Source organism: Dryobates pubescens, chromosome Z, assembly GCF_014839835.1.
Source record: "Dryobates pubescens isolate bDryPub1 chromosome Z, bDryPub1.pri, whole genome shotgun sequence".
In the NCBI taxonomy this organism is placed as follows: Eukaryota; Metazoa; Chordata; class Aves; order Piciformes; family Picidae; genus Dryobates; species Dryobates pubescens.
In genome coordinates, this window is record NC_071657.1 from 137,341,295 (window position 1) to 137,462,887 (window position 121,593).

The following is a 121,593-nucleotide window of genomic DNA, read 5'->3' on the forward strand; positions in this document are numbered from 1 at the left end:
TTAATCTCCTGTTACTACACTGAAACTGAACGTTGGTTTTAGCAGATACTGGAAATGTAATTCAGGTCTCCCTGTCATTTATTTCTTGTCTCGTCCCCCTTCACTTAAGCATTTATTTCTTGTCCCTTTATATTCTGTTCACACTTTTCCTGTGAAGTGTTTTCTTTTCTGTAATACTTTTATTTTAGGGAATAAATTGGGCTAGCTAAATATTAGCCAGCTCTTAGAACGGTTATGATGCTGTTTTAAGTGGCAATACTAAACCAGCCTGCACTGGGAACCATTAGTGGCTCCACAGGCGTTTCCTTTGCACTTGTGGCAGTCTCCTGCAATGTTTTCTCATCTCCTGCACTGGCACAGCTGCTTGTGGAACACTGCAGTGAATGGAAGCAGGACAGTGCTCTGGTCAGAAAAAAAAAAAGGAGGGAAAGGACTTAAGTTCATTTCGGTGTTAACTTTTCCCTCCTCTACCTTGGAAGTAGTCAGAGACTGGCTGCAGATACAACTATGTGGGGACAGTGGGTGGGAAGCTGCTGGGGAGGTAGGAGTGGTTGAAATAAGGTGGAAAGGACAGAGCGTGCTTCCCAGCTGAGAAAAGGTCAGAGATAAAAAGCAGCCAGCTGGCAAATGCAAAACTGCAGCCCTAGAAAGTGTCACAGGAAGAGAGGAGGAAAAAGGAGGAGCTATGTTTTGCTTCGGGGCTGCACTCTGGACCTGACAGGCACAGGAATCCTTTTGCCTTCCTCCCTCCACTTCAGGAGCCACTGTTAGGACCAAAGGAGTGAAGCTGAATTCCCTAGGACAGAGACCTGCACTTGGAACTACCAAATTAATCCTGTAGCTCCCATTCAGGAGCTGTGTGTACTGGGGTCTGAACCAAGATCTGTGGTGCATGAGAAGTTTAGTATGGTTTGGTTCATGTGATTTTAAGTTTAACTTTGCCAAGTTAAAAACTTGAATGCAGGCTTTAATGTAGCTGAGTGTTTGTGTATGGGATTAATAGAGAAGGAGGAAGCCAACCTGCTTAATTAGTGTTTTGTTTGGTCAGTAATTGGTGTTTTTCTTTACACAGGTTAAGCCAAAGCCCCTGCTGCTGAAGGTGTTAAAGCTAGCTGGTGCCGAGAAGGACACTTTTACTATGAAGGAGGTGAGAACTTCTGATTGCTAAAGGTAGATTGCAGTGAATAGAGGTAGATTGTTCTTTCATTTGGAGTGAATGGGGGCAGTGTAGTTCACAGCTTACACAGAAGATGCTGAGACAAAGTATTGCTGACTTGTTAGGTGGTGATTAGCAAGTTTCTCAGAATCTGAACAAAATTACCTAGTGGTCAGTACAGTAGCAGATCCCTTGGTGGATCACAGGATGTTAGGGGTTGGAGATCAGTCCCACCCCCCTGCCAGAGCATCGAATCCAGCACAGGTCACACAGGAACACATCCAGACAGGGCTGGAAAGTCTCCAGAGAAGGAGACTCCACAACCTCTCTGGACAGCCTGCTCCAGTGCTCTGTCACCCTTACAGTGAAGAAATTCTTTCTCATGCTGAGGTGGAACCTCCTGTGCTGGAGTTTCCATCCATTGCCCCTTGTCCTGTCCCAGGGCACAAGTGAGCAGAGGCTGTCCCTTCCTTCCTGACACCCAGCCCTTATATATTTATAGACATTGATTAGATTCCTCTCTCAGTCTTCTCCTTTTCAGACTAAACAGCCCTGGAGCTTAAGGTAATGAAAGGGAGAAGAGCAAATGCCAAGCAATTTAATGTATTTTCTCTTCAGCTGGAAACAACAGACTCTAATGTGTATGTATGTTATTTATTTTGCAGGTAATATTCTATCTTGGACAATATATTATGTCTAAGCAATTGTATGATGAAAAACAGCAACATATTGTACACTGTGCAAATGATCTCCTGGGGGATTTATTTGGAGTAACCAGTTTTTCAGTAAAAGAACACAGGTAAAATGGGATTGTTTTCTTTTCTGAGAGTCTGTTTGTGACATAATGAAGAATAATGAGTATGGTGTGTTAAAAACTCTTTACACCTTCAACAATGGTAAGCTGTCTTTTCTCATGTCATGTACCTAACTTGCAACATCTCTCTCTTTATCCCCATCTAAGGAGACTATATTCAATGATATCCAGAAATCTGATAGCAGTCAATCAACAAGGTAAGCTGGTGTGGGAAGAGCTTCTGTTTCAGGGTATAGCAGTAGGGAAAATACAACTTACATTAATGCATCTTGTATGTAGTGATCAGATAATGTCAGTCTCTCCAGAGCTGGCTGGTTGGCTTTACACACTACTGTCCAGAGCAATCAGTGAATCAAAGCAAACACTGCTTCTTGTGTGTGTGTGTGGGAAAACAAATCTGAATAGCTTCTGGTTGATTTTTATCAGACTGGAACCAAAACAAGCACTGTCAGAGCTCGGCACAAGAGGAGTGAATTGCAAAATGAGTCATTTGTTTGTGTTCCTCACAGATAAAGCCCTCAACAGCAACAGAATTTCTAAGAAGAAAAATGGGTTCCTTAAACTTGTGTCAGTGATGAAGTCAGAGCAAATGCTTCTTTCTGTTCTTCCTCTTAGTGTTCTGGGTTTAAATCTCCAGGTGGAGTGCACTTGGAACCGGTCACCCTCAGCTGTACTGAGTCCTGGTTTAAAATGGCTGCATGCTCACAAAGTTAGCTTTCTTGTAACTATGTGGACAGCCACTCCACAAGTGAATTGTAGCAGGCTGTCATCTTCCCTGCAGTATACAAATGCTCAGTGGAGCTGTCATTGTTGACTAATAACAAGAACCAGAAGTCCAAACAATGGAAGCCATCTTCTTCTGAAGCCACATTAAGATTCCTTTTGTTTCTGGTTCTTCCCAAAAGGCAAATGTTCAGCTGCTGAAGATGGGAAACATGTTCTCTTTGTTATCCCTCATTGTTATGCTTGCAAATATGCCTCTCGAGTTCTTTTCTTGAAAGATAATGCTCTGGCAGGGGGGTTGGACTGGATGATCTTTTGAGGTCCCTTCCAACCCCTAACATGCTGTGTTTCTATGGTAATGTATTCAGGGTCTGGCAGGTAGTAAGCATATATAACTTACAGTTACTTTTCAATTCATCTTCCCCAGAAGGTGACAGCTGATCAGATATCATTTGGAGAGGAAGAAGTATAAAATACTTCCTGCCTGTATGCTTTCACACCTGCAGAATTCCAGCTACTGCACAGCCTTCATTTGAAAGCACTTACTTAGTAATAAGATTTGGAGCATCTTGGTAGCTGAGGTTTCTTCTCCAGTTTCCCACTGCAGTAATGTTGCAGGGAAGGTGCTGCACACAGCTGCCCAGGGCCATTTTTCCACTGTTGCAAAATGTCTCTGTTTTACATTCTGCTTAGGACTTTGTAAATGCTGCCTGCAGTTAAATTCTCTCTCCTGTTCTAATGTTTTTGAGCCTCAAATGACTTTCTCTTCAGCTTTGTCATTTTGGGTTTGGTTTCAGGCTCTGCACTTCCTGACAGACCTGAGGATGATAGCAGACTGCATCTCCAGGAAGATAATGTTCTTAAGGTGATTTTTGTTTGGGTTTTGTTCCTTGTAATAAATTGTTCTGTGATGTAAGTCCTCTTCAGTTTTGTGTGATAATGGTTTAGATGCCTTTAGTGGAGTCTGGCCTTAACCTCATCATATTCATGCTCAAGCTTAGTATTTCTGTTACCCAGGAATCTATGCAAGAGTTGGAAGAGAAGCAGACTTCATCAAACGTGGCCTCACGACCAGCTACATCTTCTAGGAGGAGAAATCACAGTGAATCTGGTATGTGCAGATGTATGATGCAGAGCTTCCAGTAGCATGGCCACTTAAGGGGGGAGAAAAAAGTGCATTCTGCTGCCTTACTGACTGTGCAAGATGCTGACAAATACCATTCATGTTTCTCTGCTTACCTGACACACAGTGTTCAGGCTGACAAAAATGGCAGCTGCCTTGCATTGCTCCAGTGTCATATTACAGTTTGGGTCTCTAGAACTGGTAGTAAGGTGATGGAATAACTTGTTCCACAGACTTGTTGAACTTGTTCACATCAGCAGGACTTAGCAGTTGTTTTGTCTTGAGGACAAGAACGTTTTTTGACCGATGTAGTCAAACTCCTTTCAGTTCTAGGCAGCCACAAGACTTTACATTCTTTTGGCTCCCTAAAACCAGATTTCATTGGCTTTCAATTTGTGACAGACATCAAAGTCCTGGTAGCAACATGGGATGATCTGGGGTATGTTTAGCTACCTGACCAAGCACTTCTTAAGCACTTTTGCTAATAAAGCACTTCTGAAAACATCTGGTGGCTTAAGCCCCTTTGTCATGGTTATTCAGTAATCACTGACAAACACACTTTGAAAACACACAGAAGGTTTCTTCTGACAGCAAAATTCCAAGCTGGTCAGCACAGAGCTGAACAAGTTTCTCAATAGAAGTGTTCTCTGCAGTTCTACCTAAACACTGTACTGTGGAAATCTTAACATTAGTTTGTTCCATCACTTCAGGCACTCCCCAGGGAGGTGGTTGGGGCCCAATCCCTGCAGGTATTCAACGTGAGGCTCGACAGGGCTCTGGGCAACCTGATCTAGTTGAGGATGTCCCTGCTGACTGCAGAAGGGCTTGCACTGGATAATCTTCAGGGGTCCCTTCCAACCCAGCCCATTCTATGATGCTGTTCCCTCATGACTTGGTGGTAATTACCTGGGCAGTGCTAACCTCCTGTCCCTGCAGAGAGCTTCCTGTTCCTCGGGGACCATTTTTCAGTTCCTCAGGGTTTTTGGGTTTGTTTTTCTTTTTGTTCATCATAAGCCACTGTCATGTGAGTCAGTCCAGGAATTGTGCTGCATTGATGAGCTCTTTGCACTAAATTAAAAGAACATTTTAATGTTGTAACAAAAACTGGTGAAGGGATGGAAAGCCTTGGTTAACTGTCACCACCTGTGATACTTGGGCACGACCCAGGGCACCTCGGAGGTCCTGTGCCGTGCTTACTTATTGGAGGTCTGATGATTAACTCTTGCCTTTGCATCCACTCATTAGTTTGTTGCAACCTTAAAAGTTCTTTTAATATAGTGTTTTTATATACACTTCTTTTCTAATTTATAGGAAACCTTCCTTTTAAACCACTATTCTTGTTAAATTGGGATGGTAGCGGCTCCTGTGGAGCCGTTTAGAGAGTGTATAGAAACCTTGTGGTGGTGGTACAGTATCAGTACAGCATGGAGCCATGACAACTCTAAATGAGGACAACGATGGACAGGAGCAACCCTTGGGCCTGGGGGCACCAAATTTGGTGGGGCTCTCGGGGCGGAAAAAGAGAGGGGCTGAGCCCAGAAGCACCAAGGGAAAGTGAGAGAAGTCTCAAAGTATGTACAAGTGTTTCGTTCTCTTTTCTTTTACCTTGAAAGATGCAAGGCTTGGAGACTCGTGGATTGTCAGGGTGTGTCTTGCAAGGCAAGGGAGAAGCTGGGCACGAGAGGGGGGGGTGCAGAAGGCACCTGTAGGGGGGCAGCAGGCTCTTGCCAAGGTCTGTTGAGCCACGTTGTCAGGCCTGGTGGGAAGTCTTCACTCCACTGCACTTAGAATACTGACTTTGCAACACCTTTTATGATAATGTTGTTTCTTGCCAAACACTCCCAAAAGTCAGTGGAGCTGAATTTTGACTTGCCTACCCATACAGTGCTGTCCCTCTACTCCTTGTGCTGCTGTAGGTGGTTGTTTTGAAACAGGATGCATCTAAAAAGCTTCATCTTTTTGCCTTCAAACCGAGCATACCTCATAAGCACAGCTTAAAGCAATTCTTCCCAAGTTCAATTTGTACACAGTAGGCCCTGAAGATTCTCTTGCTACTGTGTGGTGAAAGTCCTAATGGTTTGTTACAGAAATGCAATTGCATGTAGTGAAACTGTTGGCTAAGAAATCTGTTGAGGGGTTCAAAACTTGAACCGTGAGGTCCTCTCAGTGTGTGTGACCTGGGAGCTGGTTGCTCTGTCTCCCTGCAGGTTGTGGGCTGGATTCAGAAGCCCTCTCAAAGTGTCTTTGTGTCTACTGACTGCAGAGGGAGCTAGGGAAAAAAAAAAATCACATTCTAGCTGTATTTCTTCAAATTAGGGAGGGTTTAATGTGTCCTGTGTAAATGCAGTAAAAATGGTGCCAAATCTGCAATTTATTTCACTCCCTGCCACTTACAAACTGTTCTGCTGGGACAGGTGGGGACAGCCAGCTCCTGCAGTACTGTTTTCAGGAACATGTCACACTTGCATGTCTCTCAGCATTCATGTCCCTTTCTTAAAGAAATAAGATTTTGGTGCCTTTAATTTTTCCCTATGAAACAACACTGAATGTCTTTACTTTGCTTAAAGTCCTCTGTAAGTCAATTAAGTTGTAAGCTTCTGTTAAGGCTATTCAAAAGTCAGCCTTGCATAGATGTTTTGGGGGTTTTTTTGAGTAACAAATATTCTTGGATGTGTGTGTCCAGAAGAAAATTCTTCAGATGATCTGCACAGCGACAGAAGGAAACGCCACAAGTCAGACAGCATTTCCTTGACCTTTGATGAAAGTCTCTCATGGTGTGTAGTCAGTGGTCTGTGCCGGGAGAGAAGCAATAGCAGTGATTCTACAGATTCTCTTTCCATTCCTGTAAGTGAAAAATGCATCCTTTTTTTATGGTTTTGGGGTTCTTTTTTGCATATATGCCACATCCAGCTGGCAGCCAGGCACTAGGGATCCCCAGGGATCGGTGCTGGGCACCATCCGGTTCAGTATCTTTATTGATGATCTGGATGAGGGCATTGAGTCCATCCTCGGTGAGTTTGCAGATGACACCAAGCTGGGGGCAGGGGTTGGTCTGTTAAGAGGGTGGGAGAGCTCTGCAGAGGGACCTTGCCAGGCTGGACAGATGGGCAGAGTCCAAGGGCATGCGATTGAACACATCCTAGTGCTGGGTTCTGCACATTGGCCACAACAACCCCATGCAGTGCTACAGGCTGGGTCAGAGTGGCTGGCAGAAAGGGACCTGGGGGTGCTGGTTGACAGTAGCTGAACATGAACCAGCAGTGGCCAAGAAGGCAAATGGCATCCTGGCTTGCATGAGAAATAGTGTGGCCAGCAGGAGCAAGGAGGTCATTCAGCACTGGTTAGGCCACACCTTGAGTCCTGTGTCCAGTTCTGGGCCCCTCAATTTACAAAGGCTATTGAGATACTTAGAACATGTCCAGAGAAGGGGAACGAGGCTGGGGAGGGGTCTGGAGCACAGCCCTGTGAGGAGAGGCTGAGGGAGCTGGGGTTGCTTAGCCTGCAGAAGAGGAGGCTTAGGGGAGACCTTCTTGCTGTCTGCAACTCCCTAAAGGGAGGTTGTAGCCAGGTGGGGGTTGGTCTCTTCTGCCAGGCAACCAGCACCAGAACAAGAGGACACAGTCTCAAGCTGTGCCAGGGGAAGTTTAGGCTGGAGGTGAGGAGAAAGTTCTTCATAGAGAGAGAGATTGGCCATTGGGATGTGCTGCCCAGGGAGGTGGTGGAGTCACCATCACTAGAGGTGTTCAAAAAGGGATTAGACATGGCACTTGGAGCCATGGTTTAGTTGTCAGGAGGTGTTGGGTGATAGGTTGGACTTGATGATCCCTGAGGTCTTTTCCAACCTTATTGATTCTATGATTCTTAAACCATCCTGTCCTTAATTAAAAGCTGCACTGCAGTGTCTGAGGAAAGAAGTTGAAAGGGGAGTTGGTGTGTGGGTGGAGTGAGGTCTTTCATACACCTGCTGATAAAAGCTGAAGGAATTTCTTTTCAAGGATCAATTTTGATTTATTCTTTTAAAACCAAGGATTTCTTCCTGCTTGGCACAGTATTGAGGGGGGTTAAAAAAAGTCAGATGTAATTTGTGTTTTAGTGGAAGTATCCCTTGGAATGCTGAGAGAAGAAAAGCAGTCACAGACAGTCCACAGCTCAGAATAATTGGTAGCTCCAAGAGAGCTTTAGCAGCTGCCCTGAGGAGAAGCTGTATTCATTTTCCAAGCCTTTACTGGGTTTTAATTTTCAGCAAGGCCTGGGGCAAATTATTTGTGGTTAGATCTAAGTCACAAAGAGCTAATTTAGCAGTTTCTGGTCATAGACTGTGCTCTGAATTGACAGGACTTGGGCTGCATCTGCACTTCTGCTGTTTCCTCATTCAATGTAAGGTTAGCAAAGTTGGGACTAGAGAATGCAATGACACACAGGCAAAAGCTGTCTACTTGCATCTGTTCTTCCACTTTTAGGAGAGCCTCTGTGAAGTAGTAGAATCATAGAATCAACCAGGTTGGGGAACATCAAGTCCAACCTATCACCCAACACCTCCTGACAACTAAACCATGGCTCCAAGTGCCATGTCTAATCCCTTTTTGAACACCTCTAGTGATGGTGACTCCACCACCTCCCTGGGCAGCACATCCCAATGGCCAGTCTCTCTCTCTCTGGAGAACTTTCTCCTCACCTCCAGCCTAAACTTCTCCTGGTGCAACTTGAGACTGTGTCCTCTTGTTCTGGTGCTGGTTGCCTGGGAGAAGAGACCAACCCCCACCTGTCTATAACCTCCTTTCAGGAAGCTGTAGAGAGCAATAAGATCTCCCCTGAGCCTCCTCTTCTTCAGGCTAAACAAACCCAGCCACTGCAGTCTTCAACATGGCTGTTGGTTGACTGCAGCCTCCTACTACAGAGCCAACCAAAGGATTTCAGATCTGGCTTTGGCTTTGGCTACCTCTAATTTCATTTGTCTCAGATGTGCTGTCTGACAGCAGCTGTGGTGTTCCTGCTTCCATAGCCAGTTAAACTGTGTAGATGAGTTTTGTCATGCAGGTTATCAGTAGTGGTTATGGAAGTGGACTGGTGAGGTTAAACGTGTCTCTTCTTCTTGTTTTTCAGGATCTTGATGCCAGTTCCTTAAGTGAAAATTCTGACTGGTTTGACCACAGCTCTGTTTCAGACCAGTTCAGTGTGGAGTTTGAAGTTGAGTCTATTTATTCAGAAGACTACAGCCATAATGACGAAGGACAGGAGCTCACAGATGAAGATGATGAGGTACACTTTGGGTTTGTTTGGGTTTTTTTCTTTGACTGAAGAGGTGGTGAGAGTGGGAAGGAAATGTCATGGAATTACAGAGTGGTTTGGGTTGGAAGGGACCTTAAAGATCATCTAGTTCTAACCCCACTGCCATGGGTAGGAACACCTCTTACTAGACCACGTTGCCCAAGGCCCCATCATCCAACCTGCCTTTGAATGCTTCTAGGGTTGGAGCCTCCACAGGTTCTCTGGGCAGCTTGTTGCAGTGCCTCAGCACCCTCATGGGGAAGAATTTCCTCCTCATGTCTAAATGTAGCTTCTTCCAGTTTGAAGCCATTGTCCCCTGTCCTGTCACTACATGTCTTGATACAAAAAATCCCTCTCCAGCTATCCTGTAGGTTCCCTTCAAATACTGGAGGCTGCTCTAAGGTCTCCCTGGAGCTTTCTCTTCTCCAGCCTGAACAGCCCCAACTCTCTCGGCCTGTCTTCCTAGGAGAGGTGCTCCAGCCTTCTGCTCATCTTTGTGGCCCTCCAATTTACAGGAATGCTTCACATTGAGATTCCAACAGAAGCAGTAACTCTGCAGGTTTATTTCAGGACATCCTGTGCTGTCTCACAAACTGCACCCAGTCATTCTTCAAACCAAACTGGGTGCCTGTGCACCATTACACACCCACCTGGCAGTAGCTGGGATGGTGCTAAGCCTTTCTGCAGGCTCCTGACAGCCTGCAAAACTGTGAGTAGCTTCACTCACTAGCTGCTGGAGTTAATGGCAGTGTGTATGCTTGAGTCTGCTGCTGCATTTTCACTTGCAGATGTATGTGTTGAGCTTTGACAACACTTCTCATGCACTTGCTTAGTAACTCCTTGCAGGGGGGTACTGCTCAATCATTTGTCTCCATGAATCTAAATGTTTCATAGAGATGCTGAAACACAGGTTTAGAAGTTTTCATTAGTAGGCAAGAAGACAATAAAATTGTGATCCTGATCTGGGTCAGGGCAATCCCAAGCACTGATACAGGCTGAGCAGGGACTGGCTTGAGAACAGCCCTGGGGAAGGAGAAGCTCAACAGGAGCCAGCAGTGAGCACTTGCAGCCCAGAGAGCCAAGCAGAGCCTGGGCTGCAGCAAGAGAAGCAGAGCCAGCAGGGCCAGGGAGGGGATTCCTCCCCTCTGCTCCACTCTGGTGAGACCCCACCTGGAGCACTGTGTCCAGTTCTGGAGCATCTGTTACAAGAAGGTATCCAGAGTGGTGGAATGTGTCCAGAAGAAGGGCCACGAGGATAAGCAGAGGGCTGGAGCTGCTCTTGTATGGAGACAGACTGAGAGAGTTGGGGTTGTTTGGTCTGGAGAAGGTTCTGAGGAGACCTTGTGGCCTTCCACTATCTGAAAGGGGCTACAAGAAAGCTGTGGAGGGACTTTTGAGGGTGTCAGGGAGTGATAGGACTGGGGGGAATGGAGCAAAATGAGAAATGGGTAGGTTCAGATTGGATGTTAGGAAGAAGTTGTTCCCCATGAGGGTGGTGAGAGCCTGGCACAGGTTGCCCAGGGAGGTGGTGGAAGCCAGGAGGTGTTGAAGGCCAGGCTGGAAGTGGCTGTGGGCAATCTGACATAGCATGAGGTGCAGGGGGGGTGGAATTAGATGATCCTTGAGATCCCTTCCAACCCTAACAATTCTATGATTCAATGTCCAGATGGCTTTTGAATGCTCAGATAGAACCTCCTGTGTTCCAATTTGTGCCAGCTGCCTCTTGCCCTCTCACTGGACACCACTTAGAAGACCCTGGCTGTGCCTTGTTCAACACCCTCCTTTTGGGTATTTATGCACATCAACAATGCACACAAGCACACTGCCCTTGAGCTGTCTCTTCTCCAGGTTGAATGGTCTGAGCTCTCAGCCTTTCTCCATGTGACAGCTCCTCCAATCCCTTAAATATCCTGGTGGCCTGTTGCTGAACTTCCACTCTCCAGTGGCTCCATCTCCCTCCACGTACTGAGAGCCCAGAGCTGGGGAGTGCTGCAGCTGTGGCACAGGGGATGGATCCCCTCTGTTCTTGAGAGCAGTACCTTCTGGCTACCTACTCTACATTTTTCCTCAGGCTGTTACAGATGTGAACTGAGTTCTTTTCCCTCAAACCAGTCATCAGATTCTGTGGAGTGAGAAAAAGGAACACACATGTGCCTCTTGTGACATCTGAATAAAAGCCTTCTCAGGAATTAACCAGATAGCAGATTTTGAGTTGAATGCCCCAAACCAATTACATTAATCACAGAACTGTCAGGGTTGGAAGGGACCTCAAGGATCAGCCAGTTCCAAGCCCCCTGCCATGGGCAGGGACACCTCACACTAACTAGATCAGGTTGCTCACAGCCCCACCCACATTAATACTTTATTTCCTTTATTGAAACCAGGTCTATCAGCTGACTATCTACCAGGATGAAGACAGTGATGCTGATTCATTTGATGAGGACCCAGAGATCTCTCTAGCTGTGAGTAAAAATCTTGACTGGGAAAGATTGTTAGCTGGGTGAACTGACAGTGGAACAAGGAGCATAGAGTCCAGTCACTGGCAGCAGTAGAATTCATCTATTTTGAACTTTTTTTTTCAGAACTAAATTGACATTTTCTTGTTTGCTTGATGACTTCATTAGTAAGGAACCTTCACAGGCTCACAGGAAGTTAGAGGTTGGAAGGGACCTCTGGAGATCTTTTGAATCCAACCCCCCTGCCAGAGCAGGACTATAGAATCCAGCACAGGTCACACAGGAACACATCCAAACAGGGCTGGAAAGGCTCCAGAGAAGGAGACTCCACAACCTCTCTGGGCAGCCTGCTCCAGGGCTCTGGGACCCTCACAGTAAAGAAGTTCCTCCTCATGTTGAGGTGGAACCTCCTGTGCTGGAGTTTATATCCACTGCCCCCTGTCCTATCCCAGGGTGCAACTGAGCAGAGCCTGTCCCCTCCCCTCTTGACCCTCAGCTGTTGATAGACATTGATAAGTTCCCTCTCAGTCTTCTCTCCAGACGAAACACCCCCAGGGCTCTCAGCCTCTCCTCCCCAGGCAGTGCTGCAGTCCCTTCAGCATCCTTGTAGCCCTCCCTTGAACTCTCTCCAGCAGATCCCTGTCCCTCTTGAACTGGGGAGCCCAGAACTGGATGCAATATGGTGGGGCTTTACTAGGGCAGAGCAGAGAGGGAGGAGAGCCACCCTGGATCTGCTTAATCTTCTAACCCCAGGATCCTGTTTGCCTTCTTGGCCACCTGGGACTCGAGCAACACGTGCCTTGAATCTTCTAAGTACATTTTAGTTTGGTTTGGGATTTTCTGTGTCTGTTCCCCGTACAGCACGCATTATTGGTCGTTAAAAATGCAGTGTCTGGTAAATTGAGGTAGTGGCTTCTCACTGATGCAGTTTGACGGCTGGCGTTTTGCATTCCCTACGACTGCTGTGTCAGGCTGCCCCCTCGCGGCCGTTCTGCGCACCGGCAGTTCAGAGTCCCCCAGGTTAACTCTCCCTTCAGCCCCTGCCCAGTTCCCATTTGGGAAGTCTTTTGTTGAAAATAGTGGGCGTGGTGACCATTTTGTGAGCAGCTTTCCATGAGGTTATCTGAAAACTCTTGGTTTAGTTTAGAATCATAGACTCACAGAATTGTCAGGGTTGGAATGGACCTCAGGGATCATCCAGTTCCAACCCCCCTGCCATGGGCCAGGATACCTCACACTAGATCAGTTTGCCCAGAGCCACATCCAGCCTGGCTTTAAAACCTTCCAGGGATGAGGCTTCCACCACCTCCCTGGGCAACCTGTGCCAGTCTCTCACCACCCTCATGGGGAAGAACTTCTTCCTAACATCCAGTCTGAATCTACCCTGCTTTAGCTTGGATCTATTCCCCCCCAGTCCTATCATTACCTGACACCCTAACAAGTCCCTTCCCGGCTTTCTTGTAGCCCCCTTCAGATACTGGAAGGCCACCATTAAGTTTCCTTGGAGCCTTCTATTCTCCAGACTGAACAGCCCCAATTCTCTCAGTCTGCCCCCATAACAGAGGTGCTCCAGCCCTCTGCTCATCCTCATGGCCCTTCTTCAGGTTTGCCTAAGAAGCAGTAAATGATGTTTGTTCTGTTTCTTATTTACATCACATATCTGCTGCAAAGAGAAAAGAAAACCAGAGAGTGTTTTTAAAGTCAAGGCTATTTTCACAGATTCACAGATTGTTAGGGGCTGGAAGGGACCTTGAAAGCTCATCCAGTCCAACCCCCCTGCCAGAGCAGGAGCACCTAGAGCAGATCCCACAGGAACACATCCAGGTGGGTTTTGACTATCTCCTGAGAGGGAGACTCCACAACCCCCCTGGGCAGCCTCTTCCAGCTGAACAGAACTGTGAAGTGGGATGAAACACTGAAGGGAATTTTTAAAGTACCAAGTTAACTCTCTTGGTTTGGGCAGTAATAAATGGTTTATGATCTCTGAATCCTTGAGTTGTAAGCATTCCAAGTAGCTTAAGTTGTTCCAACCTTTAATTCACTAAAGGATTATTGGAAGTGTCCCAAATGCAGCGAAATGAACCCTCCGCTTCCACGGCACTGCCACAGATGCTGGGCCCTTCGTGAGGACTGGCTTCCAGAAGAAAAGAGGGACAAAGTGGAAAAGAGCAAGTCAGAAAGTTCCTCCCCTCTAGAGTCTGAAGGGTTTGATGTGCCTGACGGCAAGAAAGCGCAAACACCCGAAGAGAAGGAACCAGCTGCGGAGGAGGACAAGGACAAAGCAGCACAAATCTCTGAGTCCCAGGAAAGCCAAGATTATTCCCAGCCCTCGACATCCAGCAGCATGTTCTGTAGCAGCCAGGAGGACTATAAGGAACCTGAGAAGAGGGAAGTGCTAGACAAAGAGGAAAGCGCAGAATCCAGTCTGCCTGTGAGCAGCATAGAGCCCTGTGTCATCTGTCAGAGCAGACCCAAGAACGGCTGCATAGTCCACGGCAAAACAGGACACCTCATGTCCTGCTTCACCTGTGCCAGGAAGCTGAAGAAGAGGAACAAGCCCTGCCCGGTGTGCAGGCAGCCCATCCAAATGATTGTACTAACTTATTTTAGTTAGGTGGAAAGCAGCAAAAGCCTTTTCACAGACTGCTGAAGAGAAAAGATGATATTTTTGTATGCTGATTGGAAAAATTACTATTTTGGGTCTCTCTTAATGTTTGGTGTGGGAAGTAATGGCTGGCAGAAATGCACTGGGGTGAAGAGGTCAGCTTGGTATTCAGAAGTCAAGTTGAAGGTTTTAAGTCCTTCTCAATAGAAATAAGTCATTTCCTGTAAGCTGCCTGCCTCTCCAGTAGGTTGATGTTGCATACCAGTCAGTGAGATTTGTTTTCCTGGATTAAACAAACACCTTGAAACCCCAAATTCAATTGTTAGGAGAGGAGAGAGACACGTGGAAGAGTTCATTCATGTGAGTTCCTCCTCTTAAGACAAAGAAAATTCTTCATATTCCAGTGGGATTTGCTTGGCAAAGATACCAGGCTCTGAATAAGTCAATAAAATAAGCAAACAGAATCTTGTCTCACTCATTCCCAAAACTTCCAATTCCTGCAAGTAACCAAAGGCTGAGGGACATCTTGCCACCAAGTGGGGAAAGATGTGATAGACAATCCTTTAGGGTTTGGGAAATAGGGAAGGGTGCTGTGTGTCTTTCTTTTTAGAGTGTACATGGTCACTGTGTGTGTCCTGAGAAGTCATTGATCCAAGTTCAGTCTTAACAGTTGTCTCTCAAATGTCCTGATACAAACTGGCTCTTAAACGCTGTGTAGGTTTGGAAGTCTGTACTATCTGCATGATGATTTTGGCAGCACGAGGAGAGGCTTGAACAGAGAAGAGAAAGGAGAAGCAGTGTGATGTTAAGTCAGGCAATAATAGGGGACAGCCTTTCGCTCTGCACTTGTTTCTGATGTCAGCAGTGTAGCATGCAGCTTCCTCACTACATTCAGTGAAATCAACATGGTAAGAAAACAAAAGTCCAGCTCCATCTGCAGGAACCAGTGAGCTGTGCAGTTCCAGTTCACACAGACACTCTTAACTTCAGCAGTGTTCCCAGCTTCTGCTGTTTCTATCACACAAATTCTTACTGCAAGGTGTTAGGCTAACTCCAGATTGTTCTGGCTGGACCCGTCTTGTCCTGTCAGCTCTTGTCTCCTTTCTCTCTTTTGTCCAGAACTTTGAAATTTAGCAGTTGCTTTTATGAAGGAGTCTGCTAACTGGCTCAGTTCTGTGCTGTGTTCAGCACGGGTGGCATGAGTGTATTTAAGTTCAGCTATCTTCAGGATACAGTTAGAGGGCTCATCTGAGCTGCTCTTTAGATCTGTACCAGTGAGTTGTATTTATTCCTTCATACAACTAGATGCAAGAAGAAGTGTCTTGTTTTCAGCACCTTTTAATTTTGTAGGTAGTGGCTGATCAGCTGCCCAATAATGTCAAATAAGTTGGCAAGGGAGTGCCAAGAACGGAGATGAAGCCTAAATGCAGGTATTGTGCTGTTACCTCCTGCAGGCCAAGGTTAAATAGCCTCTTTAACTCCACCAGTACAGAACCATAGATGAAGCCAGATGACCTTTAAAGGTCCTTTCCAACCTGAAATGTTGATGCCTGTGTGCTAATGCAAAGACCTTGGCTGCTGTAATCACCTTCTTGTTGGAGCTGAAATAGTTGCTCTGGTATAAAGTGTCTGTGAATCAGGCCTCCAAACACCTGGAAGATAAGGCAATACCTAGACAAGGACCTACAGCTGTAGAGGAGAGACTGTGTAAAGCCTTGGCCTGCAAAGAATTGCCTTCATAGGTGGAGAGTGAATTATCAGAACCAGTCCTGTTTTGTTTGTACACCTGAGCTAATTCTGAGAAATACTGAAAGATCAGAGTTGGACCAGAGCTCATTTCAGCTAAACAAAATGCAAGTGCCACTTCTGGGTGTTCCTTCACATTCTTACTTGCAGATTGCTTGCCCTTTGCAATTTGTAAAGGGATGGCAGGTAGCTGGAAGCTCTTGGAAGTTCTTTTGTCAGTAGAAATTTTTTTTGTGGGACTTGAGCCCCAGGTAGAGATGTAAACATCTGGGCAGATGTTTACACTGTTCAGGTAGGGATGCTTCTAGGTGGCTGCCTGCCTTCATTCACACTGCTGCTGATTTGACTGTGCTGATTTTTGGTTTGGTTTGGTTTGTTTGATAAACTTTTCATGGTGCAGTGAAGCTTGCAGAGAGGCTCTTCCATTGTACCACAGAGCAGAACCAAACAAGTGTTTGGTGTCAGTCTGGAATCTGTAGCTGAGAGAGTTGTAGCCATGTTCAGGAGCAACACTGATGTAACACGGGGACTGTACTTGGGAAGCTTTGCCTGGTACATTGTCTCCTGTTTCTTAACGCTCTCACAGTTTGATATCTTTTCTACAGTCCCTGGTGGCTGTGTAACTGCAGTTCTGGGAGAGCAGCTGTTCTTACCTAGTTCCTACTGGGACAAGTTCTACCATCCCACTCTTGGCATTCCCTTCCAATCAGCCCCCTGAAGTGGCCTATTTAAAAAGCAAGACTACAGCTTATAAAAGGCAACATGTGGCCAGAGCCACGATCCCTGCTGTTCCCAGTTGCTCAGCTTTGGGATTTGTCTTCAAAACCAATTTAATCTCCTAAGTAACACCTCCTGCTTTGGCAAAAGCTAGACTGAGAGCATACAGCAGAGTGAATGTTTGCTGTTGGGATCTAAAATTGTACCAGCCTGGCATGTTCTGTTGTGCAGAATAGCCCTGGAGTTACCCTCTGCTCCACGTGGTGCTGAGGAAATGCCTAATGCTGAGTGCTGCCTCTGTGGCCAAACTGCTGTGTCAGAGTGAATCCTCCTTTTGAATTCTGTTTTCTGGCTCAATACAATTTCAGTAACTCCCAGGAAAGCTTTAGGGTTTGCTCTCTTTTTGCTCCACTCAGTGTGTCTTTAAGGGAGTGATGAGTGTTGGTGTCCGCTCCAGTCCCTGCAGGAGATGCTGGCAGGCAAGAGCACTCCAGAGGGTTTGGGGGATGCGCTGCAGCCCCAGCCCCAGGCCAGGATGGGCCCTTGATCTGAAAGGCTGAAGTCTCTGGGTCTGCCTCTGTGCTGCTGTCTGTGCTCAGCATGTGTAGGGTAGGTGGTGACCACCCTGGCGTTCATCACCCTGCGCTTTCCAGCCTGTAAAACGCGTGTCTGGCCTCGGGCAGCAGCACAGGAATTCAGCAAAAACCTTGGTACAGAAGCTGAGAATTGTTCTTACTTGGTGAGGTCTTGTGAGATTCTTAATTTAATATGGCACAGATTTTAATTTATTGCAGTTTGTAAATATTTTTGTGCTTGCAGTTAGTGGTTTTGAGCTTTAATTTATTGAAGTAGTCTCTTGGGTGGTACGTGTGTAGCTAACAGAAATGTGCAGACTTGGTGAATCACAGTCACAAGAATAAGTATTTAAGGAGCTAGCATTTAAAGATTCAGATTCTATTCAGAGAGGCACTGATGTCTTTTGAGGCTTGTTTGTTTGTTTGTGTTTTTCCCCTCTCTAACAGCATTTAATAACTAGAGATGGAGGCTGGTGCAGCAGCAGCAGAGTGAAAACGTTTCGATGGTGTTGGAATGCTTTTGCATCTTTTGAGTACAGCCAAGGAGCTAAACTGTCTGCTTTGTGGTGCTGGTTACACTGGAGGTGATGAGAAGTTTCAGTGTTAGTTTGCAAGGGGTGGTAATGATTTCTGTGACCAGGACAGTTGAAGGGCTGGCTGGATGCTGACAGACTGTGACGACAGAGTTTTCAAGAATGGTCTTTGTCGATGCCTTCGTGCAGGTCAGGTAGGTGTTAGGTGCAGATGCTCCAACAACTCCATTTATTCTTTTTCATAAAGGACAATAAACCTATTCTTGGATTTAAATCTTATTCTTTCCCCACTGTGTAGCTATGTATTGGTATTGAAATTCAGCTCCTGCCCCAAGGAAGCAAAGTGAAACACTCCAGGCAGAAGGCAAAATTGTTTCTTTTCCGAGGGCTCCAGGTGTGGAGTAGTAAAATATTTGAGAACCTACAGTGCTGGAGTCTTCAATTTGGATGGATTGGTTGTGAAGTCTGCTGCTTTCCTCCTTTAATAGCCTTGCCCAGCTGAAACAGAAGTGTCTGCATTGCTGACCATGTCAAACATCCACCTTACCAAGATGCTGCTTGTTGCCGAGCACAGCAACCCTTGTCTGCTTCAGGGTTGCTGATGAGCACGCTGGAAGACACTTGTAGCCCCTGTGCAGGGGGGGGCTGTGGCTACCACTTCCATTGGCAGGTGGAGTTAGGCTTAAAAGTGCTTCAAAATGTTAGCCACTGAAAAGCTTACTTTAGTCTAACAGCATGGTACAGCTTTTGTCACCAAGTTCTGCTTGCTGCGAGTTTAAATGTCACTGTCTCCAAGGTGCTTGGGTTTGGGTACGAAGCCAGGGGAAAGACTTCAGGCAGATTTCTCCCCTGACAGGCTAGCATGAGGCAAAAAAAAGGTCCTCATTATTTACTGTCAGCAAAAAAACCAACTGTGTCAGAAACTGTGCTCTTAAAAAAGAGAGCTCAGACAATTATGAGAAGCATAATGCACCTGGACAAACTGAAATTAATAATGGGTTAACAGGTGAAGAAACTTTCTTCCCCCTCTTAACCTAAAGCTGCTGCTGTCTTAGGGCAGAACTTGAGAAGTTTCTCATTCTGAAGCAGTTAATTAACTCAGTGTGTTAACTAACTTGCCACAAGACTTGCAGCAAGATAGAAACTTCCATAGAGGATGCATCTTTTTATTGTGCAGCACTTGGCCTAAGAGGGGATATTGGCTGTGGTGCTTCCCTGTGGGAAGGAGCTTTGGGGGGCACCTGTAGGTGACTGGCAGCAGGGCAGTGCTCATACCTGTGCCACAGTGCCAGCAGGTGGAAGCAGGCTGTGTCTGTAGGGTCCCCTCTGTACTTCCTAAAGCACATTATGCAGTGTGTTTGTAGCCTTCATGTCTGCCACCCTGCACAAGGATGCATCCAGCTCCCAAGGCCAGTGCTCTGCAACCCCAGCTGGCTGGTGGGTGTCTGCTGTGGGGAATCTCCTCCCTGACTGCTGGAATTCTCCAGCTTGTTTGTACCCAAGTCAAGGTCTTCTCTTGAGTTACTTGTCCTTTAAAGGTTGCACAAACAATGGAAAGGGGAAAAACCAAAACAAATAACTGAAACCTTGTCTTAAGCTGTCTTTCAACAACACATTGCACTTGGCCCACAACTGAAATAATGCTTTAGCTAATTGCTGCTTTTTACTTAGCACAGATGCACTGAAAGCTTCCAGTGAAGGCCTCTCTGTAGTGTATATCTCTCTATTGTACCTGTAACATTAGTGGGTGGTACTTCAAAAGGTATTGTCTCCCCTTCTGAGCAGGTGTTGCTTTCACTTAACAGCCTGATTCTGAAGGGACAGTGCCTGAACCTAACAAACAGCTTTCCCCAGAGCAGAGCCTTTACTTTCCTGTCTGACTGCACCTAGCTGTGACAACTCTTAGTGGGAGGGGGGGTTAGGGGGAAGTGAAATCCCTATGCAATGTTGCCACTGTTCCAAGGTGAAGATGCTTTCAAGGACTTGTGGTGCCTACTGCACATAGTGCCACAGCCAGTAACCATCAGAATACAAACAGCCACTCAAATTGCACAGAGCTTAGATCCTTTTAGGAGCAGAAGAATTATTATGTGTAATGGCCTTTGTCTTTCTGTTCTCAGTTTTTCCTTTTCTGAGGAAGCTGAATACTATGTTGCATTGGAGAGAAAAAAAAGCTTTAATAAAGATTTGTTTCTATACTCCTCGGTGCTCTTTTTTGTTGTCATCTCTTGGCTTGGTAAAGCTCCTGCTGCTTGCTGTTCAGACAGATCTTGATTCTGTGAGCCAGCATTTGCTTGAGTTTGGTTTGGTTTGGTTTTGTGTATGGGACTGCTTCAGAGGGCCCTGAAAGTGCCTTGCACCTGGCCAGACAAAAAGAATCTGCTGATGTTGAGCCCAACCAGGAGATCCTGGGGAATTTAGCTGTCACAGGAACCAGTTTCTGGGCTGCAGCTTGCTGCTAGCACCAGCCAGTTTCTGGCACATGGTTTGGCTGTGGTCCAGCCAGCCTGGTCAGTGGGCTGTGAAACAAACACTGTAAAGCCACTGCTAGAACTATTCAGGTTAAAAAAACCCACCCAGAATGGTGTGCTTCTGTTCCATACTGAATTCAGTAACAAGCAGCCAGCAACAGCATGAAGCTGCCAGGGAGTGTTTCCACAGCTTTGGCTTAAAGGAGTGCTGGTTTCAGAACCCCAAGTTAACTCTTTCTGGCCTGCTGGCACACAGATTGTCATTGTGCTGCAGGGCAACCTTGGTGGAAGCCTCTACTTGCACATCATGTCACAGAATCTCAGAATGTTAGGGGTTGGAAGGGACCTCAAAAAAGCTCACCCAGTCCAACCCCCCTGCCAGAGCAGGAGCAGCTAGAGCAGATCACACAGGAACACATCAGGTGAGTTTTGAGTATCTCCAGAGAAGAGACTCCACAATCTCCCTGGGCAGCCTGCTCCAGTGCTCTGTCACTCTCAGTGAAACATTTTTCCCTTAATGTTCACCTGGACCCTCCTCTGCTCCAGCTTGCACCCATTGCCCCTTGTGCTGGCACTGGGCATCACTGAGCAGAGCCTGGCTCCATCCTCCTGCCACTCGCCCCTCACATGTTTATAAACCTTAATGAGGTCACCCCTCAGCCTCCTCCAAGCTACAGAGCCCCAGCTCCCTCAGCCTTTTCTCATAAGGAAGATGTTCCACTCCTTCAATCATCTTTGTGGCTCTGAGCTGGACTCTTCCAAGCAGTTCCCTGTCCTTGCACTGAGGAGTCCAGAACTGGACACAATATTCCAGCTGCAGCCTCACCAGGGCAGAGCAGAGGGGCAGGAGAATCTCAGCCTACTAACCCCCCTCCTTCTAATACACCCCAGGATGCCATTGGCCTTTTTGGCTGATTTCCATCTTGCACCATATGTGTGCTCCTGGCTTTTAGCTTATTTCAGCCCTGAGCAGTCTCACATCTGTGCAGGTAAGCAAGAATGTAGGTAGAAATGCCATTCCCCTTTGACAGCAGTGACTTTATTATGAGAAAATCAGCAGTGAGCTCATGGCTTACAGGTGTATGGCACATGAGCTGTTGGGTCAGTAAGGAACCTGAGCTTGCATGAAACATTTGCAGTCAAAATCCTTTTTGGATGCAAAGACTCCCTTTTTTTCCCCCTTGGAACTCAGGGAAATTCTTCAGAGTCCCTCCTACAGTTACCTGTACAGAATTTCTTCAGAGTCCCATAACTTGTGTAGAAAAATAGGAGAGTCTGCCATTGTTACAGTCAAACATTTGATTGTTGAGTCAGTGGTCTATAAACCACCAGCAACCCCACAGCAAACCCAAGAATTGGCTGTATAAAAACTTACATTCTTTGGCATATAGAACTCCTGGTCTGAAGAACCACATTTCTGCAGGAAGCTTTTTGCCTTGCCTGTGCCATTCTTGACTTCAGTGGAGCATTCCAAGCAGAGTGGTCATGAAGACCAAGAGATGCAGAGTGGGTTTGGCTGCAGCTGATAAAACCCGTTCCAGCTCTTGGTAGAGGGGAATTTTGGGACATGAAGCAGCTCTTGGTCTGACTGAGACTTCTGAGAAAGAGAAGTCCTGTCTCACAGCACTGAAGTTCCCAGTGTTGTCAGGTATTTCCACTGTCTTCAGCATGGATCTAAAGCCTGGCACAGTAGCCTAGGAGCAGACACAAAAGCTTTTTCACTCGGTTGGAAACGGTGAGGTTCACTCTCAAACAGCCATTGTCTAATGGGCTCATTTATACTCCCAGTTCATAGGGAAAGGGTTCTAAACATGTCTGAGAGCACACCATGAGAAGAGAGTAAAGTCTTCACAACACAGTGGTAAGACCAACCTTCCAAACATGGAGATAGAAAGGGTAATAGGATATTCATGGATAATACTAAGCACCAGGCCTTGGCTGGCAGCAGGCAGAGCCTACGCTGCACAGATGCTCTCTAGTGCCAGCTACTGACACTCTCCACAGAGAAGCTGTTTTGACCCAAAGACATAGCTGAGGCTCTGTTGTCAGCCTGTTGCTGCCTGGGGCTAGGTGGATCCCATCCTCCACGTTCCCACCCTACAAGAACTCTGCAGTTTGCTTCAAACCCCTCAAGCTAGCATCACCATGGTGCAGACACTCATCCCAGCTGGCTCCCCAGTGCCTATCTCTAGACCTTCTGGAGACTTCATGATTTTACTGTGCCAAAACATTCCACAGAAGCACAGAAACACTCAGGTTGGAAAAGAGCCTCAGGATCACCAAGGCCAACCCAGAACCCTACTCTGCAAGGCTCACCCCTAAACCACAGCCCCAAGCACCACAGCCAAACCACCTGCAAACACAGCCAGGCTTGGGGACTCCACCACCTCCCTGGGCAGCACATTCCAATGCCTGACCACTCTTGCCTGAAAATAATGGTTCCTACAGTCCAGTCTAAACCTCCCCAGGGGCAGCTTGAGGCCATTCCCTCTTCTTCTGTCACTAATGACCTGGGAGCAGAGCCCAGCACCAACCTCTCCACAACCTCCTTGCAGGGAGCTGTAGAGAGCCAGGAGGTCTCCCCTCAGCCTCCTCTCTTTCCCACTAACCATCCCCAGCTCCTTCAGTTGCTCTGCATCAGATTTCTTCTCCAGGCCCTTCCCAGCTTCCTTGCCCTGCTCTGTCCTGGCTCCAGCACCTCCACATCTCTCTTGTCTTGAGGTGCCCCAGACTGGACACAGCACTCGAGGTGTGGCCTCCCCAGAGCTGAGTCCTTTCTACTGCCTCAAGACATTTTCTTCTAAACCTGCTAAAGAGTCTCACAGATCAGCTCACTGGTCTGTAAGGATACAATCTCACTGTGCTCAGGAACTCAATGCAGTTAGAGGCAATAATCCAGTAAGGCTGTGCAGAATCACAGAGTTGTCAGGGTTGGAAGGGATCAGCCAGTTCTGAGCCCCCTGCCATGGGCAGGGACACTTCCACGAGATCAGGCTGCCCAGAGCCACATCCAGCCTGGCCTTAAAAACCTCCAGGGATGTGGCACACTTACATTGATCACATATGTCCCAGGCAGAAGGAGAAGGTAGTACTCCCCCTGTTCATTTGTTTTGTAGGGGCAGATGTGAGGCCTTCCTTTGGCTTCCACAATGGCATTGGGAATGGGATTCCCATTCTTGTCAGTAACTTGGCCCTTGACACCTATGAAAAAGGAAGAGGAAAGAAGGATCACAACCTGGAACCACGGTGAGCATCCTCCTCTGAGAAAGGCTATTTGCTGCTGGATGCACTCAGAGGCTGTGTCACTGATTCTATCACTTCTGCCTGACAGAAGGGAGTTAAAATACAAACTCCTTTGTGGTTGCCATTAACAGCTTACCCTCACATCAAGTTACAAAGCAGCATTGTCATCTCTGCTTCTTAATCTCACTGGCTCAGAGCATCAGGTATAACTTACTGTATAGGCTGCAACCTTCCCTACTGGTTTGGAGATTTTTTGCCCTCCCCACCCCTCTCCCTCCCCCTTCAGCCTCTTCTCCAGTGCTTCCCAATGGCAGAATACCAACAGCATCTGCTGATGAAGTTGTTTCCCTAAAGCCTCACACACTATCTGCAAGGCAGCACTGGCATTAAGCAAAGATAAAACAGCAGCCAGACACCCTGGGCAGCACAACACAAGATAAGCAAAACAATGTGGAATGGAATGGAATGGAATGGAATGGAATGGAATGGAATGGAATGGAATGGAATGGAATGGAATGGAATGGAATGGAATGGAATGGAATGGAATGGAATGGAATGGAAAAGAAAAGAATTAACCATGTTGGAAAAGTCCTTTTAGATTGTCCAGTCCAACCTCTCACCCAACACCATCTCATCCACTAAACCATGGCACCAAGTGCCTCAGCCAGGCTCTTTTGAAACACCTCCAGTGATGGTGACTCCACCACCTCCCTGGGCAGCACATCCCAATGGCCAATCTCTCTTTCTATGAAGAACTTCTTCCTCACATCCAGTCTGAACCTCCCCTGGCACAGCTCGAGACTGTGTCCTCTTGTTCTGGTGCTGGGTGCCTGGGAGAAGAGACCAACCCCCACCTGGCTCCAAGCTCCTTTCAGGTAGTTGTAGAGAGCAGTAAGGTCTCCCCTGAGCCTCCTCTTCTGCAGGCTAAGCAACCCCAGCTCCCTCAGCCTCTCCTCACAGGGCTGTGCTCCAGACCCCTCCCCAGCTTTGTTGCCCTTCTCTGGACACCTTCCAGCATCTCAACATCTTTCTTGAATTGAGGAGCCCAGAACTGGACACAGGACTCAAGGTGTGGCCTAACCAGTGCTGAGCACAGGGCAGAATGACCTCCCTGCTCCTGCTGGCCACACTATTCCTGATGCAGGCCAGGATGCCATTGGCCTTCTTGGCCACCTGGGCACACTGCTGGCTCATGTTCAGCTGCTGTCAACCAGCACCCCCCAGGTCCCTCTCCACCTGGCTGCTCTCCAGCTACTCTGACCCCAGCCTGTAGCTCTGCATGGGGTTGCTGTGGCCAATGTGCAGAACCTGGCACTTGGATGTGTTCAGTCTCCTGCCCTTGGACTCTGCCCATCTGCCCAGCCTGTCCAGGTCCCTCTGCAGAGCCTCTCTACCCTCCAGCAGATCAACTCCTGCCCCCAGCTTGGTGTCATCAGCAAATTTACTGATGATGGACTCAATGCCCTCATCCAGATCATCAATGAAGATGTTAAAGAGCACAGGGCCCAGCACTGCTCCCTGGGGCACACCACTGGTGCCTGGCTGCCAGCTGGCTGTGGCACCATTCACCACCACTCTCTGGGCTCAGCCTCCAGCCAGTTCCTAACCCAGCTCAGAGAGCTGCTGTCCAAGCCAGGGGCTGACAGCTTGGCCAGGAGTTTGCTGTGGGGGACGGTGTCAAAGGCCTTGCTGAAGCCCAGGCAGACCACATCCACAGCCTGCCCCACATCCACCAGGCAGTCACCTGATCATAGAAGGAGATCAGGTTGGTCAGGCAGGACCTGCCCTTCCTAAACCCATGCTGGCTGGGCCTGATCCCTTGGCCATCCTGCAAGTGCTGTGTGATTGCACACAGAATTCAGCAGGTTGGCAAACACCTTTGAGATCATCCAGTCCAATCCATTCCCCACCTGCACACCCACCTAGATGCACTTGTTTTATGTATTCAATCAGTGCAGCTTTGTTGTCTCTCCAGAACTTTTCCAGCTGGTCTTCTGGAGGATATTTACAGCATGACAGCTCCAATGTGATTTCAAAACATTGTCCCCAGACGTAGTTGTAATCCTGCATTCCACCTTAAAAGTCAAATAAAACAAAACACTGCTCAGCTGCAAAGAAGCACTGAGGTCAGGCTAGAAGGAAAATAGGGGAGTTGAAATATTGGCACTTAGGTCATACCTATGAGAAAAGTGAATCACAGAATTGTCAGGGATGGAAGGGACCTCAGGGATCAGCCAGTTCCAACCCCCCTGCCATGGGCAGGTACACCTCACACTACAGCAGGTTGCTCACAGCCACATCCAGCCTGGCCTTCAAAACCTCCAGGCAGGAGGCTTCCACCACCTCCCTGGGCAGCCTCTGCCAGTCTCTCACCACCCTCATGGGGAAGAACTTCTTCCTTACATACAACCTGAATCTATCCACTTCTGGTTTTGCTTCATTCCCCCTAATCCTGTCCCTACCTGACACCCTAGAAAGTCCCTCCCCAGCTTTCTTGGAGGCTCCTTCAGATACTGGAAGGCTCCAATGAGGTCTCCCTGGAGACTTCTCTTCAAATCAGATAAATGATTCATTAATGCCACACTTGGATTTACTGCCTCCTGTGGGAAACTAATTCAATTACTCCAGTCACATGTAGGGTGCTGTTTTCTAAGGCATGGTGGCACTTTGGGAGTGATGAGTACTGGGCCTTGGATTTAAACTCATCCAGGCACTCCCAACTATAAATATGAGCAGATAAAAATCCACAGGCTGGCACCATTCACCACTGCCAAAGGCATCCCAAGAGCCTTTTAAGGCTTTGACTTCAGACTGTGAAAGCAACAGGCAGTGGCACAGTACCCAGGGCTCATATTCAGTTTGGCTACACATAGAATCACAGGATCACAGGATCACAGAATGGTCTGGGTTGGAAGGCACCTCCAAAGGTCATGCATCCAACCCCCTTTGCAGTCAGCAGGGACATCCTCAGCTAGATCAGGCTGCCCAGAGCCCTGTCAAGCCCCACTTTGAATACCTCCAGGGATGGGGCCCCAACCACCTTCCTGGGCAACCTGCTCCAGTTCCACCACCCTCATGGTAAGGAACCTGTTCCTAACACAAACAAGAACATTTATTTTGATGATCAAGCACTGGGAAAAAAGGATGAGACCATTTCATCTCCCTGAAAGGACAAGACCTTTGAGCCACACCAGTGCCTGCACCCCCTGTAATCTATACAGCTCTGCAGGCCTTAGGAAAGGGCTCAGAAGCAGCCAGACAGCAGAGGCTTGTGTAACTCCTGAGTGTGAGAGTCTGCAAACACTCAGGTCCTGCTCAGAGAATCTGCTTCAATGCATTTTCTTACTCCCCTCATGAACCCCTTCCTCTGGTCAAAATCACAGCCCTTTGATCATCAAAGATGACAGGAGAAAGGCAGAAGGTCATATCTGGAGCAACTGATCACTGAGATTCTTACCTTCCAGCTGGTACCAAGAGTACCCATTGGTGATGCCTTCTGGGAAGCTATGCCTGTTGTCACAGCCAGTCCCATTGTACATGCTGGCATGGTTGAAAGAGTAGGTTTTTGCCAGGTGAATAAAGACATCATCATCTGGAGTCCTGCTATAGCCTTTGGAAGAGCCAGTAACTGCAGAACAAAGAGAGCCAGCATGGACCTCCCCTTCCTGGTGAAAGCTACACTCCTGGCTTACACAGAGCCACAGAATTGCCAGGGCTGGAAGAGACCTCAAGGATGATCTAGTTTCACCCCCCCCTGCCATGGGTAGGGACACCTCACACTACAGCAGGCTGCCCAGAGCCACATCCAGCCTGGCCATAAAGCCTCCAGGGATGAGGCTTCCACTACCCCCCTGGTCAACCTGTGCCAGTCTTTCACCACCCTCATGAGGAAGAACAACTTCTTAACATCCAATCTCATTCTACCCATTGGATGTAAGGAAGAAGTTCTTCACCATGAGGGTGGTGAGACACAAACATCTCCCAAACAGCTGTACCAGGCAGGGAATTTGATGGGGTTTATCAAAGTCTGCCTATCTCAACTCAAAACCTGCAAAAATCTTGCAGAAAGCCTTTTAAATGTTGCTGTTCACAGGCTCACAGGATGTTAGGGCTTGGAAGGGACCTCTGGAGATCTTCCAGTCCAACCTCCCTTGCAGAGCATAACCATAGAGTCCAGCACAGGTCACACAGGAACACATCCAGACAGGGCTGGAAAGGCTCTGGAGAAGGAGACTCCACAGCCTCTCTGGGCAGCCTGTTCCAGGGCTCTGCCACCCTCACAGTGAACAAGTTCTTCCTCATTTTGAGGTGGAACCTCCTGTGCTGGAGTTGACATCCATTGCCCCTTGTCCTATCCCAGGGCACAGTGAGCAGAGGCTGTCCCTGTCCCTTCCTTCCTGACCCCCAGCCCTCAGCTATTGATAGACATTGATCAGATCCCTCTCAGTCTTCTCCTCTCCAGACTAAACAGCCCCAGGGCTCTCAGCCTCTCCTCCCCAGGCAGTGCTGCAGTCCCTTCAGCATCCTTGTAGCCCTCCCCTGGACTCTCTCCAGCAGATCCCTGTCCTACTGTTCCTGAAGCAAACCAGCTGTGGAGAAGAGAGTTTATGTCTTGCTTACCTGAGTTACCATTATCAAAGGTGTAACTGGCAACCAGGGCACCCCCATGCAAGTTTGCTGAAAGAACAAAGGTCTCATTTTTGATCCAGTTCATGACTGCCTGAGTCTCTGGCTGGATGTCAGCACTGTTGTTTTCAAAGGCATCAGGAAAATTTCGGTTCAGATCTTCTCCATTCTTGTTGTACCTTGGCAAGAGAGAAGGCATTTCAGAATGCAGAATTATCCAGGGTGGAAAAGACCTCAGAGATCCTCAAGTCCAACCTATCACCCAGCACCATCTCATCAACTAAACCATGGCACCAAGTGCCTCATCCAGGCTCTTTTGAAACACCTCCAGTGATGGTGACTCCACCACCTCCCTGGGCAGCACATCCCAATGGCCAATCTCTCTTTCTGGGAAGAACTTCTTCCTAACCTCCAGCCTAAACCTCCCCTGGCACAGCTTGAGACTGTGTCCTCTTGTTCTGGTGCTGCTTGCCTGGGAGAAGAGACCAACCCCCACCTGGCTACAACCTCCCTTCAGGGAGTTGGAGAGAGCAAGAAGGTCTCCCCTGAGCCTCCTCTTCTGCAACCCCAGCTCCCTCAGCCTCTCCTCACAGGGCTGTGCCCCAGACCCCTCCCCAGCTCTGTTGCCCCTCTCTGAACACGTTTGAGCAACTCAACATCTTTATTAAATTGAGGAGCCCAGAACTGGACACAGTATCACACAGTATCACAGGAACTAAGGTTGGAAGAGACCCCAAGGATCATCAAGTCCAACCTGTTCCAACAGACCTCCTCACAACTAGACCATGGCACCAAGTGCCATGTCCAATCTCACCTTGAACGCAGGACTCAAGGTTTGGCCTAGCAGTGACTGCTCTGCCTGTAAGCACTTCCACATCAGCAGCCTCCCAGCACTTAAGGTCTGTGGCAGGCTAGTGGAGACAGGCAAGGTGACCACTGCAACTCGACTTAAGCACTGAGAAGATGAAACTTTTGTTCACTTTCTAGCAGCACTGCAGTCTTCATGGGATACAACCAAACACTTCTAGGGTATTCCAAGTAGAATCAGCAAATGGTATTTAACAGGCACAGAGCATGCAGCCACCTACAAGAGCTAGAAGAGCCTGAGCCACACAACAAGGATGTTGCCTGTCTTGTCTTTCTGTGTTTTTCTCACTTGCATAGAAGATCAAGGTAACTACTGGGTGGCTCTGTCCCTTGTACTGCTGTCTCTGTGGACACTGAGCAGAAAGTGTGACTCAAACATATGAGGGATTCTCTCCTCTCTGTACATGAAGGTCCAGCCTGTGCAGATGTTCTCTTCCTTTTCCTCTCAGGTCAGTAGAGGGAGTATTTGGCCTCAGCTCCACTAGTTTTTAAACCCAGTTAAGCTAACTGTGTATTTGACAGTGAGGGGATGAGAAATCACAGGATGACAAGATGTTAGGAGTCAGAAGAGACCTCTGGAGATCTTCAAGTCTGATCCCCTGCCAAAGCAGGACCACATAACCATACAATCTAGTGCAGGCCACACAGGAATGCATCTCCAGAGAGGGAGACTCCACAACCTCTCTGGGGAGCCTGTTCCAGTGCTCTGTTACCCTTACAGTAAAGTGTCCAATTATGTTATGGTGGAACTTCCTATGCTGCAGTTTCCATCCATTGCCCCTAGTCCTACCCCAGGGCACAAGTGAGCAAAGCCTGTCCCTTCCTTCCTGACCCCCAGCCCTCAGACATTAATTAGAACCCCTCTCAGTCTTCTCCTCTCCAGACCAAACAGCCCCAGGGCTCTCAGCCTCTCCTCCCCAGGCAGTGCTGCAGTCCCTTCAGCATCCTTGTAGCCCTCTGTTGGACTCTCTTCAGCAGATCCCTGTCCCTCCTGAACTGGGGAGCCCAGAACTGGATGCAGTATTCTAGGTGGGGCTTTACTAGGGCAGAGCAGAGAGGGAGGAGAACCTCCCTTGATCTACTGGACACACTCTTCTTAATGCCCTGCAGGATCCCATTGGTACCTCCATAAAAGCCTCATCTATTTGCTGAGGAATCAATTTCTCTGCTAATAAAAAGGAAGACCTGCACTGGTCACCTCAAGAACTAAATTACCTTTTCACTCCCTTCTGAGGTTGCCATGGAAGGCATCCAAGGAAACTTCCAGCTCATGAGTTTGCTTTTTCTGCATATTCCAACTTTGTTCCTCTGGCATTTCTTCCCATTCTCTCACTCTCCCTTCTTCTTCCCTCTTCTAGCTTGTTAAACTTTTCCTCCCCCCTTTTGGGTCCCTTGCAAGAGTTAAGGAACTCAGGAATGCCAAAGTAGCACAGGATGCAATGCTAGGTTACATTTCCTTCTGCTATTAGCACAGCATCTATTACTGCCAGCTCTGCTTCTGTAACTCCTCCCTCTTACTAAATCTGCATTCAGCATGATCTGTAAACACATTTCTAGAAGTCCATTCAAGAAGCCCAGGCACACCTTTTTCTCACTAAGAAGAGTCACAGGGTTCTCCAGTTGAAATAGATCATTGTGGGTGGTTTTCCTTCTTTTTCCTAGTAGAATCATAGAATGGTCTGGGTTGGAAGGGACATCCAAAGGGCATCCAGTCCAACCCCCTCTGCAATCAGCAGGGACATCCCCAACTACATCAGGCTGCCCAGAGCCCTGTCCAGCCCCACTCTGAATACCTCCAGGGATGGGGGCCCCAACCACCTCCCTGGGCAACTTGTTCCACTGTTCCATCTAAAGGTCTAAATAGGTAATTGTGTTTCTATTTGCAATCTAGGTCTCCTGCCTCAAAGCTTAGGTCATTACACCATTGTGACCAATTTTCTTTAGCTGCACCCCATATAAACACCAGCCTGACTCAGCCTTCCAGAAACTCCATGCTGCAACAGCCAAAATTAGCCTTAACACATCCTCTAGGCTGTCCTCTCCACCAAGTGTGAGTCAGCCTCTTGCTTATCTCCCATTATTAATCCCCACCCATTTCCTTTACCTGCAGCCACCCTTACCTTCCTCGTGTATAATGACAATCAGGCACTTTGGTAGCTTCAAATCCATCAGGGTTCATAGTTGGCATGATGTGAATGCGGGTGCTGCTGAGCAGCCGGGTAATGACTGGGTCACGGCTGTAGCTGGTCACCAGGAAGTCTATCAAATGCAGCAGGATTTCTCTCCCAACTGTCTGGAGTACAAAGAAGGACAGATTTGATTTGAAGTCTGCTGTGGAAGAGCATCAACACCAAAAAAAGAGCCTCTGGGCTGGGGCAATCCCAGGCACTGATACAGGCTGGGCAGGGACTGGCTGAGAGCAGTCCTAAAGAAAAGGACCTGGGGGTGCTGGGGGAGGAGAAGCTCAACATGAGCCAGCAGTGAGCACTTGCAGCCCAGAAAGCCAAGCAGAGCCTGGGCTGCAGCAAGAGAAGCAGAGCCAGCAGGGCCAGGGAGGAGATTCTCCCCCTCTACTCTGCTCTGGTGAGACCCCACCTGGAGCACTGTGTCCAGTTCTGGAGCCTCTATTACAGGAAGGATCTGGAGGTGCTGGAAGGTGTCCAGAGAAGGGCCACAAGGATGAGCAGAGGGCTGGAGCTGCTCTGCTATGAGGACAGACTGATGGAGTTGGGGCTGTGCAGGCTGGAGAAGGGAAGGCTCCAAGGAGACCGAATTGTGGCCTTGCAGTATCTGAAGAGGGCTACAGGAAAGCTGGGGAGGGACTTTTGAGGGTGCCAGGGAGGAATAGGACTGGGGGGATGGAGCAAAACTAGAAATGGGTAGATTCAGATTGGGTGTTAGGAAGAAGTTCTTCCCCCTGAGGGTGGTGAGAGCCTGGCACAGGTTGCCCAGGGAGGTGGTGGAAGCCTCATCCCTGGAGGTGTTTGCAGCCAGGCTGGATGTGGCTGTGAGCAAACTGATGTAGAGTGAGGTGTCCCTGCCCATGGCAGGGGGGTTGGAACTGGCTGATCCTTGAGGTCCCTTCCAACCCTGACAATTCCATGAATCTAAAAAAAGGAAAAGAAGGACCTGCTCTCTTGCACTCACAGCTATTTCTTACTGGATTACTCAGACACCCAAGAGCATTCTGGTCAATGCCATTTTATGCTCTCCCATAAAGCCCTTTAATAGACAGCAGCAGTCACTGGAGGGTTTTCACAAGGGTTTTAAACCTAGATCAGCCAGAGCTTTGTCTGTAGCAGGAAACTGAGTGTGCCAGCTGCACTGCTTAAATCCTGCAGGGATAAGGCAACTCCTTATCAAAACCCAAAACTGCATCAGCTGCCTTTAAGGACCACGTGGGCCTAGACCTGCAGCACGGCCTTCTCTCGCTTGCTCTGCAGGCAGCTCTGTGCTCATGCCCCAAGCACCCTGGGCCCTGAACGTGTCAGTGCTGTGCATCACCACCATGGTACTATGGAGCAGGACTTTTGGTCTTGCTGATCCCCTTTTATGAGAAGTCAATTTTAACACAGGCCCAAGAGAGGCCCCACGGACACTTCTGTTACACTCTGCTGCTTTGCTTTGTTTTAATGCCAGGAACACAGGCACTGAGGAATTCAAGAAGGTGAATCTAAGTCCTCAGCAAAACAGATGGAAGGACATTTCCATGCAGACTTTGGATCAAGGAAAGGCAGTGGCAGAGAACAAGCTGAACACATTTTTGTTCCTGTAAGTTTTTATAGGCTGAGAAAGCTGGCAGGACATCTCCCTTTCATCTGCTCTATCAGACTTCAGGCAAAAGAGTGGCAAGTTCCAGCAAGTGAAGAACAATCCTCTCCTGCCTTGGAAACCAAGTAGTACAGTGTTCCCTCACTGGACCACACTTTCCAGGAGCACTTTCTATAGCACTGTGAGCCATGCCTCAAGGGTGCAGTAGGGTTCCTAAGCCCTGGCTGGGATGGGAATGAATCAAGGCTTGCAACTGGATGTACTCTGGAGATAATTTATCTCCACTTTATCTCCAAGAACCAAGCCTGCTAAATCACTGCAAGCTCTACTTCAGAGCTACAGCATCTCAGTATCTTTGAGAATGAGTCTTGCACCACTGAAATGGAAATACTTCAAGGAATTATTGTTGTGATAATCAAAATAAGGAACGTGAAGTGGCACTGCTGGACGAGCCTGGCATCACAGACAAACAGCTTCTTGCTTTCAGACTTGTTCAGACTGAGGTCTGAGGAATGAAGCTGGAGGTGGGGAGATTCAGGCTGGACATGAGGAGGAAGTTCTTCACCATGAGAGTGGTGAAGCCCTGGAATGGGTTGTCCAGGGAGGTGGTTGAGGCCCCATCCCTGGAGGTGTTTAAGCCCAGGCTGGATGAGGCTCTGGCCAGGCTGATCTAGTGTGGGGTGTCCCTGCCCATGGCAGGGGGGTTGGAACTAGATGATCCTTGTGGTCCCTTCCAACCCTGACTGATACTATGAAGTGAGAGGTAGGTGAAATCAGGCAGGGCAAAAGGAATGCACAAATATCTTGCTGAATTTTCAGATTGGTGCATTTTCAGTGGCAAATCCTGGTTTGGGTGTGAAGGTACACAGGAACACAGACATCATCCAGCAGGAGCTCTGCCTTCAGAAGCTGGGTTGGTACCCAACAGGGCAAGGAGGGATGAGTGTCCAATGACAAGGCAAGGGGCAATGGGTGGAAGCTGAGGCATAGGAAGTTCCAGGAAAAAAACAGGAAAAATTTTGTCACTGTGAGGGTGACAGAACACTGGAGCAGGCTGCCCAGGGGGACTGTGGAGTCTCCCTCTCTGGAGATACTCAAAACCTGTCTGGATGTGTTCCTGTGTGATCTGCACTAGGTGATCCTGCTCTGGCAGGGGGATTTGGACTGGATGAGCTTTTGAGGTCCCTTCCAACCCCTAACATTTGGTGATTCTGTGAGGGTAACTGCTGTTCAAGATGGGAACAAACCAGGGCTTGCCAATTAGCTGACATTTGCTGTTTATTGCAGGAGAAACAAACAACAACTGTAGCTCCAAACAACTCTGTTAAGATGCAGATCACAGCATTTTAAATGCCATAGAATCACAGAATTGTTAGGGTTGGAAGGGACCTCAAGGAGCATCTAGTTCCAACCCCCTGCCATGGGCAGGGACACCTCACACTACAGCAGGTTGCTCACAGCCACATCCAGCCTGGCTGCAAACACCTCCAGGGATGAGGCTTCCACCACCTCCCTGGGCAACCTGTGCCAGTCTCTCACCACCCTCGTGGGGAAGAACTTCTTGCTAACATCCAGTCTGAATCTACCCATTTCTAGTTTTGCTCCATTCTCCCTAGTCCTATCATTACCTGACACCCTCAAAAGTCCCTCCCCAGCCATACTTGAAGGCAACCATGGCCTCTGAGCTGGTACTCAATCAGTTGTGCCATGCCATTTGTACTGGGAAAAAGAAGGCTCTTCTCACACCCTGCCCTCCAGCAGACTTGTTCCTAAGCTTCTGAGCCCCTGCCTGTCAACTCCCACTGATCTCCTGCAAGCCACCATCCAGTGACCTGGGGAAGCTGCATTACATCAGTGCACATAGTGTGGCAGTAAAGACGTGGTTCTTTTACCAGGCATTACAGCAAATGGGGTTTGACAAGGTGGAGGGGGAAATGTATCTCAGGAGATATTCAAAACCTGCCTGGATGCATTCCTGTGTGATCTACTCTAGGTGATCCTGCTCTGGCAGTGGGGTTGGACTGGATGAGCTTTTGAGGTCCCTTCTGGCCCCTAGCATTCTGTGAAAATACCTAATCTCTTGTGTTGCCAGAAGGTTTCAGAACAGCACCTGAGTACCTGAAAGCAGACTGCTCTGGGCCCCTCAGCTTAAGAAAGATATTGAGTTGCTGGAACATGTTCAGAGAAGAGCAACAAAGCTGGGGAGGGGATTGGAGCACAGCCCTGTGAGGAGAGGCTGAGGGAGCTGGGGTTGCTTAGCCTGCAGAAGAGGAGGCTCAGGGGAGACCTTCTTGCTCTCCACAACTCCCTGAAGGGAGGTTGTAGCCAGGTGGGGGTTGGTCTCTTCTCCCAGGCAACCACACCAGAACAAGAGGACACAGTCTCAAGCTGTGCCAGGGGAGGTTTGGGCTGGATGTTAGGAAGAAATTCTTCCCAGAGAGATTGGCCATTGGAATGTGCTGCCCAGGGAGGTGGTGGAGTCACCATCCCTGGAAGTGTTTCAAAAGAGCCTGGATGAGGCACTTGGTGCCATGGTTCAGTTGATGAGATGGTGTTGGGTGATAGGTTGGACTGGATGATCTCAAAGGTCTTTTCCAACCTGGTCAATTCTGTGTTCTATTCTTAAATTTACTCCATGAAATTTAAGAAGGGATGCAATAGGATCTGTCTTGTATGGGCAGCTCAGCTCCAGCTCTGGGTGACAGACATCTTGGGAAGCAGGAAGAAAAAGGAGAGAAGTCAGCCAAGTCATGGCCCTGGGCATGAGAGATAAAGCAAGAAGAGTCAGCAGCAGCAAGAATGGCCCTGCCACAGAGCTAGCTAAACACAGACAAGACTGGACTGCTCTCCAGAGGAACTGGGAAAGAGCCTCTGCTCCTACTGCACTTTTTTTTTTTCAGTGCCTGAGAAAAAGATATCTAGAAATGAAAGAGTTGGGAAGGAGGACCAGGAAGGGTGAAAAAGATAAAGAGAAGCAACAGGAGAAGGTGATGGAAAAGAACAATGTTTACCAAGAAAGGAAGGTGAGCAGTGTTTCACAGCTGACACTCTTGCACTTCAAAGAGCCCCCCAGATATACTTACATTAAAAAACTAACTCTGTTTTATAGGGTTTCTTGTAGAACTGTTAGAATCAGAGCATCACAGAGTTGTCAGGGTTGGAAGGGACCTCAAGGATCAGCCAGTTCCAACCCCCCTGCCATGGGCAGGGACACCTCACACTACAGCAGGTTGCTCACAGCCACATCCAGCCTGGCTGCAAAAACCTCCAGGGATGAGGCTTCCACCACCTCCCTGTTGTTGTATCCAAGTGCATTAATCAGTTCAGCTAACCTCTAGCACAGAGAATCAGAGGTTTGATCACTCTTTGTGGGGGCAGAGTGTATTTGTTACCACTCTCTTTCGGTGGGATGACAGAGGGGTGATTTTGTTTCGGTCCAGAGTACCCTGCATGTCTTGAGGAAGCACATCTGGAGGTGTCTGAGGGAAAGGAAAGGGAAAAAAATTGTTTCTAGGGAAGTATAGCTCAAGTTTTGATCAATCCCTTGGAAGACATCCACTGTCCAGCCAAGCTTTACCCTGTTACTAGAGAGGTCAACAGCACCTGGGAAGAGAAGTGATGAAGAAGTAATTTTTACTTTACAGCTTCAAATAGAATGATAGAATGGTCTGAGTTGGAAGAGACCTCCAAAGGTCATCTAGTCCAAAGTGCAGGTAGGCTACTGACAGGGAAGTCAAGGACAGACACCTTAACCTGCCTCTAGTCTAATGTGAAGATGCAGAGAGCTTTTTGTGCTCTGAGGCTTGGAGAAGGCATGATGAATATTTGGTTTTAATGGCAGGATCCCAAGGGCAATGCCCAGGTGCATTGTTGTGCTGCAGCTCAGCTGAGGAAAACTCTTTCTCCCACCTCTGGGGATACAGTTAGGCATTAAATTTCTCTGTGCATCTTCAGCTGTCAGTTTCCTCCTTCAGCTGCTTCTTTGTGTGCCCCAAAGGGAAAGAGTCAGAAGCAAAGGCTTTCAGTGATCCTCTGGAAAAGCCCTGGGTGAAGAGGGATGTGTGTGTGTCAGGGCACGGAACAGCACTGCAGAGGAGGGTGTGACTGCCACTTCTGTATACATACACCTTGAATTCTCTGACTGCTGCTTCAGGTATGGCTGGGTCAGCACCCTGCTCACCTCCTGAAGGGCTTACTCAAGAAGTCCTAGTGGCAGCCACTTAAAAGATTGAGGTTAGCTCCAATTGCACCTGCATTGTAACACTTCACTGCAGCACCTCTGTTTTTACAACTCTTTCTCTTACCACATGACAGAGACCTATTGCCAGGGGACTATGGGTGGATAGACTCTGCCCATTTTATGATTGAACTTAGCTCCTTAAGCACGGCCTGCTGCTTTGGGGGTTTTTGTTGTTTTGTTCTGTGGTTTGGTTTTCTTCAGGTTGAACTATGTTGAAAGAAAGATCCAAACCATCAGGTAGGACCTGTTTCAGAGTGACAGGCTTGCCAGCCTCCTTGCTCCTGCCCTGACTGCTCCGCAGACCCGGTGTAGCGGAGCAGGCACAACCCCCTGCCTAAGGAAGTGGGTTTACAGCAGGGAGATCCAGACTCCATCCTGCCTTACCACTTAAATGCCACATTCAGAGGATGTTCTTTGGTAAAACTTCCACAGCATGATGATGATGATGATGATGCACTGCTGCTACACACCCCACTGTGTTTGTCCTGCATTTAAGCTGGAAGAGGACAGATTTAGACTATGGATACTAGGAAGGAAGTCTTTACAGGGAGGGTGGTGAGACACTGGAACAGGTTGCCCAGGGAGGTAGTGGATGCCTCAACCCTGGAGGCGTTCAAGGCCAGGTTGGACAGGGCCTTGAGCAACCAGGGCTGGGGGAAGGTGTCCCTGCCCATGGTGGGAGGGGTTGAAACTAAATGATCTTTAAGGTCCCTTCTAGCCCAAACCACTCTATGATTCATTACTAAAACACACCAGTGGTAAAGCAGCTGTTTGTGCAAATATGGTTTGGCACTTAGCCATTTCTTTCTGTAGCAGCATTCACTATGGAAGTATGGGAACTACCAGCTATGACAGAAGCCACTGAAGGAAAAGGCAACAGAAAGCCTGCTTCTGAGCTGGTGACTGGCATAAGATGTCACCACCTGGGCAAATTCCACAGACTTCAGGGTTCTCAACACCTGGCTGAGAAAGGGATCACTTTTTCCACTCTGAGTGTGAGGAAAGGGAAGGAAAAAGCTAACTGGGGTGAGGCAGTAGCCCTGCTTGCACTGAAAGGGATCTCAGCAGCATCTAGGCCTGGATCAGGAACAGTGTGGCCAGCAGGAGCAGGGAAGTCATCTTGCCCTGTACTCAGCACTGGTTAGGCCACACATGGAGTACTGTGGCCAGTTCTGGGCTCCTCAGTTCAAGAAAGATGTTGAGAGGCTGGAAGGTGTCCAGAGTAGGGCAACAAGGCTGGAGAGGGGGTTGGAGCACAGCCCTGTGAGGAGAGGCTGAGGGAACTGGGAGTGTTTAGCCTGGAGAAGAGGAGGCTCAGGGGCTACAACACAGCAGGCAACTTCTCATCTTGGTGAGGCACTGGCACAGGTTGCCCAGGGAGGTGGCAGAAGCCCAATCCCCAGAGGAGTTTGAGGCTAGGCTGGATGTGGCTCTGGGCAACATGATCTAGTGTGAGGTGTCCCTGCCCATGGTGATCCTTGAGGTGCCTTCCAACCCAGACAATTCTATGATCTTCCTCAGTGCAGACTCTACAAACATTTCACAGGCTTATACATTTGTGCAATCTACTTTGATGAAAGTCTCACATAGCTGCAAGTGACTCAACTGCCTCTTATCATCAGTTTTAACCTGACAGGGGTTAAACTCTTCATCGAGGCCCACAAAGCATGGGAGAAGTCTTTTGTTGCACCTCTGTGAATCACAGAATGCTAGGGGTTGGAAGGGACCTCAAAAGCTCATCCAGTCCAACCCCCCTGCCAGCGCAGGAGCACCTAGAGCAGGTCACACAGCAACACATCCAGGCAGGTTTTGAGTATCTCCAGAGAGGAAGACTCTACTCCCTGGGCAGCCTGTTCCAGTGTTCTGTCACCCTCACAGGGAAAAAACATGGAGCTTCCTGTGCCTCAACTTCCACTCATTGCCCCTTGTGCTGCCACTGGGCATCACCCAGCAGAGCCTGGCTCCATCCTCTCGGCAAAGTTCACTCTGTTTGGAAACGGTCATCACAAAATAAAAGCATTTAAAATGTGCTTGGTGATGTCTTCTGGCATTAAAATTAACCTTCTTTTAAAAAAGAAATCTTTCCAGTTCTGAAAAAAACCCAAAACCCCCAAACCAACCAAACCTCTCTCCCTAGTATTGTGCACTCACATTACTTTATTAGACCTTCCTTATTGGGCAGCATTCCAAGCAACCTACATTTTCTCCTAGCAGCATGTGTAGGCAGTCTGCACACATGCAATTCAAGCTCCCTCTCACCTTTTAAGGTTTTAGGAGCAGCTGGCCAGCTGAGTCAAAAAGTCATCTGTGTGATCATGGCAGGTTAGAAGGGCAGCATCACCCCACTACACACCTGAGAACAGAACCTTCCTCACGGTGCATGATTTATGGGAAGCATCACTGAAGTACAGAAGACTTAAGCAGATGAATGAAGTCATAATCTTGTTAAGTTATGAAAGACTATGGAACACAAGTTGAAGCCTGTTGTACAGTGAGTGCAAAACTTATCTGCTTAATATCTTATAGGGATAATGGAATCTTTCCCCAGTGACTGGAGACCGGCGGAAACTTAGATTATGGGAAAATATATCCAAGTTCTCCAATGCTTCTTTAGATGAGGAACTCATTTCCTGCCATCTGAAATACATTTATGGTCAGATAGGAAAAAAAAAACCCAAACAGTAAAACCCCAACTATGTCTCACATCAACAAAAAACCTCCAAACCAAAACAACAACAGAACAAACAAAACAAACACACACCAGAAAAACCACCAACCCGACCCAACCGACACCCTCCTCCCCCAAACCCAACTAACCACCAACCAAAGCATAAAGCAAAGAGCATCACAAAGCTCTGAAAAGGAGGAACACTTCCATTTGCAGAGTCTTCTCTAGGTGCATGCTTGGTCTAATGAAGAAGCTAGAATGTAGCATGGCACTTAGTGCTGTATGGGACTTGGGCAGCTCAAGAATCATAGAATTGTTAGGGTTGGAAGGGACCTCAAGGAGCATCTACTTCCAACCCCCCCTGCCAAGGGCAGGGACACCTCACACTGCAGCAGGTTGCTCACAGCCACATCCAGCCTGGCTGCAAAAACCTCCAGGGATGAAGCTTCCACCACCTCCCTGGGCAACCTGTGCCAGGCTCTCACCACCCTCATGGGGAACAACTTCCTAACATCCAATCTGAATCTACCCATTTCTGGTTTTGCTTCATTCCCCCCAGTCCTGTCACTCCCTGACACCCTCAAAAGTCCCTCCCCAGCTTTCCTGTAGCCCCCTTCAGATACTGGAAGGCCACAAGAAGGTCTCCTTGGAGCCTTCTCTTCTCCAAACTATATAGCCCCAACTCTCTCAATCTGTCTTCACAGGAGAGGTGGTTCAGCCCTCTGCTCATCCTCATGGTACCAACCCTGCTCAGCCAAACTCAGACACAGTACCAGATACTTAAAAAAAACCCCAACCAAACAAAAAAACATTATTGCCTCATTTCCTCATAATCAATACAAAAATTTATATCCCAGGCAGTGATTCACATTGCTTCATCTCCAGCAATTCCTGATTCTGTGCATATGCAAACTGTGCACTGTCTCCATGGTCAGAGTTCCTTGGGCATAGCTAGCTGGGCAGTGACAATGGCAGGAGTGTTTCCTTGTGGAGGTTTCAACAGGAGGAACTGCCTTATGCAGTCCAGCAACATTGGCTTTGAGAGCAGGGTCATCCTGAATGAGATCATATCCTGCCCTCCATCCCTTTCCCACCAAAGCTGGGTTAGCTGTAGCCATAGGTTTGGGATTTCCTTCAGCAGTCTGCAGGGACTGTCATATGGAGCCTCAGTTCCTAGGTACCCTTGGCTGACACACACCAGGTTTTTGGAGTAGCACAGAATCATGGAATTATTAGGGCTGGAAGGGACTTCAAGGATCATCTACTTCCAACCCCCCTGCCATGGGCAGGGACCCCTCACACTAGATCAGGTTGCTCAGAGCCACATCCAGCCTGTAGCAACTGTCTAGCAAACCCTATCTGGGGCTCCCAAGAACATGAGTACTCATTTGAAATGATGAATCAGCTTCCCTCCCACACAGACTTAAATTCCACAGCAGTCAGGCTCCCAGCAGAGTATTCAAGCATAGCCACTGTCAAACAAGGCAAAACGAGTCTGGCTTGAGGAAAATTCTTGGCACCTAATGTCACAAGTGCCTGTAGGCGTGCAAGGGCTCACAGACACATGGGTAACAGCAACAGCAAGAGCTTGTGATGAGTTATGCCTCACAAAGGATACACTTCCTGCTCTGACTTTCTTAGTGTTGGGAATTCTGCCTAGTGCACATGTTCATTTTTATAGTTACATATAAATTCTGCCATCTCTGTTGAATTCTTTGCCTTTCACGTTAAAGGCTGCATGGGAATATACTGTGCAGCTTAAAACTGATCCTCAACAGCTGCCCAGGGAAGTGGTTGAATAGTCATCCCTTGGAGGTATTTAAAAGACATTGTAGATGTGGTGCTTAGGGACAAGATTTAGCAGTGAAGGTGGTAGTTTTAGGTTAATGGTTGGACTCAATGATCAAAGAATTGTCAGGGCTGGAAGGGACCTCAAGCGTCATCCAGTTCCAACTCTTCACACTAGATCAGGTTGCCCAGAGCCACATCCAGCCTGGCCTTAGAAACCTCCAGGGATGAGGCTTCCACCACCTCCCTGCACAACCTGTGCCAGTGTCTTAGCACCCACATGCTGAAGAACTTCTTCCTTACTTCCAGTCTGAATCTACCCACTTCCAGTTTTGCTTCATTTCCCCTACTCCTATCACTACCCAACATCCTGAAAAGTTCCTCCCCAGCTTTCTTGTGGGCCCTCTTAAGATACTGGAAGGCCACAGTAAGATCCCCTCAGAGCCTTCTCTTCTCCAATCTGAATAACCCCAACTCTCTCAGCCTGTCCTCACAGGAAAGGAGCTCCAGCCCTGTGATCATCCTTGTGGCCCTTCTCTGGACACCTTCCAGATGCTCTTAAAGGTCTTTTCCAGACTAAATGATTCTATGATTGTGACTAATATAAGCAGATAGAGCTAAAGAATAAGGGAAACAGAAATCAAGAAAAGATTATAGAGTGAATCCTTGAGCCTTTCTGCTCCAGATTCATGTGCTACACCAGGAAGATTCATAATCACCATTTCTCCTTTATCATTATAAATGGGCATTCTTTCCAGAGCAAGTCAATCCTGAAATTGCTTTTTGTTTGGTACTCACTGTGTTATCTAAGGTAAATCTAGATATTCCTTGCTTAAGGTTTCCAAGAGATATTTTCTTCCTAAAATAAATACATTTGCTGCTTCACAGCAATCATTACAGAAACAAGCAGGTTGGAAAAGACCTCAGAGATCATCAAGGCCAACCTATCACCTAATACCTAACACCTCCTGACAACTAAACCATGGCTCCAAGTGCCACATCCAAGCCTTTTTTGAACACCTCCAGGGCTGGGGACTCCACCACGTCCCTGGGCAGCACATTCCAATGGCCAATCTCTCTTCCTGAGAAGAACTTTCTCCCCACCTCCAGCCTAAACCTCCCCTGGCACAGCTTGAGACTGTGTCCTCTTGTTCTGGTGCTGGCTGCCTGGGAGAAGAGACCAACCCCCAGCTGGCTACAACCTCCCTTCTGGGAGTTGTAGACAGCAATAAGGTCTCCCTTGAGCTTCCTCTTCTCCAGGCTAAGCAACCCCAGCTCCCTCAGCCTCTCCTCCCAGGGCTGTGCTCCAGACCTCTCCCCTGCTTTGTTGCCTTTCTCTGGTCATGTTCCAGCATCTCAATGTCTTCAATCTTAGAATGTATGTTAAAAGTTTTATCAGTCAATACTTCATGCCTAGGCAATAATCATAATTATGTACAAGCAAACTATTGTGTTTGGTTCATTGCCAGGAAAAAGTAGTGTCTGGCTTTATGCATGTGGGGAAGCTCTCTACTTCAGGAAGATTTTAGGTGTAGGAAGAGAAGATGCAAAATCTCCTAGAGCCCCTTCTCCAGCACAGGGGAACTTTATTCTTTAAATGCCTTAAAAAGATACATACACATTAGGTCCCCTCTGAGGTAAGCCACACCTCAATAATAAGCAGCACATGCTTGAAAGAAGTTCACTCTAAACCTCTGGTCAGTGTATTTGGTATACATGCAAAAGTTGAAACCTACCTCATCCCCATGCATATTTGCAACATACTTGAACTCTGGAATGCCAATCTTATGATGGGTTGGAAACCTTCCCAGAACCAGAACCCACAGGTCTCTACCTTTAGGAGGGCAAGGGGAAAAAGACATCTTGTTAAACAAGTGTAAAAATTCATACAAGCCTTAGAGAAGAGCAAATAAATAGTAGCTAAGTAAACAGCAGATAAATGAATAGCAGATAGATAGTGGATAAACAGCAGATAAATAGAGAGTGCATAAACAGCAGATAAATGAATAGCAGATAGATAGATAGTAGATAAAGAGCAGATAAATGAATAGCAGATAGATAGATAGTAGATAAACAGCAGATAAATGAATAGCAGATAGATAGATAGTAGATAAACAGCAGATAAATGAATAGCAGATAGATAGTAGATAAACAGCAGATAGATAGATAGTAGATAAACAGCAGATAAATAGATAGTAGATAAACAGCAGATAAATAGATAGTAGATAAACAGCAGATAAATAGATAGTAGATAAACAGCAGATAAATGAATAGCAGATAGATAGTAGATAAACAGCAGATAGATAGTAGATAAACAGCAGATAAATGAATAGCAGATAGATAGTAGATAAACAGCAGATAAATAGTAGACAAATAAATAGTAGACAAATAGTAGACAAATAAATAGTAGACAAATAAATAGTAGACAAGTGAATAGTAGACAAATAAATAGTAGACAAATAAATAGTAGACAAATAAATAGTAGACAAATAAATAGTAGACAAGTGAATAGTAGACAAATAAATAGTAGACAAATAAATAGTAGACATTCTCGTGTTTCATTGCTTCCCAGTCACTCCTATATAGAGCACACCAAAGCAAGCTGTGGGATTTGTCTTCTATGAGTACTTGCTGTATTAGTTAGGGGAGTAAACATGTTTTGCCTTCTGACCCAGAGTGTGTAGTGAACCTTGCATTTGGAAAAGCATTTAAGCAGGGCTAGTAAATAGGGTTTTTGTTCTTATTGGTTTGGGCTTGTTTTGGTAATAAACATTTTCCAGCACAAGTTTAGCAAGCAATATCTTCTTAAGCAAAGCCATCAAGCAATGGAAAACTATTTAAAAGGCACCCTCCTCCCCAGCCCAAATACGAAATCACAGGAGATTTCTGAAATACATAGAATCACAGAACTGTCAGGGTTGGAAGGGACCTCAAGGATCAGCCAGTTGCAACCCCCCTGCCATGGGCAGGGACACCTCACACTACAGCAGGTTGCTCAGAGACACAAAGAGAAGTTTTCATTATCACAAAGAAAGAGCATCTTTTATATATACATATATTAAAGACAATGCAGAAAAGCTGAACACATTCATGAGTTACTGCTCAGAGGAATTTCAGGCAGAGATGTATCAGAGACATATTCCAAACCAAAAGAGCAGGGGTAGAATTAATGAGCCACAGAAAGAGCATTAGTTGGGACCACTAAAGCTGAACTTCAGGTAACAAGAACTGGGATGTGTGGTGAGGGGAGGCAATTTATTAGTGTTTCCAGTGATATTGTGGCATTTCAGATCTCATTTGCAAAACTCTGCTGCTCACTAATCTACTCAGTGAGGGGGAAGTCAGTGCCACAGAAGGGATCTGATCAATGTCTATCAATAGCTGAGGGCTGAGTGTCAAGTGGAGGGAGCCAAGCTCTTTAGGGTGGTGCACAGGAATAAGCCAAGGAACAATGGAGACAAAGTTGAACAGAGAAGGTTTCACCTCAGCATGAGGAAAAACTTCTTTACAGTGAGGGTGACAGAGCCCTGGAACAGAGAGGATGTGCAGTCTCCTCCTCTGGACACTTTCCAACCCCACCTGGATGGATCCCCGTGTGAACTACCCTGGGTGATGCTGCTCTGGCAGAGGGGTTGGACTGGATGATTTCTGAAGGTCCCTTCCAACCTTAACATGCTGTGATACTCTGAAAGCTCTGGTTTCAGTAGATGGCAGCAATGAAACTGGACAAGTTCCCTGGTAATAGCAGTCACAGCCTATGGATCGCTAAAGCCCAAACCTTGCATGCATGCTCCCCGTCCCCAGCTTGTTGGGACCCACAAGCTGTCTCAGGAGTCCAGCCACCACTGTCACAAGAAAGGAGAGTGTAGGTGCTGCTATATGTAGTGCTACTTAAACCCCAGGATTTCCTAAATCTTTATGGCTCATTAAATCTGCAGTAAAAAATCTGGAGCACAACAAGTTTCCAGAAGTGGAAGTCCTGACCCTCCTGGTGAAGTGGCAGCAAGGCACTCATATAGATAGATAGGAAGACAAAAATGATGTGGCAACTGCAGCACCCTCAGGAACGGGAGAACAAGTTGAGAAGGACAGAAGGAACACGGAGATGCACCAGAAAGAACTTCCTACACAAGCACAAATCAGTCACCTGGAAGGTAAGATGGTTCAATGCCCTGATCCTTCATTGAGCTAACCAATACATTTACTACATTTCTGTTACCTATCTGTATGTAGTTGGTACCTAACATATAAAATAACCAAGCACAGCAGAGTCACAGAATTGTCAGGGTTGGAAGGGACCTCAAGGATCAGCCAGTTCCAACCCCCCTGCCATGGGCAGGGACACCTCACACCGCAGCAGGTTGCTCACAGCCACATCCAGCCTGGCTGCAAAAACCTCCAGGGATGAGGCTGCCACCACCTCCCTGGGCAACCTGTGCCAGGCTCTTACCACCCTCATGGGGAAGAACTTCTTCCTGACATCCAATCTCAATCTCCCCATTTCTAGTTTTGCTCCATTCCCCCCAGTCCTATCCCTCCCTGACAGCCTCAAAAGTCCCTCCCCAGCTTTCTTGTAGCCCCCTGCAGATACTGGAAGGCCACAATGAGGTCTCCTTGGAGCCTTCTCTTCTCCAGACTGAACAACCTCAGCTCCCTCAGCCTGTCCTCATAGGAAAGCAGCTCCAGCCCTCTGCTCATCCTTGTGGCCCTTCTCTGGACACATCCCTAGAACATGAAGCATCTTATGCCACCAATAAGTAGGCATGAAGCCTGGCCCTTGGCTTTATTTGAAAGGAAGCATGTCACAGGGGCTATTTCAAATCCAACTACTAGGAATGCTGACATCTACATCCATTCCATACAGACTTTTTGGAGCATCTTGTGAGCCAGTGTAGGGCAGTGCTGTATTCTTCAGCCACTTCCTCATAGCAGCACCAGCACCAATTCAACACCATACATACTCAAGCAACAGGAGTCCAAGTGCAGCTAAAATGCTGTCCTTATTTCTGTCATTTAAGGTGTTCTACAAATATTCTGACTGAAAGTTCAGGAGAGATCTCCAGTGCCTTGCCATCAGCAGTGCTCTCTCCTGCTGCTATCACTGTGAGACTACACTCATGGGAAACACAAGGAAGAGCTAAGTATAGCCTAGCATTAAGTACTGATTTAAATTGGTCTTTCTGGCTTCAGCATTAAACTGTTTATAGTTTGTGTGAGGGCCATCCAAATGATAAACACTCCCAGGAACAGGAACACCACTTCCAAGCTGGCATTTCCAGCTTGTGAGAAGGATTAAACCTACTATTACCAATTAAAATCAATTCCTGGGTCTGCTCAGCCTGCAGTACTGGATAGTGTACCTGGGAGGGATGATGTAAGATTTCTTTCCAAACAGCAGTAATTTAGTGCATGTGAAAAAAGATTCAGCATATAGATAAAGCTTCCTTTAATCAGTACAGCCTAGATAACTCTGGGGTTGGATCTGAAGTGAACAGCTAAGCTACCTCACATGCTTTGGATCAACTGGATGTGTATCACAAAGCCATTTTCCTCACTGCCAAATCACAACTGACTTCAACTAATTAGTGCACTGCATTTCAAGCAATCAAGACAAATGTGTGTTTCTAACTGTGTGTCCCAGGACAAGTTACAAGGCTTGGATTGGAACAGAGCCAGACCACTCAGCTTGAAGTTTGCTAGCACTGCCACGGGTCATGGCAGAGTATCAATATTCTAAACAGAGCTTTGTAAAGTGGGAATTAAGAACTTAATCCAATCTCCAGATCTAGTGGGAAAAGAAACCAAATCATTTGGAGATCATAGTATCAGTCAGGGTTGGAAGGGACCACAAGGATCATCTAGTTCCAACCCCCCTGCCATGGGCAGGGACACCTCACACTACAGCAGGTTGCTCACAGCCACATCCAGCCTGGCCTTCAAAACCTCCAGGGATGAGGCTTCCCCCACCTCCCTGGGCAACCTGTGCCAGTCTCTCACCACCCTTATGGTGAAGAACTTCTTCCTAACATCTAATCTAAATCTCCCCTCCTCTAGCTTGGATCCATCCCTCCCAGTCCTATTGTTCCCTGACACCCTCAAAAGTCCCTCCCCAGCCTTCTTGTAGCCCCCTTCAGATACTGCAAGGCCACAATTAGGTCACCTCAGAGCCTTCTCTTCTCCAGACTGAACAGCCCCAACTCCTTCAGTCTGTCCTCAGAGCAGAGCAGCTCCAGCCCTCTGCTCATCCTCATGGCCCTTCTCTGGACACCTTCCAGCACCTCCAGATCCCTCTTGTAATAGGGGCTCCAGAACTGGAGGCAGTGCTCCAGGTGGGGTCTCACCAGAGCTGAGCAGAGGGGGAGAATCACCTCCCTGGCCCTGCTGGCCACACTTCTGTTGCTGCAGCCCAGGCTCTGCTTGGCTCTCTGGGCTGCAAGTGCTCACTGCTGGCTCCTGTTGAGCTTCTCATCCACCAGCATCCCCAAGTCTCTCTCCTCAGGGCTGCTCCCCAGCCTGGATTTGTGCCTGGGGTTGCCTCGAGCCAGCTGCAGGACCCTGCCCTTGGTCTTGTTGAACCTCCTGAGGCTGTCATGGGCTCACCTCTGCAGCCTGTCCAGGTCCCTCTGGATGGATCCCTTCCCTCCAGTCTGCCTGCTGCACCACACAGCTTGGTGTCATCAGCAAACCTGCTGAGGGTGCACTCAAATGCTCAGATGCTGTAACCAGGTTGCACTCCCTGGCTTGTTCTGCTCTGAGGTCTCTTCCTACTTTTCTCCACTTTGCCCTTTACAGCTTGATTTATGGAAACCAAAATAAACCCAAACACAGCACACAGCACACCAAGACACTCCACAACACAAAACAAGAGAGAGAGAACTGTTGTTATTTCAAAGAAAGTAAGAAAGCTGTGGCTAGGGAATAAAGGGAAATGACCAGGCAATGCACCAGACCCAGACAGTACCACTCAGGCTAGGCTACTGCTTCAAAAAGGTTGCATGGAGGTCCACTCTGACCCAGAAATCAAATAAATAACTAAATAAAACCAGGCTGGCCATGTGCTGCCACTGACTTCATGCACAGGAACTGAAGCAATGCTGATCCATGTTGATGCAGTCCCTACCTTAAAAGGCACAGGAATGAGAAAAGAGGAAAGAAAGATTGATTCTCATTAGAATGCAAGGTCCAAGAACAGCTTAATCATAGAAACAATCACAGAATCATAGGACAGCCCAGGTTGAAAAGGACCTCAAAAGATTATTGGGTCCAACCTTGCATGGGAAAGTGAGCCCAGAAGTGATTGAGCATCCTGCCCAACAGCATCTACAAAGCCTGCAATGATGGGGACTCTACGACATCCTTGGAGAAGTTGCTCTGGAGAATGAGCAGGAGGAAACCTCTCCTGGTACAGCTTGGATCCATTGCCCTTTGTCTTCTCCCACATGGCTCCTTGTGAAGGGAGCACTTCTGCCCTCTTTGTGGACACACTTTAAGTACTAGGATCCTGTAAGGACAGACTGAAAGAGTTGGGGTTGTTCAGTCTGGAGAAGAAAAGGCTCCCAGGAGACCTAATTGTGGCCTTCCAGTATCTGAAGGGGGCTCCAAGAAAGCTGGGGAGGGACTTTTGAGGGTTGACTCCCAAAGCATAAATTCAAAGCACTGCAGAGTATGAAAGGGGACCACACAAACAAGGTGTGGTTCAATGAGAAGGTAAGACAATGGCAGCTATGTCTCAGGCATAGCTCACGTTCAGTTCCAGCCTGTAAGTTGTCTATGATGAGAACACAAGGAACAGGAGGGAAATAAACCTGCCAGGAGGGAAATAAAGCTGGTTTATATAGAATCAAACAGGTTGGAAAAGACCTCCAAGATCATTGAGTCCAACCTATCACCTAACACCATTTCATCAACTAAACCATGGCACCAAGTGCCTCATCCAGGCTCTTCTTAAACACTCCCATTGACGGTGATTCCACCACCTCCCTGGGCAGCACATCCCAATGGCCAAGCTCTCTTTCACTGAAGAACTTCTTCCTCACATCCAGCCTAAACCTCCCCTGGTGCAGCTTGAGACTGTGTCCTCTTGTTCTGGTGCTGCTTGCCTGGGAGAAGAGACCAACTCCCACCTGGCTACAACCTCCCTTCAGGGAGTTGGAGAGAGCAGTAAGGTCTCCCCTGAGCCTCCTCTTCTGCAGGCTAAGCAACCCCAGCTCCCTCAGCCTCTCCTCACAGGGCTGTGCTCCAGACCCCTCCCCAGCTTTGTTGCCCTTCTCTGGACACCTTCCAGCAGCTCAACATCTTTCCTAAACTGAGGAGCCCAGAACTGGACACAGGACTCAAGGGGTGGCCTAACCAGTGCTGAGTCCAGGGCAGAATGACCTCCCTGCTCCTGCTGGCCACACTGTTCCTGATGCAGGCCAGGATGCCATTGGCCTTCTTGGCTGCCTGGGCACACTGCTGGCTCATGTTCAGCCTACTGTCAACCAGTAACAGCTTTCACTGCAAGAGCAACCACTACATAATTATGGCTTGCCAGGAGAGGGAAATGATGCATAAAACCAGCATCCATGTTACTTATAGAGAATATTGTGGTGAGACAGGACGGCAACAGAGTCACTCCTTGATGAATTCTTCTGCTGATATATCACAATCACCACATAATCTTTCACAGGCTCTTTAATCCACTTTAACTATGCATGGTAACACTGGAAACATGTCCCTAACTGCACTTGGCAGCATATTCTGCAATGTCTTCAGATAATCCATCCTGACTGGCTACCTGCAAATCCAGGTTAATTGTTAGCCTGAAAGATGCTAAGACATCTTTACAGTTTGCTTTTCTTTGCAGAACTCTGCCAGGATATCTTCCCAGCTGCATCTGACACCTATTTTCTGAGGCTAAGTCAAACTATGCTTATTACTACACACAGTTTCCAATCTTGAAGGGAGAGAGAGGTGAAGAAATCAGTCCTGCCTTTATCACTCCTGGCTGTGAAGTCACACTCATGGTCAGTCTTTGCTTTCTAAGTGTTCTGGGTCTGTTACTTGTGTTCCCTGCAGAGCTCAGTACTGCCATCAGTGTGTAACAAGGGAGTACAACTGCTGCCTGTGCACACACAAAGATGGAAATACAAAGGCAATAAATGCTCATGCAACTCAGCATGGTGCTGCCAAGCTTCAATACAAAGTGATAATTTCTCCATGATAACAGTGGGGCAACACTGTCTCCTGGCAAAACACCACCACAGCTAATGAAGGACTCCAGGAGCAGTTCTCCAGGAGCAAGCACCAGCAGCACCCCTGCCCTGAGCTACTCTGATTTGCCATCACCAATTTGCCTGGAGGAGACATCATGATCACAGGCTCCCATCCTTCCAGGGGATTTTAACCACCCTGGCATGTGTTGGCAAAGTAGCACAAGTAGCTGTAGGCAATCCAGGAGGCTCCTAGAGTGCCTAGTAGACAACTTCTTAAGACAAGAAATGACCAGCCCTGCATGAGAGAATGTGTTATTGGACCTGTTGGTCACAAATGCAAGTGAAGTCATCAGGAAGGTCAAAGTCCTCCCATGGCAGGGGGGTTGGAACTAGATGATCCTTGCGATCCCTTCCAGCCCTGACTGATTCTATGAAAGTCAAAGGCAGCCTGCAGTGACAGGATGAGGGGCAATGGCTTCAAACTAGAGAGGAGCAGATTGAGATTGGATGTTAGGAACAGATTCTTTACCATGAGGGTGGTGGAACACTGGAACAGGTTGCCCAGGGAGGTGGTTGGGGCCCCATCCCTGGAGATATTCAAAGAGGGGCTCAGCAGGGCTCTGGGCAGCCTGATCCAGCTGAGGATGTCCCTGCTGACTGCAGAGAGGGTTGGGCTGGATGGCCTCCAGAGGTCTCTTCCAACCCAGACCATTCTATGATTCCCTGATTCAAGCAGGAAAACCTAAAGCTATTTTGAAACTTGCCTTCCACAAGGGGACTTCCCAACAGCACAGAATTGGAGTTACTGATACATGATTTATACAACCAGAAAAGTGTAATCAGAATGACTGATGTAGTAGCACTGCAGAAGTAGCCTTACAAGCACCAACAAATATGTGAGCTTTATTTAGCCAGGACACTGAACAAAGCAGCCTGCAGATTATGGGGAGTGATATAAATGCATCCTTTGGGGATATAAATCTTGTAAGTTACCAGCCAAAAAACCCCAAAAAGCAGCTGTCTCTGTTCAGCAAAAGCCACTCTAAGTATCTGCCTTATACCCAGAATAATCTATGTACCTGAAAGCTGGGATCAGATGTCTGTATGAACAACTGCAGTACATCAGATCCTTCCCTTAGCCTTTTTCCTCACTTTTCAGTGTAGCATGTTCTCATGGTCCACTGAGAGAGAAAGCATCCTCTGAACTCTCAGCCTGAATAAGCATTAGTAATGAAAAAAAGCTGCTACCCAAGAAGAACTAGGGCACTTGAAAGCAGGAAGTCTTCAAGGTACCTTGAAGGATTAAAAAGATGCAGGCCACTCACATGTGTTAACCAGGCATGTCTGGCAGTGTTCAGCACAGTGCATAGGTAAGCAGAACAAATCCAAGCCAGCCCAAGGCAGTATCAGACTGAAGGTCTACCATGGCCACCTCCCCATTCCCCCTGCCCCAAACTGAGATTCTTCTTGTCTGGGGAGGGGAGGAAAGGTTTTAACATGCATTTTATTTCCTCTCATTCCTTTGGTGCTTGTTAAGTCTCCTGTTTAATACAGAGATGAAAAGATGTCATACTTAGGCAAGAACAACTGTAGCCATGCTGTCCTTCAGCTATTAGAAGCATAACCCTCCCATTATTATTAATTATAATAGGAACTTAAAACCAAACAAACATCTATATAAGGAAGTGAATGATTGTTTGAAGATTAGTACTACTGATAAATGCTGTATATAGAATATCAATATATACTATAGTAAAATAGTATTAAGAATAAATGTTGCATATATAATATCAATATATTATATACTTGATATATTTATTATTGATAATAATAACAATCACCCTCCCCAAACAAACATCTATATAAGGGAGTGGATGCTTGTTTGAAGATTAGTACTACTGATAAATGCTGTATATAGAATATCAATATATACTATAGTAAAATAGTATTAAGAATAAATGTTGCATATATAATATCAATATATTATATACTTAATATATTTATTATTGATAATAATAACAACCACCCTCCCCAAACAAACATCTGTATAAGGGAGTGGATGCTTGTTTGAAGATTACAAGAGAGCTTAATTGGTACAGTGCCTGTGCAGCACTGTTTCAAAGTGTTAGGACTATTCTGTGCTCTGTATTTCCACTTGTAAACTTTACAAGTGCTAATAAAGATGGTCCCATCTCAGCCAGGTTGTGGCATTTCTGGAGAGACAAAGAACCAGCATGTTTGAGCAACAGGGACATCACCAACACAGTTAGAATAGAATAAACCAGGTTGGAAGAGACCTTCAAGATCATTGTGTCCAACTGATCATCCAACACCACCTAATCAACTAACCCATGGCACCAAGCACCCTATCAAGTCTCCTCCTGAACACCTCCAGTGATGGTGACTCCACCACCTCCCCAGGCAGCCCATTCCAATGGGCAATCACTCTCTCTGTGTAAAACTTCCTCCTAACCTTCAGCCTAAACCTCCCCTGGTGCAGCCTGAGACTGTGTCCTCTTGTTCTGGTGCTGGTTGCCTGGGAGAAGAGACCAACCTCTGCCTGTCTACAACCTCCCTGAAGGTAGTTACTATGCTAGGACCACTTCTGGTCTCCTACTATGTATCCCCTTTTTACAGGCCTAAGTTCCATCTCACCATGAGGAAGAACTTCTTCACTGTGAGGGTCTCAGAGCCCTGGAGCAGGCTGCCCAGAGAGGTTGTGGAGCCTCCTGCTCTGGAGCCTTTCCAGCCCTGTCTGGATGTGTTCCTGTGTGACCTGTGCTGGATTCTATGCTCCTGCTCTGGCAGGGGGATTGGACTCAAAGATCTCCAAAGGTCCCTTCCAACCCCTAACACCCTGTGATCAGCCTACCTCTCTCTAGAGAGAGAGGACAAAAAAGTAGTAATTTCCCACCATTTAATATGCACTTCCCTACTTACAGAGATGATATCAGACAATCCTCTCTAGTCAGCACCTTGTAAGTGGAACTGCAGCTGGATTGGATGATCTCAAAGGTCTTTTGGTCTTTTCCAACCTGGTTAATTCTATTCTACTCTATTCTATTCTAATGACCAATGCCTTATAATCAGTCTAGATGCTGTCTGTTTGGAACCAAAGCACTCAAGGGAAGGGAGTCGAAACAGCTGATGGTTTCTGTGCGTGCTTGCTTCTTTTCCTAGAGGTTTACAAATCTGTGCTCAATTGGGACATCCATAGCTGCTGTAGACACTCTCACAGGGCTTGCATCTTATGAGAATGACAACTCTTTCTTCCTCCACATACGTGACTCATCCCACTGGGCTGCTTCCAGGTCTCCTAACCACTCTTTATACACAAACACAGGAAAAATTGCCAGTCCAAAGCACAGTCTCTACGAGTTTCACTAGAGCACAAATGTCACAGGATGTCAGGGACTGGAAGGGACCCAAAGAGATCACCAAGTCCAACCCCCCCTGCCAGAGCAGGACCGTACAATCTAGCTCAAGTCACACAGGAACACATCCAGATGGGGCTGGAAAGGCTCCAGAGAAGGAGACTCCACAACCTCTCTGGGCAGCCTCTTCCAGTGCTCTGGGAAGCTTACAGTGAAGAAGTTCCCCCTCACGTTGAGGTGGAACCTCCTGTTCTGTAGTTTCCATCCATTGCCCCTTGTCCTATCCCAGGGCACAAGTGAGCACAAGCTGTCCCTGTCCCTTTCTCTTCCTTCCTGACCTTCAGCCCTCAGCTATTGATAGACATAGATCAGATCCCTTCTCAGTCTTCTCCTCTCCAAACTAAATAGCCCCAGGTCCCTCAGCCTCTCCTCCCCAGGCAGTGCTCCAGTTCCCTAAATCATCCTCATAGCCCTTCGCTGGACCCTCTCCAGCAGATCCCTGTCCCTCTTCAACTGGGCAACCCAAAACTGAACACAGTACTCAAGCTGAGGTCTCAGCAGGGCAGAGCAGAGGGGGAGGAGAACCTCCCTGGATCTGCTGGACACACTCTTCCCAATACCCCCCAGGATCCCTTTGGCCTTCTGGATCAAGGACAAAAAGCCCCAAACTGTATTTCAAAAATTCAAACACAACCAACCCAGGATGGAATCCTGCTCTGAAAGGAGCAGACACTAGCTTTATTCAGAATTGCTCCCTGAACACCACAGACATATAAAATTAGGGCTGAACAGGCTTTTCTCCACTGTTTACACTGACTGCTTTCCTATTCACTCCCATAAACCAGCAGACTATTTTCCCCTCTCATCAACTCTTGCATCTGTTACCACAGGGTTTTTTTAAACTGCTTCTGAAAAATCTGTGCTTTATTTACTGGAAAAGATGTGAAACTGGCAGGCATCTAGTAATTTGCAGAAAAGCTGCTGGCACTCAGCTCTGGGGAGGCCACACCTCAAGTATTGAGTCCACTTTGGGGCACCTCAGCACAAGAGAGATGTGGAGGTGCTGGAGCCAGGGCAGAGGAGGGCAAGGAAGCTGTGCAGGGCCTGGAGAAGAAATCTGATGAAGAGCAACTGAAGCAGCTGGGGATGGTTAGTGGGAAAGAGAGGAGGCTGAGGGGAGACCTCCTGGCTCTCTACAGCTCCCTGCAAGGAGGTTGTGGAGAGGTTGGTGCTGGGCTCTGCTCCCAGGTCATTAGTGACAGAAGAAGAGGGAATGGCCTCAAGCTGCCCCTGGGGAGGTTCAGACTGGACATTAGGAAAGTTTTTTTCAGGGCAAGAGTGGTCAGGGCTTGGAATGTGCTGGGCAGGGAGGTGGTGGAGTCCCCAAGCCTGGCTGTGTTTGCAGGGGGTTTGGCTGTGATGCTTGGGGCTGTGGTTTAGGGGTGAGCCTTGTAGAGTAGGGTTCTGGGTTGGCCTTGGTGATCCTGAGGCTCTTTTCCAACCTGAATCTTTCTGTGCTACTGCATCTATAAAAGAAAGCAACATTGCCCCTTCACAGTAGTACCACTGGATCACAAGCAGTGACTGTTTGTAACACAAGCCAGGTACAAAGACAGTTTGAAGTGCAGTTTATCCAGATTGAAGTTTTATTTGGCTGACCTTTTTACCACCAGAGGTAGAAGAGGCCAAAACTGTTCTGCCCTTTGAAGGTGAGAAAGAGCAGAAAACCAGCCTGGAGCCTCATTGCTCCTACATGGCTGAGAAGTCACTGATGCACTTGGAGAGTTTCAGTGCACTGCAGGGTCTCACCATGAGACTTGCTATGCATATCCTGCAAAATTCCTTGGCAGATCTCAGGTATTTTTTGCTCCAATAGGAACCTCCAAACAGTGCCAACCTTGCAAGGTTCAACAGGACTAAGTGCAAGGTCCTGCATGTAGGCTGGGGCAATCCCAAGCATCAGTATAGGCTGGGCAGGGACTGGCTTGAGAGCAGCCCTGAAGAAAAGGATTTGGGGGTGCTGGGGGATGAGAAGCTCAACAGGAGCCAGCAGTGAGCACTTGCAGTCCAGAGAGCCAAGCAGAGCCTGGGCTGCAGCAACAGAAGCAGAGCCAGCAGGGCCAGGGAGGGGATTCTCCCCCTCTGCTCCACTCTGCTGAGACCACAGCTGGAGCAGTGTCCAGTTCTGGAGCCTCTGTTACATGAAGGATCCGGAGGTGCTGGAAGGTGTTCAGCAGATGATCAGAGGGCTAGAGATCCTCTCCTATGAGGAGAGACTGAGAGAGCTGGGTTTTTTCAGTCTGGAGAAGAGAAGGCTCTGAGGAGACCTAATTGTGGCCTTCCAGTATCTGAAGGGGGCTACAAGAAAGCTGAGGAGGGACTTTTGAGGGTGTCAGGGAACAATAGGACTGGAAGGAATGGATCCAAGCTAGAGGAGGGGAGATTTAGATTAGATGTTAGGAAGAAGTTCTTCACCATAAGGGTGGTGAGAGACTGGCACAGGTTGCCCAGGGAGGTGGGGGAAGCCTCATCCCTGGAGGTGTTTGCAGCCAGGCTGGATGTGGCTGTGAGCAACCTGCTGTAGTGTGAGGTGTCCCTGCCCATGGCAGGGGGGTTGGAACTGGCTGATCCTTGAGGTCCCTTCCAACCCTGACAATTCTGTGACTCTGTCACACACATCTGGACACTGAGAAGCAGAATCCTACAAAGGGACACAGTGGGCAGCTTCACCTCACAGCACCACCCTCCTCCCCCAGGCCTTTCTTTTGAAATTTTACTTTAAAAAAGGCTAGAATGAGCAAAAAGAAAGAGCCCTGACTTTTCTTTTAATAATCCCATCCTTATCATCACCATCCTCTGTTTCTAGTTCACTTCACAAGCTATATTAGTTTGAGCAGTTGCTTCCAGATTCTCTCTCAAAGTGGGGAGCAAAATGTCTCCTTGGAAGCATTAGTTCCTGTTCTTTAGGAAAGGCAACAGATGCTGCAGGGAGCTAAGTTTCTGGCTGTGTTACCACCTACAAACCAGAAGAACTCAGTCCCTTTGTCTCTGAGGAAAGGTGCTTTGGGGGCCTTTGTTTCTTCTTGGATTCTGAGATCAGCCTAATGCAAGCATGCATCGAAGCAAGCTTTGTACTTTAACCTACTTTAGGGCCACCACAGTTAGGAAATAGGCTCTGCCCGAAGCAGCCAGGGTGCACCTTGCTAGCAGTGCATGCTGGGGAAGTACTTGGCACAAGCTTCCCAGGGGGGGTGCAGAGTCTCCCTCTCTGGAGATAATTCAAAACTCACCTGGATGTGCTCCTGTGTGATCTGCTCTGGGTGATCCTGCTCTGGCAGAGGGCTGGGACTGGATGAGCTTTTGAGGTCCCTTCCAGCCCCTGAAATTCTGTGACTCTGTGATGATTCTGTACCTACTCTACTCCCAGACTTTTCTCTGTTCTAAAAGCCTGCTGGACCACTCTTGACTTTTGAACTGACACAGCAGGAATCCACTTCTTACTGAGAGCACATTTTGCTTCAATTCTAGCTTTAAGATAAAGTTTACTTATGCAGCCCTGCTCTGGTTCTGCTTGAGTGCCTCAGGTAACTGCAAGACTCAGAGATATTGGCTAGGAACAAACAGGAAATGTCACTGAAACTGCCCTAAATCCACTGTGTGCTCAGTGTGCTCCACAGCAGCTACAGACAGTACATTAAATAACTGAACTGCCATGGACTGACCTTTCCCAGAACAACAAGTAAACATCAAGCTGCAGATTCATCTGCTTGGTAGCATCCTCTAACCTTTTGCTCACATCTCAACCACTCTGCCACAAAAAGAGGACTTTACAGGGAGGAAAGCATCTCAGCTGGGAGGGGAAGTTTGCTACAGCCAGCCCTGTGCACTGAGTTCATCTCCATGAGCTCCCCAACGTAAGAAAATGTTCTGGAAGCAGAACTAGCAGTCATGTGCACATCCAGCTTTCATTCAAAGAGAACCAAACCAACCAACACACCAAAAACAAAACCACCCACCAAAACCAAAAAGCAAACAACAAACCCAGTCTTAAATAAATCACTAAAACATCTCTATCTGTCTCCTGTGCAAAACAATGCATGGAACAATTGCCTCAGGAACAAAGGCTTCAGGCTAAGAACTTATATCTTGCCTATCAACTACTTAATGTATTATGAGTAGGTCTCCCTTTGTAGCCATGTGGAGTGGCTGAACACAACATGCCATACCATAGCCACACACAATAAAGCTTTAAATTATGACAACTCTGAGAATCAGCAACACTGGCAGCTCCAAGAATTTACAGCCAGGGGTCCTAGTCCTCCCCTTGGGGATGCAAGTTGCTCTCCTCATTTGTGGAAGGTGACTAAAAAGCTACTAGAAACACTTCTTCCACACAGGGTTAACCCTGAAATGGGGTACCAGGGATACATTACTGCCCTATCCTCAAGCAAGAGGAGAATGCAAACAGATTGACCACCCACGCTACACAACAGGCTTGGGGCGGTGTGGCTGGAAAGCTGCTTGGCAGAAAAAGACCTGAGGCTTCTAATGGACAAGCAGCTGAATAGGAGCCAGCAGTGTACCCAGGTGGCCAAGAAAGCCAAAGGCATCCTGGCTGGGATCAGCAATGCTGTGTCCAGCAGGAGCAGGGGATTGTCCCCTGGCACTCAGCTCTGGGGAGGCCACACCTCCAGTGCTGGGTCCAGTTTGGAGCACCTCAATCCAAGAGAGATGTGGAAGTGCTGCAGCCAGGGCAGAGGAGGGCAAGGAAGCTGGGAAGAGCCTGGAGAAGAAATCTGATGAAGAGCAACTGAAGGAGCTGGGGATGGTTAGTGGGAAAGAGAGGAGGCTGAGGGGAGACCTCCTGGCTCTCTACAGCTCCCTGCAAGGAGGTTGTGGAGAGGTTGGTGCTGGTCTCTGCTCCCAGGTCATTAGTGACAGAACAAGAGGGAATGGCCTCAAGCTGCCACTGGGGAGGTTTAGACTGGACATCAGGAAACATTGTGTTTCAAGGTGATTTGGCTATGGTGCTTTGGGCTCTGGTTTAGGGGTGAGCCTTATAGAGTAGGGTTCTGGGTTGGCTCTTTTCCAACCTGAATGCTTCTGTGATTTAGGTACAACAACAGCATGGACTAAGAGTTTTATTTCTTTTTAAGCAAGTCTGCCATTAGAATTTGTTTAAAAACTAACAACATGGTACTGAAGAGGCAATTCAAACTACACCCCTGTGGTGCACTTTGATCACTGATCATCAGCATAGATACAGGTGCAGCTTGAGACTGTGTCCTCTTGTTCTGAAGTCCCTCCCCAGCTTTCTTGTAGGTTCCCTTCAGATACTGGAAGGCCACAATTAGGTCTCCTCAGAGCCTTCTCTTCTCTAGACTGAACAGCCCCAACTCCCTCAGTCTGTCCTCATAGCAGAGCAGCTCCAGCCCTCTGCTCATCCTCCTGGCCCTTCTCTGGACACCTTTCAGCACATTCAGATCTTTCTTGTAATAGGGGTTCCAGAACTGGACACAGAGCTCCAGGTGGGGTGATTAAAGCAAATTATTTTACTTTCACTGCAGGAGAATAGGAGCAGGCTCAGAGTAAGTGATTGCATCTAAGAGTAATGTCTTGACTTAGCAATCTTTTAAACCTCTGACACTGATCATTACATTTTTTCCTAAGTTATTTGCACAAAAAAAAACAACCATAAAAGCTTAAAAAAGAATGCATTAAAGCCATAGCTGTAGTGACAGGAATGCAATGTTGAGCCATGTTATCCTCAGGAAAAAATCTTAGTACTTGGCTATCAGAAGACTGCTTGCACACAAACTACCTGGGTCACATTACACTACTGCTGTTGCAAAGGCAGGAGGTCTGTGGCTTTTCTCCTGTAAAGAGACATCCTAGAATTAGTTTAAATGTGAACCATCTGTACCTAAATTGCTAGAGGATACAGTCAGATGAAATGTGAAACTACATTTGGTTTTGACATGTCCTGGTTTAGGATGGGACAGAGTTAATTTTCTCCCTGGTAGCTGGTACAGTGCTGTGTTTTGCATGTAGTGTGAGGATAATGTTGATAAAACACTGTTGCATTAAGATAAGCACTCCTTGGCAACAAGGAAGTTAAAGATTTTTCAGCTTCCCGTGTTCTGCCAGTGAGGAAGCAAACAAGAAGTTGGGAGGGTGTATGGCCAGGACAGCTGACCCAAATTAGCTATAGGAATACTCCATACCCTAGTATTACATACCACAGAACATCATGCTCAGTATTTAGACTGAGGGACACTGGTCAGGAGGGGCAGATCACTGCTCAGATCCTGCTTTGGATCCCAGGATGTTAGGGGTTGGAAGGGACCTCTGGAGATTTTTGAGTCCAACGCTCCTGCCAGAGCAGGACCACAGAATCTGGAACAGGTCACAAAGGAACACATCCAGATAGGGCAGGATCACCCAGGGGAGTCCACACAGGAATGCATCCAGATGGGTTTGGAAAGTCTCCAGAGGAGGAGACTCCTAAACCTCTCTGGGCAGCCTCTTCCAGTGCTCTGTCACCCCCACAGCAAAGAAGTCCTTCCTCATGTTGAGGTGGAACCTCCTGTGCTGTAGTTTATATCCACTGCCCTTTGTCCTACCACAGGGTGCAGCTGGTAGTGAGCAATGCATTGTGCACCACTTGGGGTTTATTTTTCTCTTTCTGCTACATTCATTTTCCTTACAATTATCTTATTTTACTTAAACAGTTTGGAATTCAGCAAATGAGTTTTGCTTCCTCCCCCACCCCACTTCTCCTCCCCATCCCGCTGTGGGTGGAGCAAATGGGCACAGTGCTTAGTTGCCAGCTGAGGTAAAACCACAACAGAGCACTTAAGGATTTCTTTTCTTAGTTTCAGTCAGGACAAATGGACTTAAAAGATAAAGTAGTAACTGCAAGTCCTACTGAAGCACATGGTTTATCACCCAGTATCACAGTAGAGCAAAGCTCTGCTGGAAGCTGGAGATTTTGAACAACACAGGCTAATACTTTGTGTTTTTAAAGTCATGGGTAAGCCTTGACTAGATAATCCCTGAAGGAGTCAGGCCTCCTGCTCTGCTTTTTTTTCCCCCCCTTCCCATCACAGTGACTCACATAATATGCTGCAAATAGAGTTTACAAGGCTGTTAGGACAAAGTCCATCTGTGAAGAAAAAAACCCTTGCAATTAGAAAAACTAACCCATAAATCCACCCAGATTCTCCTAAATACGCTTCCAATATGCCACAAGTATGGACAAAGACTAGAATAAAGATGGCTAAGAAGGAAAGAACACCAAAGAGAACAATTGGTACATAACAGGGGGGAAATAAATCAGTGGGGGGGGGGGAAGGGGGGCAAACAAGAGGGGGGTCAAAGCTTGACTACGACGATTACGTTTTAGAAGGGCCATTTTAAAAGGAAACTCTGGCCTTGAGCCAAGTGAATTCAGTGTGCTTTACACCAGCTCCTCAGAGTGCAGGAAGTCTCATTCATTCCTGCTGCTAAACAGGATCCCTGAAAATCTCAATGCTTCTGTTATCTACACACACCACGCTCGTGTGTTGAGACTGCGGTTCGCAGTCCCAAGGAAATCGGTGGGGTGGGAGATGAGGAGGGCGGAAGGGGGATGCACAAGTGAGGACTGGAGACAAGAGGAAAGCCATCTGCAGCTGTCATTCAAGTGGAACAAACCAACACTCTTCTGCACAAACATAACTCACATCATGTAAGCCCAGGCAAAGAACCTAACTGCAATATTCCCTTGGAAGGCATCACGCTCCCTGGGGGTTTTCCTCTAGAGAATTTGTTTTCAAGTTGAAGAGAGCCTTTTTGCCTTTTAATCACCTGTTATTTCTGCCTTCTTTTTGAACACACTGCTACTCCAGTTCAGTCTGTATCATCATTTGATAATGGGCAAGACTGAGAAACTTATCTCAGAGTACACTGGGCTGTGTGCAGCCTTTTCTTTCTATTTGTGTACAGTGCCAGGACCCCTGAAACTCATCTCCTAAGAACCACTCCAGTAGAGTACAAACATTTTATGGACACAAACTTCAGTTTTGTTTTCTCCAGCACTACCATTTTTTTTCCCCTGGTGTTCTGAAGAAAGTAAAGCCACCCAGAGTATATGTTCCTAATGTAAATTCAGTTTTCAGTGCATTTTATTGGTGATGGTAGTAACCCAGGCTCTTTCCATGCCATGTTACAAGAAATGCCTGAAAATAAGTTCCTGTTTTTCATTTCCATGTTTCAGCTACATATTATCAACATACAGGCCAGACAGGTATAATGTCTGGTCTTCTGTTATTAAGCATTCTCACTGGCATGCAATGAAGCTGAAGTTAGCACTTGTGGCCAGTAGCCTCCTATAAAAGTCTAAAAGTATCAATCACACTGTATCAGAGGACACAGTCTCAGGCTGCACCAGGGGAGGTTTCGGTTGGATGTCAGGAAGAAGCTCTATACAGAGAGAGTGATTGCCCATTGGAATGGGCTGCCTGGGGAGGTGGTGGAGTCACCATCATTGGAGGTGTTCAGGAGGAGACTTGATGGGGTGCTTGGTGCCATGGGTTAGTTGTTTAGCTGGGTTGGATTGGTTGATGGGTTGGACACGATGATCCTGACGGTCTCTTCCAACCTGGTTTATTCTATTCTATTCTAGAACTGTCAAGAGATCTAAACTGATCCCTGTCACCAATCTGGGCACAGGTTCCACTAATGATTGTGCAGAATGATGTCAGGGGCAGGTTAATTGCCTAGGTTCTCTCTTAACTCTGTTAGCAGGCAAGCACTGGTACACTGCTGCACCAAGTCCTAATCCTTAGTGAGCCCTTTGGCAGGGAGCCCTGGCGAGTACACCTTCCCTGTGGCACATGGTACGCTCTGTGCACACAGCCATGTGGAAGTCCTGCATAGCATCATAGAATTGTTAGGGGTGGAAGGAACCTCAAGGGGCATCCAGTTCAACCCCCCCTGCCATGGGCAGGGACACCTCACACTGGATCAGGTTGCACAGAGCCACATCCAGCATGGCCTTAAAAGCCTCCAGGGATGAGGCTTCCACCACCTCCCTGGGCAACCTGTGCCAGTCTCTCACCACCCTCATGGGGCACAACTTCTTCCTAACATCCAGTCTGAATCTACCCACTTCTATTTTTTTTCCATTCCCCCTCGTCCTGCATGGACTTTAAAAACCAAACCAACCAAAGACACCACCCCACCCCCTGCATGCTTCAGCCTCTCTGTTTATAGAGCAGGGATGGCAGAATGCTGATAAGGGAGATTTTCTTTGGCCCACCAGTCAAAGTTAGCAAAGTTCTTAAGATTAATGGGTGGAATGTGCCAGTTCAAGGGCAACAGAGAGAGTAATTGAATAGCAAACAGCAGAATGAGATTAAACCATGGTTGTCCCCTTAAAAAATAAAACCCTTTCAGGACAGCCCTTCTGAACTAAGCTGTTCCTGCAAATTTCTAACTCAAACCCCCTTCCAGTCTGGTCAGCTTGGTTTGGGCTTTGTCTCCTCAGTTCCAGCATCTGCCAAAGAGATGTTCAGCTGTTAAACCAGCTTTGAAGCTCTTCGCTAGGTAAAGACAGAGTTCCTTTACCCACACACAAAACACTTGCTCAGTGAACAGGAGCTGGCCTAAGAATGGTGCTTGCAATTGTTCCAGTTTGAGTGGAATTCTAACAATGCAGACTTGCCTCCAGAGAAGGCAGACCTTAAGCAAGCTGTAATCAGCTTGCCGTTGCTCTGGTGCAATCTGCAGTGCATCTGAAAAGAGCTGTTTTAAGAGAGTGTGAATCTACTACCAAAGCCACTCAGCCATTTCAACAGCTGCTTGGCTTGGTTCTCCTGATAAGGTTATTAGGCCTATCAGAACCCTGCAGTCTGCTTCCCACCACCCTGGTTTTCTTGTCCACTAAGAGTAACAGCAAGCTTATCTTGAACAAAAAAGGCCACAGATAATGCACATACATCAAATGTTTTCTTTTTGATAACACACACTAAGGGTTGCCTTGCTGAGCAGCCAGTCTGGTTTTTGCTGGGGGGGTATTAGGCAGGACAAGTTAATAGAGTTACACCAGGTCCTGTTCTCCAGGCTGAGACAGCTCTGCCGCTTCCTCTACCATTACCCAGCGCACACTGTGCCGAGCTTGGGTATTGCGTGGGCTAGAAAACAGCTCCTGCCAAAGGTCTTTTACAGGCAGATTCAACAACACTTCTGGAAGTATAAAAGAATCAAAGGATTTTCTGGGCCATCATGCATCTATATCTATCCACCTGCAAGACCACATCACAGGATCACAGGATGTCAGGGGTTGGAAGGGACCTAAAGAGATCATGGAGTCCAACTCCCCTGCCAGAGCAGGGCCATACAACTTAGCTCAGGTCACACAGGAACACATCCAGATGGGCCTTGAAAGTCTCCAGAGAAGGAGACTCCACAACCTCTCTGGGCAGCCTGTTCCAGTGCTCTAGGACCCTTTCTGTAAAGAAGTGCTTCCTCATGCTGAGGTGGAACCTCCTGTGCTGTAGTTTCCATCCATTGCCCCTTGTCCTGTCCCAGGGCACAAGTGAGCAGAGGCTGTCCCTTCCTTCCTGACACCCAGCCCTTGTGTTCAGGTGGAACCTCCTGTGCTGCAGCTTACATCCACTGCTCCACGTCCAGATCTCTCCCAAACTCACAACCACTCCCCTCAAGATTTGCAGGTGACAAATTTGCCCACTGAATTAGAACAAACACTCAGCTTTGTTAGCCAACAGGCTACATTCATTCTAACTTCCTTCTGCCCCTGCTGAAGTACAATAGCTTAGCAAATGAGATACATAATTAAATATCATCACTTCCACATGTACAGACCCAGAGACTGAATAATCCACAGGCAGTCTAGAACGCATTCTTCCTGGGAATCTAGCAGAGATGTTGACATAGACCTGATGGAGCAGGTCCAGAGGAGGGCCATGACAATGATCAGCAAGTTGGAGCACCTCTGCTACAAGGACAGGCTGAGGGAGCTGGGGGTGTTCAGCCTGGAGAAAAGAAAGCTCCAGGGAGACCTAATAGCAGCCTGCCAGTACCTGAAGGAAGCCTACAAGAAGGATGGGGAGAGTCTGTTTATAATGCCTGCAGTGACAGGATGAGGGACAATGGCTTTAAGCTGGAGAAGAGCAAGTTTAGATTGGCTGTCAGGAACAAGTTCTTTACTATGAGGGTGGTGGAACACTAGAACAGGTTGCCTGGAGATATTCAAGGTGAGGCTCAACAAGGCCCTGGGCAGCCTGGTCTAGTTGGGGATGTCCCTGCTGACTGCAGGGAGGTCAGACTGGATGACCTTTGGAGGTGCCTTCTGCCCCAGACCGTGCCATGATTCTATGTTCCCAGCAATCAGTCAGAGTAGCAGTGAATTTCCATTTGCTGTTTTAAACCACCACAAAATGGATTGACCATCTCTTACTTTGCCTTCCCCTGAGGCTCTAGGTACTGGTTCTGGTGTGTACACTGCTGTTATAGCCTGCTTATATCCCAACACATTTTGTACATCTCACCTCAAAATTCATCTGTGACACATCATACTTGACTGCCTACCTTTTGTGCAGAAGTGACTGGGTAGTGGGAGAAAGGGAAGCACTCTCCTTCTTTAACCTTGACCTTAGCAAGGCTTTCAACAGAGTCACACCCTCCTCTGCTCAAGCAGGGCCACCTACAGCTAGTTGCTCATGACTGTTTCCAGATGGCTTTTGAATATCTCCAAGGATGGAGAATCTGCCAGTTCCAGAGCTCAGTCACCCTCACAGCTGGGAACAGATGGATTAGCTGAGCAGGCTACAGTGAGGTCAGAATCGTAAGCTGCCTGGACTGAGCATTTGGTGGTTCAGGTGACAGCAAATTATTAGCAGCATTTCTCAAGGGTCAATACTGAAGCTGATACTGTTTAACATCTTCATCAGGGGCAGGGCTGGCATGCAGAAGGGCCCTAACAAAATGAAAGAATTTCTCAACAACAAACTCATTTAGTTTGACAAAGGCAAATGCAAACTCCTGCATCTGGAATGGAAGAAGCCCATACTGAGATTATCAGCTCAAGAAGGTAACTCCATGCTTGTACAGGCTGTAGACTGGTTAGAGTGAAGCTCTGCAAAACAGGGGCTGCTTGGTATGGGAGCAATGCCCAGGTGGACAGGATAAATGAGTCAGTATTGTGTTCCTGCAGCAACCTATATGCTGGGCCACATCAGCAAGAACAAATCCCAGCACCCTGAGGACAAAATATGCCCCTCCACTAAGTATTAGTACAGCTACACACAGAGTACCATGTCCAGCTAGGAGTTCCTTACACAAGAGGAACAACATCACACTGGAGGAAGCCCAGCAATGGGTGACTAAGATGATCACATTATGTCTGAAAAGAGACTGGAGATCAGTTTGTTCAGCCTAGAGGATGAGACAGCTACAACTTTCAGCTACCTAAAGGGATATTATAGAGAAGACCTAACCAGAACTTCATTAGACATACACAAGAAAAGGGCAGGTAACAACTCAGCAGCAAGGGAAATCCTAATTGGATGCAATAAAACACAGGTAGGTGAGCACTGAATAGGGCACTTGGTGACCTTGCAGGATCTCCACCCCTGCAGATATTCAACACTTGGGTGGAGAAAGCCCTGAGCTTCATAATCTTTCAAGCAGCTGTGCTCTGAACAGGAGCTCAAACTAGATAGCCTCCAGGACTACATTACTTTATTACCTGCCTGAAGCAAGTGAGGTTTCTACCATAAAAAGTGTTTAGATCTTTCCATTAAAGAACGAGAGGCAGTCACTTCCTGAAATAGTAACACACAGGTCCCTATCATCCTCCAACACCTGGGCTTTGAATAGTCAATTCTATGCACCCACAGAGCTCTGGGTACTGCATCCACTTCTGGAGTCTCTATTACAGGAAGAATCTGAAGGTGCTAGAACTTGTCCAGAGAATGGCCACAAGCATGAGCAGAGGGCTGGAGCTGCTCTGCTATGAGGACAGACTGAGGGAGTTGGGGTTGCTCAGTCTAGAGAAGAGAAGGTTCTGAGGAGACCTAATTGTGGCCTTCCCGTATCTGCAGGGGGTTCCAAGAAAGCTGGGGAGGGACTTTTGAGGGTGTCAGGGAGTGACAGGACTGGGGGGAATGGAGCAAAGCTAGAAATGGGAAGATTGCAGTTGGATGTTAGGAAGAAGTTGTTCCCCATGAGGGTGGTGAGAGCCTGGCACAGGTTGCCCAGGGAGGTGGTGGAAGCCTCATCCCTGGAGGTTTTTGCAGCCAGGCTGGAGGTGGCTGTGAGCAACCTGCTGTAGTGTGAGGTGTCCCTGCCCATGGCAGGGGGGTTGGAACTGGATGCTCCTTGAGGCCCCTTCCAACCCTGACAATTCTGTGATTCTATGCCAGCCAAAAGTCAAGCCTTTACTTCACATTCATCATTAATCCAAGTCTAAAGGGCAGTGTACAGTACTAGATTGTTAGGGGAAGAGTATAGGGATGCTGCCTGGTTGTAGGGATGAGGTCAGGAAGGCCAGGGTGTGGTTGGAGCTGAACTTGGCAAGGGATACAAAGAATAACAAGAGCAGCTTCTACAGGCATGTCAAAGAGGGAAAAGGAAAGTTAAAGGAAGCCTACCGCCAGATGAGCAAGAAGGGTGAGTTAGTAACAACAGGTGAGGAAAAGGCTGAGACTTGTAACAACTTTTTTGCCTTGGTCTTCACTGGCAACCTCTCTCCTCACACCTCCCAGGTTGAAGGGCCACAATATGAGGACCCCTTCCCACTCTAAGTGAAGACAAGGTTCATGACCACCTGAGGAACCTGAACATACACAAGTCTGTGATGAGATGTGTTGCGATATAGACCCTTCTCCCACAGAGGTGCATTCCACAGTCCTGAGGAAGTTGCCTGATGCAGTTGCAAAGGCACTCTCCATGACATTTGGAATGTTCCTGGCAGTCAGGTGAAGCCCCTGCAGACTGAAAGAAACAAAACATTGCACCCATTTTTAACAAGGGTAGAAAGGACAACCCAGGGAACTACCAACCTGTTAGCCTCACCTCTGTGCCTGAGAAGACCATGAAACAGATCCTCCTAGAAGATCTGAGAGGGCAGATGGAAGACAGGGAGGTGATTTGAGACAGATACCATGGCTGTACTAAGAGCAAGTCCTGCTTGACCAATTTAGTGGCTTTCTACAATAAAGTGACCACATCAGTGCACAAGGAAAGGGCAATGGATGTCATCTGTCTGGACTTCTGCAAGGCCTTTCACACAGTCCCCCACAACATTCTTCTCTCCAAGTTGGAGAGATATGGATTTGATGGGTGGACAAGGAATTGGCTGGATGGTTGCACCCAGAGGGTAGTGGCTCAACGTGCACATGGAAACAGGGGACAAGTGGTGTCCCTCAGGGGTCTGTACTGTGAAAGCCAATGGCATCCTGGCCTGCATCAGGAACAGCGTGGCCAGCAGGAGCAGGGAAGTCATTCTGCCCTGGACTCAGCACTGGTTAGGCCACACCTTGAGTCCTCTGTCCAGTTCTGGGCTCCTCAATTTAAGGGCATTGAGACACTTGAACATGGCCAGAGAAGGGCAACAAAGCTGGGGAGGGGTCTGGAGCACAGCCCTGTGAGGAGTGGCTGAGGGAGCTGGGGTTGCTTAGCCTGGAGAAGAGGAGGCTCAGGGGAGACCTTGCTGCTCTCTACAACTCCCTGAAGGGAGGTTGTAGCCAGGTGGGGGTTGGTCTCTTCTCCCAGGCAACCAGCACCAGAACAAGAGGACACAGTCTCAAGCTGTGCCAGGGGAGGTTTGGGCTGGATGTTAGGAAGAAATTCTTCCCAGCAAGAGAGATTGGCCATTGGACTGTGCTGCCCAGGGAGGTGGTGGAGTCACCATCACTGGAGGTGTTCAGTAAAGGCTTGGATGTGGCACTTGGAGCCATGGTTAGTTAGTCATGAGGTGCTGGGTGACAGGTTGGATCTCTGAGGTCTTTTCCAACCTGGCTGATTCAATTCTATTGTATTCAGTGTTGTTCAGTATCTTCATCAATGCTATGGACAGTGGGATTGAGTGCACCATCAGCAAGATTGCAGATGTCACCAAGCTGAGTGGTGTGGTTGACATACCAGGTAACAGGATGTCATCCAGGGGCACCTGGACAAACTGGAAAAATGGGCCCAGGTGAACCTCATGAGGTTCAACAAAGCCAAGTGCAAGGTCCTGCACCTGGGTCAACACCATCCTCATTATCAATGTATGCTGGGAGATGAAGTGATAGAGAGCAGCCCTGCAGCAAATCACTTTTGGGTACTGGTGGATGAAAAGTTGGACATGGACTCCCAAGAAATCATGGAGATCAGGGGACATCCCTGAAGACTGGAAGAAGGCTAATGCCACCCTCATGTACAAGAAGGGTTCCAAGGAGGACTGAGGTAAGTCTAGACCCATTAGCCTCACTTCAATCCCCAGGAACAAATCCTCCTGGGGACTGCCAGGAGCTGATGCATGCAATTGGAAAAAGCCAACATGCATTCATCAGGGACAAATTGTGCTTGATAAACCTGATGGCCTTCTATGACTAAGTAACTTGCTCAGGTGATGCAGGGCAAGCAGTGGACATTGGCTACCTGGACATTTCCAAGGCTTTTGACACAGACATCCACAATCTCCTCCTAGACAAACTGACACATTATGGCCTAGAGAAGTGGTCTGTGTGGTGATGGGGAACTGGCTTGACAGGCCATACCCCAGAGGGTGGTAGTAAATAGTTCCTTCTCAAAGCACTGATCTCATTTTTATAGTAATTAAATGGATGTCTGTTTCTCCCCATCATTAAAATCCATTTTGCTATCACAGTTCAGCTGATTGCTAGTGGGACACAAAATAAACCTATACAAGGAAGGGCACATCCATGTGCACACACACATTCTTGGTTTTGTCATCTTATGTAAGAAAAGAGGAACAGAACTTCAGCCTGATGACTAAAACCCAAACCTTGTTTACACAAAAATTATATAACCACTGCCATGACAAAACTTTCTTTCAACATGAGGGGGGGAAGAAAGAAAGAAAGAAAGAAAGAAAGAAAGAAAGAAAGAAAGAAGAGAGACTCCAATTCAGTTCTATCCCCTACCATATTGCAGGGGACTTCAGAGGCATATTTCATAGAACTAGAAATATCTTAATTAAAAAAATAGAGAAATACAGAAGATTTTTCACTGTCCTTCTGCTTTATATGGCACTGAGAAAGCTTCCACTGTCCACCCATTCCATTCAGAGGAATGCTACATGCACACAGGACATGCAAAAAGCATAACTTACCACTTTTTAGAGGTAGATTTAGATTTATACAAGATATTAGTAAAACACTCTTTATAGTGAGAGTGGTAAGACACTGGAACAGGTTGTCCAAGGAGGTTGTAGATGCCCCCTCCCTGGAGGTGTTCAAAGCCACGTTGGATGAGGCCTGGGCTAGTAGAAGGTGTCTCTGACTGTGGAACTGGCTGATCTTTAAGGTCCCTTCCAACCCAAACAATTCTATGAATCATGGCATGGAGCTGGCAGAACAAGGGAGAGTCCACATAATTATCTTTTCTCACGCAGTTTGGCAAAGCAGGAGGCAATACACCAAGATGTGAATGAAGTTACAGTGCATTGCTTGATCCCAATCAAGAGATCTTCATGCTAATGGCACTCAGACAAGTTAAACCTTTCATGTTATCAGCTTTCAGATGCCTAGATAGGTAAGTGCCAAAACTTCATTCTCTCAGGTTAGATGAAAGATGTTGTCCTACCTTCACAAAGATAAGCCAGCAGAGTTCACACCAGAGAAGTCAGAATCTAGTCCTACCATTAAAACACTAGCTAAGTCCCTTTGAGGCAGGAACATGAAGATATGGTTAATAAGCAGGATGTACTGGAAGGAAGCATACTTCTAGAGACCAGCCTTCTCCCAAGTGGATGAATAACATAATCCATTATGATTCTGCCTTTGATGAAGCCAATAACACAGCTTAAGTAACTTTAAGACTCCTTGTTTAGTTTGAGCCTTCCCATGAGACTTTCTGAAGAGTGAGTGAAGACATGCACAGAGACCAGAGCACATATGCACAGCAACATGACAGCTGTTTGATACCTCTCTTCAGCTGAGAGCTATGTCCTAGACAAATGCAAGAATACTTCAAAAACCTGAAGATGCATGTGGTAACAGCAGGAGGAGGTACAAAAAGAAACTAGCAGTGATTTTCACCATTTTCTACTCAGGAGAAGTTGTAGGTTTTGAAAAAAACCCACAAGCATAGATTGGTAACAGATGCCCCAACTATCTCCTTCCAGTGGTAGGAAATGGAATTAGAGGAACAGATGGCACTTCTAAAGAATGAGCTTCTGTTTGGTTGTACACCTCTTTATCAAAGCCAAAGAATGATCTTGAGGTGCTGGAGCAGGTCCAGAGGAGAACAATGAGACTGGGGAAGGGACTGGAGGGAAGGTCTGATAAGGAAGAGGCTGAGGGAGCTAGGGGTGTTCAGCCTGGAGAAGAGGAGACTCAGGGGGGGACCTTATCACACCCTACAAGTACCTGAAGGGAAGCTGTAGTAAGGTGGGGGTCAGGCTCTTCTGCCAGGCAGCTTGTGAAGCTGTGCCAGGGGAGGTTTAGGTTGGATGGTAGGAAGCAGTTCCTCACGGAAAGGGGAATTAAACACAGGGATGGACTGCCCAAGGAGGTGGTGCAGTCACTACCCCTGGAGGTGTTTAAGGCAAAATTGGATGTGGCAATTAATGACATGGTCTGATCAGTGTTAGGTCATAGGTTGGACTTGATCTCAGAGGTCTATTCCAGCCTCAATAACTCTGTGAAGTTTCTGAATTAAAATACACTTTCTGGGGGTATTTTTGGTTGCTTGTTTTTCTTAAAATTAGACATTCTTTACATGCTGATAAATACTAAACTTTTTAATCTCTTTAAATAAAATGTGCTGTGTGGTTGGTTGGGGTTTTTTTTTTTCCTTTCCTATAGATTTATTATTAAAAAATACTAGTCAAAAGGATCTGGAGGCACTGGAAGGTGTCCAGAGAAGGGCCACGAGGATGAGCAGAGGGCTGGAGCTGCTCTGCTATGAGGACAGACTGAGGGAGTTGGGGTTGCTCAGTCTGGAGAAGAGAAGGCTCCAAGGAGCCCTTATTGCCTTCTAGTATTGAAGGGGGCCTACAAGAAAGCTGGGGAGGGACTTTTTAGGGTGTGAGGTAATGATAAGACTGGGGGGAATGGAAAAAAAATAGAAATGGGTAGATTCAGATTGGATGTTAGGAAGAAGTTCTTCACCATAAGGGCGGTGAGACAGTGGAACAGGTTGCCCAGGGAGGTGGTGGAAGCCTCATCCCTGGATGTGGCTCTGGGCAACCTGATTTAGTGTAAGGTGTCCCTGCCTACGTCAGGGGGGTTGGAACGAGATGCTCCTTGAGGTCCCTTCCAACCCTAACAATTCTGTATAAGGCAGGAAAGACTACTACTGATTTCAGCATGGTAGGGTCTGAGATTGAATCCCAATTCCTCACTTACACGACCTCGTATCAGTATGGAATCTGCAATCTGTTTTCTAGTCAGTCCAGACTGACAGGAATAATAGGTAAAGGCCAGAGAGAAGATATTTTTAACATAGCCACACGTTGGAAAACACACGCTCCTATTACAGCCCCACCTAGACTGGGCACTCAGCAAAGAGGGGACCACACATTTCTTTTCAAGCTCTTGGAAGCCCTGTTTCTGAAACTGCCACTTAGGAGGTTTCCGATTCACAGGGGAAAAGAAGACAGAAAGACAGACAGAAAGACAGAAGAATTTCTGCCCTAGCTGAGGCGTCGCGAGTGTCATCAGCGTTTGTTATTCACGCTTAGGCAAAAGGAAGTGGGAACTTCAGAGATCGAAGCGGAGAGGCGCCGGCAATCAGACTTGCGATCAGAGCAGCTCCCGCCGCCAGCAAACGCGCCCGCAGCCACCTTTCCCTCACGCTTGTCCCTCCTTAAATAAACCAGCAAGCCTTCGCCTCCCCGCCCTCGCCCTCACTCCCTACCTTCCACCGAGCGTCCGATGCTGTGCAGGTGGGTGAGGGAGGGGTACTCGGCGTGAACCCCCTTCAGGTACGCCTCCAGCTCCTCGGCGTGGTGGTACTTGAAATCCAGCGCGGCCACCACGGAGATCAGGCAGAGGATGCCCACCACGTCCTAGAAGGAAAGAGATGAACCAAACAGCCGGAGGGGACCGGGGGGGGGGTGGCTGTTACCCCCGCCGAACGGGATGAGGAGGGAAGGATTCCTCAGCGGGCTCGTCGCTGTGGCGGCACAGCCGGGGCAGCGACAAGCCGGCGGAGAGAACCCCCTCCCCGCCTCAGCCCTCCTGCCCTCAGATCCAGCAGGTGCCTTCCGCCCACAGCCACCGCTCCTACCCCGGCGGCCGCCCGCATGCTGCTGCCGCCGCTCCTCACAACTGGAACCCCAACGCCGGGCGGGGGCCGCCATCCCCAGCCGCCAGCCTCGCCCTGCCCCTGACTGACGCAGGCTTCATCCACTCAGGTCCCCTCGACCCGCCCAAGGGGCAGAGGAGCGGGGGCTCACACCCCTCCCCTTCTGCCCTGCCTCTTTCCCGCCTCGCCGACGGCGCTCACCTGTGCGCCGCACGGCAGCTGCCGGCCGCGCGCCGGCCAGCGCAGCCCCCCCCGCGGCAGCCCCCCCCGCGGCAGCCCCCCCCGCGGCAGCCCCCCCCGCGGCAGCCCCCCCCCGCGGCAGCCCCCCCCCGCGGCAGCCCCTCGGAGGCTGAGGGGATGGAAGGGAAAGGTCCCAAACGAGCGGCTGGCGGCCGGCGGCCAGCGGCTGGCTTCGTCTCGGCGCGGAGCTGCTGGCTGGCCCCGCTGCTGGGTGGTGGTCGGAGGAAACAGCGCGGCCACGTCTTTCACCGAGTCCCCGTTGGCTTTGCCTCGATTTACTTCCCGGAGAGGGTGCCAAGGGTTCTTTACCAAAACAAAACAAAACACGTGGTGTTTGGGTGGGTTTTGGTTGGTTGGTTTGGTTCGGGTTTTTCATAGGAGGTTTGGAGGCAGCCGGCTCCGACTGCCGTGTGCCGTTCATGCCACTGCTCTTTCGCAGCAGCTCTGCGGTCCTGGGCTGTGAGCAGGGTCCGAGAGCAGCACCTGGGGTCCAGAGGCAGAATTAACCAGGTTGGAAAAGACCTTCGAGATCATCCAGTCCCAAACCATCTGCGTGCAGAGGAACTCGAGAGAGAATTTAGCTGCCCGGGGAGGTGGTGGAGTCACCATCATTGGAGGTGTTCAGAAGGAGATTTGATGGGGTGCTTGGTGCCATGGGTTAGCTGTTTAGGTGGGTTGGATTGGTTGATGGGTTGGATGCGATGATCTTGAAGGTCTCTTCCAACCTGGTCTGGTCTGGTTCCATTCCATTCCATTCCATTCCATTCCATTCCATTCCATTCCATTCCATTCCATTCCATTCCATTCCATTCTATCTAACAAGGTCTTTGCCTACAGAATGTCAGAGGTTGGAAGGGACCCAAAGAGATCATCGAGTTCAACCCCCCCATGCCAGAGCAGGACCATACAATCTAGTTCAGGTCACACAGGAAGACATCCAGATGGGCCTTGAAAGTCTCCAGAAAAGGAGGCTCCACAACCTCTCTGGGGAGCCTGTTCCAGTGCTCTGTGACCCTCACAGTAAAGCAGCTCCCCTTTGTGTTGAGTTGGAACCTCCTGTGCTGCAGCTTACATCCATTGTTCCTTGTCCTATCACAGGGGGCAAGTGAGCAGAGCCTGTCCCCTCCCTCCTGACCCCCAGCCCTCAGATACTTATAAACATTTATTAAATCCCCTCTCAGTCTCCTTTATTCCAGACTAAACAGCCCCAGGTCCCTCAGCCTCTCCTCACCAGGCAGTGCTCCAGTCCCCTAATCATCCTCACAGCCCTCTGCTGGACCCTCTCCAGCAGATCCCTGTCCCTCTCGAACTGGGGAGCCCAGAGATGAATGCAGTACACCACCTAGCTTTTTCTGGTTGTGTTTTGGGGTTTTCATTAAGAGGAGTGTTTAACAGGCTTGCATTAACTTACTGAAAGGCCTGGATTCTATCTACAGAATTAAAGGGTTTTCCTTGGTTTTGTGCTAACCACACTGCCTTGGGGATCTCCTAGTCTTGGGATTCACCACAAAGACTTTTTCATCACCTTTTGTTGTCTTTAAGATTGAAAAGGGCTAAGAGAGAGTACTTAAAAAAATATATTCTTGCCTCCAGCAACAAAAATTAGGATAGCATCTAAATTTCTTTATGACTGTGGTTGTAGCTGAGTGGTACAATACAACCATTTGTGAATTCTGCATAATTTTTCTGGGAAAGAAAACCAGCAGTTCTCATTGTAACCAGCAGCAGGATCTTATCCACCTCCTTCTGAAGCTTGCTATGCTGGCTAATGTCAGAAAAAAAGGTAGTGAAGAAATTGAATTCATGGAATCAGAATTGTCAGGGCTGGAAGGGACCTCAAGGATCATCCAGTTCTAACCCCCCTACCATGGGCAGGGACACCTCCCACACTGGATCAGGTTGCTCATGAAGCAATCCCAAATAACAAATCCTGCATTCTGAACAGAAGACCCTGCAGCTAATAAAAAAGCCTCTTGTTAAATAAAAAGCTACCATTAAATTGAAGGTGCCTATTGTTTGGGGGTTTTTACTTCAAAACTTAGGGGGGGGGGGCAATAATCAAATTATACTTTAATGCAATTATCTGTGGTGGTAAGATATCTATGCTCAGACCCCTCAAGCATTCTTAAGTCATGAGAAGAATTTCCATATCACATATGGCAAAGGATGTATGCAATGTACAAGGCTACTCGGTTAAAAGAACAATGCTAAGCTCCTGTTGAATAGTGATCCTTCAAGCCCAGCATTCTTGCACCTGGGAAAGAACAACCCTATGGAGCAGGATAGGTTGGGGACTGACCTGCTGGAGAGCAGTGAAGGGGAAAAGGACCTGGGGGTCTTAGTGGATGAAAGGTTGACCATGAGCCAGCAAGGTGCTCTTGTGGCCAAGAAGGCCAAGGCCATTCTGGGGTGGATTAGAAGGGCTGTGGTTAGTAGGTCAAGAGAGGTTCTCCTCCCCCTTTACTCTGCCCTGGAATATTGTGTCCACTTTTGGGCCCCTCAGTTCAAGAAGGATGTCAGGGAACTGCTTGAGAGAGTCCAGCACAGAGCCACAAAAATGATGAGGGGAGTGGAACATCTTCCTTATGAGGAGGGACTGAGGGAGCTGAGGGCTCTGTAGCTTAGAGAGGAGGAGCCTGAGAGGTGACCTCATTCATGTTGATAAAGATGTGCAGGGTGAGTGCCCAGAGGCTGGAGCCAGGCTCTGCTGGGGGATGCCCAATGCCAGCACAAGGGGCAGTGGTGGAAGTTGAGGCATAAGAAGTTCCATGGAAACAGGAGGAAAATATTTTCCCTGTGAAGGTGACAGAACCCTGGAAGAGGCTGCCCAGGGGGGTTGTGGAGTCTCCCTCTCTAGAGATATTCAAACCCAGCCTGGATGTGTTGCTGTGTGATCTGCTCTAGGTGACCCTCCTCTGCCAGTGGGGTTGGACTGGATTATCCTTTGAGGTCACTTCCAACCCCTAACATTCTGTGATTCTGGAGGAGGGAACAGCCCCAGAGCCTTTCCCCCATACTCTGACTCCATCATTAATAGTTGGTTAGAGTTACTGGCATTTGCTACATGGAACAGGAGAGACACTGTGGGGTTACACTGCAAATGTCTTCAAAGAAGCAGGATTTTGTAAGGCTGGAATAGTTATTTATTTATTTATGTATAGGCTCCTTGAAAGGTGATCTGCAGATGCCACTTGAGTAAGCAGGGAAGAAAATATACTCAAGTGGTAATCCAACATATATATATATACATGGGAACTGTCCCAAAATCATGACATGAAATCAGAGAACTTTGACTCCAAGATTGAGTAGGGTGTTTGCAACGTGGTAAAAATCACAGTGGGTTGTAATAACTTCATCTCAGTGAAACAACTAAAGTCACCTTTGATAGCAGGTTCATCCAGTGTTATCTCTTTTGGAAATCACATCACCCTTTAATGTAGGCAACACAATCATGGTTAAGTGAGTGTATTACTGTATTTAGGAATGTTCAAAATGATAGATTGTTTCTATGCCAGGTGCTTGCAAGTTAGGACAAGTCAACCTGTTTGGCAATATTTGAGTCACATGAGACAGGATCAAGCTCTGTCCTTCTCTCCTCTCCTTCCGTCCTTCCCTTCTTCCTCCCTTCATTCCTTCCCCACTCTCATTCCTTCCTTAATATTCTCTCCTCTCCTTCTTCTCTCCTTCTTTCCCTCTTTCTTTCCTTTTCTGCCCTCTTCTTTTCTTTCCCTCTTTGCCTTTATTTTAATTACCTTCTTTCCTTTCATCTCCCATTGGCACCAGTGGTTCAAAATCAGGAACTAGGTGTCTGAAATCAATTGAAGTTACTGTCCTCAGCAGTGGGATGGACAGTGACCTCTCTAAGGGAGTGAGATACACAGAGAAATCCTATGGCCACAAACAGCAGCAATTGTTCTCCCCTCAGTGTCATTCCAGATCGCCCATTCAGAAGTATTCAACAAGGAACTATTAAAGCAAGTACCTGAGTGTGGGTTTTACACAATAGCAGTAGTAGTAGTAATAATAATAATAATAATAATAATAATAATAATAATAATAATAATAATAATAATAATAATAATAATAATAATAATAATAGTAATATAATCACAGGATGTTAGGGGTTGGAAGGGACCTCTGCAGATCTTCAAGTCCAACCCCCTTGCCAGAGCAGGACCACAGAATCCAGCGCAGGTTGCACAGAAACACATCTAGAGAGGGCTGGAAAGGCTCCAGAGCAGGAGACTCCACAACCTCTCTGGGCAGCCTGCTCCAGGGCTCTGGGACCTTCACAGTAAAGAAGTTTTTCCTCATGTTGAGGTGGAATTTCCTGTACTGCAGTTTCCATCCACTGCCCCTTGCCCTATCACAGGGCACAAGTGAGCAGAGGCTGTCCCTTCCTTCCTGACCCCCAGCCTTCAGATATTGATAGACATTGATTAGATCCCTTCTCAATCTTCTCCTCTCCAGACTGAACAGCCCCAGGGCTCTCAGCCTTTCCTCACCAGGCAGTGCTCCAGTCCCTTTAGCATCCTGGTAGCCCTCTGTTGGACTCTGTCCGGTAGATCCCTGTCCCTCTTGAACTGGGCAGCCCATAATAATATTAATAAAATGATTCTTAATATTATTAGTAGTATATAATTATTACAGTATCGCTATTAATGATGATGATGATGACGCACATTTTAACGCGGCACTGGCAGCCGCGGTCTCAGCAGAGCTGCTCGGGCGCCCGTCGGGGTGGTGTAATGCTGCGAGCGGCAGTGTTGCCCTCTAGTGGCAGGTAGAGGAAATCCTGCCACAAGCAACGGGTCTGAAAAACCTTCAGGCAATAGTTCGGTAGCACCGTAAGGCTGACGACGCTTCGCAAACACACAGTTAAGATAGGTCTCAGCAGTAAAAGATCTTCTGGAAGCTTTTGTGATTTTGGAGAGCCGTTCCCCGAGGTGGTGCGCGGCAATAAGCCAAGGAACAATGGAGACAGACTTGAGCAGATAAGTTTCAGCTCAACATGAGGAGAAACTTCTTACTGTAAGTGTGAGGGAGCACTGAAACAGGCTGCCCATAGGGGTTGTGGAGTCTCCTTCTCTGGAGGCTTTCCAAACCCACCTGGATGCATTCCTGTGTGGCCTACCCTGGGTGATGCTGCTTTTGGCAGGGGGGTTGGACTCCATGACCTCTAGAGGTCCCTTCCAACCTCTAACGTTCTGTGATTCTGCAATTCTGTGATCTTGTAATTGGAAATGTTTTACTCAGTGTTTTGTCATCTTTTGTGCAGGATTTCTGCACTTTCCAAAGGAAAAAATATATAAATGAGTGTCCCACATCATAACTGAAGCTTCAAAATACTGGGTTTTTTTGGAGAGCAGCACAGAGGGATCACTAACAAGGATTAAACTTTTTAAGGATCGCTGCTGCTATTAAAACCTTCTCATCTGAAATCATGTCCTAGGCACACAAGCCACAGCTTTGTGTTCTTTGCACCCCTGTAACACCAAAGACCTGACAATCAGATCTGTGGTGTGGGAAAAACAGGAGATAAAGGCTTTCTCAAGTGAGACAGACAAGACCAGTGAGTTCAGCACAAGTGATGACACAGGAGCATGACTTTGATAGGACAGCACAGTCCTGGATTAGTCTAAATCCAGATAACAATCACCTGAATGAAGCCATTCTGGTGTATAATACCCACAGTGATGAATTAACAGGCTGATGTTAGTAGGGCAAAAGATAAGATTCTCTGCATGAAAGAGCACAAAAGCTCGAGAAATCGCTCAAGCCTTCACCAACTTATTTGTTCTCTCTCTCACGCAGGCAATTCTCATCTGAGGCTTGCATACTTGGCTCATAAATCTCCTCTCCTCTGTCCCAGCACAAGGATTACCCCTGGAGAAGAAAGGGATGCCCTGCTGTGTCTGGTAATCTGCAATTAGAAAATGATCCCGAGGGGGACTATTAGCAGCTAGTATAGTTTAGAGCTGTCCAGACAAGCACTGAATTAGCTGGAGAAGCTGGAACCACAACTAGCTGCCTGGCAAGCCTCTCACTCATCCCATCTTGCAGACAGCAAAATCTGCATACAGCAGAGATTTTGAGCTACTGTATGGCAACACATTGTCATGTGCTACGGTGGAACAGGTCTGTTCTGCTCCACAGGGGCTTGAAGTGTGGGAACTCAATCTCCTCCCAGAGAAGCGTGTCGAGTGTTGCGTGTTTGGTATTGTAATACTGTTGTAAAATGTTTCAGCTTTACCTTTTTCTCCTCTGAAATTGCCTTAGACTTGTCCTGTCAGTAGTTCACTTAGAATTAGATGTAATTTGAAACTAAATTGCACCATGATAAGCCAAGGAGCAATGGAGACAAACTTGAACAGAGAAGGTTTCAGCTCACCGTGAGAAGAAACTTCTTTGCAGTGAGGGTGAAAGCGCCCTGGAGCAGGCTGCCCAGAGAGGTTGTGGAGGCCTTTGACACTGTTCCCCATAGCAAACTCCTGGCCAAGCTGTCAGCCCATGGCTTGGATGGGAGCACACTGCGATGGGTTAGGAACTGGCTGGAGGGCCGAGCCCAGAGAGTGGTGGTGAATGGTGCCACAGCCAGCTGGCAGCCAGGCACCAGTGGTGTGCCCCAGGGATCAGTGCTGGGCCCCATGCTCTTTAACATCTTTATTGATGATCTGGACGAGGGCATCAAGTCCATCATCAGTAAATTTGCTGAGGACACCAAGCTGGGGGCAGGAGTTGATCTGCTGGAGGGTAGAGAGGCTCTGCAGAGGGACCTGGACAGGCTGGGCAGATGGGCAGAGTCCAACGGCATGAGATTTAACACATCCAAGTGCCGGGTTCTGCACATTGGCCACAACAACCCCATGCAGAGCTACAGGCTGGGGTCAGAGTGGCTGGAGAGCAGTCAGGCTGAGAGAGACCTGGGGGTGCTGGTTGATGGTAGACTGAACATGAGCCTGCAGTGTGCCCAGGCAGCTAAGAGGGCCAATGGCATCCTGGCCTGCATCAGGAACAGTGTGGCCAGCAGGAGCAGGGAGGTCATTCTGCCCCTGTACACTGCACTGGTTAGGCCGCACCTCGAGTACTGTGTCCAGTTCTGGGCCCCTCAGTTTAGGAAGGAGGTTGACTTGCTGGAAGGAGTCCAGAGAAGAGCAACAAAGTTGGTGAGGGGTTTGGAACATAAGCCCTACGAGGAGAGGCTGAGGGAGCTGGGGTTGCTTAGCCTGGAGAGGAGGAGACTCAGGGGTGACCTTATTACTCTCTACAACTACCTGAAGGGAGGTTGTAGACAGACGGATGTTGGTCTCTTCTCCCAGGCAAGCAGTACCAGAACAAGAGGACACAGTCTCAGGCTGCGCCAGGGGAGATTCAGGCTGGATGTTAGAAAAAAGTTCTATACAGAAAGAGTGATTGCACATTGGAATGGGCTGCCTGGGGAGGTGGTGGAGTCGCCATCACTGGAGGTTTTTAGGAGAAGACTTGATGGGGTGCTTGGTGCCATGGGTTAGTTGTTTGGGCGGCGTTGGATTGGTTGATGGGTTGGACGCCATGATCTTGAAGGTCTCTTCCAACCTGGTTTATTCTATGTATTCTATGATCTCTGGAGGTCCCTTCCAACCTCTAATGCACTGTGTTTCTGTGAAATTATCCTTGGAATGGCAGAGCTTAGTTTTGCACTTGTGGTATAATGGGTCCCTGGGTAGGTAAGAGCACAGCACTAAGAATGGGGAAAGCCAGGAAGGGTTGATGAGTAGTTCAGTGCACTGGGAGCCAATAGATTTCAGGGAAGTAGATGAGGAGGAGGAAGATGAGGAATGTCTTTAGAAGGTGGAAAGGTTATAGATGCTGTTTGTAGAAAAAAGCAATGGAGTGGATTCAGGGTGAGGGATTTGTATGGAAAAGGACTGAGGGTGATTTTCCCCACTCACTAAAATCTTGCTAATCTGCCCCCAGCATAATAAAGACCTCAGGATTTAAGACATTGGCATAGCAAGTTGTCAGGTCTGCTAATCTGTGTATGAAATGCATTGCAGTTAATTCCATGGAAACTACAGAGATTCTTTGTAGCAGATTTCTTGTAGGTGTTAAGCAACACCTTTGAGTCATCTGAAGTGCTTCCCTAAGAGTGACCCCTCAGCTATTCCTCCTGCACAGTCAAATCCCTGCTCAGAGAAGACTTGTAGGATAAGGGATGCTCTTGCATTCTTGGCACATCCTTGGAATGGATGTTTCAAACCAGCATACATTACAGCAGCTTTGAGCATGGCCATCAGGCACCCAACTGACATCTGAGCAAGCCCCCAGACTGGCACAATTTCCTGCACCAGCTTCAGAAGGAGCTCAGATGTCTTCATTTAAAGTTTGTTAATACATGCCTGTGTAAATACAATACAAACTTCCCCACTGGGAGTGAAGATTTTGAGCGTTTAAGAAAGAGTAGCTTCATCTCATTTGCACTGGTGATCTCTTTTTTTGGCAGTCTACCACACAGGAAGCCTGAAAATATACAAGGAGGAAAACATCCATCCCCAGAGACCCTGTGGTAAGGAGATTCACTAAATGAAAATAGCTTGAAGGATCCCCTCACTTCGAGACATCTCAAATCTGCCTAACAGATACCAAGGCCAAGCGTTGCGTGCACTGCAAAGCTCGACTCACTGCCTGCCAAAAGCTTTTCTGCAGCTGATTGTTTTGCACACAGTTTTAGTTATTGTTCAGCCTTCTGGGGTCTCTTTAGCTTGGAGAAGAGGAGACTGAGGGGCAAACTCATTCATGTTTACAAAGCTGTGCAGGGTGAGTGCCCAGAGGCTGGAGCCAGGCTCTGCTGGGTGATGCCCAATGACAACACAAGGGAAATGGTGGAAGTTGAGGCACAGAAAGTGCCATGGGAACACGAGGAAGGATTATTTCCCTGTGAGGGTGACAGAACACTGCAAGAGGCTGCCCAGGGGGGTTGTGGAGTCTCCCTTTCTGGAGATATTCAGGACCCACCCAGATGTGTTCCTGTGTGACGTGCTCTAGGTGCTCCTGCTCTGACAGGGGGGTTGGACTGGATGATGTTTATATCTAGGACATTATTCCCTATAAAAGGAATTTCTTCCTCTCCATTCAGTGCTTTCCTAATTACTCTCAGTATTTTTGGTACTTTTGTCTAGATCTAGAGTTACAAAAGAAAAGATCTTTATCTCTCTCTGTTGTCCAGCCTTACCCAGCTGCAAATGAAGAATCTAAAACAGCAAATCACACAACCATATATTCAACAGCTTTAAACTTATGCCAAAGCTCTCTTGACTTCAGTCACAGTTACAACATGCTACTAAGAGGTCACATGTGCTATCTTGCAGGAGAGGGAAAAGACTTGGAAGCTTTCATAGCTGGGTCTTCATTAGTCTCTGCAGAGTTTACATTGCTTTATGTAAAACCAGAGCTGATCCAGAAGCCTCATCCATGGAGGTTTTGAAGGCCAGGCTGGATGTGGATCTGAGCAACTTGATGTAGTGTGAGGTGTCCCTGCCCCTGGCAGAGGGGTTGGAACCGGCTGATCCTTGAGGTCCCTTCCAACCTTAACAATTCTATGATGCTATGATTCTATGATCCATGGACATATGCATCTGTAATTTCTGTGGGCTCTTGTTTTCATGATTTGGGCTCAGAAGTTTGGACATCATCAATTCCTCCCATCCTACTGTGAAACAAAATTTCAGTGACTTCTGTCATGGTTTAACTCCAGCCAGCAACTAACCACCATGCAGCTGCCCACTTACCTCCACAGCCCACAGTGGGATGGAGAGGAGAAGCGAAACCAAGTAAAACTTGTGGGTTGAGATAAGAAGAGTTTAATAACTGAACTCAGCTCTGGGGAGGCCACACCACATGTGCTGTGTCCAGTTTTGGGCACCTCAATCCAAAAGAGATGTGGAGGTGCTGGAGCCAGGGCAGAGGAGGGCAAGGAAGCTGGGAAGGGCCTGGAGAAGAAATCTGATGAGGAGCAACTGAAGGAGCTGGGGATGGTTGGTTTGGAAAAGAAGAGGCTGAGGGGAGACCTCCTGGCTCTCTACAGATACCTGAAAGGAGGTGGTGGAGAGGTTGGTGCTGGTCTCTTCTCCCAGGTTATTAGTGATAGAACAAGAAGGAATGGCCTCAAGCTGCCCCTGGGGAGGTTTGGACTGAACATTAGAAAACCTTTTTTTCAGGCAAGAGTGGTCAGGCATTGGAATGTGCTGCCCAGGGAGGTAGTGGAGTCCTCAAGCCTGGCTGTGTTTCAAGGTGGTTTAGATATGTTTCAAGGTGGTTTGGATGTGGTGCTTGGGGCTATGGTTTAGGGGTGACCCTTGCAGAGTAGGGTTCTGGTCTGGACTTGGATTCTGGGGGTCTTTTCCAACCTGAATGTTTCTGTGATTCTGTGCTTCTGTTAGTTTCTGTCCTGCATCTGCTGGCATCTTCATCAAACAATATAGAGTCCCTCCAACTAATCTACAGCTAGACAGGGCGCTCAGCTTCTGCCTGACTTTATATATAACCTGACTGACTTTCAAAAGAAGTATAATTTTCCTACTTTGTATTCAGAGTGGACTATAAAACAAATTTCATTTAAATGGCTCTGGTGGATGTCAACAAGTCAACATTTTGACCACAAATGCATTCCAAACTCTCTAGGAGGCCAAAACTGTTAATTCCTTCAGGGTCTTCTGTCATGCTCACAAAAACCAACCAACCAACCAAACCAATCCCAAAAAAAGGACTATGAATAATTCAGAAACATTAACATAGATTCATAAACCTCTCTGAAGATTGAGGTCATTCTCATTTTACAGGTCAGGCACTGCAGAACAGAAAACAAAATAGGATCAAAATTATTCCTCCATCTGAAACACCAACAAACTGATTTTGGAGGGTGGTTAGCATTGGCATAGTCAGCACTGGTTAGGCCACACCTTGAGCCCTGTGTCTAGTTCTGGGCCCCTCAATTTAAGAAGGACATTAAGATACTTGAACACATCCAGAGAAGGGCAATGAGGCTGGGGAGAGGTCTGGAGCACAGCCCTGGGAGGAGAGGCTGAGGGAGCTGGGGTTGCTTAGCCTGCAGAAGAGGAGGCTCAGGGGAGACCTTCTTGCTCTCTTCAACTCCCTGAAGGGAGGTTGTAGCCAGGTGGGGGTTGGTCTCTTCTCCCAGGCATCCAGCACCAGAACAAGAGGACACAGTCTCAAGCTGTGCCAGGGGAAGTTTAGGCTGGAGGTGAGGAGAAAGTTCTTCCCAGACAGAGAGATTGGCCATTGGGATGTGCTGCCCAGGGAGGTGGTGGAGTCACCATCCCTGGAGGTGTTCAAAAAAGGATTGGATGAGGCCCTTGGAGCCATGGTTCAGTTGTCAGGAGGTGTTAGATGACAGGTTGGACTTGATGATCTCTGAGGTCTTTTCCAGCCTGTTTGATTCTATGATTCTATTACTTTATTCTGGAAAGATGGCAATGACTGACTTCAGCTGCAGCTGTAAACTCTACACAGTTTTACAACTTGGACCCCTGCATATCAGTCTAGGTCCCCCAAAAGAAGGAACACAGTACATCAGGTAAGGAATTTTCCAGGGCTGCATCTAGAGTAGATGCTGAAACATAATCCTGTCCAACTGGACCAGGATTTTGCAACCTTGAGCACATAGCTCTCTTTTCCTCCTGCACTCTGTGGTCTCAGCTAATCCTTTCCAGCTTCAACAGCAAAGATCAGACTCGGACATGACCCTTATTCATGGCCTGAATTCAAATGTCATTTAGTAAGTCTGTTACAGTGCCTGCATATGAAGGGGCCAGGAAAAGGATGCAAGGATGTTCTAGTTTGCACTAATACTGTTTTAGTAAACAGTATCTCGTGGGCAGGAGGGAATTTGGTGAAGTTCAACAAGGGCAAGTGTAGTCTTGCACCTGGGAAGCAACAACTCCATGCACCAGTAGAGACTGGGGGCTGACCTGCTGGAGAGCAGTGAAGGGGAAAGGGACCCAGGGGTCCTGGTGGATGGAAGGTTGCCCATGAGCCAGCAATGTGCTCTGGTGGCCAGGAAGGCCAAGGCCATTCTGGGGTGGATTAGAAGGGCTGTGGTTAGTAGGTCCAGAGAGGTTCTCCTCCCCCTCTACTCTGCCCTGCTGAGGCCACATCTGGAATATTGTGTCCAGTTCTGGGCCCCTCAGGTCAAGAAAGGCAGTGAGCTGCTTGAAGCAATCCAGTGCAGAGCCACGAGGATGATTAGGGGAATGGAACATCTGCCCTGCAAGGAGAGCCTGAGGGAGCTGAGGGCTCTGTAGCTTGGAGAGGAGGAGCCTGAGAGGTGACCTCATCAATGTTTATAAATATGTAAAGGATGAGTCCTGAGAGGCTGGAGCCAGGCTCTGCTGGGTGATGCCCAATGCCAGCACAAAGGGCAATGGAGGAAGTTGATGCACAGAAAGTTTCATGCAAATACGAAGAAAGTTTTTTTCCCTGTGAGAGTGACAGAGCCCTGGAAGAGGCTGCCCAGGAGGGGTGTGGAGTCTCCCTCTCTGGAGATATTCAAACCCCAGCTGGATGTGTTCCTGTGTGATCTGCTCTAGGTGCTCCTGCTCTGGCAGGGGGCTTGGACTAGGTCATCTTTCAAGGTCCCTTCCAGCCCCTGAAATTCTGTGATTCTTTGATTCTGGGATATTTTTCATCTAATCTCCCACATGAAAAATCAAACACAAGTAGAAAGAGCAGGTGTTCAGTCCTGTGAAATGCCATCCCCTGCATGGTTCATGAACAAGGTTATATTTGCTTTTTTTCCCTGGTTGGTTTAATGAGATCAGCAATGGTTTATTATCCTTTGTGTCAACAGGTGCATCTAGAACAGTGCCAGCACCTTGCAAAGCTCTTTAGTGTCAGCCAAGGTCTGAGAACATCAGGGATCAGCTCTTGGCCTCAAGGAGGGCACTAAACCTGCTCTTACCCAGCTTGATTTCTCACACCCTCTGCACATCAACCTCTGTCATTTCCAGTCTGATTCATCCTGCTGCTTGGCTTCTTTTTCCACTTCCATTTCCTTCACTTAGGATTCACTAGGTGTACCAAAGACATTCCTAGGCCCAGTTTGCCTCCATTTGCCTAAAATAAGCTATGATATTCCTTCTGCATTGTTTTGCCTATTGTATTTATGACTGATTTAGCTGTTTCCTGGCCAGAGAAGCCATACACCTCACACCTCCAAGTGAAGCTCACACTAAGAAACTTCAATGCTAAAAGTGCCCACCTGCCTTAAAGCTCTCGCTGTGGCTTCCTTCCCATACAGACAACAGCATCAACAAATATCCTCTCTCTTTCAACATAATCAGGCCTAATAAAGTTCTGTGTTTACTTTTCTTATTCACAGTGTTCCATCACTGATCCACTGATACATGATGGTAATGGCATTGACCATTGGGATGTGCTGCCCAGGGAGGTGGTGGAGTCACCATCACTGGAGGTGCTTAGGAAGAGACTGGATGGGATGCTTGGTGCCAGGGTTTAGTTGATGAGATGGTGTTGGGTGAGAGGTTGGACTGGATGATCTCTGAGGGCTTTTCCAACCTGGTTAATTCAATTCAATTCAATTCAATTCAATTCAATTCAATTCAATTCAATTCAATTCAATTCTATTCTATTCTATTCTATTCTATTCTATTCTATTCTATTCTATTCTATTCTATTCTATTCTATTCCAAGGCTGCTGAGGCTCGTTGGGGAGCACCAAACTCTTGCAAACTATGGTGTGAGTGATTCTGTGTAAGAAAACAGTCAAATGACACAACAGTCATCCTATGACAAAAAATTATCATCTCTCTCTGTGATGGCTTCTGTGGCTGCCACAAACTGGTATTTGGTGTTACAGGCTCACAGGGTCACAGGATGTTAGGGGTTGGAAGGGGCCTCTGGAGATCTTCCAGTCCAAGCCCCCTGCCAGAGCAGGACCATAGAACCCAGCACAGGTCACACAAGAACACATCCAGACAGGGATGGAAGGGCTCCAGAGAAGGAGACTCCACAACCTCTCTGGGCAGCCTGCTCCAATGCTCTGTCAGCCTCACAGTGAAGTTCTTCCTCATGTTGAGGTGGAATCTCCTGTGCTGGAGTTTACATCTATTGCCCCTTGCCCTATCCCAGGGCACAGTGAGCAGAGCCTGTCCCTGTCACTTCCCTCCTGACCCCCAGCCCTCAGCTATTGATAGACATTGATCAGATCCCTCTCAGTCTTCTCCTGTCCAGACTAAACAGCCCCAGGGCTCTCAGTCTCTCCTCCCCAGGCAGTGCTGCAGTCCATCATCCTTGTAGCCCTCCCTTGGACTCTTTCCAGCAGATCCCTCTTGAACTGGGGAGCCCAGAACTGGATGCAGTATTCCAGGTGGGGCCTGACTAGGGCAGAGTAGAGGGGGAGGAGAACCTCCCTCAATCTCCTGGAAACCTTGCCACCTTCTGGGTGGGCTCAAACACAGGGGACCAATATTCCTTGCCTTTATGTAGAGATTTGTTATTCCTTCTGTCAGATTTTGCTGACCTCCTCACAGTGCACAGCGTTCATAGCTCCTTCTAGCACACAGCAGCATGGGATGTGATCACGCTGAGCGAGCTGATGGAGGCTTTTCCTCTGTAATGCCTGATGTGGCACTGGTGGCTCATTAACAACATTGTGGCCAGGAGACCACCCTTTAACTGATGATCTATATATGAATATATGTATAGTCAAAGCTGCCCTTAGGCTGCTGCTACCACAGACCTCTAGTCATGAGGTCTGTGGTGACAGGTTGGACTCGATGATCTTTGAGGTCTCTTCCAACCTTGGTGATACTGTGAGACTGTGATACCCTGGAAGGCACAAGCACAACAAGGCAAACTTCTGTCCAATTTGGTGTCTGCTCTGCAGAGTACAGCTGGAGGGTATTCCTTGTGGCCCAGGGGGACATACTCTGCCAGGGCCAGATGTCTCTGGGTAGACTGAGGGAGCTGAGGGCTCTGTAGCTTGGAGAGGAGGAGACTAAGGGGTGACCTCATTCATGTTAATAAAGCTGTGCAGGGTGAGTGCCCAGAGGCTGGAGCCAGGCTCTGCTGGGGGATGCCCAATGCCAGCACAAGGGGCAGTGGTGGAAGCTGAGGCAGAGGAAGTTCCATGGAAACAGAAGGAGAGATTATTCCCCTGTGAGGGTGACAGAGTCCTGGAAGAGGCTGCCCAGGGGGGTTGTGGAGTCTCCCTCTCTGGAGATACTCAAGACCTGACTGGATGTGTTCCTGTGTGATCTGCTCTAGGTGCTCCTGCTCTGGCAGGGGGGTTGGACTGGATGATCTCTCAAGGTCCCTTCCAGCCCCTAACATTCTGTGATTCTGAGATCTTCTTACCTCCAGAGCTTCCATCCAAACCCTCTAGAATGTAGCAGTGGTTGCTTCAAAACTTACAAAAAACCCCAAAACCTCAAGCCTCAAGAAAGTGTCTGGCAGCAGAAGACTCTGCAGAAAGATGAAAAGAATGGAGTTATCCTCTCCAACAAGAGCACCAAGGGCCAGCTGAAAAAAAATTGCTGTAGTCCCTTTGGAAATGAAAATCATAGTGTCCAGCAACACTGTTAGATGCTACTTCAATTAGCTCTTCTTGGCAATGCTACTGGGACAGATGGATGAGCCTCAAGGGGGATATTTGTGGTAGAAGATGAAGACCATGAGATCCCTGCCCAGATCCAGAAAAGACTTCAATCCAGACCTATCCTCTGTACAACTGGAATAGCCAAATCCTGCAGCCCACAAGCAGAGCCAAACCTTTAAAGCTTGCCTTCCTGTTCCTGACAAAAATGTTTAGGTGCCTGCTAGATGGTGAGTTTAATTCAGAAACAGCAAGCCCTGCCATTGTGCCCAGTCACAAACATCATCCACAGCCACTTACACATCTCAGAAGGATTCTGAGAGGGGAAAGATGCAACTTGGTGCAAACAATTCCTTTGGGGCTGCCACATTCATAATTAATCATTTCCCCCCATTTAACAGAACATATTGCTGGCCTGGGATCACTCCTTTGAGAAGCAGGAAATCTGCCAGCAAGGGCTTGATCTTTGTAATGTCCTTTCCAGCTGAGCTCTGTTTCCAGGGCTGTGTGAGGAGCTCAGTCTCCTCCAGAAGCTACTGGTTTCCAGTAACAGCTCGATTTCTGCTCACTGCACACATGATCTACTTCTGTTCTCAGTAACACACCATCAGAAACTGTCAAGTGATAGCTCAATCAGTTGACCAAGTGGGAGAAGTGATACCTCAGGATGATTCACATCAGGTGTATGCTCACCCATTAACCTGTTCCCCTTCTTCAACTGCTGGTACCCTGTCTCTCTTCCCTCCCTCCTTTCTGGCTATTCCTTCTTCCCTCCCACGCTTTCCATCACCCCACCCTCCCTTTGATTCCATGCCTGATTCTCTATGTCCCTTTGCTCAGCTTCATGCACTGCATGAATCCAGACCTCCCATGTATGAACCTGGAGTGAGAGGCCTATAACAAGGAACCAGCTGCTGGACTTCATTGTCTGTGCTTTTGGCTGCAGAAGCTGACAATTTGTCCCAGCAGTTGGATTTTTCCCCTGCTAGGTGAATGCTTCCCTGGCATGGGAGAAGGAAAGAGACTGCAAGCTAACAAAGAATGGGTAAGGGGGACTCTAGAAGAATGGGTAGGGAGGCTCTACAGAGGAACTTGGATAGGTTGGATTGGATAGGTTGGATTCATGGCCATCATTAATGGGATGAGCTTCAACAAGGCCAAATGTCCTGCACTTGGGTCACAACAACCCCAAGCAATATCACAGTATCACAGTAACTAAGGTTGGAAGAGACCCCAAGGATCATCAAGTCCAACCTGTTCCAACAGACCTCACAACTAGACCATGGCACCAAGTGCCACATCCAATCTCCCCTTGAACACCTCCAGGGACAGCGACTCCACCACCTCCCTGGGGAGGCCTGGGGCAGTGTGGCTGGAAAGCTGCTGGCAGAAAGGGACCTGGGGGTGCTAATGGACAAGCAGCTGAACAGGAGCCAGCAGTGTGCCCAGGGGGCCAAGAAAGCCAAAGGCATCCTGGCTGGGATCAGCAATGCTGTGTCCAGCAGGAGCAGGGAGGGGATTGTGCCCTGGCACTCAGCTCTGGGCAGGCCACACCTCCAGTGCTGTTTTGGGCAGCTCAAGACAAGAGAGATGTGGAGGTGCTGGAGCCAGGGCAGAGGAGGGCAAGGAAGCTGGGAAGGGCCCGGAGAGTAAATCTGGTAAGGAGTGACTGAGGGAGTTTGGGACAGATAGTCTGAAATACAGGAGGCTGAGGAGAGGCCTGGAGAGCTTGGTGCTGGTCTCTGCTCCCAGGTCATTAATGACAGAACAAGAGGGAATGGCCTCAAGCTGCCTCTGGGGAGGTTTAGACTGGACTGTAGGAACCATTTTTTGAGGGCAAGAGTGGTCAGGGCTTGGAATGTGCTGCCCAGGGAGGTGGTGGAGTCCCCAAGCCTGGCTGTGTTTGCAGGGGGTTTGGCTGTGCTGCTTGGGGCTGTGGGTTAGGGGTGAGGCTTGAGTCCTGGGTTGGCCTTGGTGATCCTGAGGCTCTTTTCCAACCTGAAGGTTTCTGTGATTCTGTGACTTGACTGAACCCTCCCACTCCCCAGCACAGAACACTGCACTGAGAACACAAGGCTGTTGATGAGGATATTCAGTCTGGCAGATAATAAATCAGAGAGGCAGCATCACAGGCAGACACATCCCCTCTGAAGGGTCATGCATTCAGAGTGTGAATCTGCTCACACAGTGGGCTCATCACTGAAGTACTTAGCTCCTAATGGTGCAGGCAATATCCAAGGGCAGGAAAAATGCCAGGGAAAGGAGAGGTGCTGGCCAGGTGGCCAGGCAGTCACCTCAGCTCCAGTGTCTGCTCCCAGAACAGATGTTTTGGTTTTCTTCAGTGCCAAAGTAAGTGAAATGCAGGTTTCTAATGCCCTTCCTCCCTAGCCAGAAGCTCTGGCCACACTGCTCTGTGCAGTGCAGGGAGGCTGCAAAGGGTAGGGGGGTGGGGAGGAAGGTGGCCACACTCATCCCTCAGATATGCCTTCTGTCTCCTTATAGCCACTTCCAGTTGCTGCTGGTGGCCCCCTCCCCACTGTCCTCCTTCCTATGTTCCTCCAACAGATCTGCTGCTGCCAGGGGCAAGTCTCTGCCTCTGTCTGGAGAAAGAGCAGCTGGTGGGAACTGGTCTCTCTCCAGTATCACAGGAGCTGCCTCCAGGGTGGGTTCCCTTCCCATGCTGGTCTTATTAGGGCTCACTTACAACCAGAAGATCAGTAGCATCCTGCCTACCAGCCAGAGGGCTGCAATCACAAAGCCAGGTTCCATCAGAGTACTCACTCAGACCTCAGACTCTGGCAATTCTTTTCTTTACAGGGGCACAGATTCAGCTGGAAGGTGGAGTGATTTACAGATGAGTGGTTAAACCACTGTCTGAAAGAGATGGGAGATTTGAAATAGGAGTTGTTAATGCTCCCAGGCCAAGCAGAGAACTGCAGCTCCAGGGCAGCTCTGTGAAAAAGGAGAGACTGTGCCACACCAAACACACCATGACTTAAGTGGAAACAGTGGCCTCCAAGACAGTCCCTGCTGGTTCATGAGAGAGAGAAGCTTTGAGACCTCCTGGAGCATACCATCAAAGGCACTTTGGCAGCAAACCTCTTGTTTCTGAGTGCTGGTGTGTCATGGTTTAACCCATCAGGCCCATCAGCACTGGTTTAGTGCTGGCCATTGAATTGCTTGGCCCAGCCTTCATCTCACAGAAGATTCTTATCATTTAATCCCTGAAAATTGCAATGACAAAAGGTTACTGGATCCAGTGACAGACACAGGCTAGGAGGTGATCTGCTGGAGAGCAGCCCTGTGGAGAAGGACCTGGGAGTGCTAGTGGACAACAAGCTCTGCATGGGACAGCAATGTGCCCTGGGGGCCAAGAAGGCCAATGGGCTCCTGGGCTGCATTCAGAGGAGTGTGGCCAGCAGATCCAGGGAGGTTCTCCTCCCCTTCTACTCTGCCCTGGTGAGACCTCACCTGGAATACTGCATCCAGTTCTGGGCTCCCCAGTTCAGGAGGGACAGGGATCTGCTGGAGAGAGTCCAATGTAGGGTTGCAAGGATGCTGATGGGACTGGAGCACTGCCTGATGAGGAAAGGCTGAGAGCCCTGGGGCTGTTTAGTCTGGAGAGGAGATCTAGTGGCTTCCACCACCTGGGCAACCTGTTCCAGTGTCTCACCACCCTCATGGGGAAGAACTTCTGAATGTCTAATCTAAATCTCCCTTCCTCTAGCTTTGCTCCATTCCCCCCAGCCTGTCATTCCCTGACACCCTAAAAAGTCCCTCCCCAGCTTTCTTGTAGCCCCCTTCAGATACTGGAAGGCCACAGTAAGGTCTCCTCAAAGCCTTCTCTTCTAGGGATCCCTCTAATGGTGGCTTCCCACAGCTACAGACATTTTCAAACAGGTCTCTCCCTTTTACAGTTGTTGTTTTAATTGTTGTAGTGATTTTGGTAACTGTGCAAATCCCTTTGGCTAGAAAATGAGTAACAGCAATACACCAAAGCCTGTAGCAGGCCTGTAGCCATCATTAGGAGGCAGCACCAGATAGGAAATAGCAGAAGACTCCTAGAAGAGCCTGCTCAGGAGCTTTTAGCTCAAAGGTTGTCTGCAACATCCTTTCTGTTCTTGTGAGTGGAGCCTGCAGTTTGCAGACTGTCAGAAGGGGAAGGTTGTGTTGCCTGTGGCAACACTGTGTCTGTAGTATTAGAAAGAATCCTTGTTGTGGGATGGGTGACAGTGAGCCAGGTTCACAGAATCACAGAATGGTAGGGGCTGGAAGGGACCTCACAAGATCATTAGGAAGATCATTTAGGAAGAAGCTTTTCCCCATGAGGGTGGTGAGAGACTGGCACAGGTTGCCCAGGGAGGTGGTGGAAGCCTCATCCCTGGAGGTGTTTGCAGCCAGGCTGGATGTGGCTGTGAGCAACCTGCTGTAGTGTGAGGTGTCCCTGCCTATGGCAGGGGGCTTGGAACTGGCTGCTCCTTGAGGTCCCTTCCAACCCTGACAATTCTGTGATTCTATCATCCAGTCCAACCCCCCTGCCAGAGCAGGATCATGTGCTGGCTCTGTAGTACTTTATCCTCAAGTCCCACAGCAGTTCTCTGAGCTTCCTTGCTTTTCAGAGTAGGAAGTCATTGTGATGCAATAGAACAGATTTAGTAGAAATATGCCTTCAAGTGAAGAGATTCTGGGGCTGGAGTCCTGTAAAGCAGAAGTGAAAGAGTGTGCTGGTAGGAACAGCATCACAAAGCCTACAGTCAGGAAAATGGAAACAACACTGCAGTGTCCCAGATATCATCTGTGAATGGGTGAGGTTGGCTCAGAGGGATGTGCATCCCAGAAAGGCAGGACAACAGCCCCACTGTAGCTTCCTTCTGTGAAGACAGAGGGCTAACACAGTAACAGCTCGTACCAGAAGGCCACAGTGCTGTCTTAGTGTCTCATGAGCCACAGGAAATCTTTCAGAGCATACAAAAATACCCTTCTATAGCAGGGTGGTTTTGAAAAGAGTGTCACTGGAGGGTAAGGGAGCATGACATGTGAGTCTCCTCAGGAAACTTGTCCAAAAAAACCTAGCTAGAGAGTCCTTCTCATTAGGAAGATATGCAGTTAAGAGTGTGTCCAGCAGAGCCAGGGAGGTTCTCCTCCCCCTCTGCTCTGCCCTAGTTAGGCCCCACCTGGGCTATTGCATCCAGTTCAGGCTCCCCAGTTCAATAGGGACAGGGATCTGCTGGAGAGAGTCCAAGGGAGGGCTGCAAGGATGCTGAAGGGACTGCAGCACTGCCTGGGGAGGAGAGGCTGAGAGCCCTGGGGCTGCTGAGTCTGGAGAGGAGAGGACTGAGAAGGGATCTGATCAATGTCTATCAGTATCTGAGTGCTGGGGGTCAAGAGGGAGGGGACAGACTCTGCTCAGATGCACCCTGGGATAGGACAAGGGGCAATGGATGGAAACTCCAGCACAGGAGGTTTCACCTCAACATGAGGAAGAACTTCTTCACTGTGAGGGTCCCAGAGCCCTGGAACAGGCTGCCCAGAGAGGTTGTGGAGTCTCCTTCTCTGGAGCCTTTCCAGCCCTGTCTGGATGTGTTCCTGTGTGACCTGTGCTGGATTCTATGCTCCTGCTCTGTCAGGGGGCTTGGACTGGAAGATCTGCAGAGGTCCCTTCCAGCCCCAAACATCCTGTGATCCTTGTGATATCTGTAAAAAGCTGAAGAGAATGCAGAGGACTGCTGATTAAACAGAGAGCCTCACAAATGTCCAGCTGGCTAACACCCAGAGCAGATGGATGTCTGAAAAGGCTAGAATTTGTACATTAAGGTGACTATTTTGTGGTATGGAATACAGGAGACATCTGTGGCTCCAGCCAGCTTCTTGTGAAGGGAAGTTCTGATTGCAAAGCTGTCACAGCAGTATCCACTAATCTATACACTCAGTGGAAATTTCAAGGAGAGGAGAGCTGTTCTTACCCTCTGAAGCTGGGAAGTGATGTGAATCCTAACCCTTCAGAACCCTAGAGACAGAACCTAATGATTCATGAGATTAGTTTAAAAATAGAGGGGTTACAAAGCATAAATGTTCTTTGTGTTGATGTGCTGGCTTTAAACCCATCTAGTTCCCATTTTCTGGCTGCACAGGCTTGAAATGTATTGGAAAACACAACTCCTCTTAAAAGCAGGCAGATAGCAGCTGAGACCATTGTATAAGCTAATGAAACCACAAGCTCATCTTTGTACTGATGAACACTGCACTGGTGGAAGAGGCAGGAGTTTCAGTTCAATGAGATCAATACCTTCTGCAGCAGGGGGATAATTAAAGCCACAGACCTGGAGGCTTGAACTTCTGCCTTTTCTTTACAGAAATCTCAGATGAAGAGAGAAGAAAGCTAATGCTTCTGAAGGGCTCAACTGCTGATCCTGCTTTATAGATCATCTCTTTCCTAAGTAATGTAATGTGGCCAGAATGAGAAGATCACAGAATTGTTAGGGTTGAAAGGGACCTCAAGGCTCAGCCAGTTCCAACCCCCTTGTCATGGCCAGGGACACCTCACACTACAGCAGGTTGCCCAGAGCCACATCCAGCCTGGCCTTAAAAGCCTCCAGGGATGAGGCTTCTACCACATCCCTGGGCAACCTGTGCCAGTCTCTCACCACCCTCATGGGGAAGAACTTCTTCCTGACATCCAGTCTGAATCTACCCATTTCTATTTGTCTTCCATCCCCCCCAGTCTCATCACTCCCTGACACCCTCAAAAGTCCCTCCCCAGCTTTCTTGTAGCCCCCTTCAGATACTGGAAGGCCACAATTAGGGGTCCTTGCAGCCTTCTCTTCTCCAGACTGCACAACCCCAACTCCCTCAGTCTGCCCTCATAGCAGAGCAGCTCCAGCCCTCTGATCATCCCTGTGGCCCTTCTGTGGATATGTTCCAGCACCTCCAGATCTTGGGTCTGACACAGACTGTCTTCTGCATGCAGCCCTGCTCACGGTAAGAGCTCTCCTGGTATCAATGCTTGTGCTACAGCTGTGTTTCTGACATACCATTCTCTGCTCTGTCCTTGCACTGCCCTTTGCACCGTGGCTTGGGGTTACTGGAAGACACTCCTACAGCTGTTTTCCTTCGTGCCTGCCAGTACTCCAGAAGCCCTCTCAGCTGCAGAGTGTTTAGGACTCCTCCAAAATACTTCTCCTTTTTTTATCAGGGCTTAAAGGTTTGAAGGTGCAGGTGAAAATCTCATGGCAAGCCAAGTCCTAACATCCTCCCTTAGATGGAGTTTAAATTCTACTCGGTCAAAAACACCTCCCATGAACTTCACTGAAGCTTTGGAGATTAGCACATTGCAATCAGCTATAAAAGCAGCAACAGAGCTGAATCCCAGAGGGTAACACCAGAGTGACATACATTATTTCCATCCAAGCAGAGAAGAGCTTCCAGGATTGTCTTTGGCCAGATCTAAAGCTAAACTCATTACTCATCTGTGCACAAGTCTGTTTGCTTTCCAAGCCAAAACTCACTAGAAAAAGAAAACCACAGGAAATGATAAGATTGTGATATATAAACCTAGGCTGCTCTGCTCTGTTCATTTGTCAGAGGAACAAAATGTGTTTTCCATTAGTTTGCAAGCAAGGGGGAAATGTTTGGTGCATCTATAGCCATCAATCCATCCACTGATCCATCCATCCATCCATCCATCCATCCATCCATCCATCCATCCATCCATTCATCTTAGGTTTTTGTCCTGAGTGGAGCAAAAGTTCAGTACAGCTCTTATCTCTATTTCTTAGTGTCTTTTGTTTAGAGAAAGGAACTGACAGACAATTGTAAATTGCATTTTGCTGTTGCTGGGAAGAGGGTCCCTGGGAAGGGGGAGTAAAACAGAGTCACAGTATCACAGAATCACCAAGGTTGGAAGAGACCTCAAAGATCATCGAGTCCAGCTTGTCACCACAGACCTCATGACTAGAGCATGGCACCAAGTGCCACATCCAATCCCCTCTTGAACACCTCCAGGGATGGTGACTCCACCACCTCCCTGGGCAGCACATCCCAATGACGAATGACTCGCTCGGTGAAGAACTTTCTCCTCACCTCCAGCCTAAACCTCCCCTGGCACAGCTTGAGACTGTGTCCTCTTGTTCTGGTGCTGGTTGCCTGGGAGAAGAGACCAACACCCACCTGGCTACAACCACCTTTCAGGTAGTTGTGGAGAGCAATGAGGTCTCCCCTGAGCCTCCTCTTCTCCAGGCTAAACAATCCCAGCTCCCTCAGCTTCTCCTCATAGGGCTGTGCTCAAGGCCTCTCACCAGCCTTGTTGCCCTTAAGTCAAGAGTCAAGAACCTCCTGGTTAGAAGTGTGGTTCTGCTGGTGCCAGTCTCAGCAATTCAGGAATCACAGAATCAGCCAGGTTGGAAGAGACCTCCAAGACCATCCAGTCCAACCTATCACCCAACCCTGTGAGCCTTCTCTTAGCCAGACTGCACAACCCCAACTCCCTCAGTCTGTCCTCCCAGCAGAGCAGCTCCAGCCCTCTGCTCATCCTCATGGCCCTTCTCTGGACACCTTCCAGCACCTCCAGATCCTTCCTGTAACAGGGGCTCCAGAACTGGACGCAGAGCTCCAGGTGGGGTCTCAGCAGAGTGGTGCAGAGGGGGAGAATCACCTCCCTTGACCTGCTGGCTGTCCTTGCTGCAGCCCAGGACACAGTTGGCTTTCTGGGCTGCAAGTGCTCAGCAGCAGCATACAACTCCCACTGATTCCTTTACAGAAGCCCTTTTTTAAATGCCTCTTGTAATATTTTTGCTGCATTCCCCACTGCTCTGGGGTTCATCTTCCTTCCTCCTTTTGTTCCTCTCCACTATCCCGTGAGGACAAGATTTTCCCCCCTCCCTGAGTTTACAACTTCTCAGAGCTCACACCCTTTTCATCCTCTCTCTCAAGAGCTTTTGCAGTGACCTTTCCAGGAAAAAATAAACTTCAGATTGCAGAGTGATTAGAGAGATTATGCACATGAAGCATTCCCCTTGTGAGCATGAACACAACAAAAGCACATTTACTAAACTGAAGCAATCTGCTGGAACTGGGAGAGGTTTTGCCTGCCTCCTACCAAAGTGGCCCTTGTATTCCTCTGCTAGGTTGAATCAACCATCTGTGTCTGTCATGTCAGCAAGAAACCCCTTTTGCTTCCTGAGCTGTCTATGAGTTAGAAATGCTGCTGTGAAATCACCACAACAACTGCATTTGTTTCTGGTTTTGACTCAGGTTTCCTCTCTGCTCATCCTGTGCTCTGAGCCTCTTTTGAGACCCTGTAGAATAATTAGAAGGTAGAGTTCTTGCAAGGTAGAAAAGCAGTAACTAAAATGTCTGGAAGCAAACAGAATTGTCTGCTCTTTCCTCAGAATGTCTCTCCCTGGTGTTCTCCCCATCTCCATGACCATAGGCAGTAAAATCAGGGGGGACCTTATCACTCTCTACAAGTCCCTGAAGGGAAGCTGCAGTCAGGTGGGGGTCAGGCTCTTGTGCCAGGCAGCTTGTGACAGGACAAGAGGGCATGACCTGAAGCTGTGCCAGGGGAGGGTTAGGTTGGATGTTAGGAAGCACTTCCTGATGGAAAGGGGAATGAGAGACTGGGATGGGCTGCCCAGGGAGGTGGTGGAGTCACCATCCCTGGAGGTGTTTAAGGCCAGACTGGATGTGGCACTCAGTGCCATGGTCTGGTCAGTGTGGTGGTGTTAGGTCCCAGGCTGGGCTTGGTGATCTCAGAGGTCTATTCCAGCCCCAGTAACTCTGTGATTCTGTGACTTTTTTCTTGCAGCCATGATGATGTTGCACCTGTTATGGTGAATTCAGCAACCAGAAGTCAAATGAAGCACACTCCCTTAACAGAACAGGTGAAGAGCCGTAGGGGAAAGAGGAGAGCATTCAGTGTGACACTTGGATTTGCAAACAGCAGCAACAGGCAATCACGTGGGGCCTTGCATTTGTCATCCCTGGTGCTGTGCCAGAGGGATCAGAGTTGTCAACTGACTTTTTTCCCAAGTTCAAATTCTCAGCAATCTCCTCAGCCCTAATTGAAAACACCTCATTGCCTCTCTTGGAAAAAGGAGGAAAACTGTCAAAATATTTATCTTAGAGACGAATTATTGGACAAACAGTGCCCTGTAGATAATTTGTTGGGACAGCAGGATGCTTGGTTGGAAAAAAAGGGGATGATTATGGAAAAAAAAGATTCATGACTTACATGGCTCTCTGCACTGGAATCAAATATCCTAGCAAATGAACTTCTCTTCTGGTTCTGCCTCGTGCCTTGTCATTCTCTGTCCTGGTGATGTCACATCTGGAATATTGTGTCCACTTCTAAGCTGCTCAGGTCAAGAAGGACCTCAGGGAGCTGCTTTAGAGAGTCCAGCACAGAGCCACAAAAATGATGAGGGGAGTGGAACATCTTCCTTGTGAGGAGAGCCTGAGGGACCTGAGGGCTCTGGAGCTTGGAGAAGATGAGCCTGAGAGGTGACCTAATGGCTGTTGCTAAAGCTGTGCAGGGTGAGTGCCCAGAGGCTGGAGCCAGGCTCTGCTGGGGGATGCCCAATGCCAGCACAAGGGGCAGTGGTGGAAGCTGAAGCACAGGAAGTTCCATGGAAACAGAAGGAGAGATTATTCCCCTGTGAGGGTGACAGAGCCCTGGAACAGGCTGCCCAGGGGGGTTGTGGAGTCTCCTCTGGAGATATTCAAACCCAGCCTGGGTGTGTTCCTGTGTGATCTGCTCTGGGTGCTCCTGCTCTGGCAGGGGGGTTGGACTGGATGAGCTTTCAAGGTCCCTTCCAGCCCCTAACATCCTGTGATCCTGTGACTGTTTTCTTCCTAACTTTCAGATTCAGCTCTTGTTGTCTTTAATTCTTTTTTGGTTTTGTAGTAGACAAAAGCCTGGCCTCACATTATATAAAGTAATACCAGGGCCATAATTGCTCTTATGAACACAGTCAGATGGGTCTTAATAAAATAAAATAAAATATACCAGAGTCCTTTCTGAAATTCTTCTTGAACACTGACAAAAGCCCTTACACCTCAAGATGTGGTTCTATTTTGGCTGTGTGTTACTGAAGAAACAAAGGTCCATACATATCCAAGATGATCTTGAAGAAAGCAGTGACCCTGATGGAATGCAGTAGCTGCCACAGCTGTATTTCAGCATACAGTGGACAATAAAATGATACATCATGGGAAGGTTTAAATCTCATGCTGTCTGGTGGCATTACTTCTTTTTTCTGCTTCTTGGAGAGATTCAGCTTGTCTTTTAAATACAGCATCAAGCCAGAGAATTCGTGCATTCACAGGCCTGTGAGATCTTCAACAGAATGGAAACAAGATTAGTAACAGGAATGAGGTTTAAGTAGCAGCTACAAATGCCTTAGGTTTGTCTAAAGCAACCATCTTGTCTAAAGCACCCTGTGCAGCCATCCAACCAGATCTGGGCAGGCTGAGATCTGGGTGCAGGCAAACCTCATGAAGTTCATTAAGGACAAATGCAAGGTCCTGCATCTGGGGAGGAATAACAGCAGGCACCAGGACAGGTTAGGGGCTGCCCTACTGGAGAGCAGCTCCATGGAGAAAGGCCTTGGAGTGCTGGGGGGCAGCAAGTTCTGCAGGGGACAGCAATGTGTCCTTGTGGCCAAGAGAGCCAATGGGATCCCAGGGTTCAGCAAGAAAAGTGTGGCCAGCAGGGCTAAGGAGGTTCTTCTTCCCCTCTGTTCTGCCCTGCTGAGACCACAGCTGCAATCCTGTGTCCAGTTTGGGGCTCCCCAGTTCAAGAGAGACAGAGACCTGCTGGGGAGAGTCTAAGGGAAAGCCACCAGGATGCTTAGAGGACTTGGGCATCTCCCCTGTGAAGAGAGACTGAGAGCCCTGGGGCTGTTGAGTCTGGAGAAGAGAAGGCTGAGAGGGATCTGATCAATGCCTATCAATAGCTGAGGGCTGGGGGTCAAGTGGAGGGGGCCAAGCTCTTTTGGATGGTGCACAGGAATCAGCCAAGGACCAATGGAGAAAACCTTGACCAGAGAAGGTTTCAGCTCAACATGAGGAGAAACTTCTTTGCAGTGAGGGTGACAGAGCCCTGGAGCAGGCTGCCCAGAGAGGTTGTGGAGTCTCCTTCTCTGGGGACTTTTCAAACCCACCTGGATGCATTCCTGTGTGGACTACCCTGGGTGATCCTGCTTTGCAAGGGGGGATGGACTGGATGATCTCTGGAGGTCCCTTCCAACCTCTAATGTACTGTGATACCATGATACTGTGATGCCTTATTTCAGATATCCAGTATTTAGGGCTTTTTCTAAAGCATATAGTTCTTAACAGCAAGACTCACTTCAAGCCAAGCCTCCATCCTGCAAAAACACCATAATGTCCTAAATAAAATTGTAGAGGAATGTCAACTATTTTCTTCAAATGGGATACAGAGGGGGAAAATAAAAGTACTCTGTGCCTGTGATGTACATGTATTCTATGTACTCTTGCATTACACATCTGTGTGTAGAGCTATAATGGAAGGCTCCACTCTAACACACTCCCTGTGTGAATGCAGTGAACTCATCTGGTCTCTCTCTCTTCTGTGATTTCCTATTTGGAAATATGAGTAACATTCCCATCCCACCTCATGGGATACTATGAGAGACTTAATTGTGGCCTTCCAGTATCTGAAGGGGGCTACAAGAAAGCTGGGGAGGGACTTTTGAGGGTGTCAGGGAGTGACAGGGCTGGGGGGAATGGATCCAAGCTAGAAGAGGGGAGATTTAGATTAGATGTTAGGAAGAAATTATTCCTCATGAGGGTGGTGAGAGACTGGCACAGCCCAGGGAGGTGGTGGAAGCCTCATCCCTGGAGGTGTTTGCAGCCAGGCTGGAGGTGGCTGTGAGCAACCTGCTGTAGTGTGAGGTGTCCCTGCCCATGGCAGGGGGGTTGGAACTGGCTGAGCCTTGAGGTCCCTTCCAGCCCTGACAATTCTGTGATTCTGAGAGAAGCAGCAATAAACCAGCTGGGGGGCACCTTGGTATTCTTTGGTATAGGGTCAGCTATCCATTCCTGCTCAGCCAGAGCAAATTAATGTGCAGATACTAACTCTGTGCAGTATCATTCCAGAATGTGATCCTCCCCAATTACAGCAGGAAATGATTTGGTTTGGTTAGTAACAGGGTAGCAAGATTAAACCATAACGTTGTGTGTCACTGAGAGCAGCTCAGAAGATTTTCCTAGCACTTCACAGAGAGAGCAAGATGCATGTGTTTTCAGGTGAAACACTGAAAGGAACAAAAAGAAGTCTCTGTGAGCAGAGGAATGCAAGCAGATGGAAAAACTGTTATGCAAATGCATGATTCATAGTTTTTCTAAGGAAATAATTTGACCAGAAAAAAATCTAAACCTGGAGCTTGGCCACAACACAGATGCATGCCAGAGGCCTGGTCCTGACTTACTTCATTGGAATGTTCCTTAAAATGGCACAAAGAATCTCATTATTTAGAGGTTTGTAAGGTCCCCATTCAGCTGCCTTGGCCACTTGACTGAAGTTATGGTGCCATCTACTGTAGCCCAGGCAGAACAGAACATTTCCCTGTCCTGAGCTTGGTTTTCAATTGTTTTCCACTGTAGCTGGTCCAGAGGAGGGCCATGAAAATGATCAGGGGGTTGGAGGCCATGAAAATGATCCAGGGGTTGGAGGCCATGAAAATGATTCAGGGGTTGGAGGCCATGAAAATGATCAGGGGGTTGGAGGCCATGAAAATGATCAGGAGGTTGGAGGCCATGAAAATGATCAGGGGGTTGGAGGCCATGAAAATGATCAGGGGGTTGGAGGCCATGAAAATGATCAGGAGGTTGGAGGCCATGAAAATGATTCAGGGGTTGGAGGCCATGAAAATGATCAGGAGGTTGGAGGCCATGAAAATGATTCCGGGGTTGGAGGCCATGAAAATGATTCAGGGGTTGGAGGCCATGAAAATGATCAGGGGGTTGGAGGCCATGAAAATGATCAGGGCTTGGAGGCCATGAAAATGGTCAAGGGTTGGAGCACCTCTGCTACAAGGAGAGGCTGAGGGAGCTGGGGGTGTTCAGCCTGGAGAAGAGGAGGCTCCAGAGAGACCTAATAGCAGCCTGCCAGTACCTGAAGGGGGCTACAGGAAGGATGGAGAGAGACTGTTTGCAAAGGCCTGCAGGGACAGGATGAGGGACAATGGCTTCAAACTAGAGAGGAGCAGATTCAGAGTCGATATCAGGAAGAAGTTCTGCACCCTGAGGGTGGTGGAACACGGGAACAGGTTGCCCAGGGAGGAGGCTGGGGGCTCCATCCCTGCATTCAAGGTGAGGCTGGACAGGGCTCTGGGCAACCTGATCTAGGTGAGGATGTCCCTGCTGACTGCAGGGAGGTCAGACTGGATGACCTTTGGAGGTCCCTTCCAGCCTGGACATAGAATCTATGACTCTGATTCTATGAAAGGATGGGATGGTATTGGAAAGTTTAAAAGGGAATGCTATTTGCCACTACATACAACAGCACAAGGCCTAGCAAAGCACATGAAGTACACAAAATCCATAGTCTGGGTTTAACACAGAAGCTCATTGAGGCAAAGCTTCACACAAACCTCCCTTTAGACCAGGCCAACAAACCCAAACCTTCATGCCCCCTCCCTGCAAGCCTCTCTGCCCTCCATACCACACCATTGTGATGCAGAACAAAATTCAGCTTGGCAACTCCAGGCCCCAATTAAGTAGCTCTAGGCCTAACTGGCAGCATTGCCAAGGCTGCCACCAAGCCTCACTCCCCTGCCAAGAGAGACAAGAGCCTGGGCAGCCTTCCTGTGAGGAGCAAAGGGCAAAAAAATTGATTTTGCAGCCAGATTTATAGGGATGCAGGACTTGTGGGTATGAAACACGTCTTCAAGCTCACCTTGTGGACACTCTGGCCCCTCTGGGGGGTCTGCACTTGATGGTTCTTAAAGGCACCCACAGCCTCAAACTGCCACACAGACCCAAAGTAATTATGTCCAGAGGTGTCCAGAGAAGGGCAACAAGGCTGGGGAGAGGACTTGAGCACAGCCCTGTGAGGAGAGGCTGAGGGAGCTGGGGTTGCTTAGCCTGGAGAAGAGGAGGCTCAGGGGTGACCTTATTGCTCTCTACAGCTACCTGAAGGGAGGTTGTAGCCAGGTGGGGGTTGGTCTCTTCTCCCAGGCAACCAGCAGCAGAACAAGAGGACACAGCCTCAAGCTGTGCCAGGGGAGGTTTAGGCTGGAGGTGAGGAGAAAGTTCTTCACAGAGAGAGTAATTTGCCATTGGAATGTGCTGCCCAGGGAGGTGGTGGAGTCACCATCCCTGCAGGTGTTCAAGAGGGGATTGGATGTGGCACTTGGAGCCATGGTTTAGTAGTCATGAGGTGTTGGGTGACAGGTTGGAGTTGATGATCTTTGAGGTCTTTTCCAACCTTATTGATTCTATGATTCTATTCTATGTTCCAGAGACGCTCTACACTGATGGAAATGTGTAGCTACAGCACATACCACTCTGGAGAAAAAGGAGCTGTTTCTCTATCAGGCTTTGGTTTTCCAAATGCAAGGAAACCTGACCTAGTTGGGGATGTCCCTGCTGACTGTGGAGAGGATGGACTGGATGCCCTTTGGAGGTCCCTTACAGCCTAGACCATTCTCTGATTCTATGAGATCTTCACCCTGAAGGGTATCTGCAGTCTATGATTTCTGTCCATACTCCAGACAACACCCCCTAGTTTACTGCACCTGCAGCCAAACAGCATTTCATACTGTCCTCAAAATGTCTGCATCAGCTCCTGACTAGGGGCAGGAGGATTCACATCCAACCTGCACCTGATAGCATCACTGAAAACCAAACTGGATACAAGACCATACTGTTGTGTGTCACAGACTGATGGGCTTGGTTGTTTTGTGCTCCTTACTTCATCAAACCAGTTTGCCCTTTCTGCTGATCCCTCAGACCACTTTGCAGCTGACAGGTGCAGGGCAAAGCCATTGGAGATTTACTGCTGGTTAATCCCCTCCTCCCAGTGAGCTCCATTGTATGCCCTTCTCCTGGTTTTTTGCTTGTATTGTGAATGATTCCCCTGCTGGAATTTCTATTGAGCAAGGGAAAACAAACCTTCAAGAAACACATGATATTGTAGTTCACTGAGAGGTCATCTTATATAAAGACTGGTGTGAGGCAGCTCTGTCCCAGGTTGGGCTTCCTAAGGAGAAAATTCTCTATCAGCCAGTTGAGTTTGACACTGGGCATGCTAGTAAGCTGCTGTGGGCTTTACTGCTTGGTTCCAGTATCTGAAGGGGGCTACAAGAAAGCTGGGGAGGGACTTTTCAGGGTGTCAGGGAGTGACAGGACTGGGGGGGATGGAGCAAAACCAGAAGTGGGTAGATTCAGATTGGATGTTAGGAAGAAGTTGTTCCCCATGAGGGAGGTGAGACACTGGCACAGGTTGCCCAGGGAGGTGGTGGAAGCCTCATCCCTGGGAGTTTTTAAGGCACATCCCTGTTACAAGAAGGATCTGGATGTGCTAGAACATGTCCAGAGAAGGGCCACGAGGATGAGCAGAGGGCTGGAGCTGCTCTGCTATGAGGACAGACTGAGGGAGTTGGGGTTGCGCAGTCTGGAGAAGAGAAGGCTCTGAGGAGACCTCATTGTGGCCTTGCAGTATCTGAAGAGGGCTACAAGAAAGCTGGGGAGGGACTTTTGAGGGTGTCAGGGAGTGATAGGACTGGGGGGGATGGAAGACAAATAGAAATGGGTAGATTCAGATTGGATGTGAGGAAGCAGTTCTTCCCCATGAGGGTGGTGAGAGCCTGGCACAGGTTGCCCAGGGAGGTGGTGGCAGCCTCATCCCTGGAGGTTCTGAAGGCCAGGCTGGATGTGGCTGTGAGCAACCTGCTGTAGTGTGAGGTGTCCCTGCCCATGGCAAGGGGGCTGGAACTGGATGATCCTTGAAGTCCCTTCCAACCCTGACAATTCTATGATTCTCTGAAAGTCCTTTGTTCAACACATTTACAGCACACAGAGCTGACCAATATATGGCTATTTTTCACTGAGCATGGCTCCCCACCTTTAACACACTAAAAGGCAGGCTGAGGTGCTAAGCAAGGTTTCACAGCTGTTTGGAACTGGCATAAACCAGAACTGCCACTGAAGGAGGTCACCCTGCCCTTCCCTGTCCCTTGCATGTGCAGGCCACACCACCCCCATCTGCTCACACAAAGGCTCATGTGGCCTCATGTCAGCTTTCTGATGTTTACCAAGGTAATTTCAAGCCAGCCCACTGCTCTGACCCAGTTTGCCACAGTCCACACAGATTAAGTCTTTGTTGGTAACTAAGAGAGTGCCAAGTGAAGCAGAGGGACTTACAGCTACTCTTTTTTACAGCTGGTGACCTCTGGGGGATGGCTTCTTCTCTAAAAAATACCTGATCTCTGAGAAAATTAGATTGGATGTGAGGAACAAGCTCTTTACTATCATGGTGGTGGATCACTGGAACAGGTTGCCCAGGCAGGTGATTGAGGCCCCTTCCCTGGAGGTATTCAAGGTGAGGCTCAACAGGGCTCTGGGCAACCTGATCTAGTTGAGGATGTCCCTGCTGACTGCAGAGGGGGTTGGACTGCATGACCTTTGGAGGTCCCTTCTGTCCCAGACTATTCTATGATCCTGTGATCCTATGATCTTCAGCCTTCAACAGCTCACACATAGTGCTGTTGTAGGCCCAGGGCATAGTTATTCTTTTGTGGGGCTTTGGGGGTGGTTTGTTGGGGGTTTTTTCAGTTCAAAGAGTCTCAAAGAATGGGATGGCCTTGGTGCAGCTCACCAGGAGAGGTATTGTATTGCATGAAGCAGTGAATACATGTCCCATGCTCTATGATAACACAGGTAGTGTGAATGTTGCTAAGGACAGAGTACATTTGCAGGACTGTGCAGGACAGAACTGGCAAAGTCACATCCACCTTGCCCACTGAGATTGAACTGTATTGTGAACTTGCTCAGGGAAGAGAAGAAGGGGTTAGAGAAGAGCAACTCCCCTTCTTCTGGTGGCAATGCACACTTCGAGGGCCTGGCAGGCACTTGGCTTGGAAGGACATAATGAATCTCATAGCAATGATGGGCAATAAACCTGTCCTAATGAAAGGGAATGTCAATCCAAGGAGTTCAAATCTGATGAGTTAGTTTGGGCATACAATAAAACATGGGTGAGCACTGGTGGGCTTTTGTTCAGAGAAGAAATGGATAAGGGCTCTGGTCTGCTGGCCAGGGCAGAGCAGCTGAGACAACCACAGACCAGACCCTGCCCACAAAAGCTGTTGCAGGTCATCTCCAACTTCTGCATGGGACAGCAATGTGCCCTTGTGGCCAAGAGAGCCAATGGGATCCTGGGATGCAGCAAGAAAAGTGTGGCCAGCAGGGCTAGGGAGGTTTTTCTCCCCCTCTACTCTGCCCTGATGAGACCACACCTGCAATACTGTCAAGTGGAGGGGGCCAAGCTCTTTTGGGTGGTGCACAGCAATAAGCCAAGGAACAGTGGAGACAAACTTGACCAGAGAAGGTTTCAGCTCAAGATGAGGAGAAACTTCTTTGCAGTGAGGGCAACAGAGCCCTGGAGCAGGCTGCCCAGAGAGGTTGTGGAGTCTCCTTCTCTGGAGCCTTTCCAACCCCACCTGGATGCATTCCTGTGTGGACTCCCCTGGGTGATGCTGCTCTGGCAGGGGGCTTGGACTGGATGATCTCTGGAGGTCCCTTCCAACCTCTAACATTCTGTGATGCTGTGATCTGTGTGAAATGCTAGGATGGTAATAGTGAATCTGTACTTGCTCAAGTTTGGGGCACACAATACCATTTGCAGTGTGTGCCAGTAGACAGCAATGTTAATGCTCCTGCTGAAAGACATTAAAAGAAAAGACAGAGATTATCTTCAGAGCCATTCATTTTTAGTTGCCATAGAAACAGCCATTAGAGCCATCTTATATCTGGCTGACAAACAGCAAGTTTTCTGATCCTGCTTTTCTGCTTTCTCTTCCTTTTCTGTCTTTTCTTTTTTTTTTCCCTTTCATGTCTCATTTTTGTTTCAATGCACAATGTCTGGCAAAAGCCTAACTGCTACCTGAAACACAAATTTATTATTGTTCTCCATGCAATTAGAAACATAGAATCACAGAATTGTTAGGGTTGAAAGGGACCTCAAGGCTCAGCCAGTTCCAACCCCCCTGCCATGGGCAGGGACACCTCACACTGCAGCAGGTTGCTCACAGCCACATCCAGCCTGGCCTTCAAAACCCCCAGGGATGAAGCTTACACCACCTCCCTGGGCAACCTGTGCCAGGCTCTCACCACCCTCATGGGGAACAACTTCTTCCTAACATCCAATCTGAATCCACCCATTTCTTTTTTTTTTCCATCCCCCCCCAGTCCTATCCCTCCCTGACAGCCTAAAAAGTCCCTCCCCAGCTTTCTTGGAGCCCCCTTCAGATACTGGAAGGCCACAATTAGGTCTCAGAGCCTTCTCTTCTCCAGACTGCACAACCCCAACTCCCCCAGTCTGTCCTCATAGCAGAGCCGCTCCAGCCCTCTGCTCATCCATTGCTCCTCATATATATGTTTTCAGCTCATGACAAAAGTATCTAATTCCAGATGAAAAGCAAACAAAAGGTATAAAGGACAAAATTATTGTTAGAGATCACAGAATCACAGAATTGTCAGGGTTGGAAGGGACCTCAAGGATCATCTAGTTCCAACCCCCCTGCCGTGGGCAGGGACCCCTCAGATACTAGATACTTATCCTTTTCCTTTGCAATGAAGTATGAGATTCACATTAGGATGTTCTCTCCCTTCTAATGAACCTGATAGAGATTCTCATTTATTCTCCTGGTTTATTGGAGACTTGATGGGGTGCTTGGTGCCATGGGTTAGTTGTTTAGGTGGTGTTGGATTGGTTGATAGTTCAGACACGATGATCTTGAAGGTCTCTTCCAACCTGGTTTATTCTATTCTACTCTACTCTACTCTACTCTACTCTACTCTACTCTACTCTACTCTATTCTATTCTATTCTATTCTATTCTATTCTATTCCATTCTATTCCATTCCATTCCATTCCATTCTACTCTATTCTATTCCATTCCATTCTACTCTATTCTATTCTATTCTATTCCATTCTATTCTACTCTATTCTATTCTATTCTATTCCATTCCATTCTATTCTACTCTATTCTATTCCATTCCATTCCATTCTGTTCTACTCTATTCTATTCTATTCTATTCTATTCTATTCTATTCTATTCTATTCTATTCTATTCCATTCCATTCTACTCTATTCCATTCCATTCCATTCCATTCTACTGTATTCTATTCTATTCTATTCTATTCTATTCCATTCTATTCTACTCTATTCTATTCTATTCCATTCCATTCCGTTCCATTCTATTCTATTCCATTCCATTCTATTCTACTCTATTCCATTCCATTCAATTCTATTCTATTCTATGCTATTCTATTCTATTCCATTCCATTCCATTCTACTCTATTCTATTCTATTCTATTCTATTCCATTCTACTCTATTCTATTCCATTCCATTCTACTCTATTCTATTCTATTCTATTCCATTCCATTCCATTCTACTCTACTCTATTCTATTCCATTCCATTCCATTCTACTCTATTCCATTCCATTCCATTCCATTCCATTCCATTCCATTCCATTCCATTCCATTCCATTCTAATATTCAGTCATTCCAGATAGGTTGCACAAACACAAATGGGGATTTGTATCAGCTTAGTTGCCTTTTGAATCAGCCAAATCACATTATTTTTGCCATTTTTTCCTTCATTTCCAATATTTCTGAGATTTTCCACTTTTTTATTTATTTTTTTTTCTGCTTTAGTGATACCTTTTGGCCTCACACCTGCAGAAAGAGAAAATCAATGTTTCAAACAATGCCTTCCTCATTCTGAGTAGCTCAAATGCAGACAAGTGCTACATTCATAAGAGTGCCAGGCCCAGAGAGTGGTGGTGAATGGTGCCACAGCCAGCTGGCAGCCGGGCACCAGTGGTGTGCCCCAGGGATCAGTTCTGGGCCCCAGCCTGTTCATATCTTTATTGATGATCTGGATCAGGGCATTGAGTCCATCAGCAGTGAATTTGCAGATGACACCAAGCTGGGGGCAGGAGTTGATCTGCTGGAGGGTAGGAGAGCTCTGCAGAGGGATCTTGACAGGCTGGGCAGATGGGCAGAGTCCAACAGCATGAGATTGAACACATCCAAGTGCCAGGTTCTGCACATTGGCCACAGCAATCCCATGCAGAGCTACAGGCTGGGGGCAGAGTGGCTGGAGAGCAGCCAGGCAGAAAGGGACCTGGGGGTACTGGTTGATAGTAGGCTGAACATGAGCCAGCAGTGCCCAGGCAGCCAAGAAGGCCAATGGCATCCTGGCCTGCATCAGGAACAGTGTGGCAAGCAGGAGCAGGGAGGTCATTGTGCCCTGTGCTCAGCACTGGTTAGGCCACACCTTGAGTCCTGTGTCCAGTTTTGGGCTCCTCAGTTTAAGAAGGCTGTTGAGATGTTGAAAGGTGTCCAGAGAAGGGCAACAAAGCTGGGGAGGGGTCTGGAGCACAGCCCTGGGAGGAGAGGCTGAGGGAGCTGGGGTTGCTTAGCCTGCAGAAGAAGAGGCTCAGGGGAGACCTTCTTGCTCTCTCCAACTCCCTGAAGGGAGGTTGTAGCCAGGTGGGGGTTGGTCTCTTCTCCCAGGCAACCAGCACCAGAAAAAGAGGACACAGTCTCAAGCTGTGCAGGGGGAAATTTAGTCTGGAAGTGAGGAGAAAGTTCTTCCCAGAAAGAGTAATTGGCCACTGGAATGTGCTGCCCAGGGAGGTGGTGGAATCACCATCTCTGGAGGTGTTTAAAAAGAGCCTGGATGAGGCCCTTGGTGCCATGGTTTAGTTGATGAGATGGTGCTGGGTGATAGGTTGGACTCAATGATCTTGAAGATCTTTTCCAACCTGGTTAATTCTGTATTCTGTACCAACTCCAACTACTCCTGCTGTGTTTGGTACTCTAGATTCCACATTCTCCCCAGTTCAGCAGACAGAAATTTGAGCCCAAATGTCTCCTTTGATAAAAATAAACATCACTGTGGACCCACAAAAGGTACAGAGAGAGAGGCTGTGAGTATATTATCACATTGGCAAACTGTATCATGAAGTATTGGGAAAAGGAAAAAGAATGATGAGTACTCTGTGGCTATTGTGTAACACAAAGTTAAACTGGGCTAAGAGTAATTCAGAATGAGAGCTTACACACCAGAAATTCATTATTACACATGCAAATATTTTATTCCTAAAACACCCTTAAAATTCCTAAAGAGATTGCCTTACTGAGCACAAGGAATGCTTTTCTGCCACTATGCTGGCAGCAGCAAAACCATGTGCTGTGTACACACAGGAAGTTTAACTTCATGGAGTTCAATAAGGACAGGTGTAGGATCCTGCACCTGGAGAGGACTGACAGCAGGCACCAGTATAGCTTAGGGGCTGCCCTGCTGGAGAGCAGCTCCATGGAGAAAGACCTTGGAGTGCTGGTGCACAGCAAGTTCTGCAGGGGACAGCAATGTGCCCTTGGGGCCAAGAGAGCAAATGGGACCCTGGGGTGCAGCAAGAAAAGTGTGGCCAGCAGGGCTAGGGAGGGTCTTCTTCCCCTCTGCTCTGCCCTGCTGAGACCACTCCTGCAATCCTGTGGCCAGTTTGAGGCTCCCCAGTTCAAGAGAGACAGAGACCTGCTGGAGAGAGGCCAAGGGAGAGCCATGAAGGAGGACTTGAGCATCTCCCCTGTGAAGAGAGACTGAGAGCCCTGGGGCTGTTTAGTCTGGGGAAGAGAAGGCTGAGAGGGATCTGATCAGTGCCTATCAATAGCTGAGGGCTGGGGGTCAAGTAGAGGGGGCCAAGCTCTTGTGGGTGGGGCACAGGAATAAGCCAAGGACCAATGGAGACAAACTTGAATGTGGAAGGTTCAAGAGCCCTGGAGCAGGCTGCCCAGAGAGGTTGTGGAGTCTCCTCTGGACACATTCAAACCCCACCTGGATGCTTTCCTGTGTGGACTCCCCTGGGTGATTCTGCTTTTGTCAGCAGGTTTGGACTCGATGACCTCTAGAGGTCCCTCCCAACCTCTAATGCACTGTGATACTGTGATGAAAATCACTGAAGCACTCCTTGAGAATGGCCTTGAAAACAATAGGCTTGCTGTATTACTTTGACAGTAAGTCTGGTTGTGTCAGCTCAGCAGAGCACACAGCTTTTATCTATTTGTATTCTGCTTATTTGCTTCCCTTTGCTGTCTTTAAATGTAAATCTCTGCCCTGTAACAACTGTGCACTTATCATTGTGATTTATGGCATGGGCCATGGTTGATGGTTCCTCCTCTGGGAGGACTCTATGGGACATACGGTGTGATTGCAGGTATCTTCAAGAGCAACCCCCTGGGCTTATCTGTCCAGCCTCATCCCTCAGGCACTCTCAGGATGTTGGAAGGAAAACCTCTGAACAACTGTTCCTCTCTGCAGGCAGAAGGGCCCCCAGGAGAGCTGTAGATGAGAGAGTGATCCCTGTTCAATGTTGCACTTCCGCAAAGCTGCAGCCCCTTCCCCTGCAGCTGCTCCTGTAGGCCAGGCACAGCCACTCCTCAGAATCTTGGTGGTACCAATGGGACACCTAACCCTTCTGCAGCAGTCCCAGCATAGAATACATAGAATACATAGAATACATAGAATAAACCAGGTTGGAAGAGACCTTCAAGATCACCGCATCCAACCCATCAACCAATCCAACACCGCCCAAACAACTAACCCATGGCACCAAGCACCCCATCAAGTCTCCTCCTGAACACCTCCAGTGATGGCGACTCCACCACCTCCCCAGGCAGCCCATTCCAATGTGCAATCACTCTTTCTGTAGAGAACTTTTTCCTAACATCCAGCCTGAACCTCCCCTGGCGCAGCTTGAGACTGTGTCCTCTTGTTCTGGTACTGCTTGCCTGGGAGAAGAGACCAACATCCGTCTGTCTACAACCTCCCTTCAGGTAGTTGTAGAGAGCAATAAGGTCACCCCTGAGTCTCCTCTTCTCCAGGCTAAGCAACCCCAGCTCCCTCAGCCTCTCCTCGTAGGGCTTATGTTCCAAACCCCTCACCAACTTTGTTGCTCTTCTCTGGACTCGTTCCAGCAAGTCAACCTCCTTCCTAAACTGAGGGGCCCAGAACTGGACACAGGACTCGAGGTGCGGCCTAACCAGTGCAGTGTACAGGGGCAGAATGACCTCCCTGCTCCTGCTGGCCACACTGTTCCTGATGCAGGCCAGGATGCCATTGGCCCTCTTAGCTGCCTGGGCACACTGCAGGCTCATGTTCAGTCTACCGTCGACCAGCACCCCCAGGTCCCTCTCTGCCTGGCTGCTCTCCAGCCACTCTGACCCCAGCCTGTAGCTCTGCATGGGGTTGCTGTGGCCAATGTGCAGAACCCGGCACTTGGATGTGTTAAATCTCATGCCGTTGGACTCTGCCCATCTGCCCAGCCTGTCCAGGTCCCTCTGCAGAGCCTCTCTACCCTCCAGCAGATCAACTCCTGCGCCCAGCTTGGTGTCCTCAGCAAATTTACTGATGATGGACTCGATGCCCTCGTCCAGATCATCAATAAAGATGTTAAAGAGCAAGGGGCCCAGTACTGATCCCTGGGGCACACCACTAGTGTGGTAGCAGTGGGATAGAGACTTGCCACAACACACAAAACACCATCCCAGCAGCAGGAGTGATGAGCTCCTGCAGGCCGCTGGCATGGCCACATCGCTGAGCATCACTAACCCCTCACACAGACATCACTCCACAGAGCTGTGCAGAGGTGGACAGGGAGCACTGTGAGACAGGATGACACACTGCTTGAATAAGACACACTGCTTTCCAGTTCCTGCATATTTATAACACAGTACTGACAGATACTCTCTGGAACCAAACCTGAATGTTGTGGAGGAGGCTTCTCTTGTCTGAAAGCATGCCCCTAAATAGCTGAGCTTGAAAGAGACAAAGGCTGCAGAACAGTTGTACCAGCCTGGGCTCCATGTGCTAGAGCAGGTGCAGTACAGGAGTGGCAGTGATTTGTTTGTTTGTTTGTTTCAAATTCAAAGTGATTCCTGATCTCAAAAGTAAATAGAAATTAAAAAGGGGAAAGAAAACTAACAAGATCCTCTGTAATTATTTTATCCCAGACCTTAAATGCTTCAAAACAACATCTTAAAGTGATCTTGATAGAGCTAGTCCTATGTTTGCTTATATATATATATCATTTAGAATCATAGAATCATAGAAAGATATGTTTAATGCACTCACAGTTAGGATCAGAGAGTCACAGAATCACAGGAACATTCAGCTTGGAAAAGAGCCTCAGGATCACCAAGGCCAACCCAGAACCCTGCTCTGCAAGGCTCACCCCTAAACCACAGCCCCAGGCACCACAGCCAAACCCCCTGCAAACACAGCCAGGCTTGGGGACTCCACCACCTCCCTGGGCAGCACATTCCAAGCCCTGACCACTCTTGACCTCAAAAAATGGTTCCTACTGTCCACTCTGAACCTCCCCAGTGGCAGCTTGAGGCCATTCCCTCTTGTTCTGTCACTAATGACCTGGGAGAAGAGAAAAGAGACTAAAATAACATATTCCAATATCCTGGGCCGGACTGCCTGGCCCCATGGGGCACTCTCTAGCTTTTGGAGGGCTGTCTTTGTGGTTATACCAATTAACTCTTGATTTCCCTTACCCTACCACAAGGTGGGACAAAGTGGCACAGGCCTGTGCAGCAGATGGTGTTTCCAGGATTAGGTATCAAAGTGCCACCCAGAACCACAAAGAAATGGAAACACTTTCTGTGAAGGGAACAAGACATATGCTTGTGGATTGAACAGCAGGTGATCAAATGCTTTCCCCTTACCCCTTACCAAGGGTAAGGCTTTGCTTGACCTTCTTGTCATAAACAGAGAAGGGCTGGTGGGAAATGTGGTGGTTAGAAGCTGTCTGGGATCCAGTGACCAGCACCAACCTCTCCACAACCTCCTTGCAGGGAGCTGTAGAGAGCCAGGAGGTCTCCCCTCAGCCTCCTCTCTTTCCAAACTAACCATCCCCAGCTCCTTCAGTCTCTCTCCATCAGATTTCTTCTCCAGGCCCTTCCCAGCTTCCCTGCCCTCCTCTGCCCTGGCTCCAGCACCTCCACATCTCTCTTGGATTGAGGTGTCCAAAAGTCTCCCCTCAGCCTCCTCTTATTCAAACTAAACAGCCCCAGCCCCAGGCTGTTTCCATTTAGTCCATTTAGAAGAGGAGATTAACTGCCAAAAAATAGACTAGTGATATCTTAAGGGTAGAAATGAATTGGAGGTGAGAGGCTTCTAAACAGAGAAAGTGAAGCTGTGATTTAAAGCTGAAAATTAAATGTCATACTTCTGGAGGAAAATGAGCATTCTGATTAACAGCACAAGCAGAAGTGGACTTGAAGAGCCTGACTGAATTTGTTATCACCTCTTGCACTATACTCACCTTCTCTAATACACCTTTCTTCCCTTGAGGGTTGGGATACCCATGCCACTTGCAAATTACCTCCTGAGCCCCTGCAGTTTTCAACCTGCCTCTGAACTACAGAAGGAAGAGCTGAACCAAAAGGGGGAAAAAAGGAAAAGGAACACTATGTTCACATGCACAAATCCAGAATAATTGAATACCTACAAGAAGACAACTCTGAGCAAGAGATGAGTAATACTAGCCATTCTTCTGCAATAGCCCTGTCAGGAGGAGTATTTGTAGGCGCCCTTCAGAAGCAGTTCCACTTACTCAGAATCACAGAACTGTCAGGGTTGGAAGGGACCTCAAGGATCATGTAGTTCCAATTCCCTTGCCATGGGCAGGGACACTTTCTACTAGACCAGACTGCCCAGAGCCACATCCAGCCTGGCCTTCAAAACCTCCAGGGATGAGGCTTCCACCACCTCCCTGGGCAACCTGTGCCAGGCTCTCACCACCCTCATGGGGAACAACTTCTTCCTAACATTCAATCTGAATCTAGCCACTTGTAGTTTTGCTCCATTCCCTTTAGTCCTATCACTCCCTGACATCTCAAAAGTCCCTCCCCAGCTTTCTTGTAGCCCCCTTCAGATACTGGAAGGCCACAATGAGGTCTCCTCAGAGCCTTCTCCTCTCCAGACTGAACAACCCCAACTCCCTCATCCGTCCTCATAGGAGAGCAGCTCCAGCCCTCTGACCATCCTCATGGCCTCTCCCTGGACATGTTCCAATCTGTACTGTGAAGTAATATTCCCCCTTTCCCAGGATGAGCTGTTGCTGCCTTTGTTTGGGAATGAGACATGACCCCCCCCCCTTTACTTGTCAGTCTGCAGTTATGTTAGAGTTAGTAAACCTTTGGCCTTTGAAAGCAAGCACAGAGTCAAGGATTTGAGCTGATTTGCACCTTGTGTGGAACACAACACTATTTTTCTCAGTGCTTTTATAAACTGAGGCATTTCAGTGGAAAAAGACAATTTAGAGTATAGAGGCTTTGACCACTTAGATTACTCTGCTGGTTAGGAAAACAATACAAGAATGTGCACAGTGGCTCCAGGCAGCTTCTGTGACTAAAGAAACAAAACATTTTCAATGCTGTTGAAATAACACAGCCATAACATAAGTTTATACAACACCACACACATTGCAGATCTCTGCTAAACTGTCTAACTCTGTGTATTATCCCAATTCTGAACAGGAGCCAGCAGTGTGCCCAGGTGGCCAAGAAAGCCAATGGCATCCTGGCCTGGATCAGCAATGCTGTGTCCAGCAGCAGCAGGGAGGGGATTGTCCCCTGGCACTCAGCTCTGGGCAGGCCACACCTCCACTACTGGGTCCAGGTTTGGGCACCTCAGGACAAGAGAGATGTGGAGGTGCTGGAGCCAGGGCAGAGGAGGGCAAGGAAGCTGGGAAGGGCCTGGAGAAGAAATCTGATGAAGAGCAACTGAAGGAGCTGGGGATGGTTAGTGGGAAAGAGAGGAGGCTGAGAGGAGACCTCCTGGCTCTCTACAGCTCCCTGCAAGGAGGTTGTGGAGAGGTTGGTGCTGGGCTCTGCTCCCAGGTCATTAGTGACAGAACAAGAGGGAATGGCCTCAAGCTGCCCCTGGGGAGGTTCAGAGTGGACATTAGGAAACCTTTCTTGAGGGCAATTGGTCAGGGCTTGGAATGTGCTGCCCAGAGAGGTGGTGGAGTCCCCAAGCCTGGCTGGGTTTGCAGGTGGTTTGGCTGCTTGGGGCCATAGGATTCTGGGTTGGCCTTGGTCATCCTGAGGCTCTTTTCCAAGCTGAATGTTTGTGTGATTCTGTGAATTCACACTGCATTCTTTCTTACCTTGTATCCCACCTTTTCACTCTGTTGCCTATAGCACTACCCCATGAACAGTTTACTCTGATATGAAAATTAAGTCAGAGACTCACAGAATACCTCCAGTTGGAAGAGACCTCCAAGCTCATCCAGTCCAACCCTCAACCCAGCACTGAAGAGTCAACACTAAACCACGTCCCTAAGCACCAGCTCTACACACTGCTTAAACACCTCCAGGGATGGCGACTCCACCACGGCCCTGGGTAACCCATTCCAAGGTTTGAGAACCTTCTCTGTGAAGAAATGAACACCTGTACCATTCTCAGCCTCAATTCCTCACAGCAATTGCTAGCCTAAATAATATTTTTTACCAGAAGGATACTATTTTGCTGTGTTCCTGTAAGCAAAACCAGTTACTTTTAAAGAGCATTACAGAGTCACAGAGTGTTAGGGGTTGGAAGAGACCTCAAAAGCTCATCCAGTCCAACCCCCCTGCCAGAGCAGGAGCACCCAGAGCAGGTCACACAGGAACACATCCAGGCTGGTTTGGAATATCTCCACAGAGGGAGACTCCACAACCCCCCTGGGCAGCCTGCTCCAGTGTTCTGTCACCCTCACATTCCTCCTGTTTCCATGGAACTTCCTATGCCTCACTCCCACCACTGCCCCTTGTGCAGGCATTGGGCATCCCCCAGCAGAGCCTGGCTCCAGCCTCTGGGCACTCACCCTGCACAGCTTTAGCAACAGCAATGAGGTCACCTCTCAGGCTCCTCTTCTCCAAGCTAAAGAGTCCCAGAGGTCTCCTCCTCTCTGTCTTGCTGCAGTAACATCCTAGTACAAAAGGCTCCAAAAGACCTTGTAGAGGAAACTCTTGTGGCCTAACACAACATTTGTCATAAGGTTCTTGGAGCACCAGCTGCTGCTTTTACATTTAAAATGAGGATTATAGCTGAATGTGCATTGTTAGGGCAGAAGAGATCAAAGGATCAGCAAATAGGCTCTTGTGGACACACAGAAAACAGAGACTTAACACACAGGCTACTTTCTTACGCAGAACTCCCAGTGCCCCTTTTTCCTCCTGCTTGTGGTATCAAGGGAGCTCCAGGTGTTGCTGTGAGATTAAAGACTATCCCATGGTGTGACACTGGTGTCACCAGTTCATCTGCCACCACTTTTTTTCTCATGGAGAGCCAGGGGTCTGGAAGGTGTGCAATTCTTTCACAAGTCACAGCTTCTGCTGTCCCCAGTAAGCTGCATCAGGCCTCTCCTCTCACACCAACCTGTGCCACCATTTATTCTTTCTCTGATGATCACATTTGCATTTCATCCCATGCTCTATCTCAGCCTTCTGAATATTGCCAGGTGAAGGCAACATATGGGCTAAATAATTTTGATGTGTGCAAAACATGAGACAGGAACAGTTTCACTGGAGTGGGTCAGCTCTTACCCTGCTCCACAGCGAGGTAACAAACCACAGCATCACAGGATAACAGCACACTAAAGGTTGGAAGGGACCTCCAGAGATCATCCAGTCCAATGCCCCAAGAATGCATCCAAGTGGGTTTGGAAAGTCTCCAGAGGAGCCTCCACAACCTCTCTGGGCAGCCTGCTCCAGGGCTCTGGCACCCTCACTGCAAAGAAGTTTCTCCTCCTTCCATATTCGAGTTTGTCCTTAGTCTCATTGCTGTGCACCACCCAAAAGAGCTTGGCCCCTTCCACTTGACCCCCAGCCCTCAGATATTGATAGACATTGATCAGATCCCCTCTCAGCCTTCTCTTCCCCAAACTAAACAATCCCAGGGCTCTCAGTCTCTCTTCACAGGGGAGATGCTCAAGTCCCCTCAGCATCTTCCTGGCTCTCCCTTGGACTCTCTCCAGCAAGTCTCTGTCTCTCTTGAACTGGGGAGCCCAAAACTGGACACAGGGTTGCAGCTGTGGTCTCAGCAGGGCAGAGTAAAGGGGAAGAAGACCTTCCCTAGCCCTGCTGGCCACACTTTTCTTGCTGCACCCCAGGATCCCATTGGCTCTCTTGGCCACAAGGGCACATTGTTGTCTCCTGCAGAACTTGCTGTCCACCAGCACTCCAAGGTCTTTCTCTGTGGAGCTGCTCTCCAGCAGGGCAGCCCCAAACCTGTCCTGAAGGTAATGCTGAGCGAGAAGAAATATGAAGATATATTTAGTGGGTCTACTCATTAAAGAATGAAAGCAGCAGAAAGTAAACAGAACAGCTTGCAGAATGTTTAGTCTCCTACACTGTTTACAGAGTTTGCTTAATGATAGGTATACAAGGATAAAAATGATCACAGCCTATTCTCTAAATGCCTGAGGACAGTAAATCCAGTGAAGTCAAACTATTTAGAAAGGCTCCAAAGTGAAGAAGCCCCTTGAGCATGAAACATAGCACAGGTGGAGGGGTGTCCAAGGGCTTCATTGATCATCCTTTATTATCTTCAAGAGCAAAGAAGAGGCAATGTCTTTTCTCCTCCACAGGCCCCCAGTGGGGCTCTCCAAGTGCTAGTGGCAATCTCTGAGGTGGTTTCTGAAGTGACTGTAACGACTTTTGCATTCATATTTCATTTCCTTGCCCTTTTAAACACCATTACAATCTATGCATAACTTCATGAATATATTCAGATGCATATAAAACATTTAGCTGCACACAATCTGCAAATCCTCCTGTGAATTTTTGTCGCATCACTAGGCTACCTAAGGTTAAGTTTTGTCGACTTCAGAGGCCAGAAATGTTGTGCCACAGGGGTTTATATTGCTCTGAAGATTAGTCACCAGATCAATTAATCATTAGCAAATACATGAATTGCATTAGAATATATAGAATAAACCAGGTTGGAAGAGACCTTCAAGATCATGGCGTCCAACCCATCAACCAATCCAACACCACCCAAACAACTAACCCACGGCACCAAGCACCCCATCAAGTCTCCTCCTGAACACCTCCAGTGATGGTGACTCCACCACCTCCCCAGGCAGCCCATTCCAATGTGCAATCACTCTCTCTGTATAGAACTTCCTCCTAACCTCCAGCCTAAACCTCCCCTGGCGCAGCCTGAGACTGTGTCCTCTTGTTCTGGTGCTGGTTGCCTGGGAGAAGAGACCAACATCTGTCTGTCTACAACCTCCCTTCAGGTAGTTGTAGAGAGTAATAAGGTCACCCCTGAGTCTCCTCTTCTCCAGGCTAAGCAACCCCAGCTCCCTCAGCCTCTCCTCACAGGGCTGTGTTCCAAACCCCTCACCAACTTTGTTGCTCTTCTCTGGACTCGTTCCAGCAAGTCAACCTCCTTCCTAAACTGAGGAGCCCAGAACTGGACACAGGACTCAAGGTGTGGCCTAACCAGTGCTGAGCACAGGGCAGAAATGACCTCCCTGCTCCTGCTGGCCACACTGTTCTTGATGCAGGCCAGGATGCCATTGGCCCTCTTGGCTGCCTGGGCACACTGCAGGCTCATGTTCAGCCTACCATCGACCAGCACCCGCAGGTCCCTCTCTACCTGGCTGCTCTCCAGCCACTCTGACCCCAGCCTGTAGCTCTGCATGGGGTTGCTGTGGCCAATGTGCAGAACCTGGCACTTGGATGTGTTCAGTCTCCTGCCCTTGGACTCTGCCCATCTACCCAGCCTGTCAAGGTCCCTCTGCAGAGCCTCTCTACCCTCCAGCAGATCAACTCCTGCCCCCAGCTTGGTGTCGTCAGCAAATTTACTGCTGATGGACTCAATGCCCTCATCCAGATCATCAATAAAGATGTTAAAGAGCAGATCCCAATTAGATCCCAATACTTCAGCAGTACCTGCAGGCTCTGTGGCAAATCCAGAAGTAAATTTTTCTTGCAAAACTGACGAATCATTTGTGACTTGTGCATCTGTAGAAGTGAACTTGTTCTTTTA

The 121,593-nt window shown here is 48.1% G+C and overlaps 2 protein-coding genes across 2 annotated transcripts in view; one reads left to right on the top strand and one right to left on the bottom strand.

Moving 5' to 3' along the window:
• The window catches only part of MDM2 (MDM2 proto-oncogene), a 15,912-nt gene extending 1,638 nt beyond the window's left edge, over positions 1 to 14,274 (top strand). The window contains exons 3-11 of the mRNA XM_054178284.1: positions 1,073 to 1,147; positions 1,822 to 1,955; positions 2,118 to 2,167; positions 3,491 to 3,558; positions 3,711 to 3,804; positions 6,500 to 6,660; positions 8,920 to 9,075; positions 11,469 to 11,546; positions 13,588 to 14,274. Coding sequence (XP_054034259.1) covers positions 1,073 to 1,147; positions 1,822 to 1,955; positions 2,118 to 2,167; positions 3,491 to 3,558; positions 3,711 to 3,804; positions 6,500 to 6,660; positions 8,920 to 9,075; positions 11,469 to 11,546; positions 13,588 to 14,154 — 1,383 coding nt within the window. The 3' untranslated portion in view covers positions 14,155 to 14,274. The remainder of the gene's footprint in view (positions 1 to 1,072; positions 1,148 to 1,821; positions 1,956 to 2,117; positions 2,168 to 3,490; positions 3,559 to 3,710; positions 3,805 to 6,499; positions 6,661 to 8,919; positions 9,076 to 11,468; positions 11,547 to 13,587) is intronic.
• A 7,263-nt stretch (positions 14,275 to 21,537) lies between these two features.
• CPM (carboxypeptidase M) lies at positions 21,538 to 73,445 on the bottom strand. The gene is made up of 9 exons (XM_054178454.1): positions 73,423 to 73,445; positions 73,051 to 73,201; positions 43,127 to 43,224; positions 31,044 to 31,216; positions 28,051 to 28,235; positions 26,888 to 27,058; positions 25,353 to 25,505; positions 23,240 to 23,388; positions 21,538 to 21,881 (listed from the first exon to the last, which is right to left on the bottom strand). The coding sequence occupies exons 1-9, from the start codon at positions 73,438 to 73,440 to the stop codon at positions 21,645 to 21,647; spliced, it is 1,335 nt and encodes a 444-aa protein (XP_054034429.1). The 5' UTR covers positions 73,441 to 73,445; the 3' UTR covers positions 21,538 to 21,644.
• Between the last annotated feature and the right edge of the window lie 48,148 nt (positions 73,446 to 121,593).

Bases quoted from the DNA above. Each gene is read 5' to 3' on its own strand.
- CPM (XM_054178454.1), bottom strand. The intron at 43,225-73,050 runs GTAGGGAGTGAG...GCCCTCCTAAAG, and splicing joins CATCGGACGCTCGGTGGAAG to GTAGAGACCTGTGGGTTCTG. The intron at 25,506-26,887 runs GTAAGAATCTCA...TTGACTTTTAAG, and splicing joins CTCTTGGTACCAGCTGGAAG to GTGGAATGCAGGATTACAAC.